General features: G+C 43.9%; 2 protein-coding genes and 2 pseudogenes across 3 annotated transcripts; 2 read left to right on the forward strand and 2 right to left on the reverse strand.

Annotated features, from left to right (window-relative positions):
* The first annotated feature begins 20,283 nt into the window (after nt 1-20,283).
* Irf5 (interferon regulatory factor 5) lies at nt 20,284-31,866 on the forward strand. Of its 2 annotated transcripts, XM_059257490.1 has the most exons (9): nt 20,284-21,942; nt 24,408-24,597; nt 24,982-25,040; nt 25,518-25,551; nt 25,730-25,987; nt 26,203-26,595; nt 26,677-26,795; nt 27,010-27,120; nt 31,693-31,866. In XM_059257490.1, exons 1-9 carry the CDS (start codon nt 21,685-21,687, stop codon nt 31,843-31,845), a joined length of 1,575 nt encoding a protein of 524 aa, XP_059113473.1. In that variant the 5' UTR covers nt 20,284-21,684; the 3' UTR covers nt 31,846-31,866. The 2 variants fall into 2 exon arrangements, with proteins under 2 accessions (XP_059113473.1, XP_059113472.1); XM_059257489.1 differs by lacking the exon at nt 31,693-31,866 and having other exon boundaries at nt 20,291-21,942; nt 27,010-27,786.
* Nucleotides 30,832-114,795, reverse strand: Tnpo3 (transportin 3). Its single transcript, XM_059257488.1, has 23 exons — nt 114,294-114,795; nt 83,993-84,193; nt 82,318-82,391; nt 80,370-80,526; nt 76,245-76,388; nt 72,414-72,589; nt 71,589-71,727; nt 68,457-68,603; nt 65,074-65,181; nt 62,658-62,749; nt 60,530-60,669; nt 57,685-57,876; nt 57,146-57,237; nt 54,715-54,791; nt 53,539-53,599; nt 52,278-52,418; nt 50,797-50,913; nt 49,263-49,357; nt 47,356-47,512; nt 47,014-47,181; nt 44,061-44,173; nt 33,378-33,475; nt 30,832-31,931 (listed from the first exon to the last, which is right to left on the reverse strand). Exons 1-22 carry the CDS (start codon nt 114,411-114,413, stop codon nt 33,415-33,417), a joined length of 2,772 nt encoding a protein of 923 aa, XP_059113471.1. The 5' UTR covers nt 114,414-114,795; the 3' UTR covers nt 30,832-31,931; nt 33,378-33,414.
* LOC131906750 (small ribosomal subunit protein uS5-like) lies at nt 66,637-67,519 on the forward strand (annotated as a pseudogene).
* LOC131905555 (obg-like ATPase 1) lies at nt 90,943-94,236 on the reverse strand (annotated as a pseudogene).
* Nucleotides 114,796-144,179: the final 29,384 nt, after the last annotated feature.

Here is a 144,179-nt window from a genome sequence, read left to right on the forward strand (position 1 = left end):
GGGGAAGAGAGGCAGTGACTCAACCTTGCCTCTGTGACCTGGAGCTAGGGTCACACAGCAGAGGAAAAGCCAGAGCCAGCGAAGCCAACAGAACCAGGAGTTAGGAGCTCTTGTCCAATCCCGAAAGTAATGAGAGAGAGAGAGAGAGAGAGAGAGAGAGAGAGAGAGAGAGAGAGAGAGAGAGAGAGAGAGAGAGAGGGAGAGAGGAGAGAGAGAGAGAGAGAGAGAGAGAGAGAAGACAGAGAAAGGAAAACCTTTGAGACAAATCTCCAGTCTAGACTGACCTAGAACTCCACATATAGCTAAGGGTGACTTTGAACTTCTGATTCTCCTGCCTCCGTTCTGGGTGCTGATATTACAGGGACCCACAACCAAGAAGATTACACTGAGTGTTGCAGATGGAGCCCAGGGCTTCATGCATGCAAAGAAGTACTTTCAACTAAGCCACATCTGCAGCGGGAAAATGGAGTGTTTCTATCTACTGGGTGCCTCTTGCAAAGCAGTGGGAGAGTCATGGGGCTAGGACCCCAGACCTGTAGGGAGCAGGGATGCCAGGCCATATACTGGGTCTGGTCTACTGCTCACTGCTGCATGACCTCAGACAAGATAGTCACTTTCCGTGACTGATTTCTGTCCCTTTTAAGATGTATTTATTAGTGTGTGTGTGTGTGTGTGTGTGTGTGTGTGTGTGTGTGTGACAGAGAGACCGAGAGACACAGAGAGACGTGTTTAGGCATGTCACGCCACACCGTCACGGCATGTGTGTGGACCTAAGAGAGCGATCCTCCACTGTGGACCCAATTTAAACCAACAGGCTGGTACTGTAAGCATTCTAACCTGCGGGGCTGTGTCACCAGCCCACAGAAGCCAATTGGTCTTATCTTTGGCCCAACTTCTAATCACTCTCCTCAGAAACTATTTGTGCAGATGAAAAATACTAATCCCAACCTGGCTGTGGTGGTGCATGTCTTTAATCCCAGCACTCAGGAGGCAGAGGCAGGCGGATCTCTGTGAGTTCAAGGCCAGCCAGGTCTACAGAGTGAGATCTAGGACAGACTACATAGAAAAACCCTGTCTCTAAAACAAAACAAAACAAAAAACACAAAACACACACACAAATTAATCCCTGGAACAAGTACCCATCTTTTTTTAATGATCTTTAATCTGTACATCTGTACTCCAACAATTCAGGGGGAGTGCCTCTTCCCATTTATCTGAGAGATCTGGAGGAAGCTGTTCAAGGTCCTGTTGAGCACAAGTCACAGGGTAGTCCCGCCCTTACCTTCTGAGTGATCTTGGTAGATGCTGAAACTTCTCTGGAATGTCAGTGTGACATTTAGATAATGCTTAGACAAAAAAAACAAACAGTTTTAAATCAGTTGAGTTTTGTTATGACTCAGTTTCCCCAAAGTTATCTCTATTAGTTATATATTATTTGTTCTTTTAAGCCAGATTTTATAAATGTTAACTTGAGTTGATTTAGGTGTTTTTATAACCTTAAATTATAAAAATAGCCGGGTGGTAGTGGCACATGCCTTTAATCCCAGCACTCGGGAGGCAGAGGCAGGCGGATCTTTGTGAGTTCGAGGCCAGCCTGGTCTACAGAGCGAGATCCAGGAAAGGCACAAAGCTACACAGAGAAACCCTGTCTTGAAAACACACACACACACACACACACACACACACACACATATACATATATATATATATATATATATATATATATATAAAAATCTTTTGTCCCATTTCCCACAGACCTTGTATAACTTAATCTTTCTGTATCTTGGCTTTAGGGATTTTGGTTTTCTTTTTATCTTTTCTTTTCCATTTTGAAAAACTTCCATCATTTTATCTTTTACCAAACTCTTTTCTACTCTAAACTCTTCTCTTTTCTTTTTTCCTCCTTTTATAAAAAGTATAGCTTCATATTATCTCCCTTTCAACTTCTCACTCTCTCTCTCTCTCTCTCTCTCCACACACACACACACACACACATGCATGCACACACACACACACACACACACACACACACACACACACACCTGTGCACTGTTTCTTAGTTAACATTAATTTTGAGATTTATTTATTTTTAGTTGGTGTGTGTGGGTATTTAACTGCATGCTGGGTCTGTTGTCTGTATACCGTGTGTGTGCCCAGTTCTCTCGAAGGCCAGAAGAGGGCACTGGATCCCTTGGAAGTGGAGTTGCAGGTGATTCTGAGCCGCCTTGTGGGTGCTGGGAATCAAAGAGCAGTCAGTTCTAACGGATGAGCCGTCTCTCTCCAGCCTCCACTGTTTCTTTCTTATTTCATTTTTCAAAACAAGAGTCGAATCCAAGTTGGCACAAATGGCACAATGTGGCATATTAAGATCACCTGCCCATAGACATTGTTAAGCTACCAAGCTTTTTTCTTTTCCTGATTTTTACAGCGTTCCCCTTTTCTTGTCTCCCCACTGTGGTCTCACAGCATCTAATATACACAGGAAGTTTTACATCCTAGCAAGAGTCTGTGACGATATCAGTGACCCTGATCAATGAACAGTCTTTGTAAACAAGAAAAAGCAGAAAAGAAAGTGCACAGAGATCCCCAAACCTCTACATACCAACTCAGTAGCTGCAGAATTGCAGACGCACACTGATCCCCTTGTTATCCCAGCTGCTGACGTGTAGGAGGCTGGGGGTCACGGGTATCATTTCTCCCTTCACCAGCAGCCTTACCATCATCCCATAAGCCATCTTTCTTTTTTTTCTTTTTTTTTTTTTTTTTTTTTTTTTTGGTTTTTCGAGACAGGGTTTCTCTGTGTAGCTTTGCGCCTTTCCTGGAACTCACTTGGTAGTCCAGGCTGGCCTCGAACTCACAGAGATCCGCCTGCCTCTGCCTCCCGAGTGCTGGGATTAAAGGCGTGCACCACCACCGCCCTTTCTTTTTTTTTAAGAGTCACTCCTTCAAAACAGAAATGGCATCTCGTAGAGCCTACTTATGCCCATTATATGCTGTGCAGTTCAAAAAGTGTTCTAGAACAGCCATCTTTTCATTCTGAATGAGCGAATCTATTAAGTACATAGATAGATAGACCAATCGATAGATAGGAAGACATCCAGTGGATAACAGGTGGGGAAGTCCTGTTAAGGCAGTCAGCTGGAGTTCACGATAGAAAGGGCCTTGGGCAGAGCTGGGTGTCCCCTCAGGAGCAGAGTGTCCCTTTGGGCCAGGCTTCCAAGTAAAATAACAAATGACAGCAGAGAGGGAACACCATCGACTCAGACACACCCAGCAGAAACCGCTGGAGAATTTGAGCAGTCAACTGGAGCTCACCTTGAACTTTCTCTTACGGATGAGCTTCCCATGGCTGAATTACCTGCTTCCCTTTCCCGGTGCAGACTTCAGGTCCACCGTCTTGGACTCCAGGAATACTGCCAAGCTTCAGGATGTCCGCTGACGTACGAAAATCAGTCCGTGCCCCCGCCAGCCACTGTTCATGGGACAACACAGTTACGACTGTCCTTCTTTGTCACCTAGAACCTGTTGGGATTTTAGGAGTGTGGTTGAGCTTTTTGCTTTGTTTTGCTTTCATGAGAGAACAATGTAGTTATGCTGAAATTCACATTATGGCTAACCCTGATGGGTGGGCACATTGTAGAGCTGGCAGTGACCTCCAAGCCCTGGGTTCTAAAGCCAGAGGCAAGCTTCACCAGCCCAGGAGGTCAGTCAGCTGCATGCCTCTTCCCACCCAGGGCTGCTGTCTGTCTGTCTGTCTATTTCTGTCTCTGTGTGTCTCTGTCTCTCTTTTTCTCTCTATCTGTATCTCTGTCTCTCTCTCTCCTCTTTTTAAATAGTTATTCATTTGTTGGTGGGGACAGGTGTGTACCACAGCATGCACATAGGGGTCAGAGAACAACTTTCGGAAATCAGTTCCCTCCTTCCATCACGTGGGTCTTGCGGATTAAACTCAGGTTGTCAGGCTTGGTGGCTGGTGTTGGTCTCACTCTCTTCCCAGTCCCTTCTGACTTTCTTTTCCCAGGGACTGGGCACTGGTGATCCGTTGGAGTTTAGATCCGTTAATGGCTAAGACATGGCTCTCTACACAGTTCCTTTTCCTTCCCTCCACTTCCTTCTCATCCCTCAGGCCCTGCTCTCAGCCTTCTGCAATGCCTCCTGGGGGCCCAGGAGGACTTTCGGTGCTGGTAGATATGTTCTGGATCTGGACTATGCAATAGTGTGGCCGTGTGATGCTATGGAGTGCCCATAATAGGCTACTGCGTCTAGATTCTGTATTTTACACTATAATTAAGTTATGGCAAGATAAATAGCCATATTCATATTTTAACCATAAGGCAACTTGTGTGCGTTCATAAAATTCTCAGGATAGTTTACATCAATGGCTTTGTCTCTGTGATTATCCCCAGCTCTCCAACACCACGTATCCCTCTATTGGGGATCCTGGCTGACCCTCTGGCAGTGGGCTGGGTGAACTCCCTAAAGGTCTTTGCCATCTGCCCCTCCCTGGATGGGGCCTTTCCTCTCATTGCCCCTAAGCCCGAGGATGAAGTGGGGATCCCGAAACTCAGTGGTTCTTCTGATCCCTAACCCAGGATGCCTGGTTGGAGTCTCAGAAGTCAGACCTGAAGAGAGACATACTCAATGGGGGTTTAACAAACACCTCCAAAAAAGTGTAAGTAGTTAGTTGTCTTAGCATTGGCCATACATGTTATTAACTGACTCTCAAGTTACATCTCAAAAGGTTGCTAAGCCGTTTCCCCTTCTTTCTCATTTGATGAGGCGGCTCTGGAGCCACCTTGATGGAATTATGACCCGATGAGGGAAAGCCAGAAGGCACACGAGTTGTTTAAGGGATTTTGGATACATCTTTCCTTGTAAGTGGGATTTTTGGTGAGGTTCCTAGAAAACTGTAGGCTCATGGCTGGGAAGGGAGACAGCCTCACGTAGTTGCTAATTGTGTTAGAATTTTTCCCTGCTGCTGGCAGAGGCTTCAGCTGGGTTGCAGGTTGGGGATCTTCTTGCCCCTTCTCGTTTCCCCAAGATTTTCCCGGCCTTTCTATCCTGTCTTATAAGCAGTTAGCAGTTCCAGTTTTTTAATGTCTCATATTTTAGACAGAGACAATTTCATCATCCGCAGGCGAGGACATTGTTATCTTTTCCTTCCTAGTTTGTGTGTGTTTTATGCCCTTTCCTCATCTTGCCACATTAACTAAGACTTCTAGGACAGCACTGACAGGAAGTGGAGCGAGCCGACTTCCTGTCACTTCCTCATCTTAGTGAGATCTTTTAACTTTCATGATGAGCTCACTATGGAGACCAGGCTAGACCCTAACTAGCCTTGAGCCTCCAGCATGCCTCTACCCCTGAGTGCCAGGTGTATAGGCATGCTGGTGAGTGGAAGGCGCTCTGGTCCAGATAGGCATACCCTTAAATGAGCCTCGCCCTTCAAGTTTCCAGCACGTCCCCACACCATTACCCAGAGACCAAAGCCTTAAGCATATGTGCTTTGGGGGCACATTTAAGATCCAAGTATATCAGTTATTTTCTCAGTGACTTCCTTTGCGTTTACCCATGGACAGTGTACTATACTCCATTCCTGTCCCATCTAGGCAAGCTGTCCTTGGGTCAAAGGTTCCCAGGAAGTAGGACTGAGACACTGAGATGCCCACTGAGATGCTGGAGTTAGGGATGCAGGAGCTGTAGCTTTGGTGAGATTTCACAGAGCTCTACAACTCAAGGAATCGCCCCAGATCGTATGAGTAAGGACAGTGTCGATGTCCTTAGAAACACATGTGTTGACAGCAGCAATGCCTGGTTCCCCTGGTGATCACTCTACTGCCTGCTATCCTGCGCCCGACCGTGTACCAGAATGGACCCCTGCGCTGTCCAGCAAGGGCCTTAGCACCAACAAGGTTATCTAAGCTGGGTGCCTCCTTTCCTGAGCATTGTAAAACACGGGGCCTGAGCTGGGACATGCTGGAGGGCAGGTAGGGGAATGAAGGGCTCACCATGGGGTCTGAATGTAAGGAGCATTGGAATTAAGGGGCTGTTGAGGGTCCCTGACTTCTTTATTCTTCAGGGTTCTGTCCTCTAGCCCTCAGCCAGGCCCCTACCCCTCATTTCAGTGATGCTCGGCTTCCTGCATGTGAAATCCAGTAACAAGAGTTGCTACCTGCCGAGGTCTGGTTCAAGGTAGAGGAAGAGGCACACAGTCTGAGGACCCAGGGGAGAGACCCCTAAGGAGGAGACCAGACTTGGGCCTTCGACTTCCCATTCTGTTCCTCGCCCTCCCTCCCGGTCATAGGACTGTCCTTTATACCTCAAAGCTTTGGCGACTCCTGTAGTAAGTCTGGAGCTGTGACTCACAAGCCGAGCAGGACTTGTGGCGATGTGGTAGACAGAATACACCTGCACACCTCTGCAGTTGTCAATCACTATGCCAGGACCATCTCTGTCCTGCCGGGGGGCGGGAGGCAAGTCTGTCCCACCAGCTGCCACCAGCCCTGTCTCCGTGGCAGTCTGAAAATACCTGTGGTCATTCTCCGCTCCTCCCACCAGGAGGCGCGCATGGGCGAATTCGGCAGCTGCCTTGCAGATGTCCACACTGTACTAACCACAGTTCTGCACACAGCTGTCCCTCCCATCTCCCGAGGAACTCACACCCAGCTGACTCCCAGAAACCCAGCCTGTACCCCTGAGCAGCCCAGATGGAGGAGGTAGTTCTTAGGGACCCATCCGTTGAGGGGGTGTCCGGGAAGGGCTTACAGGTTCCCCGGTGCCTGGCAGGGGTACCGTGATGGCCCATCTTCATTGTTAACTTGACTGGGTTTAGAATCACCAGGAATCATACCTCTGGGTGTAATTATGGGGGTGTTTGCAGAAAGGCTTAACCGGAGAGGGAAGGTCTGTCCCCAATATGGGTGGCATCATCCCATGTGCCGGGATCATTTTGACACTACCCCCTCCCTGCTTGTGGATGCCGTGAGGACTCAGCCACTTTGCCCTCTTGCCGCTACGCCTTCCCCATCATGGTGGACTGAACCCTCGAACCAACGCGTATTCAGTCATAGCAGCAAAAAAGTCACTAGTGCAGGTGCCCTGGTCTCCATTCCACCCTGACCCCTTCTCATGTCCACAGTTTATGTAAGGCCCAGAGTGAGGTCTCAGAAAATCGTCCTTAGTGACCTGGGGAACGACTCACCTGGTTCTTAGAGCCTGTGAGAATCAGACCCTCCTCGTCCATGTGTCATATTTCCATTCACAAATTTGTCATTTGTTCAGGAGCTCCCAGCCTGAACAAAGCTGGCATATTTGGCTGTTCCTGGGGTGAAGCTTGGGGTAACAGTGGGTCCGAAAGGTCTCTCCCCATGTGGCTTCAGCTTCTTTCCATCTACCATCCCTCCCTGTGCCACCCTCTGTCTTTTCCTGCCTCACTCCTACCCAGAGTGGGTAGTTACGTGGCCTACATGCCAGATGCCCTGTGGGTTCTGGGTCTGGCTCATGAGAGACATTTGCTGTAGTCAGGAATGCAAGAGAGTAGCCTAAGTAGAATTTCTTTTCCCTGACGCCATCTGGTTGGACCCCAGCTTCTGAGGGCAGCCTTTCTGGGGGAGGCCTGGCTCTCCACTCATAGGACTTCCAACATGCTTTTTGTTTCCCTGGTCATGCCTTCGTGGATGCTCCCTTCACAAAACTCAACTCCGTTTAATATCACCATGTCCTTCTGAGACCTCAATTCATGTGCCTGTCAGCTAAAGCTGCCACCTGAGGGCAGGCCTGGGTCTCTGGAACATTCAAGAGTCCTGGAAATCCTTGGGGAGGAAGTCATAGGGAAGCAAGTTGAAGCATAACCCAGAGAAACCAGGTAGAATTATTTTAATTTTTTAATTTTTAACTTTTTTCCTCTTCTTTATTCTCCTCCTCCTTTTCCTTCTTTTCTTTTTGAGACAAGGCCTCATGTAGCCAGAGCTGGCCTTGAACTACCAATCATTTTGTCTTTATCTCACAATTGCTGGGATTACAAGGGTGTGCCATATTGCTTGACAAATTTCTTCACTTTTTTTTTAGGGTTGGGGTTTGCCCATCACACATGAAGACCTGAGTTTGATCCCCAGAACCAGGTATGGTGGCACATATCTGTAATCCCAGCACTCAGAAGGCAGATATGTTTGAGACCAGTCTGGTATACATGAAACCCTGTCTCAATAAATTATTTTTACTTTATTTATAGTCAAATTCACCCTTTGTCGACTATAGTTCTGAGGGTTTTGTTGTTGTCGCTTTTTTGAAACAGGGTTTCTTTGTGTAGCCCTGACTGTCCTGGAACTCTCTCTGTAGCCCAGGCTGGCCTCGAACTCACAGAGATCCACCTGTCTCTGCCCCCAAGTACTGGGATTAAAGGTGTGTGCCACCACCTGAGTTTTTGCAAAGGCACAGCTATGTTAAGACATGGGAACCATGCTGGTCACTTGGGACTATCCCCTTGAGATCAGCCAATCCCATATTCCCTGGGTCTCTTATTGTTTCTCTGGTTTCTCAAGGGTCTCTTTCTAGCAAAGGCAGCGCACTCTTACTTGACACAGCATTTCAAGGACACAAAGCCACCTCTGATGCACAGACAATATTGGGTCCCAAATGTGGGGAAGGAAGCTGCCAGCAGCTGGGTCTCTCTGTCCTCCCTTTGGCTCAAGGGAAGGAAAGGAGAGCAAAAGTTGGGGGCATGTCTCAGGGGCAGCCTGTCATGGGGTCAGGAAGCTCTAGGCTCTCAGAGTGTGGGAATCTGCAAGCCCCCTTTGGTTCCACCTCCTCTGGATATACAACTAGTGTGGTGGTTTGAATGAAAATGGCCTCATCCACAAAGATGACTCCATTGTAGACTACTGGCAATGGTCAAGAGAGTGCCTGAGCTGACCTACTCTGGTGATCGGATGGCCGAACACCCTAACTGTCATCATAGAACCCTCTTCCAGTGACTGATGGAAGCCGATGCAGAGATCCATGGCCAGGCCCCAGGTGGAGCTCCTGGAGTCCAATCGAAGAGAGAGAGGAGGGATTCTATGAGCAAGAGATATCGAGACCATGACTGGAAAAAACACAGGGACAAATAGCCAAACTAGTGGAAACACATGAACTGTGAACCAATAGCTGAGGAGCCCCCAAGGAACTGGACCAGGCCCTCTGGATAAGTGAGATAGTTGATGAGTTTGAACTGTTTAGGAGGTCCCCAGGCAGTGGGACCAGGACCTGTCCTTGGTGCATGAGCTGTTTCAAAAAAGCGACATTGATATACGAATTCGGGGAAAGAGGGCGCGCCTCGACCTATGAGAATATTTCACACATCGGCTGCCATTAAACCTGAGGCCATATTTCATTCTCATGCACAGGGCAGGGTCTGCTTGCTCTTCACCTGAAGACACCGAGACTCAGCAAGACGAAGTGGTTTGGAACCTGGGGCCTATGCTGAAACGCTTTGCTCAGCCTTGGTGCAGGGAGGAGGGGATTAGACCTGCCTCAACTGAATCTACCAGGCTGGGCTGACTCCCCAGGGGAGATCTTGCCTTGGAGGAGGTGGGAATTGGGGGTGAATTGTGGGGGAAGCCTGGGGGTTTGGAGGAGGGAGGACAGGGGAATCTGTGGCTGATATGTAACACGACTAGAAAAATCTCTTATATAAAATAAAAAAAAGAAAAAGAAAAAAGAAAGAAAATGGCCCCATAGTCCCATAGGGAGTGACACTATTAGGAGGTGTGGCCTCGTTGGAGGAAGTGTGTCACTGGGAGCGGGCTTTGAGGTTTCAAAAGCTCAAGCCAGGCTCAATGTTGCTCTCTCTTCCTGCTGCCTGAGGATCAGATGTAGAACTCTCAGCTCCTTCTCCAGCACCATGTCTGCCTGTCCTGATGATAATGGACTAAACCTCTGACCTGTAAGCCAGCCCCAATTAATATTTTCCTTTATGAGTTGCCATGGTCATGGTGTCTCTTCACAGCAATAAAACCCTAACTAAGACAGCCAGGATGGGCGGTCACTAAAGCAGCTGAGAAGCAACAGAATGTAGGACTTGCCCTATGGAACAACTGCTGATGTGCTTATTCTTGTCACCTGCACTGTGTGCAAGGCACTGGACCTGCCTCATCTTCATCCCGAGCAGTGCACTTTGTTGCTGACAGTGTATCGAGTCCACTTTACAGATGAGAACACTGAGATGCGGGGAGACTGCAAGGGAAGCTAAGGCCAAGCGCTGGCATCACTCATGGTGCAGTAGGCATCGGGTCCCAGTGTCTCGTTGCCCTGTTGCCATGTGCCTTCTGGTTAACCACTTCGTCTTGCTGAGTCTCGGTGTCTTCAGGTGAAGAGCAAGCAGACCCTGCCCTGTGCATGAGAATGAAACACGGCCTCAGGTTTAATGGCAGCCGATGTGTGAAATATTCTCATAGGTCGAGGCGCGCCCTCTTTCCCCGAATTCGTATATCAAAGTTCTACCCTCTAATGCCTCAGAACGTGACTGTCTTTGGGAATAGGGTCACTGCACATGTAAGTAATTAAGTTGAAGTCATCAGAGGGGCCGTACTCCACTACAACTGGTGTCTTTATAAAAGGGGCATTTTGGAGGCTGAGGGTGTAGCTCAGTGGTACCGTGCTAGCTTATCACGCACAAGGCCCTGGGTTTGGTCCCAAGTGCTGCAAAAGGTGGACATGTGGATGCAGAGGCATGTCCACAGAGAGGACGCCTCGACTTTGAGGATGAAGGCAAAGGTCTGGTGACATTTCTGCCAGCAGAGGGTCTTTAAAGACAGTAATGAGAATGCACAGGATGAGGTGGACGACTTAGCTCAGTGGTGTACAGCAAGGTCCTGGGGTTTTGTCCTCAACATCATTTTTAAAAAAGGATCGGGAGCAATATTAGTGGGTAAAAATACTTGCTGCACAAGTGTGAGGACCTGAGGTAGAAATCCCAGCACACACACTTGTGGGGCAAGCCTGAAGACCTGAGTATGATGCCTGGAATCCATGCTGGAAGGAGAGAACAAGATCCTGAAAGATGTCCTCTGACTACAAGATCACAGCATCATGCACTTCCCTGTGTACATATCACACACACACACACACACACACTCACTCACACACACACACACACACGTTCACACACACACACACACACACACACACACACACACGTTCACACACACACTCAACACACATAGCAATAATAGTAAATAAACTTTTAAAATTATTTTAGCTGGGCAGACGCCTTTAATCCCAGCACTTGGGAGGCAGAGGCAGGTCAATCTATGAGTTTAATGCCAGCCTGGTCTACAGAGCGAGATCCAGGACAGCCAAAGATAAACAGAGAAACCCTGTCTCAAAAAAAAAAAAACCCATAAATTAATAAACAGTTTTTTGTTTTTGTTTTTTTTTCCACAGAGTTGCGGGGGCTGGTGTAGAGGCCTCTGAAGGGGGGCTCTTCTTCCCTCCCTCCCTGCATCTCCATCTTCCAGAAATGGCTCCTGGTCAAGCCATCCAGGCCTGGCAGCACCTCTGTGACTTTGGAAGTGCTGTTGAGGAAATGGAGGCTGGGAAACAGGAAAGGCCTTGTTGGAAGGACCCACCCCCATGGGCAAAGGGTCTCCCTATTCTCTAGGCCCTTCAGCTCCTTCATGGTCCAGTGTGCCTAACACCACCACAGTTTGGTTGGGCATCAGGATCTTAGCTTAGAAAACTGCAAAAAACACCGAGGATGCAGGACACTGGCCTTCAAAGAGCTCAACTCTAGGTCCACTCTAGTGAGGCCTGGCACCCTCCCCTTCCTGTAAAGCACCAAAGAAAGGAGAGGGCCCTGGCTGCAAGCCTCCCCGGGGCCTTTAGCTCCCAGGTTCTCTGCTTTCTTCACTCTGAGGAGCTCCTCGGCTGGTTCCTGTGGGGCCCACCCATGACCACTGCAGGGGTCCCAGAAGTCCCAGAAGGCTGAGGTTTTCATCCGGACTTCCTCCTCCCCCGTTTCCTCCTTGCCGGGTACCTGCTGCATGAATCACAGCCTGCCCTCTAGACTGGTGGCAACAGGGAGGCCCTGTCCCTTTGATGACAGAGTCCAGCGATGGGGAGGGAAGTGTGTGGGGCAATGCTTATGCTGAGTTTAGCAGATTCTAAGACCAATTTCAGGGAGTGTAGGAAGGGTGGCCATCTAACCCGCCAGAGTCTGGGTGCCTTTCTAAGCAGGCCAAAGGTGGGGAGGGTGCTAACGCTAAGTGACCCAAGGAAGGGCAACAGGAGAGGAATCCCAGGGGAAAGTGAGCCATCTCCGCCACGGCCATTAAAGGGAATAATGAAAAACCCCTGGATGTGGGAGTTTAAATTGGGAGCTCCAAGAGGTCAGGAATACTGGAGGTGGTGGTGGGGTGGTGGGGGAGTGCGTTCCTGAAGGCTTAGGGCCAACTTGAGCTGGCAAGTCCCAGGCCCAGGCGAAGGGGTAAAGTCAAAATGGAGTCCGCTCAGGACATGAGGGAGAGGAGAAGCAACCAGCCAGGGAAAGAAAGGGAAGTAGCATTTCTTTTTTTAGTAAGACAGAGAGCCAGCCCCGGGATGAAGTGGTGTCTGCACGACTTCCTAGGCCCCAGGTTGTGGAAGAGAGACTGAGTGTGGGTTGGCAAAGGTGAGGACCTAAGGTCTGGAGGGGCCCATGTGACAGCTCTGACTGAGTGGGGACTTCCGAGTCATACCTCAGAAGGCTCAGAGGAGGCAGCAGTTAGTAAAAACAGACAGGAAGCTCTGACAGCAGCGTCCACAGCACAGGTCATAAAACCACTGGAAAGTTCCAGGCCAGAGCAGCTGGGTTACATCTGTCTCAGCTCTGAGTTCTTGGCTGACCCTGAGCAAGGCCGCCCCTGCGGTGGCCCCCAACACTTGTCCCAGCTGTGCTACCCGACAGGGGTTGAGTCTAATTGTCTCAGCCCGTAGACTGGAAGCTCCGGGAGAGTGGGTTTGGGACAGAATAGATTTGTTTACCACTCTGTCCTGGCAGGTGCAAGGTGCTTGATTTAGCAAGCAACCTGACATTCTCCATCTGTGACAGGGATAGGACCATCTCACTTCACAAATGGAGAGGGGCCTCCAGCAGAGGAGGTGTGTCTTCTCACTTCATGGAGAGGGGCCTCCAGCAGAGGAGGTGTGTCTTCTCACTTATGGAGAGGGGCCTCCAGCAGAGGAGGTGTGTCTTCTCACTTTATGGAGAGGGGCCTCCAACAGAGGAGGTGTGTCTTCTCACTTATGGAGAGGGGAGTCCAGCAGAGGAGGTGTGTCTTCTCACTTATGGAGAGGGGAGTCCAGCAGAGGAGGTGTGTCTTCTCACTTTATGGAGAGGGGAGTCCAGCAGAGGAGGTGTGTCTTCTCACTTATGGAGAGGGGAGTCCAGCAGAGGAGGTATGTCATGTCTCACACTTCCTGGAGGGTAGATCTGGGATTCGATCCCCAATTAGACTCAGTCTGGTGTCCAGCTCATGAGTTCTCAGAAATGTGGTATGTCTGACAAACAGGCCAGCCTGGAGACCCTGCAAAGCCTGGGCCAGAGAAAATGGGGTTCCTGTAGGGAGGTGCTGGGCAGCAAAGGCAGCCGGCATCTCCCAGGCCCTACCTGCAGTGGGCCGGTGTGGGAGTCAGTTTGGCTTCTCCTTGTGCTTCTGCTCTCCTTCTGTCGTCGTTCACCCTGGGTTTCTTTCGGTTCCCTCTGGTGGCATGGCTTCCTCTAACCCACTTTGTGCCTCTACTCATACCATGGCTTTGCCCGAAGCAGACAAACGTACCTCTTATCACATGCTCAGAGGAAGTGAGTGAGAGGGTCATGTCACTGGTGGGGAGTCACCAGGGCTCTTCATGAGCTCCTGGGACTGTGGAGGCCAAGTCTCTCTGTACCCTCCCCGGCCCCTGACTGAGCAACGGGAACTGAGATTGGTCTCGAGCAGCAGAGCAGGGCTTCACTTCCCCTTCGATTGTGATGCTGCAAGAAGTCTAGGGGAGAAGTCCAGCCTTCGTTCTTGGAAGAGCTGGAGTTCTGCTTGCTGAACGAGCACTACTACCCTTCCTTCCTCCCAACACGCAAGGTCTGTCCAAGGATGTGTATTATGAATGGCGCCTCTGCTGCAGAATCCCTGCTGGTTCTGGGTGATGTTCCAAGGCTCTACGTGTGGAGCCTCAACTGAGAAAAATAGAGAGTGGATGGGGACGGGGTACAGAACGCCTGGAAGCTCATGGTCCCCAGGGCTGTTTGTGTGTTGGGAACATTTGACAGTAAAAAGGCTTTTCTTGGCCATTACCCCAGATACATTTCTAAACCAACAGAATGTTTTTCTCTTAAACGTAAGAGAAAAAAGAGAGAGCTGGGATACACACAGCCCCATGGTAGAGCATTTGCCTAGCATGCACAAAGTTCAATCCCTACCACAGCAAAATGTAACTGACCTCCAATGAAAGCGACTCTTATTTTGTGGAGGACAGCATTCAATTCTGTAGCAGTTTTTCTGTCCTCGGACTCTCAGCCATCCTCTCTTCAGCTCTCCAAGTATTGGGGTGTCAAGGAAATGCCCCCACAGGAAGCCAGCAGTTTGTCGTGAGCCGGGCTCTCGTGTAGCTTAAGCTGGCCACCAGCTCACTACATAGTCAGGGATGATGGCAGAACTCCTGACACCCTGTTGCATGTTGGGATTGCTCATGTCTGCCTAAGATGTTCTCTGTTTTAGTGAAAAAGTCTGATGTGGTGTCAGCTGTAGTGCTAGCATTCTGGAGGCTGAGAGAGGAGGATTGCAAGTTCCACATCAGCTTGGGCTACATAGTAACTCTCTCTTATTAAGATGAAAGGGGACGAGAAGGAATCGGAGGAGGAGGGAAGAGGTGGTATGGTGGTTGGAGAGATGATGCAGCAGGTAAGGGTACTGGCCACCAAACCTGACAGATTGCTTTTAATCTCCAGGACCCTCATGGTGGAAGGAGAGGACCAACTCCTGAAAGTTGTCCTCTACCTCCACACTTACGCTGCGGCATGCATGCTTGTGTGCATACACACATACATACAGGAACATGCACACATAAATAAATGCAATAAAAAGAAATTTGAAAGAATGAATGGAATTTTAAAAAAAAGAAAGAAAACCGACCCATTCACCCCTTTCACTACTTACTTTTTGAGAAAAGGTCTCTCTCTGCAGTCCAAGGTTGGCTTAGGTCTTGGCTGCCCAGTGCTAGGGGAGTGCCACACAACTGGATCCACACATTTTCAAATTTAAAAATATGAAACAGAAGGTGGTGTGGCTCAGTGGTAGAGTGCCTAGCATACCTGAGATAACGCTATACTCGGCAGATACAAATAATACATATTTCCACTTTATATTCGGGCTACAGTGAGGGGAGGGGAGACATACAGGGAGAAGGAAACGCAAAATAAACCCACAGGGTTCTTTCCACTCATTGAAGCCCAATCCAGACATTCCTGGAAAGCCAGCAGAGGTGGACGAAGAAGCCAAAATTCTAATTCAGCTAAACAATGCCACTGTGTCTGTTAGCAACTCAAGGCTCTGAAATGTAAAGGGTAAACAGCATATCTAGAACGTATATATTTTATTTGCTATCTGAACGTGAACCACGAGGGTGGGACATGTTAGCAAGATGGCTCAGCAGGCAAAAGGGACTGCTGCCAAGCTTGACAACCTTAGTTTAATCCCTAGGCCCCACATGGTGAAGGAGGGTGCTGAATAACTCCACAAGTTGTTCTCTGACTTATGCATGCTCATGTGCACCCACAGATAAACATACACAAAAAGCACTTGTTGCTCTTGCAGAGGACCTGGGTTCAGTTCCCAGAACCCACCTGTTGGCTCACACCTGTCTGTAACTCCAGTTCCAGAGGTCTAACTCCCCTTTCTGGTCTCTGCAGGCACTGCATACTCATGATGTGCATAATGCTGACAAAAATACTCATACACATAAAATAGAAATAAATAAATCATTAAAAAGGATTAAGATGATAAAATATATATACAATTATATATATATATATATATATATATATATCTTCAGTTAAGCTTCTTGTGATGCTACACCTGAAATCTCAGCTACTCAAGGAATCTGAGCAGGAAAATTGCTTGATTCCAGGAGTTGGAGACGAGCATAGGCAACGTATCTTCTTCCTAAAAAAAGAAAAAAAGAAAAGAAAAAGTCTGCCAGGCGGTGGTGGCACACGCCTTTAATCCCAGCACTCTGGAGGCAGAGACAGGTGGACCTCTGTGAGTTCGAGACCAGCCTGGTCTACAGAGTGAGTTTCAGGACAAGCTCTAAAGCTACAGAGAAACACTGTCTTGAAAAAACAAACAAACAAAAAATCCAACAAACAAACACAATTAACCTTTTAAAATGATGATGGGCAGAGCAGGCAGATATGTGCCTGCATGTGAAGGTCCATCATCAGTAACAAATAAACGTAAAAATAAAAATTACTATAGATCATGAATGATGCAAGACAGGACTGGTCCCCCATTAAGCTGAATTTCAGTGGAAATCAGACATTAAAATCACAAACTGGGACCTGTGAAATGGATCGTTGATTAGATAAAGGCACTTGCCACAAAGCAAGACAACCTGAGTTCAATCCCCAGGACTCTGAGAAGTTGCCCCTTGATTTACACCCCCACCCCCAAACAAACCAACAAATAACACCAAACACAACACAACCAGAAGCTGACTCAAAGCGTAGAACCTTCCAGAAAAGCCACCTAGCCTCCCAGATAATGTGGTGCTGACCCAAAAGTTGAAGAGTGGGAGTCAGCGAGTGAAGAACGTTCTTACATGAACAGGATGTGTGGAGGTTGAGGCCGGCATCAGCAGCGAGGCGGGTTTATGGAACCGAAAAAAAAAAAAGTTCAAATGCAAACCCATGGTGAAGGTCGGGGCCAAAGAAGAGGCGGGACTGCAGCAGCCACATACTGAGTCGGAGCCGGCTGGTAGGCTGAAGAGAGACAGTGACCCAGGGTATGCTGAAAGGGGGCTCCGGGTACCGCAGCCTGCGGCTTGGTCGCGGTGGGAAACAGGGAGCGGAGGGCCGGGGGGCTTTCAGTCGCCTCGAAACGCCCTGGAGTGTGGCTCCATTGACGCCTGTGCTCAGCGGATCTCCAGCTCCAGGCGGGCACCGACTGGGTGGGGACGGGCTACCGGGGGTCTGGGGACCGGGCGATGGGTGACTTTGTCTCCGGATTCCCGTAGGAGCCCCGTCCGGGCCGCCGAGCTGTCTACGAGGTCGGCGAGGCCCTGGGCCTGGCTAGCGCTCCTCGCGGTGGGCGGTGGCCGGGTCGGTGCAGGGGACCCGGGGTGGTTTGCGTGGGGCGGGGCGGGGCTCTGCCCGAGGCGGGGGCGGCACGATGCGGAAGTGCGGGGCGGGCTCGGCGACCCGCGGGAGACGCAGCTCGGCGAGGGCTCAGACCGGCCGCCGCGCCCGGCCGGGGCTCCTGGCTCCCCGCGGGCGCACCGCAGACAGGTAGGTCCGGGAGCTGTGGGCTGTGCTGGGTCCCGCGCCCCGAGAGCGGTGGGAACCGTCCCGAGCTAGCTACTGCCAAGGCACTGCTCCCCCTCCCCCGAGGCGGCCTGCGCCCCCCGGGGACGCTGCCAGGAGGGCCGGCGGGGTCGCGATCCCGCTTCTCCGCGGTGGACGCTCATCGCAGGCAGCGCCCACCGACGCCAACGTCTCCAAGGCGCCCCACGCCTTGGCCAGCCCGTAGTGCAGGGCTCCGGCCGCCACCGTCCCACCGGCGCGGGGAAAGCCCGGAGAGGCGAGGGACGAGTGCGCATCACCGCTGCGCCTGGCCAGGGTCAAGGATGCGAAGCGCCCTGGCGCAGGGCCGCAGTCTGGCACCGAGGAGCGAGGCTCCGGCCCTGATCTTTTCAGCGCACAGCCCGGCACCTCAAGCAGTCACCCCTCCCAAGGATCTTAAATGCCAGGACAGGAATTTGTGGAAATAGGGATTGGGGGGAAATGGTGTCAAATAGTGGCGCCACCCCTTGACTCGTGGCTCCAAAAGGACGCCAATTTTCTTAGCAATCAAGAAGATTGCTTGGTCTGGTTTCTTGACGGCCTGCCCCTAAACTTAAGAAGGAAACAACTAAGAATCTGAAAGTGGAGAAGTGTTAGCAGTGTGGCCGCAACGCAGGCGGGGAGATGGCCTGGGTTGGCATCCAACCGCAGCGCGGGTGTCTCCCAGACCCCAGGTGTGCCTCAAACCCCTAGAGGGCCCAGAGCGGGTACCTAGGAGCAGGGGTGGAAGTTGGGGCTTTCCTAGCCTCCTCTTGGCATAGCAGAATGGGACATCCCCAACCAGAGGAACGGTCCAGGAACGGATACTAAGCCAGAACCCTGAGGTGACTTCAGGGGCTGACTCAGAGAGCCCCCACGTTCTGTCCCGGGTGGAGCCTGCAGGGATGATCACGAGGGACCTGCCTGGCCTGGACTCCAGTGTGGGGATAAGTGAATAGGACCAGAAAGGACGTGGGCTGCTGGGCTGACGGAGGAGGCTGGAGAAGCTGGGGGCCTTCAGGTGAGGACCTTGTATCCGTCCCTACTCCTTACGCTCCTGGTTTAGGACTAGGAAAGAGGTAGGAAACCACCCCTTATAACTAAAAGTGCTGCTTCGGGGCTTTCCCTTGCACTCTGGCCTTCCCCCAACCTGCCCCTGAGAGGAAGCTGAGAGAGGGTTCTTCCTGCCGCACCTGCTGCCCCAGAATCTCAAGCCTGTCTGCACTCCGTAGGGGCAGGGCCCGGGTGTGTCACTCACCTGGAGAGGGCGGGACTTAGGCTGATACAGGTAACCCCTTGCAGGTTCCTTGAACTGGATGTGGGGTTTAGAACCAGACAACCCGAGAGACAGGAGGGGTTTGAAGTTCTGCCTCTGTTACTCCCGTTATGGCAGCATCTCCCCACCAGCCCTCGGGAGCTCTCAGTGATCTGACTGCCCAGGTGGCCTCTCCTGGGACTTCAGGACCCTGGGGTGAGCTGGGGGGACTCCCCATCCTAGCTGGAATTCAAGGACTGCTTCTCAGGATGCGTCCTGCCTAGTTATATGTGGGATGCTTCCTCGGGTTTTCAGTAGGCTGTACCCATTTGACACTTCCGTGGAAGATGGTGGGGCTCTGTCGGTTTCTCCTTTACGGGTTGATAGTCACACATCTCAGACTGGGTGTTGCGTCCATCTTCCTCCAAACCCAGAAGAAGGCAGCCATGTTTAGACACTGGAATTGAGAACAGGCAGACCTAGGATCCGTCCATCTTCCTCCAAACCCAGAAGAAGGCAGCCATGTTTAGACACTGGAATTGAGAACAGGCAGACCTAGGATCAGGCTCAGATCTAAGCCTTCTCTTGGGGAGAAGGGATCTTTTGGGGGGATGGATGCTGAAGTTGGTCCTGCTCAGGGGAAGGATCCGGTGGACCTAGCTGCAGGTGGAACCTTCTGTGGCTAAGTGAATACACCCTCTCATGGCCCTGGTGGCCTGGCTTGCTGGGGGGTCTTTTCTCTGTGTCCCTACTCCATCTGTCCCTTCCTAGCACTGAGGCCAGAGTAACAATTTCAAAACCTTTCTCTGAATTAAACATCAGGCTGGGGCAGAAAGCCGAAGTGGTCCCTGGTTCCTTGATCCCTGAGGCATGGAGCAGGGGAGTGAGTCCCTCTGGTCTCCCTATTCATACCACCCTTGGCCAGCTACAGGCTGGACTGTGAGTGTGTGTGTGTGTGTGTGTGTGTGTGTGTGTGATCTTCAGGGTAACTTGCCTATCCTGGTGTCCACTTTCCTGTGGTCATAACTGCCAGCTGCTCCCTCCATTCTAGGATCAGAGCTTCTTGAGAGCTATAACTAGAGACACAGGTGAAGGTAGGCTTAGAGCCAGGGAATGATCCAGAGGTGGGCCTGCAGAGACTCTCACGAATATTCTCTATGTCCCCTCCCTCTGTCAGCCCACAAGTCAGCCCAGTGAGTCAGATTTCTGAGTTGTCCCATTAGGCCACTTTCATTTCCCTTAGGTCAGGGTGGAGGCTGGTGTAGAAAGAGGAACTAAGCCACTGTCTTCTTAAGCTTGGGGGCAGGGCTGGGAGCCTTTCCACCTTCGCTGTCCAAAGCTGGCATTACTGTTCACGGGTCACTGACAGTTGAGCTATGCACTGCTCTCAAGTCTGTAGAGCGACACTCTGCTGGCCTGGCAGGTAGCAGCCACAACCCAAAAGATACTGGGTCGGGGACTGCAGGGGAAACTGAGGCTCCATACTGCAAAACCCAGGCAAGCCTGCTCAGTTTTATTCCTTAACTTGTGGAACAGTGACGCCTTTCTAAGGAGCGGGTGCCACAGTGGCCTCCCTCTTTTCTGCCTCTGACTCTGGGTTCAAGAGTTCAAGACCAAAGGCCTGGACAAGGGAAGGTGAGACCTTCCCAGGAGTGAGGATGGGTAAGAGGGAGCGCTAGACTGTTGTAAGTCTCAGGTTCTGTCTAGAAGAGAGTGAGCAGGTGAAGGGGAGGGCACCAGGGTGCGTGTGTCCTGGGGACCTAACTCTAGGGAGGCAGAGACTGTGGCCTGCGCAGGGGCTTGCCTCCAGTGGGGAGCTGGTAGGCCTTGGGCTGCACTTCCTGCCGCCATGTGTGTGACCCAGGTCTGTAAACATTAGAGCAGTATTTCTCAACCTGTGGGCTGTGACCCCTTTGGGGATCAAATGACCCTTTCACAGGGGTCACATGTCAGATATCCTGCATAGCAGAGATTTACATTACAGTTCATAACAGTAGCAAAATTACAGTTCTGAAGTAGCAAGGAAACTCATTCTATGGGGGGAGGGGTCAGCACAACGTGAGGAACTGTATTATAGGGTCACAGCACTAGGAAAGGTGAGAACCTCTGCTCTAGAGGCTTCCTGAGCACCGAAGGATGTGAGAAAAGCAGCAGGAACCCAAGCTAGGACATGGATGGCTTCAGGGTGGTGCCCTCTAAGCTGGGTGCCCAGTGCCATTTGAGTGGATTAGTGGGGTTTCTATAAAGAGGTCAAGGGGAAGAAAGCGTCATCCCTGAGAGACACTGAGGAGGAATACCAGTGCGACACGTGGTCTTAGCCAAAAGGCCAAAAAGTGATGGAAGAGCTCTGTGAGCTGGGTATGAACTCCCCACCCCCAACCCCATCCACACGGTCTGCTTCTGTCTGAAGCTGGCCTCTGTCAGAAGCCTGAGGTAGGACTCTAGTTTAGAGGATTTGTTGGGGATGGGGAAGGGCAGTTCGGGGGAAGGAGTCTGAGTAAGCTGCAGAGGGAAAGGCTGAGCAGTGACAGGAGGGATAGGGCATGGCGGAAGAGCCAACCCCAGTGCCGGTCACCCCATTAGGCCACCGCCATACAAGGGAGCCAGCTTTGACTGTGTGTGACTCCAGAGTGATGGGTGGCCTCACCGGGGACAACTGGGGCGATTCTCCAGTAAAGCAGCCGCTGGTACTGATCGTACCTGGAAAACGGATGGTCCATTGAAGGAAGGGCCCACAGTACCCACTAGCACAGAAATCTCCTTCTCCCCTAACAGAAATCATCAGTTGAGTGAGCCTTGTTGAGAAAGCTGAGGGTTGGAAAGCGGGCTTGACCTCAGATACCCAAACGGACTGGAGAGACATCCCCATGACTCCTCCACCCAGGGCATGGAGCATCTTGCTGTGAATCTGCTGAACTCCACTTTGCTTTCGCCTGCAGAGCCCTTTGCCATGAACCAGCCAGCCCCGGGGGTTGCCCCACCACCACGCCGCGTGAGGCTGAAGCCCTGGTTGGTGGCCCAGGTGAACAGCTGCCAGTACCCAGGGCTTCAGTGGGTCAATGGGGAAAGGAAACTCTTCTATATCCCCTGGCGCCATGCCACAAGGCATGGTCCCAGCCAGGATGGAGACAACACCATCTTCAAGGTAAGCCTTGCGTGAGCTGCTGTCTAGACCTCTGGGGCAGCCCCTCCCCAGCAAAGAGATTCACAATCATCTCCTGGAGGTTGTCCATTCTGCCCGCCACAGTGCTCAGGGGATCCAACACCTAGGCACAAGGTCACCTCTTCTAACCTGTAACCGAGAGCAGGGTGGACATGGAAGGTCTCTGTAACTCCTTGTAATGCTCCTTGCTCTTGACTCACTGTTCCGCACTGTTAGTACACACGTGAGTGAAGCCACCAACTCAGCTTTTAAACACCAAATCTTTCCGTTTGAGTCTCACTGTATAATGCCCAGCTGGCCAGACTCTCTGTTGTAGTCAAGGCTGGCCTTGAACTTGTCATCCTCCTGCCTCAGCCTCGAAAGGGCTGAGATTAAAAGCATGTACCACCATGTCCAACAATCTCTAATCCTAATGCTGGACAGGCCCTACTACAATAGTTTTATGATAGAATATATAATTGTAATGTCTTAAGGTTTCTGTATGAGTATATGAGAGGCAAAATTGGAATCTAGTCATATTTTGAGAATGTTTAATGTGTTTTATTTTGAGATAGAGTCTCCCTGTGTAGTCTTGGTTGGCCTGGAACTCACTGTGTAGATTAGGCTGGCCTTAGACTTGTGGCAATCCTCCTGCCTCTGTCTCCAGAATGTTGGGATCACAAGTATGTACCACCACGCCTAGCTGACTTTTCAAAGAAATCTTTTGTTTGTTTGTTTGGTTTGGTTTTGGTATTTGGTTTTTTTTCCAAGACAGGATTCCTTTGTGTAGCTTTGCACCTTTCCTGGAACTCACTTGGTAGCCCAGGCTGGCCTTGAACTCACAGAGATCCACCTGGTTCTGCCTCCCGAGTGCTGGGATTAAAGGCGTGCACCACCACCGCCCGGCTCAAAGAAATCTTTGCTCAAAGAAAACCTTGCTCATGCTATGTACACTTTCTGCCACTAGGGACAGCCCCACCCCATGTTTTATTTATTTACTATTTTATATTTCTTGAAATACTCTTACATAGCCAGGCTGGCCTCAAACTCAATGTATAGCTGATTTTGGCCTTAGACTTCTGATCCTCCTGTCCTCACCTCTGAAGTGCTTGGATGACAGATGTGCGCCAAGACATTCAACCCACACATATGCTTTAATTTTTTTCTTATTTATTTACTTATTTGTGAGGAGTACGCAAGTACCACAGCATGTGTGTGGAGGTCAGAGGACCACCTGCAAGAGTTGGTTCTCTCCTTCCACAGTGTGAATTCCAGGGATCAGACTCAGCTCGTCAGGCCTTACAAACACTGTGGCAAATGCTTTCTTTCATGTGTAGGCCATTTTGCTGGTCTACATGTATTGATTGATAACCTGCGTCTTTTCACCCAGCATCAGGATTAGCTTTCCTTCCCAACATACGTCTGCATCACTTTGCGTGACCACTGAGTAGCCACCAGAAGGATTCGGTATAACTCACCTAGTCTCAGTTTTTGGACACTTCAGACTGTTTGTGCTTCTCTGTTAGGAGAAAAAAAAAACATAATTCCTCCTAAATCCTACCCTTTGTTTTAATGGTGGGTTTAGGTCTGGAGTCCGGAGTGGAAATTGTTAGACCAAAGAGGTTCTGATTCTAAAAAACTTTGAAATCATATTTTTTAGCTTTTATACTTGATTCTTACCACAATTTGTGTGGATATTTCTATATTCTATATAATTCTATCAGAATTAAGTTGCTAGTTTAAAGAGAAGAAACACTTATAATCCTGACGTCACAAGATTGCCATGCAAAATAATAAGATCAGTTGGAGGTCGAGGGTCAGTGGTAAAGAGAATGTGCTTAGCAAGTGTGAGGCTCTGTGTTCTATCCTCAACACAGCGATGACGATGATGCTGCAGGCCTATAATACCGGCATTTGGGAGATGGAGACAGGTGGATCAAGAGTTCAAGGTCATCCTCAGCTATTTAGCAAGTTTACGACTAGCCCGGGCTACATGGGGCTCTGTCTCAAAAGAACAAAACCAACAAGAATAATAACACCAGTCGTTGAAGCATACCCACATGTAGGCACAGTTTAGAGTACTTTAAAGGCTTTGACTCCCTGAGTCTTTCCAGGTACTGTCAAGGAGGGTCCAAAACAGAGGCAGCTTGATTTGGCCTGCCTGGCTCCAAACCCAGCCTGGCTCCAAGTCACGAGCTCGTCTCTGCCATGTTTTCTTGTGCTCCTTTGAGACTGTACCTATGGCCTCCTAGCAGCGGCGAGTAGCACATAGAATTCATTGAGCCTGTTTGAACTCTTGAGGGCTGGACAAGGCTTGGTCAAATCCAGCTAACACAGACGAAGCCTTAGCAAGGCTTAGCCTAGTGGCCCAAATTCTCAGCAGTGACTCCTGTAGGAAAAGAGACTTGCTGGGGCCTCCGTGACAGGTACAGTTCCCTGTACTCTGCAGTCCTCCTTCCCTTCCGTAGGCCTGGGCTCAAGAGACAGGGAAGTACACCGAGGGGGTGGACGAGGCTGACCCAGCCAAGTGGAAGGCCAACCTGCGCTGTGCGCTTAACAAAAGCCGTGACTTCCGTCTGTTCTATGACGGCCCTCGAGACATGCCACCTCAGCCCTACAAGATCTACGAGGTCTGCTCCAATGGCCCTGCTCTCACAGGTATGATGCTTGGCCCTGTGCAACCACCTGGGAAACTGTGACCTATGGGTGCAAGAAAGTCCAAGGACCTTCCAGCCAAGTGCTCCAGGGAGTGCTGTGCTAGGTCACAATCCCAGGGCTCCTAACGAGGATCTGGGAGTGGGGCAAGGGCTCGGGCTGCTGCTCCTTACCACTGCCCTTGTTCTGGGCTCCTGGCTTCGGGGGAGGTCTCTCTCCTGCTTCTTGACGCTCGGTCCTTTGACTCAACCGTACTTGGGCAGCTTTGTGCATCATGGAACCCCAGGGATTGGGGCCATTTCTCTGGCTGTTCAGATGGAGCCACAGCCTGGCCCGGCCCCCATTTTGCCACTGACCCCCTCTCTTGCTGTCTCCCTCAACGTGCAGAGTCCCAGCCCACTGATGATTACATTCCTGGAGAAGAGGAGGAGGAGGAAGAGGAAGAGGTGTGTGGGGCTGAGTGGTGGGAAGAGGCGCTGTGTTTACCAAGCTCCTGTACTAAGCTGGTGGGGCTGGCTGGCCCTGGTGGGGTCTTTGCTGCCCTGACCCACTTTAGGATTGAGAAGTCCCTTCCTCTGGAGCTCTTCTGCAGCTCTTCTTCGGGTTGTCCTTTGATGATTCTGAAGAAGGTAGAGTGCCCATCTTGTCCCTCCTAGGGTTTTGTTGTTACACAGTGTGTCAGGTTTACCAGATCTCCACAACAGTTAGGCTTGGTGGGTACTGCTCCCTGCAGAAGGCACATTTGGAAATGGGGACCCTGACGGCTCTCATGACCTGCTGAAGATGGCAGATCTGGGACCAGCAGTGGGGGCTGGCCCCCACAGGACGGAAGCTGTGTCTGTTGAGCATTGTGTTCTCGGCATCGTGCCAGTTTACTAACCTGACCTGCCTTCCCTCATCCACTGCCTGTGTTTTCCCTTCAGCTCCAGAGAATGTTGCCAAGCCTGACCATCACAGGTGGGGCTGGGAGGTGGTGTGGTTGGGGGTCGGGTAGGGGGGTCTAGTGCAAGAAGTGACAGGTATCCTAAGTACTTGGGAGGGTGTTGAGGGAGGATGGGGGGGCAAGTCTGGGGGTCAGGCCTGGAAGAGTTCTTCAAGGTGGCATTGACAGCTGTGTTCACCACATCCTCTGCAGATCCTGTGCTACCTGGGCCTCCCATAGCACCCTACTCCTTACCCAAAGAAGGCGTCAAGTGGCCACCTGCTCTCCAGCCATCTGTAGGGCTGGCTCCCCCTGCCCCAGATCCAAATCTCCTGGCCCCTCCCTCTGGAACCCCTGCTGGCTTCAGGCAGCTTCTCCCTGAGGACCTGGAGCCTGGACCACTGGCTTCCAGCCAGCCCCCTTCAGAACAACTCTTGCCTGACCTGCTCATCAGCCCCCACATGCTGCCTTGTAAGAACTCTGGTGGGCTGGGCAGGTTGGCAGGGCAGAGTGGTAGTTGGGATGGGGCAGGGTTGATACGGAAGGATGACAAAGAAAATAAGCTTTTAGGCCAGTCTTCCTGGGCCAGGGATAAACTGGGAAGGCTGGGGAGGTTGGGCCTGCACCTGACTGCTCAAAGAGCCATGGGGCTCACAGCCTGGGCAACCCGATGCTCTGCTCCACAGTGACTGACCTGGAGATCAAGTTCCAGTACCGTGGTCGTCCACCTCGTGCCCTCACCATTAGCAACCCACAAGGCTGTAGGCTCTTCTATAGCCAGCTAGAGGCTACCCAGGAACAAGTGGAACTCTTTGGCCCCGTGAGCCTGGAGCAAGTGCGCTTCCCTAGCCCAGAGGAGATCCCCAGTGACAAGCAGCGTTTCTATACAAACCAGCTGTTAGACGTCCTGGACCGTGGGCTCATCCTCCAGCTGCAGGGCCAGGACCTGTATGCCATCCGTCTGTGCCAGTGTAAGGTGTTCTGGAGTGGGCCCTGCGCCTTAGCCCATGGCTCACGCCCCAACCCCATCCAGCGAGAAGTCAAGACAAAGCTCTTTAGCCTAGAGCAGTTTCTCAATGGTGAGGTCCATTCCATGCTCCTCCTGGCTGTCCTTCACTCAGGGTTCTAACCTCTAACTAGAGGCCTTAATCTTGATGCAGAACTCATCCTGTTCCAGAAGGGTCAGACCAACACTCCACCACCTTTTGAGATCTTCTTCTGCTTTGGAGAAGAATGGCCTGACCTCAAGCCCCGAGAGAAGAAGCTCATTACTGTACAGGTGTGCCCCTAGCCAACTCTGCTGTAGCTTCAATATTAGGAGACATGGGGCTGGACCTTTGGCCCAGGGTAGAGGTGGGGCCCTCGGGGCCACGAGGACTTGGTTGCTAGGGCTGGAGGAGACAGTCCGCCATCTGCCTCTGGATGTCTTCATGCCCAGCTTGATTGAACAGCCCTGCAACAATTCTCCATGCCCTCTTCCCTTTGCTCCCCAGGTGGTACCTGTTGCAGCCCGGTTGCTGCTGGAGATGTTCTCAGGGGAGCTTTCCTGGTCAGCAGACAGCATCCGGCTGCAGATCTCAAACCCAGATCTCAAAGACCACATGGTGGAGCAGTTCAAAGAGCTCCATCACATCTGGCAGTCCCAGCAGCGGTTGCAGGCCATGGTCCAGGCCCCTCCTGTGGCAGGCCTTGGTGCTGGCCAAGGGCCCTGGCCCATGCACCCAGATGGCATGCAGTAACAAGGCTGCAGATGGTGGCTGTCCTGGGCTTCCTGGAGCAACTGTGGAGATTGGCATGGCAATGGAGTGGCCCCAGCAGGCCTGGCTGGCTGCAGGGTTCTACCTCTGAGTCTCTTGAAAGGAGAGTAGGGCCAAAAAGGACATACACGAGGCCTCAGGCCACATTCTCCCTAAAATTCGATCTGAGCGCTGTCTTCCAGTGATTTCTCTAATCTGTTTGGCTCTGAAGAAATGTGGCCAGCAGCCCCAGTGGGAGGGAGGGAACATCACTAGCCCGGAGCTTAGATACACAGGTCCAGTTACCCCAGGGCAGTCAACTCTAATGGTTTCTCTAGCAAAAAGGGCCAAGGCGTGTTGGTGGGGCTTCTGCAGAGAATGGGCCTGATTTGGGGGTTCCCTAGTTTGGGCCTTTCTCGTCTTCCTCTGACAAGGACATCACTGGACACTTGTGCTGACAGCTGCCCTCCTTCAGAGTCTAAGAAGCTGGGGTAGGAAGTAGATTTTAATATATTTTTGGATTAATAAATGTTAAAAGCAGATTTGCCCGTTTCGTGACTGTTTCCAGGGCCAAGAACTCCTCTGTTCTACCGGACTGCTCAGTTGTTGACCGGCCTTGCCTCAGCACCTGCTCTCCAGCGAGGTGCCTGACACAAGGGTTGGGGAGACCCTGCCTTTCTGTCAGGCAGTCAGCTGGGCCTTCACAGACACTTACCTGGCTGCCTCTGCTTCAATTAAGCAGACTGAGGCAGATGTGGACTTTTGAATGTGTGTTGTCCCAAAACTGCCCAAACCTTCCCAGAAGGGAGTCAAAAAAGGAATTTGGATTCTAGCCACACTTCAGACCATCAAAATCTGGGATCCTTTTTTCTTTTTGAGACCAGGCTGGCCTTAAACTTGTGGTATTAACCAAAGCTGTCTTTGAAGCCCGGATCCTCTGTCCTTGCCTCTGTCTCCTAAGTGCTGGGGTAATCTATGAGCCTAATGGCTGGGGATGTAGCTCAGTGGCAGAGTGCTTGCACAAGGCCATGTTTGATTCCCTGTAGCACACATTCAAAATGAAGAAGGTTTAGCTGGGTCTGGTGTTCCTGCCTGTAACCCCAGCACCAAGGAGGCTAAGTCAGGAAACTCAGGAGTTCAAAGCCAGTCTGGGACAGCCTGCCTAAGAGTGCAACATGTTTAAAAAATAAGTCTTGTCTTCATGCATGTGCTAGCATTAGGATATTACATGAAAATTGGTGGTTCATCACTGGAATCTGGCTCATAAGAATAACTTTCTAGTCCAAACAATGTTTTTTTTTCATTGCTACTCCAATCCAGGCTCTCTACTGTTATTTTGAAGTAAATACTAGAAACAACATTTCATGTATAAATATCCAGCACGTATTCTCCTAAAATATTTTTTGGTGGGGGCACTAAGGATGTGATCTAGCACTGAGCTGAATCCCCAGCTATAAAGAAAAAATTTTTTCTTTTTAAAATCAAATACCCAGTTTATGGGGCTAGAGAGATGGCTGTCAGCAGAGTGCTTAGAGGATACAACTCTGGATCCCCAACAACGTTACCAAAAAACGAAACAAAAGTCAGGCACTAATGTATATGTTGTCATCGGGAGGCAGAACAAGGGAATCTCCAGGGCCAGCCAGTCTAGCCAATCAGTGGGGTGCAGGTTCTATAATACCCTGTCTCAGGGAATGAGAGCGACTATGTCCACCACTGGCCTCCACCTGTACCCACCCAGTCACATGAACACATGCAGTAGCCACACACAATCTAATGTTCATTAATGTAAGGCAGTCAGAGAAATTTTAATTTCCAGTAATGACCAAACAGCCTTGTTCCTGATTGTGCCTGTTGGGTGATATACTTGGCATGCTGCTGGAGCTGGATTCTGGAGTCCAAAGGCTTGACTGGATTCAGGTTTGGATTCTGACTACTGATTCATGAGCATTCGAGTTTCCAAAACTGGTTATTAAAACAAGACAGTGAGGGCCAGAGAAATGGTTCAGCTAGGAAATGTACTTGCCATCCAGCCCAAGGAGCTGAGCTCAATCCCAGGAGCCCACATGGTAAAAGGGGAAAGACAAGGTGTCCTCATCTCCGCATGTGCACCTTGGTGCACACTCCCATCTCCCATCACAATAGATACACATAATAAAATAACGCTCAAGAAGCTAGGTTTGCACATGCTTGTCTCCACGTTTGCTAGGCACTGGCAAAAACGCCACGAGTGTTTAGGAAGGTCTCACCAACAAGTATACTCCCGAATGTGATTTCTGTTAACGTGGCAGGTGAAAACTTGTATCTTATTTCCATTCCTTATTATGAGCAAGTATGAGGAGCTTTTCACATGGTTACATGGGTTATACAGAATTTTAAAACCTAAATGGAACCAGTGAACTCAGTAAAGGCACAGTGTTCGAGCCTGACCCGAGTGTGGTGTCTAGAAAGCACATATAGGTGGAGGGAGAGAACAGACTCTGATCTCCACATGCACACAGTGACACGTATGCACCCACATCATACATACACAATAAAGTTTAAAAAACAAAATACATGCCTGGAGATGTAAGCTCAGCTGTAGGATGGGTGCTTTCCAGGGGAGGTCTTGCGTGCTGTCTCCAGCACTACCAACAGTTAAGTAAGGAAACAACCAGGTTTGGAACACACATATTCCCAGAACTCTGGGACAAGGCAAGACAAGGTCAGAGCCATTCTGAGGCCAGTGAGACCCTGTCTCAAGATAGAAACCTTCATCCTCCACTTCCTACTAACACTTTAGTTAACTCTTTCCTACCCTTTTGGTCTTAGGACTCTACCCAAGATATTGTATTTGGTTGTTAAATTTTTACTTCTTAGGTCTGTGAGGTTTTTTGTCATTGTTTTAAGACAGGGTTTCACTGTGTAACCCTGGCTGTCCTGGAGCTCACTGTGTAGACCAGGCTGGTCAGATCTGCCTGCCTTTGCCTCCCAAGTTCTGGCATTAAAGGCGTATGCCACTACTGCCCAGCCTATGAGGTTTTGATATTGGTGGTTTTAAGTAGAGGGCCACAGAAATGTCCCTCCTCTGGACTCCGTGTGTGTGTGTGTGTGTGTGTGTGTGTGTGTGTGTGCGCGTGCCGCTCCCATGCACATATATGCATATATCACACACACTAATATGTCCACTATCTTTTTAGCTATGGCAATGATTTCACGGGTGTATCATGTCAAAGGTGATTGAACTAAGCTTATGTGCATATCTGTATGTGAGCAGAGTTCACTCCCACTTTATGTGCACACGTCTACAGGATGTGAGCAGTTCACTCCCAGTTTATGTGCACACGTCTATAGGACGTGAGCAGTTCACTCCCACTGAGGCTGCATGGAAGGTGAGATGCAGCAGGAAGAGCTTCGAACAGGAAGACTCAGCAGTTCTTGAAAGGCCTGACTCTAGGGCGGGACCTGCCTTTTCCACTCTGCTCGGATGCCTATTAGGCTCAACGAAGGCTGATGAACGTAGGTGGACTAGCCAGAGTCATTTTGAAGCAATGAGGTAGTGAATGGAAGTGAATGGAAACAGAAAGAAGCAAAGACTGGTAAAATTTTAAAAATGGTTTTTATTTTTTTGTCTTTTTTTTTTCCTTTTTTTTTTCTTTTTGGTGCTGTTGATTTATTCTTGAGATGGCTACACCACAGGACAGAACTGTGCCCTTGTAATCTAATGGTAATGCAAGACCACACTCCCTCACTGAGATCTGTTCTGAGTTTCCCACTTCAGCCCCAGGTCCCAAGAAGTCAATTAATTTTCACACTTTTTATTCAACACAGGTAGTCCTGTAAATACATTTCCTCCATCCCCTCTTTTTTTGTCTCCTTTCCCCTATGTCTGTGGGTGAATAATTCATGAAGAAAAAGAAAGATTTAATACACATTTGTACCCTCTCCACCCGGCCCAGTTTGGTTTTTCTCCCCCAGGCTGATGACGAGTGTGAACTGGAGTGCACTCAACACGGTCAGGGTTGGGTTGGGCGCTCCGTGAACAGCAACTGTGGCCCTGGCTAGTTCTGACTATCATCCTGACCATGATGTAAGCAGAACAGGCGCCTTGTCTGGACACCTCTAAAGGTGGAACAGCTGGGGTGTGCCTGTGTTCCTTCTAGTCACCTGTGTTTTAGGGAAGGAGAACAGAGGAGAGATGGCCGACACTTTAATTCCAACTGTAGCTACGTTACTCATTTGAATCCCACATTTCCCTTAGGTAACATGCCTGTCTCACAGGAAGCCCTCACTCTTGTTCTGGGTGTGCGCTCATGCTGGTGTGTGTCTATCATGTGTGTGGGTCATCTGCTACCAGGTGAATGTTACAGTTCTGCTTTCGTCTCAGCTTTCCCGTGTTGGTTTGTTTTTTTTCCTTTTTTTTTTCTTTTTAAAATTTCCTTAAATTATTTTTCCTTTTAGAAAGAAGTTCACCAGGAAACTAGTTCCCCTCCCACCACGCCGGACAGGCTGCAGCCATCTTTAAAAACCGTGCTGTTTCTCCCTCACACCCCAAACAGGGACTCCTCAGGATGCCTCAGGAGGTTGAAGTTTCTCCCTGTCTGGCGGCAGTGAAGGCCCCTCTGCCACACCGGAGGTTTCTGATTGTGGGACACAGTCTGGGTTGTTTTCTTCCTGTCTTCTAATAAAAAAAGACATTCCTGACAAAAGAGAAGAGACAGTTGATAGCTGGGCTCCAGAAGACAGTGAGCAGGGTGAAACCCAGCCTTGAGGCAGTGGCGATGCTCTTGCTCAGGCACTCACTGTGGACTCTGCTACAGAACTCTGGTTAACAAGCAAGCAAAACCAAAGCTTGGCCTTCCTCAACTTGCAATTACTTTCAAGGCAACATTAACTTCCCTAAACTCCCGTGCTGAGCTGCAGACACTAAGGATGATGTAAAGGCTGGGAGGAGACCAACAGAATTGATCCTTCCATGCTAAACCACCAGAAAAGCTCTACTTTAGTCTGTTAAATGTCGGGTTTTCATGTAAGATTTAGTTTTGAAAGAGAGCTTTGTTTACTAACAATGATTTAAACTCTATAGAAAGAGTGCTGAAGAGATGTATCATCTATTACAATGGCTAAAAAAAAAAGTGAGGAATCCGGTACCAGAATCCTACCCCCGAATTCCTCCTCTCCTAGCTTCTAAAAATCCTTTAACAGATTGTTAACCACCTTTGACTTTCAATTTTCTTCTTTGTAAAATGAGCACAGAAGCAGAACCCTGTAGGAAGACTCTTTTTTGGTCAATGCATTCAACACACAGGAATGGTACCTGACACTCAGGGCTTGATGAACATGAACACTACATGAGCATCTAAGCTGCCTACAAGCAACCTTTTAGGTGTATCAGCGCTAGCTCGCAGACACATGCAAACCCGACCACCTCAGATGACGTCATTACTCACTTAACAACTGACCTTTAGGTAATTTTGGTATGGGTAGACACTACTGAACATCACCTTGACCTACTAATGCATTCATTACAGAAACAACCAGTAGTGCCACAGATTCAGAATATTGTCTATTGGGTGGGTCAGTAAATGCTCCTTACAGTGTCAAAGGGCGAGCTTAGAGAGTTGCCTTCTTTATCTAGGCAATAAACTGGTAAGCCAATTTTACCACCTAGTCATTCCTTTCCTTAGCTGAGCTTGCTTAGCTTCAGAATCAGAAGGGATTCAGAATCACACATACAGAAAGCTGACCATCAGGTGGCATCTAGAGGGACTGCTGCTTTCCTGCACCTCCCTGGCATTTCAATCATAGAGACAGTAAGAACAAGCTGCTCACACATTAATTCTGGCAAGTCTGCCTTAGAAGATTGGTGCCAGGAATTATGGTCACCATTGTTCTCAGCAAAGTAGCAGAGGTTCAAAAGTAATGTCTTGATTGTTATACACACTTATCAGGCTATGGAGTGGAAAATGGTATCTAGACACATGGATGATCTGCCTGCCCTGGCCCAAGACAGTCAAGGTCCTGGACACCCCAGCTGCTGAGATAGTTGAACACTAAGTTCTTGATTTGAGCTATGAGCCTTAAACATAGCCCCACCCTCAAGCCTCCCCACCAGCCCAGAAAGAACTAGAAGCATATCAACTCACCTGGACGACAGGCACAGTGCAGGAGTGTGAGCGTGAGCTATCGAAACAAACGGGTAAAGTCTCGCAAGGCCCAGCAAACTTGCTTACATTCCTCGGCACTAGAAGAGAGAAGGTGGGTGGGGTGGTGTTTGACTGAAGACCAAAGAGCTAACACACTGAGGAGTAAGTATAATGCTGAGGCACAATGAAGAGGGTGGGTGCCAACTCTGCCAGAACTGACTTCTCAGGCCTGACATCTTCCCAGAACTCGGGGTAAAAATGAACTTCCATAAATGAAAATAACTATAAGCTTGATGGCTCTCAAGGAATGGACTTTGGAGACAAACTGTTTAGGGCTCATTCCTAGCTTGGGCAAGACACCAATCTTTGCCTTAGTCTCCTCATCTTTTAGCTACCTCCTGTTACTCAAGAGGATCAAATCCATTCACATAAATAAAACATTTCTGACAAATGGGAGTTTCTATGACAATACTTGAAGCTCCCGACACAAGTACAAGGAACCCAGGAGCCCTCAAAGGAAGATGGCCAGCAGGTTCCCACAAGGCTGGGGGCATTTGACCTCTATGAGGCGTGCTCACCTAGGGCCCCCCTTCCTTGTTCTCCTTCAAAGACAGATTCCTTTGACAAGGCCTTGTCTGGTAACTAGGACTAGCAGCCACTGACTGTCTAGTGAACAGGGTGCGCAGGATATCTCCTCTTGGAAGGAGGAGGAGAAAGGAAAGGGTTAACACGTGCGTGCGGAAAAGGAGAAGGATGAACAGGACTTGGTTCTCGGAAAACTGAGATGCCCCAGTGTGATGGAAGCCCAATGCTCATCTGACTCTTCCCTGAGGCAAATTTCCTTCTTCTGTATCCTCCCAACAGCTTTTCTAACTGAGCCTGGGGCTGAGCTAAAGCAAGAGAAAGGAAGTATTTCTTAACACATTCTCCTGATGCCCTCTCCTGACCAAGAAACTCAGGCACGGGAACAGAGCACAACTCAGGGGACTTGCCATCCTGTGCTGGTTAACTAGCAGACGGGTAACTGTTTAGAGCTAGCAATCGAAAAGGTATCAAATACCTATCTACAGACTCCCCCACCAAGTATAAAGGTCTAAAATAATGATGAAAACCTAGATTCAGACTCCAGGAGTTGACAACAGAGTATCTCAGAAATTTTCTTCTAGTTTTTCTCCACCATAAACATGTAATGGATCAATAACACCATCTGGCATAGTGGGTATTGAACCCAGGGTCTTGTGCATGCTGTGCAAGCATTCGACCACTGAGCTATATTCCTAGCGCCTCTGCCGACTGAACAAGCTTTGCTAACAACATTACAGTCTATTTGAAAATAAACAACACATGCTAAGGAAGCAGTCAAGTCCAGGCAAGTCATGTCACTCATGTTCTCGACGGCAGGAGGGAGGGTGAGTAGCTTACCAGAGGCTGCCGTGGGGTGTGTTATTACAAACGACTAAGAGAGGGTACACAAGCACCCCAAAATGCTGGAAACTCAAGATTCTTTTATTATTCCAGTATCCTATATGTTTGAAAATTTACCCATTTTCAAATGAGATCTTTCAATTTAACCTAGTTGGAGGAATACCTCTATCTCTAGCCTCTTTTTTGAGAGTGAGAAAAAGAGCATTAAAATTAAAGTGCTGAGCATGATGGTACATGCCTTTAGTCCAGCACTTGTGAGGCAAAGACAGGAGGATCTCTCTGAGTTCCAGGCTAGCCTGGTCTACATAGTAAGTTCTAGGCCAGTCATGGCAACATAGGGAGATCCTGTCTCAAAAAACCAAACCAACCAACCAACCAAACCCCAAATAAACAAACAAATAAATAAGGTTCAAACACAAGAGAACTCTGGTGAATGGCGAAGGGAGTGTGATGGTTTGAGTAAGACGGCCCCCAGAGGCTCATATATTTCAATGCTTAGTTCCCAGTGAGTAGAACTGTTTGAAAGGATTAGAAGGATTAGGAGGCACGGCCTTGTTGGAGGAAGTGTGTCACCGAGGCTTCAAAAGCCTATGGCAGGCCCAAGCTCTCTCTCCCTACTGCCTGTGGATGAGGGTGTAAAGGCCTAGGGCCATGCCTGCCTGTGTACTGCCATGCTCCCAGTGATGGTTTGAATAAGAATACTCCCCATAGGCTCATATATTTGAATGCTTAGACACCAGGGAGTGTGGCACCATTTAAAAGGATGAGGATGATAAAGAGGTGGGGGCTTGTGGAGGAAGGGTGTCACTGGGGGTGGGCACTGAGGTTTCAAAAGCCCATGCCAATCCCAGAGTCTGTCTGTCTGTCTGTCTGTCTGTCTCTCTCTGCTTAAGAACAAGGATGCAGAACTCTCAGCTACTTCTCCAGCACCATGTCTGCCTACATGCCACCGTGTTCCCCACCAAGATAATCATGGACTAAGCTCTGAAACTGTGAGCAAGTCCACAATTAAATGCTTTATTTTACAAGAATTGTCTTGATCATGGTGTCTCTTCACAGTAAGAACAGTGACTAAGATAAAAGTTGGTACCAGGGATTAGGGTATTGCTGCATTAGGCCTGACCATGCTGTTTGTTGGAGGAATATGGAAGACTTTGGAACTTGGAACAAGAAAACTGGTTGGACAATTTAAGCAGGGCTTAATGGGTCATCGTGGTAGGAACATGGAAGACAGTGGAGCTGAGAGCAATGTAGACTATGACCTCTCAGCTCAAAGTTTCAGTGGAGAAGAATATTAGTAAGTGGCCTACGCACCATTCTTGTGATTTTTTTTTCCTTTTTTGTTTTTTTTTGAGACAGGATCTGTATAGCCCTGGTTGTCCTGGAACTCACTGGCTGGCTTTGAACTCACAGAGATCTGCCCGCTTCTGCCTCCCAAGTGCTAGGATCAAAGGCATGTGCCATCACTGTCTGGCTATTCTTGTGATATTTTGGAGAAGACTATGTCTGTTTTCTGTCCTTGTCCAAAAGTCTGTCTAAGGCTAAATTGAAGAATTTTTACATTATTAGCATTGTCAGAATAGATTTCAAGACTAGTATTGACTCTGTCCTGTGGTTATTTGTGGTCACTCTTATGCAGACCTATAATGAAAAGGATCAAGCTGAGCAAGGAAAAATACAAAATGTACAGTTTGAGGAGAAAAGGAGCACCAGGAAGTGTAATGGAGCTAAGTCCAGTGTTCAAGGAGATAAAAAGTTTAAAGAAAAGCCTGATGCTAAATGAATAAAAGGAACGGTAACCTCAGGGCAAGGCCTTACTCAGATAAGCTTCCAACTTGGGAAAAGGAATTAAAAGCTTAAGCAGTGAAGGGAACCATCAACAGAAAGCTGACACAAATGTATTTGAATGAGGAGGCCAAGTTCCAGCTCCAGCAAGCAGCAGCACTTGGCAGCTTTGGCCCCATGGTTCTGGCTTTAAAGTTAAGGATACAAGAAAAGGGTTGTGGAATCTTCCCTCTAGGAAAGACAATGAGGCCAAGTGTGTGTCAGGGGTGTCCCTGCATGGAGGTCCAAAGAGACCACTGCAAGAAGCTGTAAAGGTGAAGCCTGGATTGTGTTGGAGACCCTAAGATATTGGAGATGCCAGAGTAGTGTGATGCCCATTGAAGAAAGACACCAACAGGGTGAGGAACCAGCCCGAGAGAGGGAAGTGTGTTGCAGTCAACAAAGCTGAAAAGAGTTGGAGATCTGAAAAGTGCTTTGCTATGAGACATGGAGATAAAGAATTTGGAGTTTGCCCTGCTGTTTTTGGTCCAGTATCTCCTCACTACGCTCCCCTTTCTCCTTTTTGGAACAGTAATGTATATTCTGTGCCACTGTATGTTGGAAGCATGTGATCTGCTTTTTCATTTTGATTCTACAGAGGGTTACAGTTAAGAGACTGCCATGAGTCTCAGAAGAAACACTGGACTTTTAAGCAGTCTTGAGAGTATGAAAGACTATGGGGACTTTTGAAATTGGACTGAATGCATTTTTGCATTATGACATGCCTACAGGCCCATGGGGACCCAAAATGATAATGGACCAACCTCTGAAACTGTAGCAAGCCCACAATTAAATGCTTTTCTTTATATGAGTTACCTTGGTCATGGTGTCTCTTCACAGCAATAGAACAGTGACTAAGATAGTAAGCATGGCATAGGTCTCCAATCAGCTGCATTTCTGTCCCCAATTCTATCAGTGACTGACCTGGGTGGCAAGAGCTCCAACTAATTCTGAACTGAAATGGCCTTGGTGGGTAAGCCCACAAGAAATGATTAAAAAGCTCAATGAAGAGATAAAACAAAAATACTCCTCCCCCAAAAAAATCAAAACAAAAATTTAAAAAGCTCCTTAAATGTTAACACTACTTTCTTACCTTGGTTCTTATGGCATTGACTAGTTTCTGCTCTCTGATTTCATTTTCCAACTCCTATTACTTTTCTGAGTTCCATTTTCTATATTCTAGTCCCATAATTCCAAGTCTTCTCTCAAATATGTTTGTGGCCACTATTTCTCAAGCCTCATAACCCTAGTCATGTGCTGAGAAATTCTATCTGGTGCCTTGGTAGGTAATGACAACCTGACCAGTGAGACACCCCATCTGGTGTCTAATTCCAATGCCAACACTTCCATGTTCAGCATGTTTTAGCTTTAAGAGTGTCATGCATGGTAAGATGCCATGTTAGGCAGTTATACTAAGATGGAGAAATGGGAAATAATGGCAGGATTTCTTTTAGTCTTCATCAATTTGAGCTAGTGATAGCTTATCACGTGTTTTTTAGAACAAAATTGTATTCTAGGTTGATAAAGCTCAGCTTTCTTTAACTTGACCATCTAAGAAAACTGGAGAAGTAATTACCATTTGAAAAGCAGGCTGGGACTTGTTACAGTGAAGCTGAACCAGTTCACCCTCCCTGCTAGGACGGCAAACAAAACAGCATGTTGAGGCAAGAGTTAGAGGACCTTAAAACCAAAAGGGAGACTGAGTCATGCACGGGTTCAAGGGTAACACACACAAGAGAATTACTAAGAGAAGGTAAGCAATCTCAAACCCCTTTTTAGCTCAACATTACACCTACACACACCTACATACACCTACACCTACACACACACACACACACACACACACACACACACACACACACACACACACACTCCAATCTGCCACAGCCTGCTCTGGGAGCTGCAGAACTTGTTCGGCCATGAAGGTCAAGGCTTGGTTCAGTTGCCTTCTCACTGAGCAAGGATCAAGGGCACAGTTATTCATGATATTGCTTTACTTGGAGCCTTTTCCCCTGGCCCCTCTCTTGAATCAGAATGATGTCTGTGACCTTGATTTCAGACTTACTCATTATTCTAGCCGTCATATATTAGCCCCATCAAGAGCATATGGGCCTGTGGAGACATATTCCAGAATGTGTGGGTGGCTGTTGTAAAGTTGGCAAGAGACATGCCCCAGCTAGTTTTGCAAATAGGCAATGACATTCTGGCAGTTTCTTTTCCAAACAAAACGGAGTTAAACTTCACGGATCATCTATAATGTATGGGAGCTTTGGGATTCCATTTGGCATCTCTCAATAACCTTATAGAGTAGAACTAACCTTATTTAAAGAGGAATTAACTGAAATTGAAATAACAACATAATGACAAGATTCAGACCAACAGTCTCTGGAGGATTTCCCTAGGCTCCCATCTGCTTCAAGGAAATTAGAGCCAACAGATCATGGTTTCTATTGACCAGCAAGATGGAGCAGAGAAACAGAAGCAGTGAGAAGCAGCTTCTCCTGAGACCGCATGCACATGAAATCCCACCCATACTATAAAGCACAATGAAAGGAAATCAAATCATTCTGTAAGGTCACCCCAGTCTATATATGCTTACCTGGTACAGGGGATTCCCCACTTTGGAGAAATGTATCACAAAAGCCAGTTATTGTGCTAATTTTCAGCCATGCATATCAGTTGATACAAAATTAAAATACCAGTTAGTTCTAGGGCATGACCTTTAGTCACTTAATAAGCTACAAAATAACAGCTCTCTCTTTCTCTCTCCAACTTTTAGCTAAGACAAAATCTCACATTATAGTACAGGGTGACCTGAAACTATATAGCCCAGGTAGGCCTTGAACTCAGAGTGATCCTTCTGCTCCAGCGCCCCCCATCCCCTTTTGAGACAGTCTCGTGTAGTTCAGGTTGGCCCTGAACTCCTTATGTGGCTGAGGACATCTGTCACCTTTGTACTTCACCTTCCCAGTGCTAGGATTACAGACATAAGCCACCACACCCAGCTCAGAGACTTAATACTGATATCACATCACATCACATCAGTAACACCCAAGGAAGTCTACTGAGTAAGTAAGTAACCATCAAAACTGCAACATTAATACAGAAACAAAGATTCCTACAATTCACATGGAATCTCAAGCACTCCAAAAGCCCAAAACAGTCTTGAAAAGGGACAACAAAATTGGAGGTCTCATAATTTCTGGTTTCAAAAATTTATGATATTGTCACAGTAATCAAAATAACATGATACTGGCATAAAGTCAGACATACGGATCAATGAAATAGAGAGCCTAGAAGCAAATCCTCATGTATATGGTCAAATATTTCTTGACAAAGGTGCTAAGACCATTAAAAGAGAAAGACTAGTCATTTGAATAAATGTTGTAAAGAAAACCAAATAGTTACTTGCAAAAGAAAGATATCCCCTAACATTATATAAAATAGGCTAAATGAAGGGAGGAGAGAGGGAGAGGTGGAAGGGAGGGAAGGAAGATAGATATAATTCTTCATGGAAAACCTAAGGGAATTTTTATTACGCTGGATCTGGCAACTCTTGGCTAGGATAAGAACACAAGAAACAAAAATGCAAGGCACATGTAATACCCTTGCTTCTCTGCTTAGCACTGTAAAAATGAAAAACAGAACAAGCATGTCTTAACTGAACAGCAAAGGACACAACCAACAGAGTTAAAAGAGGTCACCAAGGGCAGTAAACTCCAGCCAGCCAATACTATGGAGGTCACCAAGGGCAGTAAACTCCAGCCAGTCAATACTATGGAGGTCACCAAGGGCAGTAAACTCCAGCCAGTCAATACTATGCAGTAGGACCTTGTCTCAAAAAAGCCAAACAAACACAGCCTCAAAAAGGGTCATGGAACTTAGAGATTTTTTTTTTTTTTTAAAGATACAGATATCCAATAAGCAAATGAAATGCTATCTCATACTAGGCTTAAATTGCTAAAGCAGCTGCTATTAAGAGCTGGGAGACCACAGAGAAAGAGAAACTGTCTTCAAAAACCAAAAACAAACAAACAAACAAACAAACAAAAAATAAAGAGCCCACAATAAAGCATTTTGCCAGGTGGTGGTGGTGCATGTCTTTAATCCCAGCATTCCAGAGGCAGAGACAGGTGGGTTTCTTGAGTTCCAGATCAGCCTAGGCTACAGAGTGAGTTCCAGGATAGCCAGGGATACAAAGAGAAATCCTGTCTCAAAAAACAAAACCCAAAATCCCCAAACCAAACAAACAAAACAGCTTGGAGTAGAGGACTAGAGGGAGGGGAAACTATAGTTAGGATATTATTATGTGAGGGGAGAGAAAATCTATTTTCAATAAAAGGGGGAAAAAAAAAGAAACGGGGGTAGGGGAACCACTTTGCTATTCAGCAGTCTATTAAAAAAAAAAAAATCTTGAAGTCCACTAGCATCCCCCTTACCAAATAGGTTGACAAGGATGTGGAGAAATTGAAACGCTGTACAAATCCAGAGGAAATATAAATGATGAAGCTACTCTGGAAAACAATGTAGTGGCTGTTCAAAAAAATTTTTTTCCTTTCTTACTTTTTTAAACAATTACAACAGAGTTTCTGTAGTCTAGCAAATTCACTGCTGGGTGTAAACCCAAAAGGAATAAAAGCAGGGTCTCAAAGAGTATTTGCCTATCCATGTTTTTAATTTTATGTTTTAAAACGATTTATTTTTCCAGTTGGGCATGATGTCTCATGCCTTTAATAGCACAGGCAGAGGCAGATAGATTTCTTGAGTTCCAGGGCATCCAAGAGCTACACAGAGAAATCCTGCTCGAAAAACAAAACTAGATCTATTTTTAGTGTGTGTGTGTGTGTGTGTGTGTGTGTGTGTGTGTGTGTGTGTGTACACCCAGAGGCCAGAAGAGGGTGCTGGTTCCCCTGGGGCTAGAGTTATAGGCGGTTTTAAGCTGCACAACACAGGTGTTGGAAACTGAACCTGGGTCCTCTACAAGAGTAGCAAGTACTCTTAACTGCTGAGCCATCTCTCTAGCCCCTAAATTTATCTTTAAATTATTTACTTAGTTGTAGGTATGTGTGGTTAGAGGACAATTTGCCTAGAGTTGGTTCTCTCTTTCTACCATGTAGGTCCCTGGGGCTGAAGTTAGGTTACTAGGCCTGGAAGCAAGTCAATTTTGTTGTTTTTTGAGTGAGGGCTCACTATGTAGTCCTGGCTGGCCTGGAACTTGCTATGTAGGTCAGGCTGGCCTCAAACTCACAGAGATCCTCCTGTTTCTGACTTGTGAATGCTGGGATTAAAGGTTTGTGTCACCACACTGGGCTCACACATCCACGTTTTAGGAACTATGTGTAACAATAACATCCATGTTTATAGCAATGTTATTTATAATTCACAGTAGACAAGAAGAGAAGCAACCTTAAATGTGCACTAACAGAAAAATAAATAAAATGAGGCATATGCATTCCTAATGGCTAATGCTGACTGTTAACTGACAAGTTCTAGAATCACCTGAGACAAACAAATCTCTGGGCATGTGTGTGAAGGAGTTTCTAAACTGACCTAGCCTAGGTTAAGCTCCTATACCATAACTTCCGTGCCAGGTCCTCCAGAGCTCTAATTACAGGGGGGTTGTAAGCTGCCTATGATGGAGCTAGGATCTGCACTTGCTCTAGAAGAGCAGCCATCTCCCCAGCCTTTGAAGTACACAGGTGCTCTTATCCTGATACCCTCCTGTCTATCTCTGCTTCCCAGCCACCATAAGATGAGCAACTTTGATCTTCAATGTCCTTCCAACATGACGTTCCTTTCTCATCACATCAAAAGTAAAATGAAGGCGTGTGTCACCATGCCTGGCTTGTACAATTTTCTTATCTATTACATGTACTTCTTTTTCAGTGACTATTCACTAATGCAGACATACGATGAATTGTTTAACCATTCTCTATTGATGGATAATTATTATTTTCAGGTTGTTTTTTTTCTTCTGGTATCACCAACCTTGCTACAACACTCATTCTTTGGCTTACACATTATCACACAAATATATGAATAAAAGCCTGTTAACATTTAGCCAAATTCTAAAGGCTCTACCTATCAGTTACAAAATTCAAACGGAGTTACTGCCATGAATACTATGTAGAGACCACAATGTCTCACAAAGACTTTGATTCAGGGTTACATTTAGAAAACAACACTGTATTTTTTTTCCCTTGAGATTTTAATACTGAAAAACTGAAAACCACCCATTTCCTAGTAGGAGCAATAAAAGGTATGAGTACACTTTAATGTCTAGAAGACAGTAACTAGAAAGAGTATATGTGACTACATCAAAGATGTTTGTATGTTCACATTTGATAAAGATCCACATTACATTTAAATTAGTATATAATGCACATTGTAAATGGCTCATGAGCCTAATGCATCTCAGAAACGTTTTGCTTCATTTGCACAGTATTAAAACTTTAAAATTTCAAAAGAATTTGAGTGTTTTTAGGTTTGGGCACTGTGGTAATTCGAAAGTAATTGGCCCCCATAAGCTCATAGGGAGTGGCACAATTAGGAGGTGTGGCTTTGTTGGAGTAGGTATGGCCTTGTTAGAGGAAGTATGTCACTGTGGGGGTGAGCTTTGAGGTCCCAAGCCATGCCTAGTGTCTCAGTTCACTTTCTGTTGCCTTTAGATTAAGATGTAGAATTTTCCAGCATTATGTCTGCCTGCACAAAGTCACACTTTCAGCTGCCATGCTCCCTGTCATAGTGGACAAAACCTCTGAACTGTAAGCCACCCCAATTAAATGTTTTTCTTTATAAGAGTTGCCATTGGGGTGGAGAGATGGATCAGAGGTTAAGAGCACTGGCTGTTCTTCCAGAGGTCCTGAGTTCAATTTCCAGCACCCACATGGTGGCTCATAACCATCTATAATGAGACCTGGCTCCCTCTTCTGGCCTGCAGGGATACATGCAAAAGAACACTGTATACACAATCAATCAATCAATCAATCAATCAATCAATCAATCAATCAATCTTTGGGGGGAAAAAAAAGTTAAAAAAAAAAAAAAAAAGAAAAGAAAAGAAAAAAGTTGCCATGGTCATGGTGTCTCTTCACAGCAATAGAAACCCTAACTAAGACAGGCACAACAGGTGATTAACTGAATTCTACATCACTCTTAATGTTTTATAGACAAAAATGCTTCCTTGTTCATGCATGGATCTGTGTTCTTCACCACTAAATATCAAATATTATGAGAACTAAGGATTTGAACAGCAAAGATAGATCTCCTCAAGGTTAGCTAGTTATATGTGTAAGTGACAAACATACAGCACAATGATATTGCCACCCAATGACTTTCTATGCCAACTGGTGGAATGGAAATCTAAGCAGTTGTTTTTTCTACATAACGCTGGCAGCCACTGCCTCCCTTTCATAAAGCCCCAGCGTCTCTCACCTCGTGACTTGCTTGTGGAAATCTGTAAGTTGTTTATGTGTCACTGTGACAGCTCCCACAGTTGTCTCCTTTGGCAAACCTTTCAAGGAATTCTCTAGCCACCGACAGAAAGTCTGTATAGAGAAATTGGATACGAATTTTAAAAGGAGGTAAAATTACTTACTAGGTACCCTACAGATACTAACCGACCCCAGAGGAATTCTCTTGAGTCAGGCCAAACAAGATTAGCAAAATATTATCTTAGGCCTTCAGACACTCTGGGTTGATGAACTCTGCAAAAGCACGCCTAGCTTCTCCTCAGAGGAGCAGAGGTCAACCATACCTTGCAAGTGAAGTCTCTTCTGGATCAGACTCTTGGTCTGTTCCTACCATTAACATATTTATTTAAAAAAAAATTACTGGGTACCAGAAAACTCTTGAAAGACCAAAAGCAATTCAAAGTAAACATCAGAAAGTCCAAGGAGAATATCCAGTGAGAAAAGGTGCTGCTAGCATGTTCCTGTAGTCTAACTTTGAGAAGACAGGAAGAAGCTTAGAAAAGAGCAAATCAAATGATGAAGAAATGAAGAACACTTATGGATGTTATAGATAAGCAAGGTATAATTAGAATATTGATGATGACTGTTCCACAACAGCTTAAAATTTTTTTTTATTTTACTGTATGTGTATGTATGGGTGAGTATATTGCCTGCATACGTGTCTGTGTACCACAGAGTGCAGTGCCTGTGGAAGCCAGAAGAGGGTGTAAGACCTCCTGGAACTGGAATTGCAGATGGTTGTGAGCCACCATGTGGGTGATGGGAATCAACAACTAGTGCTCTTAACTGCTGAGCCGTATCTCCAGCCCACACTATGAGGCCAGGTGTAGAGACACATGCCTTTAATGCAGAAGGACTTAGAATTTCTGGCCAGCCTGTGTTACATAGGGAATTCCAGACTAGCTTAGGCTATATAGTCAGCTCCTGTCTTAAGAAAAATAAAAAATTAGTTAAACATCAACAAGACACACAGACACACATACATATACCCTCTTTGCACATGCACTCACACTGTCTCTTTTTTCTTTGTTTCTGTAACATGGACTAAACGAATCCTTGGCTGATCTGAAATTCACTATGTAACTAGGCTTGCCTTAAACCTGTGGTGATCCTGTCTCTAGCTCCCAAATGCTGAGATTAGCTGGGATTATAGTATGTGCCATTATGTACCTGTATTTTTATTTATTTATTTTTTCCTTTTTTTTTTTTTTTTTTGGAGCTGAGGACTGAACCCAGGGCCTTGTGCTTGCTAGGCAAGCTCTCTACCACTGAGCTAAATCCCCAACCCCGTACCTGTATTTTTAAAGCAATGGAACAGATAGAAAAATAAGGAATTTAGAATTCTGCAAATGAGTTTTCCTTTACAAGTTTTCATAATGGTACCCATGGTCTAAATGGACCTCCTACTCTAGGTATCTATATACATATTTTTTTTGTTAATAGTATGAAATGTGATACTTAATTAAGAACATGCTAAAACTATATAATTAACTAAATCTAAGTTGCTTAAACCATGTGCTTTAAAAGTTCCTTTAAACATTATTACACTGGTAGTGATAAAACAAAAACACTTCATTAACTCTCTCTCTCTCTCTCTCTCTCTCTCACACACACACACACACACACACACACACACACACACACACACACACAGGCATGCATGCCCCTATTTCTTGGGAAAAGAGTCATGGATGTTTGATTTCTGGGTCAGGTGATACAGAAACCATGTCAGAAAGCATATATATAATACATATAATATGAATCAAGAATCAAGATTTTAAATTCACCCTTCCCAGAAATTAAATTCATTCAGTTTCCTTGTAATATCTACTTCTGAACATACATGCACTAAACAAATAACAATGGAAACTATAGTACCATCATGTATTTTTATTATTTATTTATTTACTGGTTCTGGAAGACAGTTCATTTTAAGTCCTACTATGTATTTTCCTCTATTAATATTAAAAACTAGAAATCATATTTTTCAAACTAATTTACAGGCTATTACTCTCAAAGTTCTGACATGGTAGCTAGAAAGAGGACTCTGGTTAAGAGACTATGGTTTGGTTCTCAGTAACTCACAACTGTCTGTTAGTGTAGTTCCAAGGGAATCAATGCCCTCTTCTGGCCCCTACAGGTACCAGGTACATGTGTTGTAAACATACGTACATACAGGCATTCACACACACATAAAATAAAAATAAACCAAAACTTTTTTATATAGTAGGTATAGCATCATTAATGACTGTATGGCTGGTACTGAAATTACTTGAAGGAAGCGAGGGTCATATGACTACAGCATCTGTCACCTCCCTGAGCATGAGGGTTGACATATCCAAGGCCAGGGGTATAGACAAGTAGTATACTACATCCTTAGCATGTGTGAGCAGCCCCTCCACTATTTTCTTTTTAATAATCAAGTGGAAAAAGGACCTGGTCAAATAGATCCAAAGGGGGAAATCAATCCAGGTGTAGACAATGTGGTTTACTTCTAATACTTGTATCCTTACAAATACTCTGGTTAATTTATCACAAGAACCAACATAGTCCAGTATAGAGTCCAGAGTGATTGTACACTTCTTAAATAATCTTCAACTGTATATAGCTAATATGTAAGTATCTCTCACAAATGAATAGGTTTTTCATGGACTTGACACAAGTCAACCAATCCAAAGCTTAGGACCCACTTCTGGTGATGCACATTATAAACCTCATGGAAGTGACACAAACATACTTTCAGTAAGGAATGACTCCAGTAAGGAATGACTGGCTTTCTATGGCCCCTTTACTTTCAAATTAAGTTTAGCAATGTACCTAAATTTGGTTCCAAGGACATATACAATACAGCAGCTGGTTCAGAGCTTATTAGGTTTAGGGACTATGAGAATGGGCACCTTCCGAAAGAAACTTACCGGTCTGTCAACCTGCATGATCTCCCAGAGTACTTCAGCGACGTCTGGTAAGGTATACGGGGGGAGACAGAAGCAGCATGTGTGGAGCAACTGGCTTACAAGCTGCTGTCCGAGTTGGTTCATCACCTGTCCAATCAGTTCCTTCCGCAATTCAAAATCTTCTTCATGCTGTAAGAAAACAGGAACACAGACTAGAACAAGGATCATTTTAGACTATTTTGTACAGCATACAGCACTTAACACAGATATCTGAGATCTAGAAGTTAGTAACTTGGTCAGTGAGTACACAAACAAGATAGATAGAAAAAAGTCATGAAGCAGAAAATGTATGTTTATACTCACATCATTTGCTACTCCTGTGTGGATGAGGTCTCGTAGGAACCTCATGACACTACAATTGGCATCTCGATGGTCCAAGGTGGTAGACGCAATGGCCCACTGTAAGATCGGGATGACTACTTGGCTCCTCAGTAAGGTGACAGGGCTACGTTGAATGAATCTGGTATGTGAGGAGAAGTTAGGTATTAACAAGATAAAGGATAAAAAGCATGGAAACAGTAAAGGCCACCGGCTACTAGGACCTATAGGGAAGGAGGGTTAAAAGAGAGCACAGAAGACATTCAGCAGTTGTCCAGTGGTAACTAGTCATTGGACCCTTCTTAAAACCCAGAATGTACAACATCAGAAGTGAATCCTAATGTCCACTCTCAACTTCGTGTTTCAATAATATATAAATGTAGGAGAATGGATTTGAATAAACGACTACTCTGGAGGAGAATGCTGATAAAAGGGAAGGTGTGTGCACATGCATGTGGGGGCCACAAAAGGAATAGGGAAACCATGCTTTTCACTACATTTTGCTAGGAACCTGAAGTTATTCCTTAAAAACTCTTATTTATTAAAAAATAAATAAATACGGCGGGGGGCAGCATACTAGTGAAATGGCTAATCTCAATTTCAACTCACTGAGATGTGGACTCCCTGGGAGACAGGATTCTGGGCATCTGTGGGGGATTATCTTGGGTAGGCTAACTGGGGTGGCACCATTCTCTGGGTTGGGTCTTAGGGTGCAGAGAGGAGAAAGGCAGCTGAGCACAAGATTCACTGCTCTCTGCTCTCTCATGTGGAGGCAGTGGGAACAGCTGCTTCCAGCTCTAACTCCCCACTGTGACAGACTAAAACAGCAAACTGTGAGCAAAATAAACCCTTTCTTCCTTAAGCTGCCTGTCGGGGTATTTCATCACAGAAGAGGAAAAGCAATTAACAGTCAGAGGAAGCTGGGCATGGTGGTGTGCATCTTTAATTCTAGCAGGCAGATATCAGCCAGGGTGGTCTACATAGCTTTCAGACCAGTCAGGGACACACAGGGAGAACATGCCTTTAAAACAAACAAACAACAACAAAAACTAGGAATTAGTTCTAAGACAAGATTATATCTGAAGGATGTTCAGTTTCTTCAAGTAGAGTGAAGCATGAAATAATGAGAGCATCATGGAACAGTAACACTACTGGGGGATTATCTGTGTGTGCTGGCTAGTTTTATGTCAACTTGACACAAGCTAGAGTCATCAGAGGAAGGAGTCTCAAATGAGAAAATGCCTCCGTAAGATCAGGCTGTAGGCAAGCCTGTAAAGCATTTTCTTAATTAGTGATTGATGTGGGAGGGCCCAGCCTATTGTGGGTGAGGCCAACTCTTGCCTAATAGTCCTGGGTTCCATAAGGAAGCAGGCTGAGCAAGCCATGGGGAGCAAGCTAGTAAGCATTTCTCCATGGCCTCTACATCAGCTCCTGCCTCCAGGTTCCTACCCTGCTTGAGTTCCTGCCTGCACTGCTTTTGATGATGAACTGTTATATGAAACTGTGAGTGAAATAAACCCTGTCCTCCCCAAGTTGCTTTTGGTCATAGCGTTTCATCACAGTAATAGTAACCCACTAAGACACTGGGTTAGCACCTTTTTTTTTTTTTCTCCATTTGATAGTGGGCATTGAGCTCAGTCTCTACTTAGACACATTCCTAGCCCACCTAAGTACATTTCTATCTTGTGCATATTCCTTTTCTGTTCCCACCCAATACTTCCTCACCTCTGGAGATAGGCCAGCTCACAAAAAGGTTATGAATCAGTAAGCTACTTTTCCCAATGACCTCATTTTATAGAGAAGGAAATAATAAAATGTCAGGTGCCAAAATTAAGCAGTGACAAGAGATGAGCAATTAACATTAAAAAGTCTTGTTCTTCAGAAGGACTTACCGGGTAGCTAACCTGAACAGGTCATCTACAGTGTCGGGGTGATTTTGGAGGCCATTCTGCTGTTCTAGGAGCTGAAAGGTGGGAATGCATAGGGCCTAGAACAGAACAGTAATTTTAAAACAAATGCTTATACATAAATATCAAAATATTCAGACTTGCCAAACATCACAGCACATATAAAGAGTATTAGACACACATAGGAAAGTCAAGATTATAATGAGAAGAAGAGAAAAAGAGAACTCTTGCCCAATTCAAAGAATAAGCTTATACGTTAAAAAAAAAAAAAGAAAGAAAGAAAAGAAAAAAGGAGTGGGGAAGAGCACTCGCTACGCAAGTTTGAGGAACTGATTCTGGATCTCCAGTGCCTGCATAAGAAGTCAGGTGTGCCTGGACACACCTATAACCTCGACTTTGCGGGCTTAGACAGACAGATCCTAAGACTTACTAGCCAGCCGGCCTTGTAGAAGTCCGCTTCTGCTTCAGTGAGAGACCCTGTCTCAAGGTAATAGGCAGAAGGCAGGAGAAAGACATCTGATGCTCTACTCTGGTCTCCAAATGCGTAATACACACACACCTGCACATTGATGTGTATACCACACATACAACACACATCACACACACAGAAGACACTTCAGAAAGGGATGAAAGTACAGATTTCAGTTGATGATAGTGAACAGACTGACTTGCTCACTGACCAATTGACTGTGTCCCATTCCCCACTTAAAAATCTATTTATTTTAGAAGATGGTGTCAGAGCTCCTGAAACTAGAGTCACAGTATACCCAGGTTGGTCTCAAACTCACAGTAATCCTCATACTTGGCACAGAATTAGAAATTTAAAAAAAACAAAAAAAAAAGATTTTTTTTAAAGGATTGTTTTATGCGTATGAGTGTTTTGCCTGCATATTATATATGTACACCATCTACATTCCGGGTGTCTTTGGAGGTCAGAAGGTAGCATCAGATTCCCTGAAACTGGAGTTATGGATGGCTGAAAGCCACCATGTGGGTGCTGGGAATTGAATTCAGGTCCTCTGCAAGAACAGCAAGTGCCCTTACTTGCTGAGCCATCTTGCCAGTCCCAGCATTAGTGAAGACACTTTATATATGTACTAGATGCTGTCTAGTCATCAAAGCCGATATCTGAGTTTGATCTTCTGGACCCACACAACGGAAGGAAGAATCAACTCCCACAAGCTGTCCTCTGACTTCCACACTCTGTGGTGATATGTGTACCCCACACCCCAACAAACACAGTAAGGAATTAAAAAGCAAGGCAAAGCAGTGTAAGCTTATAATCTCAGTACTTGGAGGGTAGAGGCAGGCAGATCTCTGTGAATTTGAGACTAGCCTGGGCCATATTTAGACCTTGTCTAAAATAAATAAATAGAAAAAGGAAAAACAATCACCAAGTGTCTATCTCCCCGACACTAGAAAATCGACATACTGTGGTTGTGATAAGAATAAAAAAGACCCAGCAAAGGTTTTCAGTCCACAAGGAAGGCCTGGCATATTCTCTACAAGAAAAATATACCTGGAGCATGTCTAATAATCCTTGCCGACAGCCTTCTTCCATGCCGTACTCATCCACAAGGATACTGCCAAGGTACAGGAAACAGGAATGCTGATGTACACGATACACATTCACCATCTGCAAGAAGAAATTATCTAGTCAACTCATCTCTCACCCTTCAGAAAGTATCTCAAGTATCAATAATCTATCTCCAGGAAGAAAATCAGATGGGGCTTTTCTCTCTTTTTTTTAAAAAAGATTTATTTATTTATTATGTATACAGTGTTCTGCCTGCATGTATGCCTGCATGCCATAAGAGGGCACCAGATCTTATTACAGATGTCTGTAAAACACCATGTAGGTTGCTGGTAGATTGAACTTAGGACCTCTGGAAGAGCAGCCAGTGCTCTTAACCTCGGAGCCATCTCTCCAGGTTTTTGTCTTAAAGGCAAAGCATTACAGTTTGTTGGCAACACATTCTGAAACACAAGGCTCAACTTCTTAATTTTCAGGTTTTCTTTTTAAAGAGTTCCTTCATACCTTTGACTGGTTTCCTTCCAAAGACAATGTTAAAAGAACTGTCAAATACTTCAACTACAAGCAATTTAGTTCTCAGGGTAGTATTTCCAAAATATGGTCTCATGTCTAGGATTAAAGGTCTGTACTACTATGCCCAGCCCTCTTTTTTTTTTTTTAAAGCACTAAAATACCCACCCCACCCCCACAAAGCTTAAATGTGCTGTCCTGACACTGGGAGGTTAATATCAATACAAATTATTTAATGGTCTAAGGATAAGTGTTTCATATAGGTCTAAATGTTACTACTTCAAATCACACCAGCACAATTACTTGCCAATCTTAATGATTAAAAGAATCAGACTGGGACTGGGAAGACGACTCATGGATAAAAGCACAAGCTTTAGGACCAGAGTTCGGATCCCCAGAACCCATGTAAAAGTTGGGCAGGTGTGGCGGCCACTTGTAATCCCAACACTTGGGAGGCAGGCAGGGCACCCCTGGAGCAAGCTGGCTACCTCCCTAGAATAGCCAGGATCTCCAGGTTCAGGGAGAGACTCTACCTCAACAAGAAAAGTAAAGCTTGATTGAGGAAGACACTCTTTAACTCTGGACAGCACTCTCCCTACACACATGCATGTATACTACCACTTGGGCAAAAAAGAAGTGAATCAAATTTATTTTTGACAAATAAAAGAGAACTGGGTGAACAGCAGAGTTTGACTTGTTTCACTTTCCCCAAAGATATTAATTAAAAATAAGATGTTTGCCACTGACACATAAAGGCTGGGCATGAGTCATTCTCTTCACACAATTTTAGCCAGTCTCTTCAGACTCCCACTCTACGGGCTGCTTCTCTAGACAGCATACCGACTTCGTGCACGTATTTATGAAAATACATTTTCCTTTCTAAATCAATCAATCAACAGTTTTTGCCCTGAAGGTACAGTTCTGTACACCTCGTGTCCCTCTCACAGAAAGCTTACCTGTGTGACTAGTGGCTGGAGCAGGGCTGCAGACCCTTTGCCTACACAACGAACAGCGAAGCGCAGGCATCGGCAACAACGCTCTACAATCCGATTGTCAGCACGGTGCTTATTTAGAGTCTCAGACAAAACTGGCCAAATCTGAGTCAAAAGTAAAGTAAGAGAAAGAATGCATATTGACGAATAGCTGAGAAAATAATCCTAAATAGGTAATACCTGATTTTGTTTAAGTTAAGTAAATATTATTATTATTAGTCTTACACCATAGCCCAGACTGGCCTTCAGCTCACTAGGTGGCCCAGGCTGGCTTCACCTCACAATCTTCCTGCATCAGCCTCCTGAGTTACTGGGATTACAGCATACATTATTACACCTGTCTGATTTGGATAAGATTTTCTTTATAGTAGTAACATGGCCTGATTTGGCCAGTATGTGTATAGATATGCACAAGTTCATATATTACACAACACTAAAACCCAACTGCTTCTTGAGAGAAACACAGTGACTCTTTAGAACAAGACCACCAACTCCAACCTTATAAAAATCAGATACACATTTTCCTTAATTTCAGACTTCCTTAGTGAGGATAAAAAAGCATACAGAGGAAAAAAATATTTAAAGAAAGCTCCAGGAAAGCAGAAAACAAACAAAAGGACTGGGGTTATGAATAGTTATCTGCTACACTGAAAGCTTAATTTAAGGATATCTAGTATCTATGTAACCTCTAAAGTTTGCAATGCACTTCTAGAAATCATGGCTCTGGCTGTAGAGATCGTTCAGCAGTAAAGGCATTTGCCACCAAAACTTATGCCCTGAATTAAATCCCTAAGCAACACACAGTGCAAGGAGAGAACTAACTCTTGCAGGTTGTCCTCTGATCTCTGTGCCATGGCGAGTGCATATGCATATAAACACACAATTTATAAAACAATATGCAAGCAAACTAACAAACAACCCCATGCCTCTTGATCCTCATATTATCCTGAGTGAACAAAGCACAAGGGAGGATTATACAAAGGGAAAGCTAATGCCACTGACTTTGTCAAAAATATTAGGCTACGACTCATTAAGCCTCCTAGCAATTAGTTAATCTTAGAACTTCTTCTACCTCTCTGGTTTTCAGTGAATTTCCCAATCATTTTATTATCATCAAGACATGCCAACAAAATAAATCTCCCTATGAACATGAAAGACAGCGTCTCCTCAACCCAGTTCTTCAAAGCCTTAAAGGGAAAAGAAAAAAGTATCCATTAGTACTTACTTCCTGTATGACTTTTTGGCATGGATGAGTCTGTCCATTTTCTACAATAGGATTGGTGTGTCTGGGAAAAGACAATAGCCCCAAACAGTGAAAGGAAATTTATCTGAGAACCCAGCCCTCACTCTCTGCTCATAAAATCAGGTGGTGGAGTCATTTACTCACATCAGCAGTTTTCTTCTAGCCCCATTTCAAGCAAAAACAAGCATACTTACAGCCAACCCCCGATACACAAACATCAAACTGTCACTAAGTCACTTCTACCAGAAAAAGCAAATTCCATGCAACTCTGGTTACATAGGCTGCAGGGCAGGCTCTACTACTTTTTCTGTTATTCCTCTTTATAAACCTAAATGTGTTTGTTTCCAAATTAATAAAAATACATTAAACCTACCCTGAGCATTAAAACACAGAAAGTTCTGCTAGGTGTGGTAATGCACACATTTGATCCCAGCACTTGGGAGGCAAACACAGGCAGATCTTTATGAATTTGAGGTCAGCTTGGTCTACACACCAAGTTCCAGGCCAGCTAAGGTTACATCATAAGATCCTGTCTCAAAACAACAAAAGCCCAGGCGGTCGTGGTGCACACCTTTAATCCCAGCACGCGAGAGGCAGAGGCAGGCGGATCTCTTTTGAATTTGAGGCCAGCCTGGTCTACAGAGTGAGTTCCAGGACAACCAGGGCTGTTACACAGAGAAACCCTGTCCTGAAAAACAAACAAAGTGAAAAGGCTCTAAGAACTATAGTATAACAAGTAGCCATTGTTCTAGTCTGAACCTATGATACATGTTATGGATCCACAAACAAAATGTCAAATTCAACTCCTCTGTCTTGTTCTACAGCCCACTAATTTGAAGAAGAGTCAGAGGGAAGCTTGAGAATCACTGACCAAATTGAGAATCAATGACCAAAGAGACAGTGATGATGGTGATGACAGTGTGTGTGTGTGTGTGTGTGTGTGTGTGTGTGTGTAGCAGGGCAGGATCAGAGACAGGATCTTCCTATGTAGTCTAGACTGGCCTCAGCTTGCTATGTAGTAAGCATGACCTTCAACTTCTCATCTTCCAGCCTCCATCTCCCAAGAACTGGGATTATAGGCTTGTACCTTCACTATGGCTTGCTTATTTTGGTGTTCCATTTGTGCTTTTATTTTAACTCTAGACCTTCCCTTCTTACCTAAATATTACTGCCAGGCGATCTAAGAACACAGTGGGATCTGAAGATATGCCATTGCTGGGCTCCTGAGACAACAGCTGAAGAGACAAAGACGTTAACACACACAGACCTTTAGTGAATACTGCAGTAGACATTCTTATATATGAACCCTCAACTTCTGCCTGAAAAATTACTCAAATGGTACAACTTTCTTATTTGCAAATTACTTTCCTCTGTCTTGTGCCCTGGATTAGACAGCATATTAGCAGTCTATTTACTATCTGATCACTTGGGAGGGCAAAACAGCATTTTATTTTTCTCCATTTACCTATGATTAAGATAATGTCCATATCTTACTAAACTGTACACTGTTACTGTATACTTAATATATGTAACATTTATATTTATCTAAAAAATATTTAAGGTTGTGAGTGTTTGTTTATGAATGTATACTCATGTATATATACTGTGTGTGAGGCAGCCTGGTGCCTAAGAAAGCCAGAAGAGGGTGCTAAGAACTGAACCCAGGTCTTCTACAAGAACAGCAAGTGCTCTTAACTTCTGAGCTATATCTTTCCAGTCCTTATATGCAGCTTTTAAAAAAACCTTCATTTAGTTGGGTGTGGGGAGAGACATGTAAGTTCCATGGAATGCATGTGGAGGTCCAAGAAAATTTGTTGGAATCAGTTCCCTCCTACCATGTGGGTCCTAGGGATCAAATTTAGGTCCTCAAGCTTAGTGGCAAGCACCTTGACCCACTGAGCCATCTTCCTATCTCAGTTTGTTTTAAGTTTCAGACAAGTCTTCCTATGTAGCCCAGGCTAGCTTTTGCCTCAGTACTTAACTACTGGGATGATAGGCGGCTGTCACCATACCCAACTTATATTTTAGTTTTATTTAATATAAAGTGTTAAGATGATTACTTTTTTAAGCAAACTGTCTCTCATTCTCTTTCCTAAAATTCCTTAAATACAAGCCGGGCGGTGGTGGCGCACGCCTTTAATCCCAGCACTCGGGAGGCAGAGCCAGGCGGATCTCTGTGAGTTCCAGGCCAGCCTGGGCTACCAAGTGAGTTCCAGGAAAGGAGCAAAGCTACACAGAGAAACTTTGTCTCGAAAAACAAAAAAAACCAAAACAAAACAAAACAAAAACACCCCAAAATTCCTTAAATACTGCTAGCAGTGCAGATCATTACAGATGAACTTCAGGACCATATGGCAAGTTCTAAAACGTCCATTAGTATGTCTATTGTTATTGCTCTAGAAATGCAGTTAGGGAACAGCCGACAGCTTTAAAGTGTTCTTCAACAAAATATGGTAGACTACAGGTTTTCTTTCCTTGAGACAGTCTCACTATGTAGCTGAGGCTGGCCTGAACTCACGATCCTCTTACCTCATCTTCCCTACTGAGTTGGGATTACAGATGTGTGCCAACACTCCTGGTTTCTAGGATATGGTTTTACTTCCTGGACCTGGTTTTCACACTAGACCCTCTAATGGTTGTTACTGATACTGAGAAACTGAGAGTCTACTGTCTCCACACAACCCCACAATTCCCCTCAACCCCTCAGACAGGGTTTCTCATGAAGCCCTGGCTGTCCTGAAATTTGCTCAGTAAACGAGGTTGGCCTCGAACTCAAAGAACGACCTGTCTACCTCCCCAGTGCTGGGATTAAAGGTGTGAGCCACCACCATCCTGAGAAGCTACTGATATTTAAATAGTCATGTGACACATAAACAATGCTTTGGTCAATGAGCGACTACATGTATAAAAGTCCTTTTATAAGATTATAAAGGATCTGAAAAACTTTTAACACAAAGACTTCATAGCTACTCAAACATTAGTGTGTAATGTTTACTCCTATATTTGAAATGCTTCTAATATGACTGTTACTGATGTGTTGTTTACTATATTATCATTACTGTTACTTTGGCTTTGTTGGTTTTAAGAGTATGTCACCATTTTGTCCAGGCTGCCTAGCATTCACTATGTAGCCCCACTAGTCTCAAACTCCTGATCTTACTGAATCAGCCCCTCAAGTGCAGGGGACACCATGTCTGGCCTTACCGTTATTTTAAGGTGTGCGCATACTCAGGAAAAAGAAATTTCTATGGTAGCAGCAGCCCTCATATACCCAATGTTTGCCATGTCTCTTGATTTGCATCAAGAAGTCATGTCAAATGACTGACCTATGGCTTCTGGGTTTGTATTACAGTCCAATGTTTGAATACCTACAAAAATGCCTAACAATGCTTCCTCAGACTATTTCCTTGATGCAAACAAATGTTCAACTGTATATTTTCTAGTATGCAGATACAATTCCTAATTTTAGTAAATTTCAGTTAATGATCTTGGCTTTTAAACATATGATAACTAACTTGTAAATAAGAATTGTACTTTTTCTTTTGGAACATGTAAGTATGTATTTGTTTCGTTCCTTATATGGGCTCACCTTTTTCAATGCCATAACCTGAACAGAACATAGCTCGCTAAGACATTCAGTAATCTTATCCAAAGGTAGTCTTGCTAGGACAAGAGCTGTTCCTGAAAAACAAAAATGACTCCAATGAAAAGCATAAAGGCTGAATTAAGGTAATTAAATTAGTTGATCTAAATTACACAGATAAACAGAATTCTTTTTAAAAGATCAGCACTGTTTTTAAAATTACAGTATCTTAAGTGTGTGTTTAGAAGAATCCAGGCTGATGTTCACATTGACATAACTCAATGTTCATTTCTTCTTAGCAGCAAACATGAATGTGTTTAATATGTATGTGTTGTCTCTAACCCAAATCTATACACATACTGCAAGCAGTATGAATTCATTTGATAGGCTTAAGTTCTGCTAAGAAAAGAATGTATGAACACATACTAAACACTCCCCCTGAATGGAAAAGCCACCTTCACCATCCCTAAGTACATTATAACTAAAAGTTTCGATAAGACTTTAAGGTAAGCCCAACTAGTGGTCTAGAGGAGACTGTTACTAACCTTTTAGCAAACCCACAGCAGCTTCGGGAGACAACATAAAAGAATCAAGGGAGTGGGCAATTTCTAGGAGTCCATTAAAGTGCTGAGCCATATGATCCCGACAAACTGAACAAATGTTATGAATGGCTTTGGCTGCCGCAGAAGCCAGAGGCTTTTCACACAGGCCTTTCATCAAATAGCCCAATACAGGGTCTAAGAAATAAAAGTCAAATACAGATTATATATCCGAAACTCAAGGAAAGTATATACTTTCTTGCAACAAAGGCTGATATATTTTTCAAAAGTAACTCATAAAATGAAATATATAAATCACTCTTAGTATAAAAAAACAAAACAAAACAAAATTCACCAGGTGTGGTGACACATGCCTTTAATCCTAGCACTTGAGAGGCAGAGGCAGGCTGATCTCTGTGAGTGTGAAACCAGCCTGGTCTACATGAATTCCAGACAAGCTAGGGATACACAGTGAGACCTTGTCTCAAAAGAATCAACAAGGGCCTGGAGAGATGCCTGAGTGCTTAAGAGCATTGGCTACTCTTTCAGAGGACCCAGGTTCAACTCCCAGCACCCACATGGCAGCTCACAACTGTCTGTAGCTCCAGTTCCAGGGAATCTGGCACCCTCACATAGACACACATGGAAGCAAAACAACAATGCACATAAAATAAAATTTTTTTAAAAAGAACCAACAAAACAAAAACAACTCACAAATTTGAAGCTGCTCTCTCTGATGCAGCGTCCGAAGGCCCTGAGCTCCATTCATTTCATCTTTCAATTCTTTCTTCATTGTAGTTAACTGTTCCTTCTAACCCCAGTTTCAGGCAGCAGCTTGAAAACCACTGACTGTGAGCCCAAGGGACGGCTTGGCCATTAATAGCATGCACTATTCTTCCCAAGACCTGAGTTCAGTTTCAAGCACCCACAGAGTGGCTTACAACTGCCTGTAACTCTAGCTCCAGAGGGATCTGATGCCTCTGGCCTCCGCAGGCACCTGCACTCCTATGTACATATCCACACTGTTACACATACTTAAAAACAACTGTGTGTGTGTGCATATGTATATGAATGTTTACATGTGTGCATATGTACATGTAGCCCCACGGTTGATGTTAGGTGTTCCTCTATCACTCTCCACTTTATTTACTGAGGCAGGTGCTCTTAACTGAACACAGAGCTTGCTGATCATTCTACTAGCCAGCCTGCCCTGGAGATATCATCTCTGTCTCCCTAACACTGGGATTTCTGTTGCCCACCTCACCTGTCCAGCTTCTAGGTGGGTTATAGGTACCCAGACTCCAGTCCCCAAGCTTGCAAGGCAAGTGCTTTATCCACTAACCACTTCCCAAACCCCACCGCTATCACTTCTGAATGAAAAGAACTTACTATTATGCCTTTATTTTATCAAATGCAACTGTTCCAACAATGTTGACTACAAAGGTTTACTTCCAGAGTTAATCCTACTCTTCTTTTTACCTCTCTTTATAAAATCTGATTTTTTTTTGAAGAAAGGAAATATTAAACATGCTATAGGATCATAAGATCATTTTCATGAAGGACTCAAAAGGGTACTGTGTCAAAACCCAGTTAAAACAGTTATCTTGAACCGAGAATGTAGCTCAGTGGTAGAATGCTTAGCTAGCATACACGTGGCCCTAGACTGATCCTCAGTACTATAAAATTAATTTGTAACACAGCCTACCATAGTCTATCCTCTTCCCCCAAAGCCCCAAGACTATTTAGTTAAGATACTCAGAAGATGGAGAATCAGAATTGATAGCCCAAACAACTCCAATATTGTAGGCTTTGGGTCTCAAATGACACAGCAGTTTTGACTATTCTGGAGTAAATATTAACACAGAAATGTGTTTATTGCTGATGTACAAATCTGAATCAGATACTGCAAGTAGGTATTGAACTCTGCTGATGATTGGACATGACAAACAAACAATGACTCCACTTCTGCTTCCTGGTAGAAGGGCACACACACACACTCATGCACGCACGCTCAGGAATTTTGAAAATATTATGGAATGGCATGCTCTACTTGCGAAGTGGTTCGGTAATAACTGAGCACACCTATCATAGGTTCCATGTATAAAAGTGAGAAAAAGAAACTTGTGTACCTTTTTTGGTGTGTGTGTGTGTGTGTGTGTGTGTGTGTGTGTGTGTGTGTGTGTAACAGTCTTGGCTGCCCTGGATCTCGCTCTGTAGACCAGGCTGGCCTTGAACTCACAGCCCTGCCTGCCTCTGCCTCCCAAGTGCTGGGATTAAAGGCATTTGCCACTATGCCCAGCTACTTGTTTACTTTTTGTGGCAAGTATTAACCATTAAAACCAGATTATTTGCAAACATTCACATACTTGGGAACACATAAAATTCTCTGAATGAATCTCTTTTAAATATCAGGAGTTTGATTACATATTTCTCTGGACAGATTTTTTTCCTTTGGATCTCAGAGTCTTTATCCGCAAAATGGGATAAATGATTCCAACTCTCAAGATTCATTTTACTTTACATTTATTTTGAATAATTATTAGCTTTTACATAAAATATCTCCTTCACAGAGAAAACTCATTCCTTTCCTTTAGTCAATTAGCTGTTAGGAGGACAGTCTGATCAGCTCATACATGTACCAAAGACTAGCAGAGACAGAAATGTTTGTGCTTTATTTTAAAAAGGCACTAAATACTCCAGCCCTCTCCCTATCTGGAGGTCTAACAAATGCTCCAACCAAGTAACTCACACTGCGCCTATTCTATGAGAAGAAAGTGGGAAAACAGACGCAAAAGAAAGGAGCCGTCAGACCAGCTCAAAGGACGGCAGCAGAGGCCGAGTTCACACTCACCCAGGAACTGAGGGTTCCGGTCAACCACTTCACTCATTTCCCCAACCAGCTCAATGCTGGTGTACCGCACAGCCATATGTACAGTCTCTGGGAGACGGACAACTCCCTCCAGTACCTCCACAAGGGTGGGATTGTTCTCCCTGAGGACAAAAAAACAAGGACTTACAGTTACTGTCTATAGGGGTAATATTCCGGCCAAGCAATAGGCAGCAGTGAGACTTCACAGTGCCTAAAGGGCTTCTAAGTAAATAATAACTATTCAAATAAAAGTGCCGAATATTTTCAAACAAGGAGTTTGGTTTCTTGTTTTCTTGAGGTGCTAAGAATGTGCTCTACCACTGAGACACATTCCCCAGCCCTGAACATTTTCCAAACCTTCAAAAAGGGACAAAAGATAGAAATTTAAAAAAAAAAATCAATATTCCAGAGTTACACTGCTCCTTCTTCTGAATGACATGAAAGTATCTAGATATATACTATCAAAGAGAGGCATTTGCAACTGGAAAGGCAGACATTAGCTGATGGTGAATGCCATCTTTTAAAGAACCTATTTCATTTTGTCCCCTATCTGCAGCACCTAGAACAGTGCCTGGCACATAGTGGGCACTCCAGAAATACTACTGAATGCTTAAATGAATGATGAAAACTCTCACAGACCACTTCTGTCAGCTGCTATCCTCCAGAAGGTTTCTTATGGCTGGACACTGGGAACTTTGAAAGGAAAGTGCAGGCGGACTGGTTCACTAAGTGACAGACCCCAAGAAAACAGGCTGCAGGGCCATCAGGATGCCCTGATTTGGAACATAAGGGGAAATCTAAAAAACCAAACACTTTCCACAGTTCTGTGAATTTATCACTCTCATCCGCCTACTAAACTGGGTTCAAAACACAGCATGGAAGATGTTCCCAGTTAGAATTTAATTCAGAAATGAAGATGTTTAAAATGAAGATATCCAGGATTATAGCATGAGTATTATCTGCCAATTACTAGGCTTATTACATCCTTTAAATGGACTAAAAAACCAAACCAAACCAAAAAACTGTAATCACATGTTGGTTTGAAGAGAGGATAAACAAGTAATTATTCTCTCATTGATGCCTTAAACTGGATACTCAGCCAGTTACAGGAGACTATCTACCTATCCTTTTTCCAATCAACACCTACTGAGCACAATAATAATGATTTTGGTAACCCTCAGACCATCAGGTTCCAAAAGACCCCCAAATGGTTTAAGAGCAAGTGCTATAGTAAGTAATTAAGAAGCAGAACTTCTATTAGGAAAAAAAAAAAAAAAAAAAAAAAAAAAGAAGGCCTAATCATCTCCTAAAGTACTCTTGGGTTGGAAACACACCTACGAGTTCACAAACTAGGCCCCGAAAGCCCGCTAAGAAGGAAGCACTGTGCCTCTAACAGGTGCCCATCTGCCTTAGCCAGCTTTCCAATCAAGGTCCTAAGTAGAGCTAGAGTGTAAGCACCTGATCAAAATCCAACGTAACTGGACAAAGTTATTACATCAGTGTGTAAACTCAGGACACAAGCAAACTCTGCTTAAGAACCCTGTCTTTAATTTCCATGCTAAGCAATTACAACTCAAATTCAAATAATTTAAACTTTTCAATGGCAATAACAAAATTAACAACTGTCCTTTAGATTGTCTATTCTTTTATGTGAAATGGTACCAATGCTCTGCCTCTGAAGCCCATAGATTCCCTAAGACAGAAAGAGAACAATGTAATTAAACATCTAAGGGTAACTTACCTAAGGTCACAAAAGCAGGAGATCCAAATTAATGACTATCCCATTGTTTTTAAGCAAATACCAAACAATTTACCACTCTAACAAATTCCTTGATCAAACCCACTGACACAAGGAGCCACTGAAGGGGAAAAAAAAATATCAGCATTCTATTCCTAGCATCAAGAGTAAAGTGAGTTTAACTCTAGGAAATATATTAAAATACGGCATCAGCAATGTAGGCCATCCTGCACTAGACTAAAATGGGAAAGCTTGACAGCAGCATAGAAGTTATCAGATTTTCCAGTAATATACCAATACAGAAACATGGTGTAAATCTCCTTTCTCTTGATAGTTAAAGAGTTCCCAGCAAAAGACTTATTAGACACTCACGGATCAACACTCTTTGCTATAGCAGCCATGATAAAGAGAACCGCTTCTGTCACCTCCCAGGGTGGGTTGCCTTCTTTCAGAGTAGAATACAACTAGAGAAGAAGAGGTGGATTATGGAGCCATTAAAAGAAAAATAGAATTCCAAACACAAACAAAACAAAAAATGTTAGTTCAAAGAAATCCGGCTCGTTGTTTCTAAACCCAATTATCTCTCAGAACCGACTACAAACAGTACTTTCATGTTTCGTATCCTCACTATCTAGAAGTAACTATGATTTTTAGAACCCCGAGAGTTTATCAAGATTATCATGTATCCCCAGAAAAATGAGTATTATGGGGAAAATGTTAAACATTAATGAGTGTCTTGTGGTCTTGGTAGGAGATCAATAGATAAACATCCCCCCCTTTTTTTTAAATTTATTTCTTTGTGTGTATGTGTGTGTGCATTGGTATTTTGCCTGCACTGATGTCTGAGTGAGGGTGTCAGATCCCCTGGAACTGGAGTGACAGTTGTGAGCTGCTATGTGGGTGCTGGGAATTGAACCCAGGACCTCTGCAAGAGTAGTCAGTGCTTTTAACCTCTGAGCCATTTCTCCAGCCCCCAGACAAACATCCTTAAAGCACAAATTCTGCCTGTGCATCTGCTTAATACTTTACTTTCATTACTGGCTGCATCCACAGTAGTGCACGTTAAAGTGCCGAAAAGACAGTGCTCAGGAGGCTCTGTACAGCAGCATGTCCAAGTACAACCTTTTTTTTTTTTGGTTTTTCAAGACAGGATTTCATTGTGGCAGTTCTGGTACTATCTCTGTAGACCAGGCTGGCCTTGAACTCACAGAGATCCACCTGCCTCTGCCTCTCAAGTGCTAGGATTAAAGGTGTGCATCGCCACCACCCTGCCAAGTATACATCTTAAAAAAAAAAAAAAAAAGGCAGACCTAGCAGAATACTGAGTGATGTTCTGGTCCTCAATTTCCCAGATTATATCTACGTGTGGAACATGACTAGCTATTAGGCCAAGTAAAATGTTTACAGGTAAAAATAAATAACTGAGGGTTGGGGATTTAGCTCAGTGGTAGAGCACTTGCAAGGCCCTGGGTTTGGTCCTCAGCTCCGACAAAAAAAAAAAAAAGAAAGAAAAAAGAAAAAGAAAAACACAAAAGTCAAAAGAGACACTACAAAACCAGGCAGTGGTGGAGCTCGCCTTTAATCCCAGCACTTGGAAGGCAGCGGCAGGTGATCTCTGTGAGTTCAAGGCCAGCCTGGTCTACAAAGTAAATTCCAGGACAGCCAGAGCTGTTACACAGAGAAAAACCTGTCTCAGAAAAAAAGAGACATTACAAAGGAAAGAAAGAATAAAAAAAACCCTCTCTTGTATGACATCACAAAACTTTTAATGTAATGTGTAGATATTTGTATCATTTCCTAATTTCAATTAAAGATTTAGCTAGCTTTCTTTCTTTTTTTGCCAAAGAACATTTTCTGGACCTGGTGCTCCATAGAACACATTTTGGCAACATTGACAGTTCATATAATTTGTAAACTTAAGTCAAAGATGAGAGCCAGTGAGAAAAGAGTAGAAATCTGAGTGTAGGTCACCTGCCCACTGAATCTGCCTCCTGAGAATCTCCCAATCTGCAGAGCTGATTCAAAGAACATGCTTTGTATGAAAAGTTGTAACTTACTGAACATTTCCTGGGTCAGATCATATACAAGTTTTACATACAGAACGGGTGTCAACCCTCCTCTCCTCATCTTCTTTTTGTTAGTTTGGTATTGCTACAACACAGCATCCAAACTGTCACATCAGAGTTCATTAAAGTACAATCCAGCAATAGGAAAAACACCTGAAATTATTCTAACATTAAAGTGATGTGGGATGATGATAATGATTGCAACCTTACAAGGTAAAATGTCACTTAGTGATCATCAGGAAACCACAGGACTAGGACTCTTCCACTCTAGTATAGCCACCTCTGGGATGAAGCTGCACAAGAATCTAACCCTAACTGTGGACCAAGAAATACTATATAACTAATGAGTTGTCAGGACTAAACCTGGAAAACCCGCCCATTTTTCCCAGTGGGGTCCAAACCCCTTTAAGTCTCCTGGAGACTTCCAGATTTGTCAGCTGCACACATGGAACAGCCCTCATTATGAAGAGTAATAGAGTAAACCATAACTGAATTTATTTGTCCACTACAACTGGTTTATCAGACTCTAAATGAACACTGCTACTATATGCCAGGCAATGTGCTAGGCACCTACATGTCTATTATCTCATTTGGCCACCAAGCTTGGGAAAGAAAGAAAGAAAGAAAAAAAAAAGATGGACCATTTACAGAAGATATAGAAGCAAGATAAACACAATCAATGTGATCAGTAAAACCAGCTCCAGAATCTCAAATGGACTTACCTGGGCAAAACACTCCATAGAGCCAATCAAGAAAATCAGGTCCTTCACCAGGTCTGACACTCTCATTCGGAACTCCCCAAAGTCATCAGTCTCTTCAGGAACACCCTCCTGAAATTCAAAACCATGTACCATCTGTTTAAAACCCACCAGAGCTGTCAATGCCCTGAGCAAAACCCACAGAGAAGAAAAAGCTATTCAGTAGTCCAGTGCCAATGAACCAATGTGCAAAATCACAAGGCTGTGTTACCAAAAGAGAAGATCTCCTCAAGTGTCGGGTGTGTTGAGTCAACACATTCTCTACCCTCCACTTTCCTATGAGAAATTCTTCCGTTTATCTATGTGACTATGCATGCCTATTTTGTATTTTCAATTACACATATTGTTTGTTTTCAAGAAAACCATGGTATGAAAAGTGATTGGAAAGAAGCTTTAAAGGTTGCCTATCTAGAAAAGGTCAGCTCTTTAATAGTGAACAAATCTGAGGCTTTCTTTTTCAAAATCTTAAACAAAACAACAAAACCCAACCATTATCACAATAACTTCACAAGAAAAATTTTAGACTTTAAATCTTTCCTATCCCAATGCACTTCTCCAAATAAAAGAGTTACCAATTAATTTTATTTTATTTATTTATTTATTTTTTTAAAGATTTATTTATTTAGTATGTATACGGGTTCTGCATGCATGCGTATCTGCACGCCAGAAGAGGGCACCAGATCTCATTACAGATGGCTATGAGCCACCATGTGGTTGCTGGGAATTGAACTCAGGACCTCTGGAAGAGCAGTCAGTGCTCTTAACCTCTGAGCTGTCTCTCCAGCCCCACCAATTAATTTTAAGAGGTTAAAAGCACCTATGAATATCTTGGGCTATGAACATCTAGAAACACTCCTTAGTACCACTGAGAACTGCTTATATAGTTCAGCCTCTTTGTTTTAGGGTGAAGAAACTAAAATGGAGATAATAATGAGGAAATGATGACTTTCCAGATGAAATAATGCATACAATTCTAAAGCACTATGAACTTCAAAGTGTAAAAGTATTTGCAAGGGAAATGGTGCCACAGACCTGGCACAGAGCAGAGAACCCCTGAACCAGAGCAGCTCATGTGGGACTGTCCAAGCAAAATGTGCTTACAACTAGGGATCCTCAGTTCAGAGAAATTCAGTCGAGTGTGCCACATTTCATCACAAGCAATTAAATTTACTCCAGGGACTAGACTAAAGCCACCCCACAAGCACCCAGAAAGGTAAAGTAACTGAGGCAGGATGTACAAAGCCGTTAAGAAGAGAAGGCAGTGGAAGAGCTTTCCAACGAACTATTTCATGTGTCTAGTATATTTTCTTCTAAGTAAATGTCTATATTTTCTTCTAAATTATCAAATGATTATAAGTAATATAAAGAGAACGTATACATATGTGGAGGGAAATCAAAATTCTCAATATCCTTACACAATTTTTTCACTTTTTTATATCAGTTTTTACCTAACCATATGTCCTACACTATTAAAAACAATATAAACCAAATGTGGCTTCTGCTTCTTCTTCTTCGGGAAAACACCAAATGGCAGACAACGCCGGTGCAGCAGGAGAGCCTGGAGGACCCGGGGGGCCCAGGATTAGGAGGCCGTGGAGGCTTCCACGGAGGATTTGGCAGTGGCCTTAGGGGCCGCGGTCGTGGTCGAGGCCATGGCCATGGTCAAGGCCGCGGGGCTAGTGGAGGTAAAGCTGAAGACAAGGAGTGGATCCCCATCACCAAGCTGGGCCACCTGGTTAAGGACATGAAGATCAAGTCCCTGGAGGAGATCTACCTGTTCTCCCTTCCCATTAAGGAATCCAAGATCATTGACTTTTTCCTGGGCACATCCCTAAAGGATGAGGTTCTAAAGATCATGCCAGCGCAGAAGCAGACTCGAGCTGGCCAGCGGACCAGGTTCAAGGCTTTTGTCGCTATTGGGGACTACAATGGTCATGTTGGTCTTGGTGTTAAGTGCTCCAAGGAAGTAGCCACTGCCATCCGAGGAGCCATCATCTTGGCTAAGTTGTCCATTGTCCCTGTGCGGAGAGGCTACTGGGGGAACAAGACTGGCAAGCCCTACACTGTGCCGTTAAAAGTGACAGGCCACTGTGGCTCTGTGTTGGTGCGTCTCATCCCTGCCCCCAGGGGCATTGGCATTGTCTCTGCTCCTGTGCCCAAGAAGCTACCGATGATGGCCGGTATTGATGACTGCTACACATCAGCCAGGGGCTGCACGGCCACCCTGGGCAACTTTGCCAAGGCCACCGTTGATGCCATCTCCAAGACCTACAGCTACCTGACCCCCGACCTCTGGAAAGAGACTGTGTTCACCAAATCTCCTTATCAGGAATTCACTGAGCATCTTATGAAAACTCACACCAGAGTGTCTGTTCAGAGGACCCAGGCTCCAGCTGTGGCCACCACATAAGGGTTTTTATACAAGAAAAATAAAGTGAATTAAATCTGTTAAAAAAAAAATGTGGTGGTATATACCTATAATCCTAGCAATCAGGAGATGAAGAAGAATTGAGAATTCAAAACTGGTCCCAACTATGTATCAAAGCATTGTCTCAAAAACACCAATGATAAGGCCAGGTGTGGTGGCACACACCTTTAATCCCAGTGCTTGGAAGGCAGAGACAGGTGGATCTTGAATTGGGGGCCAGTCTGGTCTAAATAGAAAGTTCTAGACCAGCCAGCACCATACAGTGAACCCTATCTCAAAGCAAAACAAAACAAAAAACTAAACAAATCACCTAGGACACAGAATGTAGCTCACCATGAGAACTTGCTTAAAATGATCAAGGCCCTAGGTTTGGTCCCTGGCACTACAAGAAAACAAAAAGGCCCAAACAAATTCAACATTTTGATTTTTATCACTTATCATACTAATTACTACTGCAGAAGTTATCACTTTTAATTGCTGCATAGAGGTTCATCAAGTTGCTGGACATAATTAATTATTTTACACACACACACACACATACACACACACACACGATACTTTGTATAAAAAATTATCTTTCTTCTTTTATATCATCATTTAAAGCAAATTCCTACATAAACAATTACTGGTTCAGCAGGAAAAAAATTGCCTATACAGGTCTAATTTTTATTATACTAGTAGTGACTTCTTCACTGTAAGCTAAGTGAAAAAAACTTGAAGACTATTAGATCTATTACCTTTTCTTTTTTTTTCTTTTCATTTTTCGAAACAGGGTTTCTCTGGCTGTCCTGGAACTCACTCTGTAGCCCAGGCTGGCCTCTAACTCACAAAGACCCGCCTGCCTCTGCCTCCTGAGCTTTTTAGTTTTTCAAGTTGGAATCAAAAGGTGGAGAAGATTTAAAGTAAGAAGGGTACTTACATGGTCAGGTTCCAGCTGGCAGTGTCGAGCCAAAGCATGAAGCAGCCTCTGAATGTACGCTTTGAAGATGCTATGGATAACCTCATCATTGGTTTTGTACAAATGTTCTCCTAGTCGGTACCAAAAGTTAAAGGAAATTTCTACTACCTGTTAGGTAAAAAAGTTGATGGTTTATTTTTGCAGGAAAAGAACAGGAAAAAAAGTTTCATGACTACTTACCATAAAGCAAAGCAGCTACAATATTCCATAATGCACATGCAGTGAGGAAGCCACCTTTTCTGTGGTAGAGGTTTGTTATGTTACCTCCTAAATATCTTCCCAAATTACACCTCAAGATTCACTTAGATGACTACCTTTATATTCTCTATTATTGAGAACACTTTTCCCAAAGCACATTAGATTGTATAGAAAATAAAGACACACAAGTCTTGTAAGGCATAGTTTTCCTAAATTTCTGGAACAATTAATTATGCTGACATCAGAAGATTTCTTCCCAGGAGAGCTAACTGTAACTCCCTTGTCAGAGAAGATTTTTAAACTCATGCTTCTCCCGTTTTGAGGCAAGGGGCTTGATTGACATAGTCAAGGCTAGCTTCAAACTCACAAAGTAGCTAAGGAGGATGACTTTGGATTTCCTATTCTCTTGCCTCCACCTCCCTAGTGCTGGGATAATAGGGACACACTACCATGTCCAGCCCTCATTTGGCTGTTTTCATGAACACGAAAGATAACAGGAATAGACGGGAACTTCAGTCACAGCTACCCCTCCATACAATGCTCTTTCTGAATGACAATTACTCCTGCAAAGGGTTATACTGCTCTGGATTTTACCCAATCTAGAAATCCTCAGGAGAGCTGCAGACAAATAAACAGCACCTGTTTGTGATAAAAGGCAAGAGGCTGAGGACACAGGAATAAGAGCAAGCACAGAAAAGGGGCCTGCTGTTGTTCCTTTCCACGAAGGATCTAAAGGAAAGCTGTTCAAAACAATGCCCAACCCATGAGCACTTCCTTAATTCTTTTTCTTTTCAAGTTAACAGGATTTAAAGATTTATTTTTATTATGCACATGAGTGCAGGTGCCCAAGGATGTCAGAGGCATCAGATTCTACTGGAGCTGGAGTTACAGATGGTTGTAAACCATCACATGTGGGTGCTACAAACTGAACTCAGGTCTCTGGAAGAGCAGTATGTGCTCTTAACCACTGAGACATCTCTCCAGCCTCCTTTACTATTTTTTAAGTGATAAATAAGAGGCATAATTTCTCAAATAGACGAAGAACTTCTAAAAATCTAGGAAAAAATTTAAATTTCTTACTTATCTTTATGTGTATAGTTGTTTTCCTACATGTGTGTCTGTGCACCATGTAAATGCAGTACCCATAGGAGCCAGAAAAGGATGTTGGATCCTTTGGCACTGGGGCTATAGTTTAGTAACTTGGGTCCCCGGGAACAGCAGCCAATTCTCTTAACCACTGAGCCATCTTTCCAGCCCCTAAAATCTAGTAAATTTATAAGTGGGTATAGTAGCACATGTCTATTATCTAAACATCTGGGAGATGAAGACAGGATGCTTATCAGGCCAGTCTGCCAGCCAGGGGTGCACACCCTGTCTAAAAACAAAGAACAAAGACAAAGCAGAGGGCTGGCTGGGGATGCTGACGGGCGGCACCAACTTGCCTAACACATGCAAGGCCCTGAGACTGATCATCAGTACCACAAAGGGAGCAGGGTGGAGAGTGTAAACTGTCTTAAAGAATATTATTATTTTTATAAATATAGCATCCATGTAGCCTAGGCTAGCCTAGTGCTCACAATGTAGCCCCATGTTAGCCTCAAACTCATGATCCTTTGTCTCAGCCTCCAAGTGCTGGGATTACAGGCATGTCCCATCACATCCAGCTTTACCAGCTGGCCTCAAATTCATGGAGATCCTCCTGCGTTTGCTTCCTGAGTGCTGGGATTAAAGGCACGGGCCATCATGCTTGGTTAAGAAGGAAATTCTTCACACCTTTAATCCAAGCACTCGGGAGGCAGAGCCAGGTGGATCTCTATGAGTTCGAGGCCAGCCTGGTCTACAGAGCGAGATCCAGGACAGGCACCAAAACTACACAGAGAAACCCTGTCTCGAAAAACCCACCAAAAAAAAAAAAAAAAAAAAAAAAAAAAAAGAAAAAAGAAAGAGAGAGAGAGAGAGAGAGAGAGAGAGAGAGAGAGAGAGAGAGAGATTCTTAAGTCTCATTCATATCTTTTAAAGAAAAACTGAAGAAATGAAGCCTTCTGGGGTTATCAGGAACTGGTATATCCTAGAGTTTAGATGAGAATGCCCAATGGCTCATACGCGTGGGAGGCTGTGGTGCTACTAGGGGGTAGTGGACCACTTATGAGGCTGGGCTTGGAAGGAAGTGGGTTCAGTGGGAAACTTCTCAGAGGGAGTTTGGGACCTAGACTCTCACTGTTGCTGCTTGCATATGCAGCCAGCTTGAGGTAAGCAGGCTGCCTCGGCCCTCCAGTCTTCAAGGCCTGGGTCCAATGGACAGAGACAAAAACATCTAAAACTGTGTGTGAGCTTGGAAAAGACAAACAAAACACACCACTTTTTCTCTCTGTAAGTTGGTTATCTCTGGCACTCAGGGGCTGAATGATATGATGTGGATTTTCATTGTTTTTAGCTGTAAAGCTCTAAAAAAATAAGTGGAACTAGAAAGGATGCACAGTGGCAAAGTAATGGGTTTTCCTTCTGATAGATTCTGAGATGCCGACAACAGTCAACCTTGACAACCAGTTAGGAAAATAGAAAAGAATGCAAAATGGAAACCCAAACCCAATTCTTAAATATCCCAAGTATGGGCCATTGATGGCTCACTGGGTAGATACTTGCTGAGTAAGGACTTTCAATCCTGGAACCTACATAAAAGGAAGGAGAGAACTGACTGTACAACACTGCCTTGTTTACATTCACACCGGAATGTGAACACTACATTCACACGCGGACAGCACCCCCACCTCATATGCAAATAATGAAATGGAAAAAAAATTCCAGTCAGACGCAACTCCCAGATCACATTAATTAAAAACAAGACTGTAATTTCTCAACCAGAGAATAACAGCCTCAACACGGAAAAGATACTACCTCATACTGAGGGTGGCCTGCACAAATAAGAAGCAGTTCCAAAGTTCGAAGGTCTCCCAGACCCTGGCCTGGAGTACAAACAATTTTTTCCAGGAAAGTTTCACATAGCTCAGTGAAGACACGGCAGTAATTCAGAACTCTGTAGAAGTGGAACGAGAATACCAAGTCAAGGATCTGGACTTCACATATGCACAGATACGAGTCAAATGCACAAAAGTCTCTTTGCCTGAATACTCACTACGGGCATCATAATCTCTGTGGCAAATGCTCACATCTATACAGATAAGCATGTGATGGTAAGTCAATTCATATTCTCTATTACAAATTTTTTAATAAAAATTCCAAATTAGGGTGCTGTAGTGATGGCTCAGTTGTTAAGAGCACTTGCTTGCTAGGGGACTTGAGTTCCATTAAACTGTGCATCTCTGTGTGGGTGTATGCATGTTTGAATGCCAGTTTCTGTGGAATACAGAAGAGGGCTCTGGATTCCCTGGAGATGGAGATACAGGCAGTAGCCAGGTCCTCTGCAGGAGCAGAACCCATTTGTAACTGTTGAGCCATTTCTACAGCCCCTAAACTAGATACTTCAAAGTTTATCCCTGTTTCTTACAGTCTCTCACTGTAAGTGTAAGAAACTAGTACAATCAAGAACTGGTGGTAACCCTCTCTCCTAGATCCAAGTTGCTACTCTAGATGCAGGTACATACATAGTATGCATTTACAAGTCACATAGAATCAAAAAACGATGGATAAATTATAAACAAGATTTGAGAAAAACACCAGACTGTAGGTCACCCAGGGCTCCAGACCTCAATAATGACTCACTTGTCTAAATCTTCACGTGCCACAGCCATATGATAGGCAGCCTCCAATGTCAAGACCCCCTGAAAAAGTTGCATGGCCAATGGCAAGTTAGTCTCCACATTTTCAATAGCATATAGAGCTGAGCACACACAGTCTGAAGCAGCTTCATGTAGGTTAGATGAGGTCTTGTCCTGTTGCTGAAAGACAGAAGGAATATAGAAGCAGAAATCAGAATCATTGTAGCCCAAGGAAAACAATTACAATTATGAGGCCGGGTGGTGGTGGCGCATGCCTTTAATCCCAGCACTCAGGAGGCAGAGCCAGGTGGATCTCTGTGAGTTCGAGGCCAGCCTGGTCTCCAAAGCGAGTTCCAGGAAAGGCACAAAGCTACACAGAGAAACCCTGTCTCGAAAAACCAAAAAAAAAAAACAAAAAACAAACAAACAAACAAACAAACAAAAAAACACCAATTACAATTATGAGACAGGGTCATGCAGTCTACACTGGTCTTAAAGTCACTATGTAGCAGAAGCCAGCTCCCTGTTCTTCCTGCCTCTGCCTCCCATGTTCTGGGATTACAGAAATGCACACAATGCGCTCCCATATCTGCCTGGCTGAGAGTACACTATGAACAGCCAGCCCCTTAGTTGCAGACCTCACCAAGACACCATCTTCCTCACCCTACCTCTACTTCCAGGCATGCCAAAAAAAAAAAAATGAGCTTCTTTATCTGTCAATCAGGCTTACATGAACTTTTTTTGTTTTATTTTCTTTTGTTTTTGTTTTTGTGAGACAGGGTCTCACTGTGCAGCCTTGTCTGGCCTGGAACTCTCTATATAGACCAACCTGGCCTCAAACTCACAGAGATCCAAAGTACTGGGATAAAGGTGTTGTACTACCACACTAGGTTTCTTCTCTTTTTCAAAAACTGACAGTAGCCGGGCAGTGGTGGCGTATGCCTTTAATCCCAGTACTCAGGAAGCAGAGCCAGATGGATCTCAAGACCAGCCTGGTCTACAGATCCAGGACAGGCACCAAAACTACACAGAGAAACCCTGTCTCAGAAAAAAACAACAACAAAAACCAAATTGACAGTAATTTTATTTTGTAGCCTAAGTTTTCTTGGAAACACAGCATTCTGTCTGTCTCAGCCTCCAGAATACTGGGATCACAGTTGTGAGCCATCATCCCTAGCAGAATTACAAGATTTTCCCCAAGTTTCTGTTTATACTATTTCTTCCATAGGGAATGCCATGTTTCTGCATGGTGTTGAACGGATATTGAACTCCATTCTCTTTTTAAGTACCACTTAAAATGAAAGGGCTCAGCAACGCCAAAAGGCCCATTACATACCAAAATGAGATCTCAGAATACCAAAGTTAAGCAGGGGTTATTAAAACTTCTGGGATGGAGAATCGAGATAACACAGAAATGGCAAATTTTCCCAATTTTCCATTCACAATAATGCATGCTAGTATGCTGTGGGATGGTCTTACTGTAAGCTGTGAATATATGTTGCTACCATTGGTTAATAAGGAAGCTGCTTTGACCTATGGCAAGATAGGAGACAGCCAGGCAGGAAATCCAAGAGAGATATAGAAAGAAGAAGGGTGGGGTCAGGGGGAGACACTGGGAGACACCTCCAGAGAAGCAAGATGTAATGGAACTCACGTAAAGCCACGATACACATGGCGATACATAGATTAACAGAAATGGGTTAAGTTAAGATGAGTGAGCTAGTTAGTAATAAGCCTAGGCCATAGACCAAACAGCTTGTAACTAATATAAGCCTCAGTGTGTTTATTTGGGACCGAATGGCTGTGGGACACAGGAAAACTTTCGTCTACACTAGTATATGAGGACCTAGCCTAAAACTACACCTACCCAATGTATCAATCAAGAATAAAAACAATATTATTTCTTGCTAGGTATCAGAGCACAGTTATAATCCGAGCACTTTGGGAGGATAAGGCAAGAGGATTACTACAAATTCAAGATCAATATGGAATAGAGTGAGTTCCCAGTTAGCTTTGACTATAGAATAAGAACTTGGCTTTAAAAAAAAAAAATGTCTTGGAGCTGGTAAAATGGCTCTGTAGGTAAAGGTGCTTGCCAAGCCTAGCAACCTGAGTTTGATCCCTGAGACTCAAATAATGGAGAGACCAACTCCTCCATAAGTTGTCCTCTGACATTCACACACATATAATAATAAGTAAGTATTTTAAATGTAATTTTAAAAGTTGTGGTGCTTTTAATCCTAGTACTTGGGAGGCAAAAGATCAGGAGTACAAGTTCATCCTTGACTACACAGTGAGTTCAAAGACAGACCGTCTTGAAACAATAACAACAATAAAATATTTCTTAGACAGTCAAAACCTGTTTATTCTCTTTGTACATTTTCTTCGGAAATTACTTGAGGAAGTTCAAAAAACAAGTAATCAACCCAAAAAGCATAGTAAAGGGGAATCTAGGCATCATAACTGAGGACAAATTTAAGAAACAACTGACAAGAATAAAAACTTACCAGAGGGCTCAAGATGGAGCCAACACGGCACACAGTGTCAGCCCCCGTGGTGAGAGCAAAGGATCCTGAATGTGGGATAACCTGGGCCCCAGGACAGCTAGCTACAAGCCAGCCAGTTCCTTAGTTGAGACTGTCTCAGAACAGTAACACAAGTCCACAGAGGGAAGCTGGAGGGCTCTTATTCACCAGTATAGTTAGTGTCTCTAAATTTAGTGAAGTCGTCACTGTAAAGTCCTTCTCTAATAACAACAATAATGACACCAGATACTTAGAGTCTCTCTAAGGGTAAGAGCTACTTAAGTTAGGAGAGCTAACAGATGCAAATCATCCCATCAGGTTCTTACCTCTTTTTTTTTTTTTTTTTTTTTTTTTTTTTTTTTTTTAATATTTTACTTATTTATTTTGGTTTTTTGAGACAGGGTTTCTCTGCAACAACTCTGGCTGTCCTGAAACTTACTTTGTAGCCCAGGCTGGCCTCAAACTCACAGAGATTCAACTGCCTCCGCCTCCCAAGTTCTGGGATTAAAGACATGAGCCGTTGCCACCACCCACCTTTTTTTCCTATTTACTCTTTGAAGTTGCAATATTAGAGACATTTTATTAGGAAAAGGGGGTGGGGTGGGTAGATGGCCTGCCACACAAGACTGAGAGCCTGAGTTCAGATCCCCTGGAACTGTGTAAGAGCACTCCTATGGCAGGATGGGAATCAAACACAGGAGAACGGCCAAGAACCTTTCAGGTCAGCTATCCTGGAGAAAGCAATACAGCAGTAAACAATGGGAGAGATGGTACCTCAAAGACCAGATGGAAGGTAAAGACTATACGGAGGGCTCCACCATCCACATGGGTGCTGTGTGTGGCATGTGCATGCCTTCATACAGAAAGCACACATAAACACAAAATAAATAGATAAAAAATTTTTAATGCTTTCAAAAAGTAGTATACAGGTCTGGGATAAATGTTAGAAGCCCAATGGTGCCCATGACCAGCAGATTGAAACTCTTCCTTTATGGGTCATTTGAATAGCAGCACATGCTTTCTTTTGCACATGCTCCATTACATGTCAGCCTCATGGGCTTTTCTCCTTCCCTAAGACAGGGTGTTATTTAGCTCAGATTTGCTTCAAATATGTTATTCAGCTAAGGGTGACCTTGAACTTCTAATCCTCTTGCTTTTACTGTCATGTACTGAGATTATAGGCATGTGCCATCAAGCTCACCTTACGTTACTCTTAAGACTCAGATAAAATTTTCTTCTCCAAACAAACACTGAGATGTCCCAGAAGGTTGGTTATTAGACATGAAAATGACAGTTATAGCCTTACTTACCAAAACCTCAAAAAGGAGCGCTAATAACTTATTATTAGCCATGAAGTTACTGTCCAAAACTCCCAAGTTAAACCAGCTTCCCAAACAGCGGAAGACCTTCATAAGCATCTTCTCATCAGTTCCTGCTTTTTCTACACATGTCATCTAAATAGAAAATATAGTTTAAGAAAAAAATCAATTTTTATACTTCATTCCCAGAGAACAATATTGAGAGATTAAGATTTTTTTGAGACAATATCTTGCTATTTGGCCCAGGCTGGACTCAAACTCATTCTCTCCTTTAGCCTCCTAAGTGTTAGGATTACAGGTGTGTCCTGCCACACTTGGCAAAAACATTCATTTTAAAATCAATCTTTCCCTCTGAGACGGCAAACGGGAGACAGAAAGGCTAATGCAAGTATATAAACAGCTTGCTTATATTTTTCTATTTCTTCATGGGCATTGCATTACAGCCAAAGGAGCATATATCAAACAAATAAGTGGCCAGCCGTAACATTTACTGAAACCTATTATGTGCTAAACATGATTTTAATAGCTTTAATTGCATTAACACAGTTATGCAGTTAAAATGAAACAGATCCTATTACTCTCCACATACAGATGGTGAAACTGAGGCAGAAGAGTTAACCATCCTCTTAACAGGGCACAGCAAGCACTCAAACGTCACAAGTCTCCAGGACCTATGATCCACGCTTGAGGGATGGCTAGTGACTGAGCACTGGCTGTTCTTCCAGAGGATCCTGGTTCAATTCCCAGCACCCACACAGCAGCTCACAACTGTCTATAACTCCAGTTCCAGGGAATCTGAAGCCAGCCAGAGATACACAGTGAGATCCTGTTTCAAAAATAAATAAATTTTTTAAAATTAGATTTTCATAAAATAAGCTACCTTCACACAAATTACACTGCAAAAAAGCACACTAGACATAGAAGAACCAGACTGTCATCACCCTAATCCAGTGCGTAATCCTAACATTACTAATGAAGTATCAATCAGACATCATAATATGGGTAAGATGCAGCATGAAAGAACTGGAGAGGCCTATGATGGAAAACTCAGAAAAAAATTTCTTAACTCCATCAAGCCTCGTAGTTTCTATCAGCATGCTAAAGGAAAACAAATTAAACCCTGGAGAAAAGGATCCAAGTGACTATTTCCTCAATTATCCTAAGGATAGAATATAAGTAGTTGCAGTATTAATACAGTAGAAAATTCATTATATGCAATGATGCCCTACGGCATTAGACTTAATTTCTTTAGAGGAATCCTTACTCAGTAGGGCTGCTTCAAACAGACCTCCCAATTAATTACAAGAAATAAGAAGACTACAAAAACAATCAGAAAAAACAAAGAAAGCAATCATAAATGTCATAAAACAAATCATGTATGGAGAAACCAAGAGGAAGGAGAACTGTGACTACTAGCCTAAAACCAGCCTACATGGATACTGTTTGTGAGCTCTGTTTTAAAATATTTAGAACCAACTGGGAGAATGTGAATATGGTCTAAAAAATGATATTACATAGGAAATTTTCTAAAATGAAAAAAATAAAGCTAGATGACTGAAACAGAAAACTATAATCACATAGAGATACACATTGTTCACAGGACATATGTTAAAGGGTCAACAGTAGTCAGTGCACTGGTATACCCGCAGTCTCAACTACTCAGGAAGCTAAAGCAGGAAACTTGAGTCCACAGCTCTATAAAACCACATCTCACAAACAACCCAAAAGGCTGGGGGCTGAAGAAAAATGCTCAAGACTGAGGTTAAGAGCCGTTGCTGCTCTTCCAAAGAACCAGAGTACAGATACCAGAGCCCACATTGAGTGGCCCATGAACTCTAGCTCCAAGGGAACTGATGCCATTTTCCGACTTCCATTGGCACCTGCACACACATGGCAGACACTGACATAGAAACATAAAGAAAAATAAAAGCCGCTGGGAGGTGGTGGCACACGCCTTTAATCCCAGCACTCGGGAGGCAGAGGCAGGCAGATCTCTGTGAGTTCGAGGCCAGCCTGGTCTACAAAGTGAGTTCTAGGAAAGGCGCAAAGCTACACAGAGAAACCCTGTCTTGAAAAACAAAAACAAAAAATTGGGGGTTGGGGATTTACCTCAGTGGTAGAGCGCTTGCCTAGCAAGCGCAAGGCCCTGGGTTCGGTCCTCAGCTCCGGGGGGGAAAAAAAATAAAAAAATAAAAAAAAAACCTTTAAGAAAAACTGAGGGACAAATGTGGTGGCACACACCTATAATACTGCATTTAGGAGATAGAGTCAGGTAGAAGAGAGCGCAGAACCAGGGAGGTAGAAGTTCAAGTCATCCTCAGCTATGAAGCTATGAAACTTGATATGAAGCAAGTTTGAGGCCAACTTAGGATGCATGAGACCCTTTAAAAACATGGCTTGCTCAGTATCGTTTTTTTTTTTTTTTTTTTTTTTTGGTTTTTCGAGACAGGGTTTCTCTGTGTAGCTTTGTGCCTCTCCTGGAACTCACTTGGTAGCGCAGGCTGGCCTCGAACTCACAGAGATCCTCCTGGCTCTGCCTCCCGAGTGCTGGGATTAAAGGCGTGCGCCACCACCGCCCGGCATTGCTCAGTATCTTAAAGATGCATGCTATAAGCCAGGTGGTGTGGCGTACTCCTTTAATCTCAGAGGCAGAGGCAGGAGGATTTCTGTAAGTTTGAGGCCAGCTTGGTCTGCAGAGAAACTTCCAGGACAGCCAGAGCTGTTACACAGAGAAATCCTATCTTGAAAAACAAAAAAAAAGATGCATGCTCTAAGACTAATGGCCTGATCCCCGGGACCCACATGGTAGGAGAAAACCAACTTGGGCAAACTGTCCTCTGACCTCTACACACATCCTAGGGTACACAGCGATGTGTGTTCCCCTCCCCACAATAAATACATGTGATTTTAAGAAATTAAAAATAAAACATACAAAAGAGAATTGTGGTTGCAATTCAGTGGTAGAGCACTTCTAGTAAGCATGAGGCCCTGAATTCAATACCAAACACCACAAATTAAAACAATCAGACACAGGATATGATTTCCAAATAATAATTGCTTTATTTTTTTCTAATGTTCTACAATATTATTTTCTTTAAAAATAAATGGCCAATTTAAAAAAAATTAAAGATATTTATGTTCCAAATAGGTTTTAACACCAAATTGAATATAACTAAAAACAAAGTTTTATTTTTTTCAAACATAACTTTGTTTTGTTTGATGTATGATATTGTAGAAGTACTAAAACAAATCCTTGAAAAATAGCCACATTGTTGAGAAAATAAAGCTAGACAGTAGAAATCTAAAAATGAGCTAAGTTGGGGCTATAGTTCTATGACAGATTGTTGTCTACCAAGTAGCAGGCCTTGGGTTCAATCTCCAGCACTGAGAGAGGAAAAAAAAAAAAGACCTAAAAATAAGATAGGTTAGGTAATTAATTTAATACAATCTAGTTCAGGAACTAGTAGACATTTTAAGGTAAGGACCAGACAATAAATATTTCAGGCTTTGCAGGCCACATGGTCTCTGAAAACTACTCAGTTCTACTAAGATAGTCTAAAGTAATATACATAGACAACATGAACCTAAAGAGTCCAGCTGTGTTCAATAAAACGCATATGTATGCTACCAGCTCATAAACAACAAATTTACCCACTCCTGGTCTAACCTAATAAAAATTCTAACTCTGGCATTAGCTAATGTTTAATTATAATATTGACCACTGGCCAAGTAAAGTCTCCTAGTTTTCTTTACCAAAAAGTTAATTTGTCTTTATCTTAAGTTTTTATGCACTTCCTTTAGTGTGGTCCTTTATCAAGATGCAATGGCTTTTATGTATCATAAGAATTGAGTTCAAGTTCTAAGTTAACAGTTAAATAACACCAAGCCCATTGGCATTCACATGCAGAGATATCACCCTCACACACATTACAAAGAAGCTCAAGAAGTACAGATGTCAAAAGTATTTTGTATTATTATAAAAGTTTTATATAAATGCCAAAGCAGTATCACTGCCACATTTATGAAGAAAGCTGCTTCATACCATTGCGACCAGGTCACAATATAACTACACCATGGTTTCTGCTCTTCCTCAACAAATGAGTATTTCAAACTTACCAATAAAGATACCACTGTACTAGAATAGAAGGCCAAGTCTTCTATAATTTCTGTGCGCCTGTTGGCTCCAATTCGCAAGGAACGACTATGTACTTCTTCAGGTAACACTGTAAGGATCTCCAGCAAAAAAGGCAAAGAAGTTACATCATTGCTATATCTGGAAAAGAAGAGGAAGGATATATAATGAGTCACTGATAGCCAGCAAATACACAATCACAACACCATTCATCAGAATAGCCCACAACAACAAAAGAGCAGCATTCCCTATATTAAAAGGGAAAGAGCCCAGTGGTGGTGGTGCATGCCTTTAATCCCAGCACTCAGGAGGAAGAGACAGGTGGATCTTTGTGAGTTCGAGGCCAGCCTGATCTACAAGTCAAGATCCAGGACACCCAGGGCTATTACACAAAGAAACTCTGTCTCAAAAAACAAACAAAAAAGATTTATTTTTATTATGTGTATAGGGAAGGGGTATTTGCACATAAATGCAAGTGCCCACAGAGGTCGGAGTGTCAGATTCCCCTGGAGCTGGAGTTACAAGCAGTTGTAAGTTGCCTGATCCTGTGCTGAGAATTAAACTCAGGTTAGTATGTGCTCTTAACCATCAAGCCACCCCTCCAGCCCCCAGTTTTAGTTCATTTTAAAACATTACACGCATGAATGCACACACAAACATACAAATATGATCAAATATTTTGCTAACTTGGCTAAATTCTGTATTATCATTAGCCTCCAGTTTTCAACACCAGTATCTTCCTGACTTTGCAGGTCTGGCCAAGCAATCATAATGACTCAATTTAGAAGATAACCAACAATTCCATGAGTCCTTTGTCATATGTGATTTGTGAATGAACACTATAAAGAATAAGATCATTGTACATATTCATTTATTTAGAGATAATATAGCCTTGACAGGACTGGAACTCAATATGCAGACCAGGCTAACCTTGAACTCATAGAGATTTGCCTGCCTCTGTCTCCTGATTGCTGGGATTAAAGGCGTGCCTCAACCATGCCCAGCCCCGAAATTTACTTTAATGAGAACATTAATAATGCATAATTCAGGGGCTGGCAATATTGCAGTATGTAAAGGTGCTTGTCACCAAGCCTGATAACCTGAGTTCAATATACAGAACCCATGTGGTGGGGGGAACCAACTCCTTCAAGTTGTCCTCTGAACTTGACATGAGTGATGTGGTATAGCATGCACACCCACAATACACAAACAAACAAACAATTTTGGAAGAGAAATAAAAATTATGTCATTTGGGAATGGAGAAATAGATGTTTTAGTGGGTAGGAGCACTTGTTGCACTACCAGAGGACTGAAATTCAGTTCCCAGCATCCATACAGGTAGCTCACAACCATCTGTAACTCCAGCTCCAGAGGATAGGATTCATCTGGGCTCTGTGGGCATTTGCACTCATGTACACATACCCACAAGCAGATACACATACCTATACATAATTTTTTTTTTTTTTTTTTTTTTTTTTGGTTTTTCGAGACAGGGTTTCTCTGTGTAGCTTTGCGCCTTTCCTGGAACTCACTTTGGAGACCAGGCTGGCCTTGAACTCACAGAGATCCGCCTGGCTCTGCCTCCTGAGTGCTGGGATTAAAGGCGTGCGCCACCACCGCCCGGCCTATAATTAAATTTTTAAAAATATTTTTTAAACCTGGTAGTGGTGCATGTCTTTAATTCCAGTTTTTAGGAAGCAGAGGCAGGCAGGTCTCTGAAGTCAAGGCCAGCTTGGTCTACACTGAGAGTTCCAGGATAGCCAGAACTGTTACACAGAACTGTCTCAAAAAAGCAAAACAGAAAAAACATTAACTTTATGTCCATAATTCAGGAAATAATCAAGTGTCTAGTTACTAGAACAGATTTTTCTGTGTTTATTAATGGTAATCCCAATGCTAATATACTACTGATACAAATTACAAATTACTTACTTTTCTACCAATGTTTGTACACATCCTTTCCAAGAAGGCATCTGTAGGGCAAGGTCTGCTATTGCTAAAGCCAGCTGAATGGGAAGAGAGATTAAATAAATAAATAGACCAGATAAACAGAAACCATCGATGCTAAGAGAAAGTAGAGACCATATTTCTTTTAAACAATATAGAGAAGACTAGCATCCCTTCCATTCCTTCCCCATGAATGTCTACCTATCCATTCATCTAGTTAGCCACAAATTGCTTGGATTTAAAAATCAACCTTAGAAATTAAAGATAAAACCAAAAGAATCAACAAAATACACTTGATAGATAGAAAATATATTTTTCATTGTTGTTTCTGAGACAGTAATTCATCTAGTTCAGACCACCCCCAAACCCACTGTGTAGCAGAGGTTGTCCTCGAACCCCTGATTCTCCTTTCTCCACCTCCCAAGAGCTGCTATTACAGGTTTAAACCACTATGCTCATGTTAAAAAATATCAAAAATAAAACATTAAAAATAAATTAAATGCCAGGCGGTAGTGGCACATGCCTTTGATCCCAGCACTCAGGAGGCAGAGGCAGGTAGATCTCTGTGAGTTCAAGGCCAGCCTGGTCTACAGAGCAAGTTTCAGGATAGCCAATGCTACACAAAAAAACCCTGTCTCGAAAACAAAAACAAAAACAAAAAAGGTCACATTAAAATATATTTAAAAATAGAGATACAGATTTCCTTAGACTATTTTAATACTTTTTTTTTTTTTTTTTGGTTTTTCGAGACAGGGTTTCTCTGTGTAGCTTTGCGCCTTTCCTGGAACTCACTTGGTAGCCCAGGCTGGCCTCGAACTCACAGGGATCCACCTGGCTCTGCCTCCCGAGTGCTGGGATTAAAGGCGTGCGCCACCACAACCCAAGACAAGGTTTCTCTGTGTAATAAATAGCCTTGGCTGTCCTGGAACTATCTTTGTAGATCAGGCTAGCCTCAAACTCAGAGGTTCGCCTGCCTCTGCCTCCCAAGCGCTGGAATTATAGGTATGTACCACCACTGCATAGCCAAATCTTACTTTTATTTGGCAATACCACAGAACTTCATGGACAGCTAAATTATAGTTTTCCAAAAGACCAAAGCTACTGACAAAATTAGACCTGTGGCTATGTCCCTAAGTAATGGATTGCCATTTCCCTTCTCTTTCCTGAGGCCTCATCCAAAAGCCCCCTCTTCAGGAACACTTCTATGTCAGGCAAAGAACACATGTATGTACTTTATTTTCTAATATATTTCCCTGGCTAAAGGGGAAAGCCAAAATGTCCATTGTTTTATTTGTAAGACTTATAGCCAATCCTTCCTAAAATGATTTTTTAAAATAATTAATAAAAAATAAAAGTTAACTACATAGACTTCTAACCCAAAACAGTACAGATTTTTTTTTAATCATCTGACATTTTTACAGTAGGAAAAACATGCTAGAAAAAAGACACTCACCTCCCCACTCCCAATATTTAATGTTTGAGCCTAATGAACTCAAAGATTAATACAAAAGATTAAAATTTTTATTCTGCTACAGTTGTATACAGTATATAGCAATAAAGTTAACAAATATTACCTTACACGGCCTATCAATGATAAGCAAACTGAATTATGACGCATCCAAATGTCCCTACAAATTTCCTTAGTAAGTAAAGGATTTACCTGTGTCACAATGACAGGTGACAAGTCTTTCAAGTTCTGAATATGAGTTAGCAATGAGTCCCTTAAAGAAGCATGAGAGTCTGTGGGGAGCTCATAAAATGAGGTCTGAATCTTCATTTTCATAGTCTGGGCAGCAAAATAGCATGATTCCACATCCTGTCGGATCTGTAACAATTGATCAGAAATCTCCCAGGCATGAACCTGAAAGTAAATCAAAGATATCTTAAAGTATATTATTTTTATAAATAATTTTAAAGTCATATAATTTCAACATATATAGTTAGACTAAATATAATGGAAAAAAGATTTGACAAATTAACTTCAGTTTGTAGGGCCTTTTCTACAAAAGTATTTCCTAAGACTTTGTGATTTATTATAGTAAGGCCTAATGGCCTAATCAACTGAATCAAAAGACAGAATCTGGAAGATTAGAATAATCAATTCTATACAGCAGTTATAAAGGAAAATGTACCAGAAATTTCTACTAAAACTAAAACATCACTCTAAAGCTTCTAACCCTATTTTTAAGTTGAATGTTTCTTCTCTTATTCAAATGTTTTGTTCACTCTGAGACCTGAGTGTGGAAAATTTTTAATATATCTATAAATAGAAAAATATATTCCATATTGGTCTCATTGGACATACTTTTTAAACTTTAGTACCTCATAAAACAACAGGAAACATACCTTGGTTCAAGTGAAATTTTCTGATATGCTTATAAAAAGACAGTTTGACAATGATACTAAATAATTTTCAAAAAAATAAACTTGTCTATAGAAATAATAAAAAAGAACAAAACAACAAATCTGGTCACTAATAGCTAGTCATAATAAGGAGTCCTATTTTAAGGAGAGCTCTGGGAGAAAAAGCATGCAGTACACAGTAGACAGTTGACTAATGATTGACAAATTCTGATCCAATTATGCAAACTGCCTCTTCGTAACAGACTGGCAATAATACAATGAAAAAAAGGGATCAGTCTCAATTGTGAAACAGTGCCGACTTCGAAGATTTTGTTTGTTTGTTTGTTTGTTTGTTTGAGACAAAGTTATGTAGTGGAGTATAACCTGATCAGCCTGTCCCTAGCTCCTGGGAATTGGAATTACAGGTATGCAACACCATGCCCAGTTTAAGTAGTGCTGGAGATTGAACCAAGGCCTTGTGTGTGCTAGGCAAGCACTCTACCAAATAACATCTCCAGTACCATATAAATTTTTCTAATCAATTCCTTCTTTTTTTTTCTTCTTCAAATTTTCCCTTCAATTTCTTCTCTTTTTCTCTCTTCCTTCTTTTTTCTCTCCCTTCTCTTCTCCTCTTCTCTCTTCTAGCCTGGAACTCCTTATCTATCTCCTTCAGTGCTGGGATCACAGGCATGTGCCACAGTCCCAAGTCCATGGCTTTTTAAACTGTGCATCACGTAAGTGAACATGATGGTCCCAAGAAAAAGTAATTGGCAACAGTAAAAGGTTTCTGAACACACAGTGACCAAAAATTAATTCAAAACTACACAACTGGTGAGCCCAAGGTGTTTGGGGGAGTATTCGGGTGTGTTGGAGAAGACAGCCTCACTACATGCAGCCTTTGTTCTGAGCACAGTGTGCACACAGCACTAAGCACACCTTCCTGCCGCCCGGTGCCAATGAGTGCTGCCCAAAACACCTCAGCAAGACTTCAGATTATTCTGACATGGATTGTGTTTTTTACTATACATACAAAGTTTTCTGCTCTTATAGAAACATTTGAGTTTAATTAAAGAAATCAAAGACAATTATTTTCAAAGTATCTTCTCATCATGTATTCTAAGAATTATCAGTGTAACTTTGGACAGTACTGTGTCACAATGCTTAATTTTTAAAAACTTCTGTTTGAAGCCAGGCAGTGGTGGTGCATATCTTTAATCCCAGCACTCGGGAGGTAGAGTCAGGCGGATCTCTGTGAGTTCGAGGCTAGCCTGGTCTACAGAGTGAGATCCAGGACGGGCACCAGAGAAACCCTATCTCGAAAAACCAAAAAAAAAAAAAAACCAAAAAAAAAAAAAAACCAAAAAACTACTGTTTTGAGTTGCTGAGGAGTTTCATTTTAAAAGGCATTAAACATTAAATTAATTTTAGCTTGCGATTAGGACAGAATATCCTAAACATCTGCCATTTTATATTATATGCTTAACTGAAGAAAGGTCTCAGCATTAGGAATCGAAAACAAAATACTGATCAGTTCTGAAAACCACTGAAGGTGCTCTATGTCTTGCAATATCAAATGTGCAGCTAAGATTTTTTTTAAACATTTACTTGTATGTGTGTGTATGTGTAGGCATGTATACACATACGCCTTCCTTCTATATGAAATAGCTGGACAGAAAATCACTGCCTATGATATTTGACACTATGTTATATGTAGTCAGACTCAAATGATTGAGTAATGGATTTGTAAGGATTTTTCTTTCCCATACTTTAAATAGAAGCAATACACTGTATCAGTGAAAACTTAATAACACAGAAGAACTTTGGAGATAGCCTGCTAAGACATCCATGTCTTCCATTAGTGGATTAAGTGGTGGGTTTCTTCTCTAATACAGTGGTAAACTCTGTCTTTGCTATTCAATACAAGTTTAAAAAATGAAAAAATTTCTCCTTTTTAGCAATTGAGGTTTTTGTTTTTCTTTTTTATTGAAACACCAGAAGAAAATGGATTATGATATGGTGAAAATATTAATAAAGAAAATGTTATAAATATTTTATATCTGGTCAAACTAAATCCCACTATAAAAGCCACAGACTGTTCCATGCAAGAATTCACAGATAGTCCCCTGGGCCCTTCCTAAACAGTACTTTAAGAAACAAAATAGAAAGAAATTTCAGATCAGAGAGAAGGCCAAATGGGTAGAAGCACTTACACCACAAATCTGATTGATGGCCTGAGTTTGGATCCCCAGAACCACATAAACTCCAGAGCGCCATGCATGTGTCTATAACCTTGTACTCCTGCTGCAAGATGGGGAGATGGAACCAGGAGGATCCCCTGGAAGCTCCAAGGCCAGATAGCCTATAGTACACAGCATAGTGGCAAATAGTTAGAGAGGCCCTGCTTCAAACAAGTTAAAAGGTGAGGACCCACAGCAGAGCCTGTCCTCTTGCCTCCACCTGAGTGCCGTGGGAGGCACAATTAAGCCCTCACACACAGACACACACACACACACATATATACACAAAAATATTTTCTTTTAAAATGACCTGAGCAGGCAAGATGGTTTACTGTTTGAAGGTGCCTGCTGTCAAGCTTGACAGAGTTCAATGTCCAGGATCCACGACGACAGACAGCTCTCCTGACCTCCAAATGGTGGTGCGACCCACACTCACACCCATGTACATACATGCAAACTAATTACCCAACTTTCAAAAGCCAAGCTTCAGGTAACCAGATAATTAAAGTGGGGCTTCAACACTGGTGGGTGGTCAAAAGAGCAAATGAAGATTCAAAGGAAGATAAGTGGTTATGTAATATTCACATTGTCTGACAGCCTACAGTCTAGCCATCCAAGAACGAGGAAGAAAGTCAAGTGCATACAAAAATAAACTTAACTGGGAGTGCGGGGTTCAGGGTGTACATCAGAGATAGCACCCTTATATTTCCTGTGCAAGGGCCTGGGTTTGTTCCTCTATCCTGTAAATAAGTTAATAAGCTTAACTGTCTTCATATGTGCACTGGTACTATTAGTCTAAGGCTATTAAAAGTTAACATGAGTCAGGCGGTGGTGGCACACACCTTTAATCCTAGCACTCAGGAGGCAGAGCCAGGCGGATCTCTGTGAGTTCGAGGCCAGCCTGGTCTACAGAGTGAGTTCCAGGACAGGCACAAAGCTACACAGAGAAACCGCCTCAAAAAACCAAAATAAATAAATTAATAAATAAATAAAAATTTTAAAAAAAAGTTAACATGAAATAAAGTAACTGAAAGTGGACTATTTTAATTCTACTACCCTCTATGGCTTGTCAATCCAAAATTTAGAACAGAAGAAAATACAGATGTAATACAGAAGAACTTCAGGCAAAAACCAGGAGTGTAGCTCAGTGATGAGTGTTCAACCCCCAGTGCCCTCCTGCCACCAAACAAAAAAGAAGGAAAAAAGAAAGAGAGGGGCTAGGGAGAGGGCACTGTCAGTAAAGTGCAAGCAAGAGGACCTGAGTTCTATCCCCAGCATCAATTCAAAGCTGGTGTGGTGGTTACATAGGGAAGCAGAGAAGGAAAGGATCCCTTCATACAAATACTCTAGCAACTAGAATTTTTAATTTTTAAATGCACAATCATTGTAGACCATCATACCAAAAACAACAGATTTAGCACTGACTGGCAATAGAGTACATTACCAAAAATGAATGGGGAATGCCAGGTGGTAGTTGTGTACACCTTTAATCCAAGCGCTTGGGAGACAGAGGCAGGTGGATCTGTGTGAGTTCAAGACCAGCCTGGTCTGCAGAGTGAGTTCCAGGACAGCCAGGACTGTTACACAGAGAAACCCTGTGTTGAAAAAACACAAACAAACAAACAAATGAATGGGGAAAAGAGAACTGTAATTCAATGCTTTAAATGGTTAAAGATCAAATCTATTTCCCCTCCCTTTTAATAAGGTCTGGCCTTAAGTAGTTTGTGTAACTGACAGAACACAGTAGAACTGAGGTGGGACTTCAAAAGTTAGGTCAGAATTTCTGCCAAATTTCTCAGCATTACTCTGAGAATCAACTGCCACATGGGAATTCTCGACTACTCTCCTGGTGGGGAAACTTGGAAAGGCCCTGAGACTACATGGAGAACAAGAGGGTCTGGCTAAGTCTAACTTTCTAGGTCTTTCTAGTAGTGTCTTAGCATGTGTCTGAAAACTTCCAAACTAGTCCAATCACTAAATGGGTACCTCAGTGAGCATGAGCATAAGCCAAGGATCCCTGTAAGAATTCCCAACCTACAAAGTATAAGATACAATCAACTAGCTTTCATTTTAGGATAATGTGTTTCACAGTGGTAGGTAACCAAACATTATGTGCCTCCAGATGAACAACAAAATGACAAAGAGATCAAATTTGTATCTCATCAGGCCTTGGCTTCCAGCTGCCAATCTGCAAGTTGTCCCTCTGTATCCTTGAATTGGTTCAAGGCCAAGATCTCTAGATGCCTATGTCTTTCATAAAATGGCACGGTATTTGCATATAACTACACACATCTTCCAATATGGTATTCTTTTTTTTTTTTTTAAGATTTATTTTATTTATTATATAAAGTGTTCTTTCTGCAAGTTTGCCTGTACGCCAGAAGAGGGCACCAGATCTCATTATAGATGGTTGTGAGCCACCATATGGTTGCTGGGAATTGAACTCATGAACTCTGGAAGAGCAGTCAGTGCTCTTAACCTCTGAGCCATCTCTCCAGCCCCCGGTATTTTCTTTTTAATCTTAATTTTCTGTTTGTTTTTAGAATGAGTTTTGCTACGCTGCCCAGGCTGGCCTGGATTTCCTAACACTGCTGCTAGCTTAGCCTCTTGAGTGCTTCCCATATACTTTAAATTGTGGCTAAATTTAAAGAAGAAAGTTCTGTACAGGGTAGCTGGAAGTATAGTCTAGTGGTACTTGCCTAGCATGCACTAGGCTTCAAGTTTGGTCCCCAGTACCCTAAACAAACAACAACAAAAAGCAAAAAACTAAAGGCAGGTGGATCTCTGAGTTCAAGGCCTACATACAGAGTGAGTATCAGGACAGCCAGGGCAACACAGAGAAACCCTGTCTCACCCTGCCCCCCCCCCCAAAAAAAAAACCAATAACAACTGTGCAATGTCTTGTGATAGTTAATCTGATGTCAGAAAACTCAACTGTACCATTCTTATAGACTTTTTTTTTTTTATTATTATTATGTTTGGGTTTTTTGCCCCACCCCCACCCCAGCTTTGTCAAACCTTTGAGTACAGCCATTTGGAGACTGTAAAACATGCATTATCTGTAGACTCAACAAGGAACAAGCCACACAGTGGCTTAGTGGCAGACATGATGGAGATTAATAAAGTGTCACGGGAGTGACGTGGTTCTTGAAAAGCTTGTAAACCTTGGAGTAGGATCTTAATCATGTGAAAAACAAAGCTGTTCATGTATACTAAATCAATTTCACTGAAGGAACAAAGTACTTTTTAATTTTAAAACAAATAAAAATCATTTGTTTGTAGAAGATTCTCATTTGCAACTTTGTCCGTTCCATTTTCACAAACCTTAATTTAAAAAAAATTAAAGCCGGGCGGTGGTGGCGCACGCCTTTAATCCCAGCACTCGGGAGGCAGAGGCAGGCGGATCTCTGTGAGTTCGAGGCCAGCCTGGGCTACCAAGTGAGTTCCAGGAAAGGCGCAAAGCTACACAGAGAAACCCTGTCTCGAAAAACCAAAAAAAAAAAAAAAAAAAAAAAAAAAAAAAAAAAAATTAAAAAACCAAAATATGCATTTTGGAAGTTGTATGTTTATCTGAGCAATAACTAAGATTTATTTCTTTTGTGGCTGCTGAGGTGTATTAACTTTGAAGAAGATAATGTCTCCAACAATATAATTTCTGCCTTGTCTGTATTTTCCAGCAGCCTTGACTACATTTTTAGAACCTTCCTCTTTTTTTTTTTTTTGGTAAAATAACATATGACAAATTTTATTTTGGCTCTTTTGGATCCTTACCCTTATGTTCAGATTATTGAGATTTTTTAATATGCAAAAAAAAATCAAACATCTCTCTAAATGAAACAGCTAAAAATTTGGCTCTTTACTGAACATGTGACATATTTGGCTTTAAAAACAAAACAAAACAAAAACAAGTAACTTCAATTAAGTTTAGTTATGCAAACTGTTTTTCTGCTAGTTGCCTAATGTTCATGGACAGTCTACTTCCATGGTATACAGTACACAACAGGATTGATCATTAGTCCCATAGAAATACTTAAGTAAAACAAGAAAGATATTTGGGGTTACATTAAAATCATCCACATTTAACTAAACAAGTCCTATTAAAAAAAATCATCTGTGTCAAAAGCACTATTCCATTAGTACCATGCTCATTCTGATCATATCCAAAAACTGGAGAAATAACTCAAAACTAGAATGTAGCCAGGTGCCCTGCCAGTCTGATGTGAATGTCTAAAAAAGTATGACAGAAAATAAAGAATTCTGTTTTTTAAACAAGGAACTTCTCAGGAGACTGGAGGGCGAGGGGTGGGGGGTTTGCAAGAAATCCATCAGCCTGGTTGGTGGCAGCCTGGTTGGTGGCAGTTCTGTCAAACTGACAGTACAGAGAATACCCAGAAGATGAAGGAGCAGCCTGTGGTGCTGTCTCCCTACAGGTTTCGAGGAGACAACCCTTGGATGTAACAAGTGGGGTGAAGGGGAACTTTGCTATCACTCCACCATCAAATATGGAATTCAACATTCCCATTAAGGCAGCAAAACAAAAGCCAGTCGCAAACATGGCCTTCATCCCCACAACTGACAGATCTCGTCTGCTCTTTAGTTCCTCTTCTTATCTTTCTTTTTCTGTGATTGACCAGCTAATTCTGTTATAGGTTCCTTCTTTGCTAATTTTTGTTTTTCCACTTCTACCTTCAATCGCTTGTCTATGACTACCCTGTAAACCAGGACGCCCTGGATGAGCACGCAGAGCTAGAAATGGTGAGCAGCCTGTCTGCAAACGTGGTACTCATTCCTGTCCATCCTGTACTCACACCCATCACGAGGGGAGCACTCAAGAGCCAGAGAAAGATCTGGAAGAGGCTTTGCAGGACTGACCCCAGGGACCACTCATAAACTGCCTTTTTAAAGTCTTTGTATGTCATTGTTTCAGCCATAATGAATCCCTTTCCAAACTCTGTGTGAATCTTTCCTGCAGCCTGAGGAGCCTTCGTGGCTTTCCTGATGGTCCATGCATGAACGTCATCTGGGCCTGCAGTGAGAAAGTATTCCAGTTGACGTGCTGCAAACCCAGCCTTAATGACCTTTGCCAAAGCACTGTGTATCCTGGTTTACTTTTCCACTTCCAGCCACTTGTGTCTCTCCTCAGCACTCAATTTTTGCAACTTGAGTTCCAAGGTCCCACTAAAAGGAATGACCATGGCAACTGGGTCATGATTGTCTTTAACTCTTTATCCTTTATCAATCTTTTTTTTTTCTTTTCAATATAGTCTTTTTCAGAAAAATTAACCAAGTAGACCATTGGTTTTGAAGTAAGAAATAAGTGTTTTTATTCAATACTTCAACCTCTCAGTCATTCCAAACATAATAGAAGTGAACATGTTTCTTTTGATCTATAAACCCAGAATCTGACTTTGCATATTATATCATATTCAGGCTTCAGTTTTTTGGGTCCCCGCCCCCCTTAAGACAGCATTTCTCTGTGTAGCTCTGGCTGTCCTGGAACTTGCTCTGCAGCCCAGGCTGGCCTCGAACTCAAGAGATCCTCTGCCATTGCCTCTGAGTGCTGGGATTAAAGGCGCGCGCCACCACCGCCCAGCTTGAGCTTCCATTTCTTATCTCCTCTCACAGCCATCTATAATGGGCCCAATCATTTATCCATCTTTCAGCAGAAGCTCTTCATGTATTATTTCTACATCTCAAGTGGGATCTATGATTCATGATCTCATCATCTTCAAAAGCATATTAGATTAAACCCCATCACAGGTACTAATATGAGATAAAAAGGCGTTCACCAAGCTCTTCCCATTGTGAGCTCCTTTCATAGGCCAGTAATATCCACCACATTTAGAAAAGCAGGAATCTTCACTGGTTTGTGATACTGCAACCTTTCATCTGGCACAGGAATGCTACTCTCATTGTGGTAGATGGTATAGAGCGGCAAGTTTTCTGCTGAAGCTGACTACTGGTTAACACATTGAAAAAGGTAGACTTCCCAACATTGGAATGCTGGGAATCATGTTGAGTGCGCACGATTGCATGGGGTCCCGGGCTACAAAGACTGATGTCACTGGCAGCTGGAGGTAAGGAGGAAAGTGGGCTGTTTTTTGCTTTTTTTTTTTTTTGAGCCCAAGACTCACTCTAGCCCAAGCTGGCCTTGAACTCATGGAAATCCATCTGCCTTAGTCTCTCAAATATTGGGGTTAGGTGCATGAGCCACTGCATCCAGCTTATCTGTATTTCTGATTTAAAACCACTGCCTCTTTAAAAGCAGAAATTTAAAAAATAAGGAGAAAAGGGGCAGGAGAGATGGCTCAGTAGTTAAAAGCACTGACTGCTCTTCCAGAGGACCTGGGACTGATTCCTAGCACCCACAAGGCAGCTCACAGCTGTCTGATGCCTTCAAGCCTCTGCAGGCACCAGGCACACATGTCACGCAGACACGCATGCAAGCAAAATACCCATACACATATAAACATAAATAAAAATGAATGGGCCGGGCGGTGGTGGCGCACGCCTTTAATCCCAGCACTCGGGAGGCAGAGCCAGGTGGATCTCTGTGAGTTCGAGGCCAGCCTGGGCTACCAAGTCAGTCCCAGGAAAGGCGCAAAGCTACACAAAGAAACCCTGTCTCGAAAAACCAAAAAAAAAAAAAAGAATGGAACCAAAACAAAACAAAAATTAAGGTGCCTTGGGAAAAGTTAAACATTGTTTAACTTGTGAATAGGAATGCAAATTGGCAAACATAAAAGGCAAAGAGATTTATTTTTCTAGAGCTTTTAATAATACTGGAATTTGTTTTGTTGTTTGTTTTTAATATCATTTGGACACCAGGCATGGTGGGGCATGCCTATAATACGAGTGCCTGAGAGACCGAGGCAAGAGAATGCAACATTCATGATGGCCTGCCAACTTAGTAAGACTTTGTATCAAAATGTACTTTAAAAAAGAGGAAGAGCAGATGACCTGAGATCACTCTCCAGAATCCATATTCAAACAAAAAGAACTGGAGGAAAAAAAAAAAAAGACAGAACTGACCTTACTGACCTTACAAAATTGTTATCTGGCTTCCATACATGCATTGTGACACACACCTGCATTCACATTACACACACACACACACACACACACACACACACACACACACACACACACACACACAGAGTAATAAGGGCTGGACAGATGGCCCAGCAGTAAAGAGCACTGGCTGCTCTTCCAAAGAATCTGGATTCAGTACCTAGCACCTACATGACAACTCTCAACCATCTGTGACTCCAGTTCCAGGAGATCTAATACCTTTTTCTGGCCTCTGAGTATCAGGCACAGACATGGTATACATATACACATTCGAGAGAAACAAACATCTAAAATAAAAACAAATGCAATCTCTTTTTTTTTTTTTTTTTTTTTCTCGGTTTTTCGAGACAGGGTTTCTCTGTGTAGCTTTGCGCCTTTTCCTGGAACTCACTTGGTAGCCCAGGCTGGCCTCAAACTCACAGAGATCCACCTGGCTCTGCCTCCCGAGTGCTGGGATTAAAGGCGTGCACCACCACCGCCCAGCGCAATCTTTTTTTTTTTTTAATTTTAATTTTATTTATATTTAATGTGCATTGGTGTTTTTTGCCATGGGTGTCAGATCCCCTGAAACGAGTTACAGACAGTTGTGAGCTGCCATGTGGGTGCTGGGAATTGAACCCGGGTCCCCTGGAAGAGCAGTCAGTGCTCCCAGCTGCTAAGCCATCTCTCCAGCCCGCAATCTCTTTTTTTAAAAGGTAATTTTTAAAAAAAGTCTTGGTGAGATGGACAGTGGTGGTGCACGTCTTTAATCCCAGCACTCCAAAGGCAGAGGCAGGCAGATCTCTGTGAGTTCAAGGCCAGTCTGGTCTACAAAGTAGATGCCAGGACAGCTAGGGATACACAGAGAAACCCTATCTCAAACACACACACACACACACACACACACACACACACACACACACACACACACACAAAGAAAAAGAAAAAGAAAAAAAGAAAGAAAAGGAAAGAAAAAGTAAAAAGAAAAAAGTCTTGGCAAATTTAAAAAGACTAAAATCACAGAGAGGTTGGTGGCTCATACCTGTAATCCCAGCAATGGAGAGGCTGAGACAAAGGACTACTGCAAGTTCAAGCCCAGACAATGCTAGCTAGCAAAGCCTTGATTTGTTGGTTTAAAAAAAAACCTTAAGATCAAGAGCAAACTCTATTCAGTATGGTACTATAAATTCTAATCAGCACAATTAAGCAAGAAAAAGAATAAAAGTCATCGAAATTGGAAGAAAGATTAAAGTGACCTTTGCTCAAGGATGGCATGACCTAATGTCAGAAAACTCCCGAAGTCCTTCATGTGCAGAACAAAGAGTAGACCCAGCTAGGGCTTAGCTTAGTTGGTAGAATGCTTGTCTAGCATGTACGAAAACCTGAATGTGGTCCTCAATACTAGATAAACCATGTATGGTAGCACATGTCTAGAATCTCAGGAGCTCAAGGCCAGCCTGAACTACACAAGAATCAGCCTCAAAAGTCACCACCACCAAAGAGAGATGTGGAATAAACAGAAGAAAATCATCTTGGAGGCAAGCATGGCAGTATTTCCAGTTATCAGGAAGGCTAGAGTAGAAGGTCTGTTTAAGTCCAGGGGTTGGAGGTCAGCTACAATAAATTTAAAAACAAAAATAAAAAAATAAAGCTAAAAATCTATGACTGACCAAATTGGGGAAGTCTCTCTATGTTAGAATCTACCATTATATTAATATTCAATGTCTTGAGAATGAGGATGGTTTCAAAGAATGTGCTTGTTCTTACAAGACATAAGCACAATATTTAAGGGGTGTAACAATAAGGTCTGGAGTTTTTCTCCCCAAGGGCAGAGTGGAGAAAACAAACCAAAGGTTGTAGGTTTCTTTTAGGGAAATAAAAGTGTTCCAAAAATCAATAGTGGTGATACAGGCACAACACTATAAATACACTAAGACTGTGCACTTTATGTAGATTAGCTATGTGTGAATTTTACCAAACCTACTTTAAAAAAAAGGTAAAAGTAATTATGATACGTCTGAATATGTTAAGAGTAATAGAATGTCCAATGCCTTATGTTATCACTGATTACTTAAAAGATATACAAAGTGAAAAACAAAAACATTGTATTATACATTCAAGACCGCACAGTATATAAAAGTAAATTATCTTTTCTTAATTAAAAAAATTTAGGCCGGGCGGTGGTGGCGCACGCCTTTAATCCCAGCACTCGGGAGGCAGAGCCAGGCGGATCTCTGTGAGTTCGAGGCCAGCCTGGGCTACCAAGTGAGTTCCAGGAAAGGCGCAAAGCTACACAGAGAAACCCTGTCTCGAAAAACCAAAAAAAAAAAAAATTTAAACTTTCTCTATATGCAGAAAATGGATGAGACTCCAGGTCACAACTTCTACACAACTTAACTATGTTGATACACACACTATAAAAGCTTCAAAAATTTTCCAGATAGTCTATTTAAAAATGTTACTATGAGAGATGTGGATCCACCTCAGGGGTAGCGTGCTTGTAAACCCAAAGCCCTGAGTTCAGTCCTCACCTTACCCCATCCCCAAAACTCTAACATAGGGCAATCAACTAAGCACAGACAAAGAGGGAAGTTAGGAAGGCCTGGGAATGCAATACAAAACCCTAGGCTTGATCTCAGCACCACATAAAGGAGGCGTGGTTCACACCTGCAATCCCAGATAGAGGCAGGAAGATTAGGAGTTCAAGGTCATCCTTAGTGCTACAGAGAATTTGAGACCACCCTGGACTACAAAAGACCCTGTCCCCAAAAAAAAGAATGGAAGAAGAAAAAAAAAAGAAAGAAAATGAGGTTAGCAAACAATCATAATTACTGATGTTTTTCTTTTCTTTTCAAGAGCCTCTCATTTGCTGTGTGGCCAAGCATGACTCCACCTCCTGAACGTGAACGTAATACACCAACACACCTGGTTTTTGAGGTCCTGGGGATGTATCCAAAGGCTCATGCACACAAGAAAAACACCCACTGAGCTATATCCCAGCACCATAATTACTGATTTTACAATTAAAAATACAATTTTAAGCCGGGGAGTGGCGGAGCACGCCTTTAATCCCAGCACTCAGATGGCAGCAGCAGCAGCAGGGCAGCCAAGGCTACACACAGAAACCTGTCTCAAAAAACCAGTAATAATAATAATATACACAATTTGAGTTTGACTCATTTTGTTACAAACTAACAGAAAAGCTATCGCTAACACAGTAAGTTCTTTTACTTGTACCCTTGACTCTCACAGCTCAACTGTAACACTCTGTACTGGATTATTTTCTAAGAGGCCATGGCTGTCTTCAAAAACACAAACAACCTTAATTATCTCTGCATCTCCCCAAAGCATAGAGAAATCCTTAGGTCACAACAAGCTTTATATAAAGTACATTACATTGTGAAGTACGACAAAAAAGGATATCATCTCTTTTACTTCTATACCTTTTTGGTTTTCGGGGCAGGGCTTCGCTGGAGCTTGCTCTGTAGACCAGGCTGGTCTCTGAACTCATAGATCCGCCTGCCTCTGCCTCCCAAGTGCTGGGATTAAAGGTGTGCACAACTACACGTGGCTTCTATGATACTTCCTAGTTTTCCCAAACACGCAACACATGCTTTCCTAGGTATGTAAGATACTTAACTCCATTAAGAATAACTATCAAAACAGAATTTAAAACGTGTAAAGAGAGAAGGGGCAGCAGAGCAAGCAAATCAGTTCTTTACCGATACAGAAAAGCCGGGAGATGAGAAACTCTTTGCAATCTGAGGTGTGCATGTGTGCTCCTGACTACAAGTGCAGCAGCGTTATGGTGTCCTTGTGGAAGTCAAAGGACGTCAGGTGCGTCTGCACCTTCCATGTTGACACAGGGTTTCCTGTTCACCACTGTGTAGCCAGGCTAGCTGGCCCACAAGCTTTGTGAATTCTTGTCCTCACTTCCCATGATGTCACAGGCGTTCAGTGATTACACAGCACTCTACTGTTTCCAGATGTATATGGGTTCTGGGGAATCCAGACTCGGGTCCTCACTGGTGCACAGCAAGCACTGTATCCACAGAGCTTTCTCCCCAGCCTCAGAAATACCTCTGCTCTCAACTGTAGAACTGCACGGGCTTTGCCAGAATGGAACCTGAATTCTGTTTGATTTTTAGTGATGAGAAGCATGATGTTTTCTCTAGCTAAAATCTGAAAATTTAAATGTTTTGTTCCATGTACTGAGATGCACACCTGTAATTTCAACACCTGGGAGATACAGGCAGGAGGATCACCATCTCCAAAAAATAAACTGTTTCAAAATGTTTTCAGAGACAAACTTGAAAGAGGAAAAAGAGCGTCTTCCAAACGGAGCTTACTTCAAAACATTTTCGGTATTTCTGAAATTTACTAAAAGCAGCAGTGTATTCCGATCCAGGTAACTAAAGCAAAGAGAAGAGCTGTGTCTCTCGGCACTCCGATGATGCAGCTCCGGTGGGAGAATGCTCACCAAGCATGGCTGCGACCCTGGGTTCCTACAGTGTTACTGCAAACACTAACCAGGGGTGGTGGTGCACACCTACCCTAGGACGGTCTTAGCACTTAGGATAGACACAGAAGGAACACAAGTTCAAGGACATTCTTGGCTACAGAGTGAGTTTAAGGCCAGCCTGGGCTACATGAGACCCTCTGAGATGGTTATGCATTGTCAACTTGATGAGATTTAGAATCACTGGAAACAAATCTCTGGGCATGCCTATAAGGAACTATCTAGAATAAGTCAAATGAAGTGGGAAGAAAAACCTAAATGTGGATGGTATCTACCATTCCACGGGCTGCAATCCTGGACCGAATTAAAAGAAAGCAAGTTAAACAGAAGTATTCATAGCTCTCTGCTTCCTGACTGTGGACACATCAGCTGCCTCCTGCTTCTGCTAGCCTACTGTTTGCCATGATAGCCTATGCTCCCTGGAACTATAGCCAAAACAAACCTTTCCTTCCTTAATTGCTCTGTCAGGTCTTTTGTTATAGCAACAAGATAAATAACTAAAATATCTTGTTTTAAAAAGGAAAAACGGGGAAATCTTCATCTAATGTTCGTGTGATCTAGACGGAGGTTATAGCTTAGCACTGAAATGTCCCCAAGCTCACTTGTTGAAGTCACAATCCATCAATGTTTAGAGGTGGCATCATTGGTAGGTTCTTCATTAGACCATGAAAGCTCTAAATTTCATCAATGGGTTTAATCCACAAATGAATTCAAAACTTAATGTTGCCGGGCGGTGGTGGCGCACGCCTTTAGTCCCAGCACTTGGGAGGCAGAGGCAGGCGGATCTCAGTGAGTTCGAGGCCAGCCTGGTCTCTAAAGCGAGTTCCAGGAAAGGCGCAAAACTACACAGAGAAACCCTGTCTCGAAAAACCAAAAAAAAAAAAAAAAAAAAAAACAAGACAAAAAAAAAACTTAATGTTGGGGCCACCGAGATGACTCAGTATGTAAAGGTGCTTACCCCCAAGCCTGATGACCTGAGTTTGATCCCCAAGACCAACATGGTGGAAACAGAAGTGACTCCTTTGACCTCTACACATATGGCAAACACTTGCCCTCACCTCACACAAAATAAAAAAAACCGTAATTTAAAACACATAACGGACTATTGGGAAATGACAAAGTTTTAGGAGGTGGTGCCTAGTTGAAGGAAGCAGGAGGACAAAGCGTGTAGACTTGAAGGTCTACGGAGTCCTAAGGTCCTGTCTTTGCTTCTTCCTGTTTCCCAGTGACTGACATGAGCAGCTTTGTTCCACAACTACTCCCTAGCATGACATTCTGCCGCATCAATCTGAGGACCACAGAGCTCTATGATCATGCACTGAGAACTCTGAAATCATGAACCCAAATAAATCTGGACTCTTGGTCTATCTCAAGTATTTGTCACAGTGATGGTATAAAACTGACTTAGGAAAAAGGGATTTGCTTTTTAATTAAACTATAGAGAGCAGCTACATACATTTCCCAGGACAATTCTATAGGTAAATGACCCTGTCTCAAAAAAATTAAAAAACTACTAAGTAAATCGATAGTTTAAAAAATAAGCCTCCCTGGGCTATACAGAGGTTTTAAATCTAGCCTAGACAACTTTGAAAGTCTGTCTCAAACTACAAAGAAAATATCTGGGGCCGGGCAGTGGTGGTGCATGCCTTTAATCCCAGAACTCATGAGGCAGAGGCAGGTAGATCTCTGTGAGTTCGAGGCCAGCCTGGTCTACAGAGCTGAACTGGACAGCCAGGGCTACACAGAGAAACCCTGTCTCGAAAAACTAGAGAAAGAATATATATATATTTGAGGTCGATGTTGGGGGATATAGCTCAGTTGTAGAGCATTTGCCTAGCATGTGTAAGGTCCTGAGTTCAAACCCAGCATCTGGGGCTGGAAAGGTGGCTCAGAGGTTAAGAGAATTGGTTGTTTTTCTAGAGGTCCTGAGTTCAATTCCCAGCAACCACATGGTGGCTCAAACCCAGCATCTAACCCTTCTCCCCCTAAAAAAATCTTCTATTCATAATAATCCTGGCAATACTAAATGTTAAGAGGCAATAATTTATCATTTCATTTTTTGTTCTGCATTCTAGGAGCTGGGAAGGGTTAGGACCTGTTGCTTTAAAACAGTAACAAGTTATCTTGTTTTGATCGCTAAGACAACCGAATTCTGACCCCATGGATGCTAGAGTACATTGCTCACCATTCTTCCTGCTAACTGCAGAAAGAAAGAGTAAGGGAGGATAAGGAGGACTCTTTACAAGGAGAGAATAAAGCACTTACACTTCAAGGACTTTCTAGGCACAGATGCCAGGTGCTACCCACTGAAATCCAGGCTTGGACTAAGCTCCACATTCTCAAAGGGCCATCTCATCCGAAGCCTGGGGCTCAGAGTCAGCAGGAGGAAGCTGCAGCTCCCACTAGCAGCACATTTCAAAGAGACTGCAACAAGAGAACATGTTCCATTTAAGGTCTAATTCAATCTCCCTCTTCACAAAGCAGCAACAGCAAGCAGCACAGACCTTCCCCTCAGTCTTTTCTTTCCAAGGATATTTCCATGTCTCTGTGATGAATATGGGGGCAGGCTACAGCCCAGCAATCCTTTCACTAGCATGCCCCAAGTCCTTCACTATACTGCAGCACAACAGATCTGCAGAGTACTTGCCTCTTTTCTTCTTTAACGATGCACTGTTATTGCAGGACTCACTGGTATACCAACAGCTCTAAAACTGCCAAGTCAACCAAAATCACTCAGCAGGCCTCAACAATGCAAGCACACACCCAAACAGAAGCCAAAGGAGTCATTAGCTGCCAAGATTTAGACTCAAATCAGGGCTGCTAATTAATCCTGCACAAAAACAACTTAAACAGAATTACTTGAAATCCTTCAGAGAATCCAAGAGCTTTGATGAACAGAAAATGAGTTTCTGGAAATAAGATATTCAATGAGACATGAAAAGTAACATAAAAGTGTCTGGTTGCTGCATTTTAAAGGAAAACCAATCAATGGATGATAGATTTATTAAATGAGAGTTGCTAGGGAATATAGGGCAGAGAGTCTAATCTCAACTTCCTATAGTTATTAAGTTCAACAGAGCTGGGGCTAGAGAGAAGGCTCAACAGTTAAGAACTTGCTGCTCTTCAGAGAATGTCATGGTAGAAGAAACCATTTATTTAAAGCATAGTCCAGGTAAGAGGGCTTCCTCAAAGCCAAAATAAAGAAAACCTATTTACTTTCATTCCTGCCAACCTAAGTAAATTTATAACAACTCAATAGATGAAATTTTAAATTTTTATCACATTTTTATTTATTGTATTTGTGTGTGTTTACACGCCCGTGTGCAATGACACATGAGTAGAGAGCAGAGGTCAACTTGTGGGAATCAGTTTCTCCTTCCTTTAGGTTAGGTTTCAGGGACTGAACTCAGGTCATCAGCCTTGACAGCAGGCACATCTCATTATTAGCAGGAAGGGTTTTTTGGTTTGTTTTTGAGACAGAATTCCATTGTAGCCCCCAGTATCTAGAACTCACAACAAAGCCAAGGATGACTTTGAACTCCTTCCAAAACTTCTTGCCTCCATCTACCCAGTGCTGTTACTACAGACATGCACCACTAAACCTGGTTTTATGCATTGCTGGGATCTGAACCCAGGGCTTCTTTGTGCATGCTAGGCAAGCACTCCACAACTGAGATACACCTTCTGCTCAACTGATAAAAGTTTATTATGTGTATTAACCATAATAACAAAATTGAGAGTCAAATATTTTAAACTCATAAAAAATAATGTGAGGCCAGGCAATGATGGCACACCTTTAATCCCAGCACTCGTTAGGCATAGACAGGTAGATTTCTATTTTCGAGGCCATCCTGGTCTACAGAGTGAGTTCCAGGACAGCCAGAACTACATGGAGAAATTCAGTCTTGAAAAACCAAAAATAAATAGATAAAAATGTCCTAAAAATGTGAGATTCGATATTAGAGTACTATTTATGAAATCAGTGTTTAAAAAGATCTGGGCCCTGGGCGGTGGTGGTGCATGCCTTTAATCCCAGCACTCGGGAGGCAGAGGCAGACGAATCTCTGTGAGTTCAAGGCCAGCCTGGTCTACAGAGTGAGTTCCAGGACAGGCTCCAAAAGCTACAGAGAAATCCTGTCTCAAAAAAACAAACAAACAAACAAACAAACAAAAAAAAAAGATCTAGGTCCTGACTGGTAGGGCCTTTACTTCTATCACTCAGGAGGCAGAGGCAGGCAGATCTCTATGAGTTCAAGGCCAGCCTTGTCTAACATAGCCAGGTCCAGGCCAGAAGAAGTTACATAGTGAGATTTTTGTCTCAAAATAAATACATAAATAAGGCTCTGAATTTTCAAAAACTGTGTGTTTTCAAGTTCACTCACATATTCTCTTGTTTGGGGATGACTGTTAAACGTCGTTACACTATTGGTGAGACAGAAAAGTACAGGGAAGAATGCACACACTGAGAACAAAGAACCGTGCTATACGATCAGGGAAGAAAAAGAAGTAAAAACAAACAGAATATAAATTCTGCTACCAGAAAATCTCACCAAAAGAAAAAGAAAGAAAAATTAGTATTTTCGAAAAGTACTGCCACTACAAAACTGCCCCTTTTAACAGAAATGTGAATTTCTCATAAAGAGAAAGGAAGTTGTTCTCTCTGTGGTTTCATCTGCACAACCATTAAGCACTGGTGACTGTCCAGCATTGTGGTGCAAGCTGTGGGATAAGAGAGTCTGAGTAATGATGCACCGAAACTTCCTATACCTTCTTATTAAGCACAATAGAACCTAAAATTCTAAAAATCTAAGAGTTGTCTGAAGCATTGGGCAGGGTGTTGTTTTTGTCTTTCCAAAAGAGTGAAGGCATCCAACTAAGGAATCTGAAGATTACTGGACAAATGAGACATCTCAAGAAAAAGACGAATCATCCAGAAAAAATGACCCAAGAAAAAGAGTAAGTTGGCCTATTGGTACATCACCCATGTGACTTAGCAACTCTACTTCTGAACATATTTCCCAAAAGAAATGCAAGCAGGGTGTCATGTTTAAGCTCTGAGAACACTATGCTAGGTGAGAAAAGTCAGCAACACCACAGAATTGTTGGTTCCAGAGAGCAATTGGTTTCAAAGACAACAGAATGCTGTGGGGAAAGGGGAACAAGGGCTGGTTGTGTTTTAATGAGTACATCTTAGTTTTTATAGGAAAAATTCTAGAGATTTATGGTAGTAACAGTTACACAATGTCAGTGTACTTAAAAATGGCTAAAAGATGGGCTGCAGAGATAGCTCAGCAGTTAGGAGTGCTCGCTGCTCTTCAAAGGACCCAAGTTGGATTCCTAGCACCACACTGGGCAGCAGCTTACAACTGCATATAATTCCAGCTCCAGGGAGCCAATGCCCTCTCTGGCCTTTGCAGGTGCCCACATACAAACATATAATTTTTTTTTTCAAGCTAGCCAAAAGCTTGTAATCTAGCAAAGGTGGGATTGAGGAAGAGCATGAACTCAAAGGCAGTCTTTGCTTCACAGTAGGATTTTTGTCTCAAAGCAGAACAACAAAAATGACTAAAATGGTAAATTTTGTTTCGAATTTTTTCTCACAATAAAAAATATCCACAATAGCTAGGCACAGTGGCACATGCCTTTCATCTCAGCACTTGGTAGGCAAAGACAGAAGGATCTCTGTAAATTTGGGTCAACCTGGTCTACATAGCAACTTCCAGATCAACCAGATCTACATAGTGAGAGATTCTGTCTCCAAAGAAAGGAACTGGAGCCAGGGATGGCTCAGTGGTTAAGATCGAATCCTCCTGCTCTTATGGAAGACCACATTCAGTTCCTAGCAACCATATCTGGTGCTCACAATCAGCTGTCATTCAGCCTCAGGGAATCGAACTCCATCTTCCAGCATCTGTAGGCACCTGCACTCACATGCACAACTCATATACAGAAACACACACAAATAATAAAAATAAAATATATATTTTTTGAGTCAAGGTCTCTCTATGTAGCCTTTGCTGTCCTGGAATGTGTAGATCAGGCTAATCTCACATTCATAGAGCTCTGCCTGCCTCTGCCTTCTGAGTGCTAGGATTAAAGGCATTCACTACCTTTATTTGGCATAAATAAGTATTTAAAAATCCACAAAAGCTGGCCAGCAAGACGGTTCATTGGTAAAAGCACTTGCCTGACCAGCTGAGTTCTACCTCTCAATCTCATTGAAGGCAAAAGCAGACTCCCAGATGTGTGCAAACCTATTTTTTGAGTACCCATACACGGTAATATTTTTTTTAAAAGATTTATTTATTTATTATGTATACAGTGTTATGTCTGCAGGCCAGAAGAGGGCACCCGATCTCATTACAGATGGTTCTGAGCCACCATGTGGTTGCTAGGAATTGAACTCAGGACCTCTGGAAGAGCAGTCAGTGCTCTTAACCTCTGAGCCATCTCTCCAGCCCCCACGGTAATATTTTTAAACCCATAAAATATACTTTTCATTTTCCCCATAAACACTAATACAATAAAAGCTGAATAAATACTTGGAAAAGTCTTGAAAAATCTATATTGTAATTAGAAAATGTAGCAGTGCCCTGATGATTTTATGTATCAAACTATCAACTGGTCCAAGACCAGGTGGGCCAGAAATAAATAAATCCAAGTAAGAATGAATAGCACCAGTAAATAGACAACCATGCCCACAAAAACACCATCACAAATTCACAGTCTACCCTGTCCAATTAATGGAATGGATTCATTTAAACTTTCATTTCACTTTAATTAAATAGCCATGCCTGGCTAATGGCTTCCTTATGGAATGATGCAAGCACATTAATGAAATCTTAGCCTTTCCTCTTTGTTTACTTACATACTCAGTTTCCACCAATGAGAAGCATATAATATTCATTCCTATATTCATTAAGCTAACTGACCCTCAGAAATTATATAGAAACATTCTTTATTTTCTAAAAAGTCTTCCTTTCAAAATCAAGTTATGTTTTAAAGGCCACTTAACTAGAAGATATAAACATAAGCACAAAAATAAATAAGTAAAAGAGAAACTAAATTAGTAACTACAACTGCTAGAACAAACCAAAAGTCTAGGTATTAGAACTAAGCGGAAGAATCAAGGAATTCCAGGTGGCTCCCTTTGTGTGGCTGTGAAGAAGCCATCATCCATGCTGGGTGAAGACTTTCAGGGACAGCTGCTTTGAGGTCAGCCATAGCTCTACAAAGAAATCAAGGCAGAGGAGGCCTAAGTACTCAGTCACATATTTACTAAGTGGTGACACTGGGCCAAGAATTTAGATCACCTGTCTCTGATCTGGTACCTGCTCAGTATGATGAGAAGAATCTTGGAGGAAACACGGTGGGCTAGCAAAGGAAATGAACCATCCAGTGATGTGGTGATGTATTTGTAATCTAAGAAATAAAGCTTGCCTGAGGATCAGAGGACACAGCCAGTCACTAGATTAAACATAGAGGTCAGGCAATGGTGGCACACACCTTTAACCCTAGCACTCAGGAGGCAGAGATCCATCTGTATCTCTGTGAGTTCAAGGCCACACTGGAATACATGAGATTGATTCAGTCTAGGAAAGAAACAGAACCAGGCAGTGGAGGCACACACCTTTAATCCCAGTGTTTGGGAAGCACACATGCCTAATCCTAGCAGTAGGAATGTTGAGATAGGAAGTGAAATGGCTGGGCCGAGAAAGGCATATAAATCGTGAGGAGACAGGAACTAGAGAGTCTTTGAGCTGAGGACTCAGAGGCATTCAGTCTGAGGATTTGTGGAGGCAGGATAGGCTGAGGAGTTAGTGAGGTGAGAAGTGGCTGTGGCTTGTTTCCTCTGATTTTTCAGCATTTACCTCAATATCTGACTCTGGGTTTTATTACAAGACCATTTAGGATTGGTGCAACACAGTGACCTAAAGTAAGAGATCCTGAAAAAGACTGTGTGTGACTGTGCAGGTGACAAGCACAGGTGCTGCACCATGTGAGCAGAAAGACCGTGTGTGACTGTGCAGGTGACAAGCACAGGTACTGCACCATGTGAGAGAAAGACTGTGTGTGACTGTGCACAAGCACAGATGCTGCACCATGTGAGCACAAAGACTGTGTGTGACTGTGCAGGTGACAAGCACAGGTGCTGCACCATGTGAGCACAAAGACTGTGTGTGACTGTGCAGGTGACAAGCACAGGTGCTGCACCATGTGAGCACAAAGACTGTGTGTGACTGTGCAGGTGACAAGCACAGGTGCTGCACCATGTGAGCAGAAAGACTGTGTGTGACTGTGCAGGTGACAAGCACAGGTGCTGCACCATGTGAGAGAAAGACTGTGTGTGACTGTGCAGGTGACAAGCACAGGTGCTGCACCATGTGAGCACAAAGACTGTGTGTGACTGTGCACAAGCACAGGTGCTGCACCATGTGAGCAGAAAGACTTGCTTCTTACTATTTTGCCTCCTAAATAAAGTTCCAGAAGGGAAAAGCACTAGGAAAGCAAGCAGAAGCTGACAGCCATGGTCCATAGCCTTTCTGACATGCTATATAAGGAAATATTCATTGACATGTGACAAATCACATACAAAAATACCAGCTAAGTTCATTAAAGCATGACTTTATCTCATCTTATTTGTTTTTTTTTTAAATGTTTTTCACCATGTCTTTTCAGTTTCCAGATAAACTACAGTACCTACCTACTTTTCTCTGGGTTTTGTTTTGTTTTGTTTGTTTGTTTGTTTTGGTTTTGGTTTTTTTGAGACAGAACTTCTCTGTGTAGCCCTGGCTGTCAGAACTCTCCTGAACTCAGAGATCTGCCTGCCTCCACCTCCCAAGTGATTAAAAGGTGTGAGCTGCCACCATGGCCCTGTTGTCTCTGGCATTTTTAAGATAGGGTCTCTTGCCTAGGCCGGCCTCAAACTCAGTCTGAGCTGTCTTCTTGTCCCCCACCCCCAAGTAGTTAGCAGGATAGGCATGGCCCACCACTCGTAGTTTATGCAGAGCTGTGGGTCACATCCATGGCTTCGTGCATGCTAGACAAGCACTACTAACTGGGCCGTACCCCGAGCCCTGAACTATAACTTCCAAACTAACTTCGAGCCCAGAGTATCTCTGTAAAAGAACCAACTTAAAACAACTAAGCGGCCTAACTACTAGCCCTAGAAGACAGTCTTTGTTCCTCAGAGCTTTCTAAGGTGTCTACTAATTTTGTATACACACTGGAGGTGGCCAAAGGAAACTACTAAGTACTCAGAACATACATGCTGCTATCACATAAGGATTCCTTAAGATCTGATTCAAAATCACTTAGTTTCTTTTAAAACACTTCAGAGTTGTCAGTGATATCTGCTTACCAGAGTATGTAACTATGGCTGAAGCCTTCCAAGAACTTTGGTGAAAATGGTCTACAGAGTAATGAATAAAAGTTCTTCAGAAGCCCGGGGGCGGTGGCGCACGCCTTTAATCCCAGCACTTGGGAGGCAGAGCCAGGCGGATCTCTGAGTTCGAGGCCAGCCTGATCTATAGAGCGAGATCCGGGACAGGCACCAAAACTACACGGAGAAACCCTGTTCTGAAAAAAACAAAAAAAGAAAAGAAAAGTTCTCCAGAAACACCTGTTTTAGCTGGACTTGCTATAACAACCTGTAATCCCAGCACTTGTCCAACAGAGGCAGGGGTTGAAGAGGTTTCAAAGCCATCCTGGGCTACCAAGAGACACCCTCTAAAAAAGAAGGCAAAACTCCACACAGACAAGGAAATCGGAAACAGATAACACCAAAACTGTGGAAACTCTTTTTGTTGGAGGAGGGGTTTTTTCAAGACAGGGTTTCTCTGTGTAGTCCTAGCTGTCCTGAACTCACTCTGTAGATCAGGCTGGCCTCGGACTCATAGAAACAGAAATCAGCCTGCCTCTGCCAGGATTAACTATGGTGTCCAACATATAAACTATCTTAATGAACAGACCTGAAAAAGCTGGACTCTGCCTGGGGACAGGATGAGCTCAGATGGGGAGTGTCAAAAACAAATCCTAAGGCTCAGAATTATAAATACCAGGTACAACTAAAGGTAGATACCCAGCTCTGTATAAGCAGCAGGCAGACCCCTAGATTTTCTCCTTGACTCTGAGCAACTGGACTATTATCCTCCCATCCTAAAAGAGGTTTACTCTGTGATTTAACTCTGGCAAGACTCATAAGGACAGGACTCTCATCTGAAAATACAGTATGAAATGAAAACCCCGAGTTCCACCACCTGCTCTCATTCCCCCACCGAGCAGTTGGGGCACTGGTAGCCTAGCTTATATCCCCAGGCAGAAAACTAGAGGACTCTGCTCAAAGTATAAGTGGCCCAAGAAAAAAATGAGCAACATGAAGACAGCAAGCGATGTCACGGGCAGCAGTCCATCCTGAAGCTGAGACACAAGGAACTCAAGTTCAAGACTAGCCTAGGTCACATAGTAGTAAGACCTAGGCCAATCTGGACTATGTAGCAAGATCCTGTCCCAACTACCATCTCCCCACTTCCCTGTTTTCCCTACAAGCAGGTAGGGAAAAATTAAGACAAAAGTACAGTAGTACATTATAATTCTAATAGGAGACAGAGACAGGAGGATCAAGAATTCAAAGACAGCCTGGGCTACAGAGTGAAACTCTCCCCATCCCCTTTAAAAAAGGAAGAAAAAAAAAAAAAAGCTAAGAAACAATTCCTCAGTCAAGGAAGTACTTATCTTTAAAAAAATAAGGCTCTGAGTTTGAACCCTAGAACCCACAATAAAAATAAATAAAAATAGGGGCTGGAGAGATGGCTCAGAGGTTAAGAGCACTGACTGCTCTTCCAGAGGTCCTGAGTTCAATTCCCAGCAACCACATGGTGGCTCACAACCATCCGTAATGAGATCTGGTGCCCTCTTCTGGCCTGCAGTCATATATGCTGTATATGTAATAAATAAATCTTTTAAATAAATAAATCTTTTAAATAAATAAATCTTTTAAATTAATTAATTAATTAATTAATTTAAAAAAAAAAGCCAGGCACCAGTTTGTAATTCCAGCACAGGGAGGTAGGTAGCGGTCAGCTAGCCAATCAGTCTAGCTCCAGTTGGTGAGTTTGATGCCAATGAGACTTTCAAAGGAGATGGACATTGGTTCCTGAAATGACACCCAAGGTTGTCCTCTGGCCTCCATTTGCATGCACTCACATGCACACATAAATATGCACACAAAAGAGAAATGGAAGGATAATAAAAGAGGATTAAAGGTACTCCTCTCAATTATCCATCAATTGAAGGACTAATCCAAGAAAATGTTAGGAAATCTAGGAATCAGTAAACTGAACACACACCCACACACAAAAAAAAAGGTGTAGGAAATTCCCTAGGACAGTGTTAAAGAGGAATCCCAAGACAGTAATGAGGCAACAGAACCAAGAGAGGTTCGGTAAACGAAAGTCCTCAGAAAGAAAAGAAACAAAAGCCCCTTATCTGTGTTAAAGATTCTATAAGCTTGAATGGTTGATTAGAACGCCCCATCATAGAAAGTTACAATGTTGCAGATACAGAACCAAATTATCTTGGGCTATTTTTAGCCCCCTCACTAGCATTCATTGCCCTCAGACCTTTATGGTGTATTCTTAGCAGACCGCTAACTTCTACCAATCCAAAGGCTAAAAATGTCATCAAATAGTACCTAAAACCTATTTTAGAGGCAATTGTGGTGGCACATGCCTTTAATTCCATCATTAGGAAGGCAAAGGCACGCAGATCTCCATGAGTTCAGGGCCAGCTGATGTACCTAGCAAGTTCCCAGCCAGCCAAAGCTACACAGCAAGACTTTGTCTCAAAACAAAACTACAAAAACCCCTACAAAAAAAAAAAAAACAAAAAACAAAACTACAGCAGTTTCCCTGTTTCTTTCCTATGATCTGTTCATCCAATGCTCCACCAATGTATTCTAATGTATTCTGTAAATTCTTTGATTTGATTTTCCTTGTGCTTTTTATCTCTCTCTCTCTCTCTCTCTCTCTCTCTCTCTCTCTCTCTCTCTTTCTCTCTCTCTCTCTCTCTGTGTGTGTGTGTGTGTGTGTGTGTTTTAAGTATGCACACAGAAGGGAGCATCAGATCCCTTGGAGCTTGAGTACAGCCATTTGTGAGTTGCTGGGAGGTGAACACTGATCCCTAGAACAGTAAGCACTCTTAACCATTATCTGAGCCATTATCTGCAGCCCCACTTCCCTGTTCTAGTTAATGCAATCTCATGTAACCACTTCCATAGTAGAACACATTTCAGGACACCCTGAATTCATGTTTGTGGACCACGATCGTTCATATTTGACTCAAGAATAAACTCACTATTGAGGTGAGGACTATTTGGGGTTGACAGGTCTTAGGGCTACAAGCTTTCTTCAGCCAACAAGGAAAACAGATCAATATGAACATATAAGGTGGACAGTTTATACTATGGACATTTGGGAACACATGACTTAGATATCTAGAAAACAAAACAAATGTTTAAAAAAAAAGATATTGTTCACCAAGCACAAAAAAATTTTTTTTTTTTTTTTTTTTTTTTTTTTTTTTTTTTTTTTAAAGATTTATTTATTTATTATGTATACAGCATGTGCCCTCTTCTGGCCTGCAGATCTCATTACAGATGGTTGTGAGCCACCATGTGGTTGCTGGGAATTGAACTCAGGACCTCTGGAAGAGCAGTCAGTGCTCTTAACCTCTGAGCCATCCCTCCAGCCCACAAAAAAATTTTTAAAGTAAAACTTTTAAGTTTTGATAAAAGTTGAAATTACTTAAGATTTCAAAATAATAAAAACATGGGGTTCCTTGAAATTCTTGATCCAGGAAACAGTAAATAATGGACTGTGCTCAGAGAAGACTGTCTGAGTAAGTGATTTGGGGTTGGGGCTTTTTGGTGATGACAAGATCCAGGGTACAGCTATGTGAGCTGAAGAACAGAAAGGCATCAAGAGGCTCAAGTGTCAGGTGAACTGTCCGTTTAAACGCTCAGGTTGGGCAACTGAGATGCTTAAGCTGTGAGGACACGTGCTGCCAAGCCTGACAACCCGAGGTAGATCTCTAGAACCCACAAGTCAGAAGGAGTAAACTGACTTCCACAAGTGTATCCACACACACACAATTCTCACGCTTTGTCTACTATCATATCTGCTCCAGTCGGCTGTCTTTTTTTCACCCCCCTTGAGACAGGGGGTCTCTCTACACAGCCCTGGCTGTCCTGGAACTCACTATGTAAACCGGGAGGACCTCAAACTCAAGAGAGCCACCTGCCTCTGCCTCCCGAGTGCTGGATTAAAGGCGTGCATCACTATGCCTGGCTATCAGTAGGCTATCTTGTATAGACATTTTCAATGTTCCCTGGCTTCTGGTTGGCTTGATCAAGAGGGAATCGCAGAAGAACAGAGTTAGAAAATTCATTCTTCCAGCACCCTCACTGCAAGGGACCTCAAGTTCTGTCACCAGAAACTCATCGTCCTCCTCAAAGAAACCAAGTAACTACTCATCTCTCTTATCCCTTCCAGCCTAAAAACAAGTTTCTTACAGTGTATATGTAATACTATTTCTTCTGGTACCATTAGACCTGCAACTTTATAAACAGTACTTAATAAACAGTACTTTATAAACAAACTCTGCTAGGGCATGGTAAAGGAAAGCAAGGCCTGTAATCCCAGCTACTTAAGAGGCTGAAGCAGGCAGATCCAAAGTTCAAGGCCAACTGGGCTACAGACAGTTCAAGGACAGCCCAGGGAACTTAACAAGTCTTTATATCAAAATAAAAAGTAAAAAGGCCAAGGATATAACTCAGAGATGAATAACATGCCTAATGTGTAAGGCCCTCGGTTCAATCACCAGTACCTCTAATTTAAAGAAAAAGATTTAAAAAAAAAAAAAAAGAAAGAAAGAAAGAAAACACCACACAGGAAAAGAAAACTCTGGTAATTATTTTGTCAAATGTGCCCTGTCTTCCTGTTGAGAATCCTTGATGACAATGCAAAGATGCAACAGAGAATAAAGGGGAGAGACAGGTGACCAGCTTAAGTGAACGCTAGCACAAGCTCTATGGTAAAGTTCTCATAGCTCTTGTAAGATATTACATTTAATCGTCACAGATTTGTTTGTTTTGTTTCCAATTACCAACATCCAGAAGTAGTTTGTCCATGGTAAGCACTCCAGTATTGATTTAAAACACAATTAGTAGGTTTATCGGGGGAAAGCTGACTAGTTTGGGTAGGTTATTTATACTTTAGAAAACTGTATGACAGCAGAACTAAAAACCAGATGAGCCCTGCCTGTACAGGGAGCCTCAATTTCATCTCTTTCCTTTTTTGGTTATAGGGTTTCTCTGTGTAATCCTGGCTGTCCTGGAACTCTCTATAGACCAGGCTGACCTTGAACTCAAGAGACCCTCCGGAGTACTGGGATTAAAAGCGTGTGCCACCACCTCTGGCAAAATCTCATTCTTTGTCTTTTCACTATGTAAACAAGGGCTTGGGTCTCACATTTACATGCAATGACCAAAAGTTAAAGAGGCAAACGTTTTAAAAATTATGTACTTGCATCCTAGGGGCTTATTTAACAGGAAAGAGCACTGTTAAATACCAGTTACAAGTTAGAGAAGGCAGAGCATACAAAAATATGCTTATGAGTATGAAATGCAAAAATAACGGGAGGGGAGAGCTAGGGATGTAGGTTCAAATAGACTCCCAGCACCACACACAAAAAATAATAAAGGCTAGTGTTTAGTCAGTCAGTCTGTACGAGACTCCTCAGTTTCAAAGAATTTCACAGCTCATAGACTAAAACCTACACACAACAAAATCAGCAGCTATTACAAACTCATAAAAATAAAACCTAGCAAAGCTGGACAGTGGTGGCCCATGCCTTTAATCCCAGCACTTGGGAGGCACAAGTAGGCAGATCTCCAAGATCGAGGTCAGCGTGGTCTACAAAGTGAGTTTCCAGACAGCTAGGGCTACTCAGAGAAAAACCAAAATAAATACATAAAACAGCAAAATCAGGGGAGGGTGAAAATCAAGGGAGAAAATACAAAACATGAGTCAAAAAAATTAAATACATGATCTAAAAAAATGTAAATATGAGGAAATATAATAGATATAACACAAACACTCCACCACCCATTCACATAATTATATGGGCTAATTTAACCAGTTATGATACCCATCTCACAAACAGAAACCTACAGGTGGAGGAAATAGGTAAGAATTCAATATAAAACAAAAGAACTCCAAAGATTTCCTGAAACCATAATTAATTTTTCTTTATATTATTTTTGCACTCCAAAGTTAAGGGGGAATTCTTACGAATATGAATCTAGACACCTGAGGAATTTCGAGAATAACATGAGTGAAAATTGGCAAGGAACACTGAGGTGTAAGGCTGCCACTGGGAAGGGATTGCCAGATGCAACCCTTGGACATGGAAGGTGAATCAAAAGCATCCTTACGTGGAAGGTGGGGAAGCATTTGGGTCTGACTTTGGTTGAAGGAAGATAAAACAGAGAAGCACGGCCTAAAAAAGCAAAAGCGATGGTGGAACGTAAAGAGGGGCTAGAACCATGCCACCAGCGAGAGGTGCAGAATTACAAATCTGATTCTACGGGATAGCGTAAGGGCCAATTCGTGCTCATCAGTTGCCACTAGTTTCTGAAAGGCGGCACAGATGTGGCTGCTCAGCCCCACCCCAAAGCAGCAGCTCCTTCGGAAAGGGGCTCTCCCAAGGCCCACCGCCCCGCGGCGCAGAACCGGCCCCTTCCCGCCCCTCACCGAACGTTGCAGCTCCCCAAGCCAAAACGAGGCGCGCTCCTTTCCGCTGGGATCTGGGTCGTGGTAAAGCGCCTGCACTGCCTGGTACACGAGCTGCAATGTTGGCTTGGCTCCTTCCATGGTGGCGGCGGCGGCGGTGACAGCAACGACTCCGATACTTCCCCCGAGGCTGCCCTCTTACTCCCTCCTCTCACGCTTCCTCACTGTCTCGGCCACAGCCGCTCCCAGACTGGCGCCATCTCCTCCTTTCTGGCCGTTACCAGGGAAAGGGGAGTTCCTCGTGGAAGTTGCCCCCGCGGAAACAGCGGAAAGGTCGTTTCAGGTTCCTGGCTGCTTTTTGTCCTCGTTCTGCTAGAATCCTGACTCTGGAGTCCGGACGCGGGTTCCTGGTTCCTCACCTCCCGCCTTGCTTTCAGAGGCCTATCTCCGCATGACACAAACCACGCAGCGAACCTGAGCAGAGCTTACCAGACCGGAAGCAGCCGCCCGTATACTTGAGCACACTTCCGTCTTGTGCACTACAAACTGCCTCCTTCCCGGCACGCCTCCTCTTGTTTCCCGCCTCCTCCCGGAAGTGACCCTGCCGGACCAGGAGAACTGAAGGAATGGGCTACGAGGTACTTACCTAGGGCCTTAACGTCTTATCTTGAGCTTTCAGAACGGTTTGCGTCACGTCCCTGACCAAATCTTATCTCCTCGGCACTGAATCTAAAGTCCTCCCGTCTCCTACTTCTGCACCCCAATCCAGTGAGTCCTTTCTGTCTCCTGTGGGCATTTAAGGAACATCACTTCAACTGTCTCTAAGGTCCAACCATCTGTAGTGTATTACAGAACCAAAGGTCACTTAAGGTATGGTTCCTACTCTGATTTCCATTAGAATCACACTAGGTACACTTAACCAAATTACCATTTTCACACCTGAAGCATGTGCCACACTGAATAAATCCAGAATAAGCCTCTCTTTTTCTTCTGCTAAGATCTTAACATTCAAAAGGAACCTCTTGTTCTGTTTCAGGTTCTTATCCATGTATCTCTAGGGCCATTCGCACACTGGATGTTGCTTTTGTAATATACCTTACTTCTCATATCAAAAGTCAATACTCAGTCGGATTGTGTGGAGGGGACCTGTAATCTCAGCTCTTGGAAGATAGAACCATCAAGAAGAGTTTAAGACCAGCCTCCACTACATGAAACTCTGCCTTTAAACAAACAGCGGAATGGTGGTAGTGCACACCTTTGATCGCAGCACTCAGGAGGCAAACACAGACAGGCAAATGTGAATCTCCTGAGTTCGAGGCCAGCCTGGTCTACAGACCAAATTCCAAGACAGCCAGGGCTAGGCAGAAAAACCCTGACTCAGGAAATAAATTTAATTTAAAAAAAATAAAAAAAAACAGACAAACAAAAGCAAATCAATAGTTTAGCAAGTCTCAATTCACACGTTTCCCAACATTGCTGCTGCACAAAAAATAACTATCTGACAGTGTGTAAAGCATTCTCTCTCTCTCTCTCTCTCTCTCTCTCTCTCTCTCTCTCTCTCTCTCTCTCTCTCCCCGCCCTCCCCCCCACAGGTTTTCTCTGTGTAGCTTTGGAGCCTGTCCTGGAACTGCCCCGGTAAATCCTTCTTTTTTATGAGACTCTTTCAAAGATTGATCTTTATGTCTATGAGGGTTGTGCCTCCATTTGTGTGTATGTGCACCATGGTGCTTGCCTGGTACTGGGGGAGTTACAGACAGTCATGAGCTACCATATAGGTGCAGGGAACTAAATCTGGGTCCTCTACGAGAGCAGCAAGTGTCAACTCTCCAGCCCTAAAACTTTGTTTGTTTGTTGTTTTTCAAGACAGGGTTTCTCTCTGTAGTCCTGGCTGTCCTGGAACTAGCTCTGTAGATCAGGTTAGCCTTGAACTCTGAGATCTACCTGCCTCTACTCCGGATTGCTAGGATAATAGGTGTGCACCACTACTGCCCTGCTAAGACCTCATTTTAAAAGACTAGAATTTTCTGGGAGGTGGTGGCACACGCCTTTGATCCCAGCACTGGGGGGGGGGGGCAGAAGCAGGTGGATCTCTATGAGTTTGAGGCCAGCCTGGTGTATAGAGCAAGTTCCAGGACAGCCAGGGCTACACAGAGAAACCCTGTCTTGAAAAGGAAGGAAATAAAGAAAGGAAGGAAGGAAGGAAGAAAGGAGAAAGAAATTTTAATTGTCATGTGAAAAAAATTACCAGCTTTGATATCAGTAATTGAAACATGAGCTAGAGATGTAGCTCAATTGGTAGAGAACTCTCTAACATGAGCAAAGCTCTGGGTTTGATCCCCCACACCACATAAAACAAAGTGTGGTGGCACACACCTGTAATCCCAGAGAGTTAGGAGACAAGAAGATCAGAAGTTCAAGATCATTCTTGGATACTTAGTAAGTTTGAGGCGAATCTGGAATCTGTGAGACCCTATCTTAACCTTTAATCCCAGCACTCAGGAGGCAGAGGCAGGCGGATCTTTGTGAGTTCAAGGCCAGCCTTGTCTACAGAGCGAGATCCAGGAAAGGCACAAAGCTACACAGAGAAACCCTGTCTTGAAAAACAAAAACAAAAACAAAAACAAAAAAAAAAAAAGAAAGAAAAGAAAGAAAGAAATGAAACGCTCTATGTTGAAGGGGCTGGGATAATCACCTAAAAATATTTTAACCTGCCGGGCGGCAGTAGCACACACCTTTAATCCCAGCACTCAGGAGGCAGAGCCAGGCGCTCTGTGAGTTCGAGGCCAGCCTGGTCTACAGTGTGAGATCCAGGACAGGTACCAAAACAACACAGAGAAACCCTGCCTCAAAAAACCAAAAAAGAAAAAAAAATTTAACCTAAGATCAGACTGATAGACATAGGGAACTAAGGTAAAAAGTATTATACCAGGCAAAGGCAAAAAATGTTAAAATCTGTAAGAAAAAGAGAAAAGTGTGTTCTGTAGGGTCTATAGACTGAGAGGAGTCCACACCAGCTGGAAGAAAGACTTGGTGTTTAGCAAAAACAACACCCCACACGTCTTTGTGTCCTCAAGAGATTGCCTAACATATGGTAAGTGTGCAGAAAGAAACTGTTTTTAAGTGGCTGTCTTTTAGCTCCTTAGAGACTTCTCTTAAATCATTCTGGCTTGCAACACTGAATGTCTTGGGCAAGGACAAAAATAATAAGCTGTTGCAGTAATCCTGGTGAGGAGCAATGGTGGCCTAATGTGGACATTAGAGATGGAGGTGGAAATGTGGAATACATATAGGAAAATGGATTTGGATGTGGTGGTAGCTGTGGTTACAGGATGCAGAAAGAAGAAAGAGAACTCGGTTTCCTGAAACATAGACCACAGAAACAGTTACTTTTACGGACAAGGAGAATGTCAGATATGGACTCCAGTTCCCTGTCATAGGGATTGTCATGAGACTTGGGTCTGTCCCAAGATGACACACATGACTTTCAATGAACCTCAAGTTAAATAGCAAGCTAAGCTGTGGCTCCACAGAGTCCTCCTGTCATGAGTGACTTATGCCACTAACATTGGCTGACACACTTGTGTTTTTATATAATCAGATGGTACTAAATGTCAATGGACTTTGAGAATCATCATTTTCATCACTGGCTATCCCTGATTTCACCCGGGGTTGTGGCGATGGCAATTACAATTTTTTTTTAATTTTAGTCCAATCTTAATTACTAATATAAACTTCAAATCATACATCATGCTTCATACATGTATAAGTAGGTTCTAGAGAGCTGAGAGGGGCAAAGGGATTATAGACGTTAAAGAGCCAATGCGAAGAGTCAATACGAATGCAAGGAGCCCCTGCAGGTCATCGAGTATTTTGCTAACTAACCAATTCTGGAGCTGGCAAGACAAAGGGACCACAGTGTTGAAGTGGCCAAGTATCAGAAGTAGGGAGAAATATGCTGAGGGAGACAATGAGAAGTTTCTTGGTGATGTCCAGAGACCGTAAGCAGTACGCTACAGTGGTCTGTGACAGTGACAAGTCAGCGGACCTTGCTATAGTCTGAGGTACCTGTGCTTTTATGTGTCTTCAATAAAGTGTTGCATCGTCTCCTCATTTGGTGTGTCTGAAGGGCTAATTACCTAAAATCCTCGGGTGAACTGGGAAGTCTGGATGGGAACACTGACATGATTGATAACACCTGGAAGCTTCTGAGTGGGCCCCCCGCACGTCAACCACTGGTGTCTCCTATGCCCAGGCTGCAGGGGGACTAACCTGCAGATGGAATTGTCCATCCTCTAAGTCCCCCCTTGTCCATCCTATAAAATCCCAAGCCCCACCCCCATGCCACATATGCACAGTCTTTTTTTTTTTAAAGATTTGTTTATTATGTATACAGTGTTCTGCCTGCATGTCAGAAGAGGGCACCAGGTCTCATTATAGATGGTTGTGAACCACCATGTGGTTGCTGGGACTTGAACTCAGAACCTCTGAAAGGGCAGCCAGTGCTCTTAAACTCTGAGCCACCTCTCTAGCTCCATATGCACAGTCTTATTTCCAGAGAGACTAGCTCTTTAGTTGTCCTGATTAAAGAACAGTTCTGCCTGTCTTCCCGTTATTTCCACGTCACCTCCATCAATCCTGATCTAACAGTGTCCCTTAAGCTTAGAAGTGGTAGATGCTTATAGCACCTGTAAGTCACTTAGCCATCTGTGCCATGTGACTGCTGTGGAGGAATAGCTCTGAGCACAGCATCAATTTACCATCTTTCCCCTTTTATTGAAAATAGTTGTGGGGGTTTTTTTTGGTCGTGTGTGTGTGTGTGTGTGTGTGTGTGTGTCTTACATAATATATTCTAATTACGGTTTCTCCTTCCTCTACTCCTCCCAGTCCCTCCTCCTCTCACCTCCCATCTGTACCCACTCCCTTTCTGTCTCTCATTAGAAAACAAATGGGCTTCTAAGGGACAATAATAAAATATGACATGATAAAATAAAATATAATAAGATAAAACAAAAACTAACACATTGGAGTTGGACAAGATAAACCAACAGATGGAAAGGAGCCCAAGAGAAGGCTTGAGAATCAGAGACCCACTCTTTCACACACTCAGAAATCCCATGAAACCACGGAACTGGAAGCCATAATATGTGCTCAGAGCACCTGGTGCAGGCCCGTGCAGGCCCTGTGCATGTCAGTCTCTGTGAGTTTGTGTGAGCTTTGGTCTGTTGGTTTAGACGGCCTTGTTTTCTGTGTCCCTGGTCTCCTCTGGGTCCTCATTTTGCCTCCTCATAGTGGCCCAGATTTCCTGGATGTTTGGTGCCAGAAGTTTTTTAGGTTTAGTATTTTCTTTGACCCAAGTATCTATGTCTTCTATAGTGTCTTCAATGCCTGAGATTCTCTCTTCCATTTCTTATACTCTGTTGGTGGACCTTACCTGTGAGGTTCTAAATTTTTCATTTCCACATTTCCCTCAGATGTCCCCACCTTGTTAATTTCTACCTAATTCTGAAAGACTATCTCCAGATAGTCACATTAGAAATTAGGGTATCGCCGGGCGGTGGTGGCGCACGCCTTTAATCCCAGCACTCGGGAGGCAGAGCCAGGTGGATCTCTATGAGTTCGAGGCCAGCCTGGTCTACAAAGTGAGTTCCAGGAAAGGCGCAAAGCTACACAGAGAAACCCTGTCTCGAAAAACCAAAAAAAAAAAAAAAAAAGAAAAAAAAAAAAAGAAATTAGGGTATCAAACAGATACCTGCAGAGTGGGGTATGCACAAAATTCAGTCCATAGCATCTGCCGTTACCAACACTGGCTTTAGAAAATTAGTTGAAGGCCCTTGTTCTTGCCCTAAAGAATCAGATAACATCAGAATGTAGGCACACATCGTAGGAAAAGGTTAGGTAAAGCCAGGCTGACTGGGGCCTGGAGAGATGGCTCAGAAGTTAAGGGCACTAGCTACTCGTCTAGAAGACCCAGGTTCAATTCCCAGTACCCACACAGCACTCCCAGCCATCCACAACTTCAGTCCCAGTAGGTCTACCACCTTCTGGCTTCCACAGGTATTGCATGCAGGCGGTGTAGATATACATGCTGCAAACACTTGTACAAATATAATAAAGTTTCTTTTTAAAAAATCATATTTAAAAAGCTAGCCTTGCTGGTGTGGTGGCATACCCTTTAATTTCAGCACTCTTCAGGCAGAGGCAGGAGGCTCTCTGAGTTTGAGGTCAACCTGGTCTATATATCGAATTCCAGGATAGTCAGGGCTACATAGAGAAATCCTGTCTCAAAAAACAAAACAACAACAACAACAAAACAAAAAACAACAATAATAAAGTAAGCTGATTCCAAAAATAGAAATAAAACTGGAAGACAAGGGCCAGGGATCTAGCTCAGTGGTAGAGTGCCTGCCTAACATGCATGAAGACCTGGGTTCAATCCCCAGAACTACATGATCCAAGCCTGGTAGTGCATGCTGTAATCCTACCACTTGAGAGGTGGAGGCAGGAGGATCAGAAGTTCAAGATTATCTATAGCTAGGTAGCATGTGTTCAAAGTTAGCCTGGGCTATGTGAAACCCTCTCTCAAAAAATATTGAATAACAGTAAATTCACAGCTATGTCAGTTTCGTTGGTAGCAATTTGACAAGTAGTCCAATGTCCCTTGATAGCTGAAATTTTGCAAACTTTTGCTGAATTTTCATTCCAGTCTTAATCACTAATGTTAACTGTGGTGATAGTTTGTTTGTGCTCTAACAAATAAAGCTTTCCTGGAGATCAGAGTGAGGAGCTAGCCACTAGTTAACCATAAGGCCAGGCAGTGGTGCCACACACCTTTGACCCCAGCATTTGGGATCTCATGCTTTTGATCCCAGTACTTCGGAAGCACACGCCTTTAATCCCAGCACTAGGGAGGTGGAGAAAGGAATATAAGGCAGCTGGAGACAAGTTCTGGCCCCATTTTTGGTCTAAGGAGTAGGAAAGGTAAGAGGTGACTTTGACTGCTTCTTTACTTCGCTGATCTTTCAGCATTTACCCCAATATCTGACTCCAGGTTTTAATTATTAAGGCCAATTAGAATTCGTGCTACAGTTAACTCTCAGGTTACTCATTACATATCACACTATAATTACACACATACACTCCATACAAGTTACAGAATGGCTACAGAAATATTAAAAAGGCCTCAGCAGAGTTTAAACAGTCTAAGGATTCCTTCCTATAGTCAGAGACAGACTGCTGATACAGATGCAAGTAATATGGGACAGGAGGGTCAGATAGGGGCACATTTGTATTCTTTATGTTCTATATTTAAAAGAGTTTATTTTATAAGTATTTCATACTTTTAAAAAGGGAGTCAGCACGTACAATTATAAATTTCTCACTAGTTACACACTGTTAATGGTTTGCTTATTCCGATTAACCTTTAGTCTAGATCTAACCCAGATGGCACCTGGTTGGGCTGGGAAGCAGGGTTTGCAAGACTCAGCAGCCTTGAGAGCATTTGACAGCTCCCCTATGACAATGAGAGGAAAGTGTGGGGATGAGTGAAGCTCTCACACTGTGAAGCTCAGACTCAAGGCTGACCACCTAGCCACAGGGACAAGACTAAACTTTGGAATGGTTAGCTGTTTGTTCAGATTCCCTATAAGGTATGCTAGCTAGAAATGAAAAGGGGAAAGTGGATATTTGGGGATTTTGAACCCCTGTTTTCCCAAGCTCCAATCTGCTTAGAACATGTGGTAATCTGAAAGAAAACGGGCCCTAAAGAGAGTGGCACTATTAGGAAGTGTGGCCTTGTTGGAGGAAGTGTGTCACTGGGGGTGGGCCTTGAGGATTCAGAAGCCCAAACCAAGCCCAGTGGCTCTCCCTATGGATCCAGATGTAGAACTCCCAGCTACTTCTCCAGCACCATGTGTGCCTGCATGCTACTATGCTTCCCAACCATGATCATAATGAGCTAAACCTCTAAAACTGTAAACAAGCCCCAAATGCTTTCTTTTATAAAAGTTGCATTGACACGATGTCTCTCCACGGCAATACAACACTGACTAGGAAACATGGCAAGCGCTGAACTGTGAACTTAAAAATGGTTACAACTGCAAATATTAGGTTCATTTAAAAAAATAAGGCAGCTTAGACCACTAGGCTATACTGACATTGCATGAGTTGGCTGTTTGAAACCTGGGGCCTATGCAGGGTCTCTTGGCTCGGCCTAGGAGGAGGGGACTGGACCTGCCTGGACTGAGTCTACCAGGTTGATCTCAGTCTGCGGGGAGGGCTTTGCCCTGGGGGAGATGGTAATGGGGGGCAGGCTGGGGGGAAGGTGAGGGGGCCAGAAGCGGGGAGAACAAGGGAATCCTTGGCTGATATGTAGAACTGAATTGTATTGCAAAATAAAAATTAAAAAAAAAAGTCTGAAACCACATGATGGGTTCAATTAAAAAAAATAAATAAATAAGGCGGAATGTAATCACCATACATTATGTGTATGAAATTGAAGACATCGATGTTCTAAAATAGAAAGTGGTAATGGTGTCATGGGCCTATGAGGATGCTAGACTAAAGTCCATCTAATTGTGCAAACAGGCAAATTGTATACTATGTGAATTATTTGTCAATAAAGATTTTATAAAACATAAAAAAATAAAAAATAATTACCATAGAGTGAAAAAAAAAAAAAGAAACATGGCAAGCACTTTAGCAAATGAGCTATTTCTCTAGTCCTGGTAAGATTTTAATAAGCTCATGTGTTCCTGTGTGTTCCAACAGGCTTTGGTACTAGGCAGGTGGTAGTTCCTATTTGTTCAGTGAGATGCAGGGTGATTCTTTCTGCTTCTGTATTTGTACTCAAAATGGAGCCGATGCTGCCTGTAGATTGGAGTCACTCAGGGCCCCCTCCCTAGCTCCCTCTCAAATCCATGGCCTCTTTTTCTTTATTTTACATATGTATGCATGTATATGTGTGGTTTACATGAATACATGAATAAATGTATGAACACAATTTGTTTATTCCATTTACTATTGTATGCATGTGATTTCAGGGCTGACAAGTTGGTATTGGATAGCCAATTAGAGGGCTCATCCTGAGGAAGACTGTTTTTCCTGCTCTCAGTGTGTCTTAGTTGCCTGTGGTTCTTTGTCCAGGGGTGGGGCCCTGTGAGAGTTCCCTCGTCTATTAGTGTCTTTGTTCAGCCTTATGTAGTATATTGTTGAGCTATCATGGACGCTGATATTTCCAGGAGACATGATCTCACAGCAGACTTCCTGATCCTTTGGCTCTTACAATCCTTCTGCATCCTCTTCTGTGATGTCCTCTGAGCCTAAGGTATAGGAGTTGTGTTGTAGATGTGTTTATCGGGGCTGAGAACCCATGATCAGTTTTCTCTGCATTTTGACCAATTGTGCTTTTCTGTAATGATCTCTGCCTGTTGCAATGAGAAGTTTCTTTGATGAGGGATGAGAGCTACACTTGTCTGTGGGTATAGGGATAAGTATTTAGAATATAGTTAGAGATTGTGCTCTTTAGTAAAGTAGCTGTGCTGGTTTGAATGAGAATGGCCCCCAGTTGGTGGAACTGTTGAGGAAGGATGAGAAGGTGTGGCCTTATTAGAGGAGGTGTGTCACTGGAGAAGGGCCTTGAGGTTTCAAAAGTCCATTCCATTCCCAGTTAGCTCTCTCTGCCTCCTGCTTTTGGATCAGGATATAAATACTGAAGTACTGCTCCAGCACCAGGGCTGCCTGTTGCCATGCTCCCCACCATGATGATCATGGACTCTAACCCTCTGGAACCATGAGTCCCAATAAACATTTTTTTATAAGCTGCCCTGTGTTGTTAACTTTTTTTATCATTTACAGTGGCTGCCCCTTAAGCAACCAGCTGTCCTAATCAGAGATTAGTTAAGCAACTCCATTGCCTACCAGCAAGGTAGCAAGGGCCACAGCCTGGGGGGATTCTGTTCCCTCAGGCACTGACTCTTTCAAAGCTATTAAGGGAAACTTTATCTAGATCTCTATCCCCCCAAAGAACTCACAATTCAAAGGCTGAGGTGGAATTCTGCTCACTCAGAGAGGCTGAATAGCAAATAGCTAACCTTCTCCCTTTGTTGGTATCTTCCAAAAATCCCAACTGTCCTTCTTATTCCCCACTTAAGAACCCTCGCTACACGTGGTCCTCCCTACCACTTCCTGTCAGCTACTTGCTGACTCAGCCTCCTGCTCACAGGTTAATTTAATTTAATAAAACAAACATAACATATATTTGCACTGTTAACAAAAGCAGTAGGAAAACATCCAACACACTTTAAAATAATATTCCACAACAACCTTGTCTTGGGTTCTTATGGCAATAGAAAAGTTACTAGGATGGTGGCAGTACCAGGTTCTCCTCTGAATCCATGACCCCACTATCCCTGGGTGATTGGCTAGGTTCCCAGTACCAGACATGATTTTCCTCCTGTTTAGCAGGCTTTAACTCCAATCAGACAGCTAGCTATTGGTTACCACCAAAATATGAATGCCACTATTGCACCTTTAGGGATATCGTGACTTGCTGGTCATGGTTGTGGATTATAGGCATCAAAGCTGTGTAGGACTATTGGTTGCTTCCCTCCTTTGGAAGCGTGCATTGCATTCCAGTACCATGAAAGTTAGTGGGGGGGGGGGACTTTCGGTTTTGAGTTTGTTTAAAAAAAAATAACAAAACATGTATTATAGTCGTCTTCAAATGACACTATAAACTTTAAGTTGTATCTGCCAAGAGCCAGCATTGACTGAATCTTGGTGGCTGTTGCCAAGAAAAGCCATATATTAGGACTGGAGAGATGGCTCAGCAGTTAAGGGCACTTGCTGCTCTTTCAGAGTAACTAGAACCCATATGCCAGCTTATGACTATGGGTAACTTCATTTCCAGGGGTTCTGAACACCTTTTCTGACTCCCCCACCTCCAGGGCACCATGCACACGTGTGGTGTGACAGGGCAAGACAATGCAGAGGTCCATCAATCTTGTATTCTTGCTGAGGCCATTTCAGATTTAACTAAAATTCGATCTCTCTGATGGAGAATCCCATGGAAAATTGCCCAATTCTATTCTAGGAACCCAAGTTCAAGATGTGCTAGATAATTTATCTTAGCTTTGTGTACAGAACCCCCTCCAGCTAACTGCTTATCTTAGCTTCTGTTAAACTTCCTGCTTGTGCAAACCTCTCCCTGTAGCAGAGAGAGATAACAGGATGGTGTTTTGCCTTTAAAGGCCCCTCTATCTGAATGCTCAGGGCTATACTTAGGACTCAAATTCCTGAGTGTAGTCCCTCCAGTTGGAATAAAGACTTTTTTGTTTTATTTTTGTACTTGTTTATTTGTTTATTTATAACAGGGTCTCACTATGTAGCTTTGGCTGCCTTGGAACTCGCTATGTAGACCAGGTTGGCCTTGAACTCACAGAGATTGTCTCTGCCTCCTGAATCCTGGGATTAAAGGTGTGTACCACCATACCTAGTGGAATAAAGACTTTCAATTGGCCATAAACTGTGTCTGAGTGGTCGTCTTTGGTGGGCTCCCCATAACAGTGGTACATGTACATATATGCAGGCAAAACATTCACACATATAAAATAAAAATAAGTCCTTTTTTATTTCCCTAAGACCAAGCTTCTCTTTGTAGCCCTGGCTGGCACTCTGTAGACCAGACTGGCCTCGAACTCAGAGATCTGCTTGCCTCTGCCTCCCCAATGCTGGGATTAAAGATGTGTGCTGCCAACACTCGGTTTAAATACATCCTTTTTTGAAAGAAGAAGAAAAGCCATATAGCCTCATCTTCTGGCCTAACATCTCCTAGCTAATCAGCCCTCCAGGCATGGCACCTGTTTTAGACTGAGTTCCTCCAGCTCACACAGCCTGAGACACCCTAAACCCAGCATTTTCTCCCTTCAGTTGAACCCTTGGTGGAGGCTCATGGATTGAGGACAACATCTGCCTTTGACTTTCCAGCTCAGAGGTACCCTGAGCCACAGCCAGCACCAACCCTCACACTACTTTCTTCTAACCATGTGGGTCTAGTCCAGTAGCTGGATTCTCCAGTGTTTTGTTTTGTCTTTCTTTTGAGACAGAATCTTGCACTTGAAATCCTTCTGCCTCAGCCTCTCAAGTAACTGAGATTACAGTGTATTTAGTGAGAAAAGGAAGCAGGAAACCAACCATCAGTTTGACGACCCAAGTTCAGCCAATCACCTTCAGACAGTCATGTGGCTTTGCACACTGTGGCATCTCCCTGTTTCCCAGCCTGTTCTTGCTTCCTGAGAGATGGATACTTAGATCCAGTTTGCCTGGAACTTTCCTAGGATGACACTGGAGGTCCTAGATCAGGAAAACTCATTAACCCTGAGCAAAGGACAATTGATCACCTAAGAAATGTGGTGAGATGGTTGTCCTCCGGGCAAACGGCCAGTGCTCTTAACCACTGAGCCATCTCTTAAGCCCCACATCTGACTGTTCTTATGATGATTATAATTAGCTCTCACTCCTAACTGTAGATACAGCCCCAAATTCTCATTCAGGCAGTAACTCAACACAAGTCAGCACCTTTCCCAAGAGGCCAAAAGTCACTGCCTTCACCCAGGAATGCCACAGCTAAGAAAAGGACATCAGTTATGGAGGGACTCAGACCTAAGAGTAGAGAGACAAGAGGGGTATTGTGTGATGTCCGTCTAGGCTGAGACTGAAGACACTCTATAGCCTAAGGAAGGGTTCCACAGTGGTTGTGTTGGTGGAAATATTAGACATGCGGGTGACAGCCAACAGGGGTTCTCTCCTATGGGCCTCAGATGCTGTCGGCTGACATTCGTGGTTTCGGGTTTGATGACCCATCAAAGGAATGGTGGCATGGGATTCCCCTGAAAATCATGTGGACCTCTCAGGAGTGGATCATTCACAATCTCCAGGTCAGGATGGACTTCCGTTCTTTTGGGGCTTCCCTGGTTCCTGGTCAGCATTTAGGCATCTGTACTGGCCTGCCCTTAGGGTCCTGACAGGACATACCTCAGCTGCAGCCACTAAGAGTACATCCTGTTCACGTTTGCTGCATTTCCTTATAAAAGGCAAACCTGGCCAGTCGGTGGTGGCGCACGCCTTTAATCCCAGCACTCGGGAGGCAGAGCCAGGCGGATCTCTGTGAGTTCGAGGCCAGCCTGGGCTACCAAGTGAGTTCCAGGAAAAGGCGCAAAGCTACACAGAGAAACCTTGTCTCGAAGAAAAAAAAAAAAAAAAAAAAGGCAAACCTGTACACCTCCCCTCTCTTTCTCTTCCTCTTCTTTCACTCTCGTCCCCAGGGACCCCTTCTCTGCCCCTTCTCTCCCCTCCCCTCAATAAACCTCCCACGTGTGTCCTGTTGCATGGTGTGACTCCTTCCCGCCATTTTTAAAATACAGCACTTGGTAGATGGAGGTGTCTTAGTAGAAGGCCATGAACACCTGCACATATGTGATCTCAGACCATTTATTTGTCTTTTACAGAAATAGTCTAATTAATATTAGATGACAATATAGTCAAGGCTGCCATTTTGATACCAGCTCTGTCTGTCCCCCAGGTTGTATTAGAGTTAGAAAGTGTCACAGTAAAATAGGGTACTGTGAATATTCTGACCGCCCCTTGAAATTGCACCCCTTGGCACCACCCTGAGTCCTGACATAAAAGTGTCTGTCTGTCTGTCTCTCTCTCTCTCTCTCTCTCTCTCTCTCTCTCTCTCTCTCTCTCTCTTTTGGTTTTTTGAGACAGGGTTTCTCTGTGTAGCTTTGTGCCTTTCCTGAAATTCACTTTGTAGACCAGGCTGGCCTCGAACTCACAAAGATCCGCCTGCCTCTGCCTCCCAAGTGCTGGGATTAAAGGCGAGCGCCACCACCGCCCAGCTGTAAAAGCCTCTTTTTAAGGAAAAACTCTGCCTCTCCCTCTCCCCCTCTTCTGCTTTTCCTCCCACTAGGTACACACCCTTGACCTCTCTCTCTCTTCTCCTTCTTCTTGTCTCTCTCTCTCTTTCCTATCTTTCTCTTCATCTCTCTATTATAATAAACTCTCCACGTAGGTGCAACGTCTGGGTTGTGAATTACTGGCTGCCTCCACCTCCACCATGCCTGCATGGTGTGCATCTGCCCAGCCCGCCACTGCATTTGCCCAGTATATTTCGCCGCACATACATGAGGGATAACCTCAGGGGTCCCCCCTCCCCCACACAATAATTCATAACAGGTACCCCTTTTGTTTGGGTTAAGCTTTTGCCAGTTTCTTCCCTGATCTCCCCTGCCCCCAGGGGGTGGTGGTATCTGGCAGAACTGAATGGAAATTTCCCATGATAACCTGCAAAGGAATGGAGGAAGCTGAAGATTCCTGTGCTGATTTCCTCAAAGGGCTTCCTCTGGAGAGGGAAGAACTGGTCCGGTGTGGATTCCTGGGGCAGCTTCCTGTGGAATCCTTCCTTAGCATACAGAACATCTCCAGTTTCAGCCTTGATGGACATCACACAATGCCGCTCTTGTCTCTTTACTCTTAGGTCTGAGTCCCTCCACAGCATGTCCTCTTTCTAGCTGTGCACTCCTGGGCGAAGGCAGTGACTGTTGGCCACCTCTGGCTGTCAGGTGATCTTTCCTCAGTCAGCCTTTGGGAAAGGTGCTGACTCGTGTTGACTTGCTGCCTGAATGAGAACTTGGGACTGTATCTAAAATTAGGAATGACAGCTTAATACAATCATTATAAGAATATTGGGGTCCTGGCAGAGCATTTCCCCAATCAGGGCAAATGATGGAGGTGCTGTGATATAAGAGTACCTGTTTCCTTAGAGTTTGAGTAGGAAAAGGGAGAGGGAAAATCCATAAGATGTTTCATAAGGAACCAAGCTAAGAGGAGATTCTTACCAAATTAGACAGGGTGGGTTATGTCAGTTTATGTTATAGAGAAGAAAGGGCCAGGCGGTGGTGACGCATGCCTTTAATCCCAGCACTGGGAGGCAGAGCCAGGCGGATCTCTGTGAGTTCAAGCCCAGCCTGGTCTACAGAGTGAGATCAGGACAGGCACAAAAGCTACACAGAGAAACCCTGTCTCAAAAAACCAAGGGTTGGGGGGGGGGAGAGAGAGAGAGAGAGAGAGAGAGAGAGAGAGAGAGAGAGAGAGAAAAGAAAGGGTCCTTGGACCCTTAAATTTAGAGATTATGTTAGTCTGGGAATTTTGAGATCTCAAAAATTTAGTAATAGATTTTTTTTTTTAAAGATTTCTTTATTTATTATATCTACAGAAGAGGGGACCAGATCTCATTACAGATGGTTGTGAGCCACCATGTGGTTGCTGGGAATTGAACTCAGGACCTCTGGAAGAGCAGTCAGCGCTCTTAACCTCTGAGCCACCTCTCCAGCCCTAGTAATAGATTTTTAAAAGCTACAGGAAGGAAGATAAAAATCGTTCATATTATCCCTGTATCTTCATTACTATTTGTTAAGATTGATAAGCAGTGCTGGTTACCATACAGAAAGGTCACGAGCCATGACAAAACCCAGTATCACAGCTTTATTGGGGGAGGGGGACAAAAGAACCAGGCCTGGGGAGACGCATGTGCAGAGAGAGAGAGACAGACAGACAGACAGACAGACAGACAGAAAAGAGATAGTGGGGGAAAAGAGAACAGAGAAGGGAGGGGGGGTCTGTGTCTGGTTTTTAAGGAGCAGGCAGGTTTACAGAGCTACATGCTGATTGCATGACCACACTGCATGCACGTGTCACCAATATACACTGATGACATAAGATGCAAGACCCTGTGCTTAGCTCCTGAAATGCGCATGGGCCATCATGCAGCTGGAGTGAGGGCAGAATTCTAACACTATTCTTTTGCTGTGAAGAGATACCATGACCAAGGAAACTCATAAAAGAAAGCATTTAACTGGAGGCTTACTTACACTGTCAGAGGGTGAGTCCATTATCATCATGGTGGGAAGCAGATGGGCCTGGCGCTGGAGCAGTAGCTGAGAGCTTTACATCCTGATCCACAGGCATCAGGCAGGGAGAGGAGAGGAAGGGAGGGGAAGGGAGGGGAGGGGAGAGGAGGGGAGGGGAGGGGAGGAGAGGGGAAAGGGAGGAAGAGGAAGGGAGGGGAAAGGGAGGGAGGGGAGGGGAGGGAAAAGGGAGGGAGGGGAGGGGAGAAGAAGAGAGACTGGGCCTAGTATGGGCTTTTGACACTTCAAAGCCCACCCCTTATGACACTCCTACTCTAACAAGACCACACCTCCTAATAACTTCCCAAACAATTCATCAACTGGGAACTAACCATGCAGATATATGAGCCTCTGGGGGCCATTCTCATTCAAACCACCACACCATGCCAGCATGCACCTGACAGATGTGCAGATTTGTCTTGCTCTGGGAAGAGTCTAATTTGCTCAGTTCCACGGCCCAGTTATCCTGTCATGAGAGTCTTTTATCAGCAGACGCCCTAATGACTTTTAATTGTCTGACCTGTGCCTGCTGATTGGCAGACAACACAAGTTTTAAAGACAGGAGAAACAGTCAAGCAAGGGCAGGACAGAGAGAGGGCCCCATGTGGGGAGGCAATCTATTTCCTGACTGGACCAAAGTCTGGTATTTGCACCTTTAATTTGTGTTTCCTTCCCCTTTAATCATCTGCCTGACTCTGTAGGCAAGTTGTGAACTACTCAAGCAAAGCCACAGAACAAGCAATAAATTGTGTTCTTAATGTTTGAATGTCAGGGCTAGACATCTGTAACTTAGACATGTGAAATTAAAAGAAAACAAGAGCAAAAAGGAGGGGAGAGAAACATTTAAAATTCAGATAGCAGCAGAGTTCGGCTCTGCTTCAGAGAGCAGAAACAGTCCAAGGACAAGAGCTAGCAGGATTGCTTCAGATCCCCCTAAGACTAAACGGAAGAGGCAGGAGAGAGGGAAAGAGAGAGGAGAGAAGATTGTTTCTTCTCTTTTCTCCAGCAGCTGCAGGGGTTTGGCTGTCGACTACAGATTCGAAACAGCAGGAGGAGGAGGAGGAGGGAGGTTGCATGGGATTTTACCTCGTTCCTGGCTGGAGCGGGGCACCTGTTTCTCCTTTTGCCTCGTCGTCATTTTCGTCTTGGGTGAGGCAGCCGTCTGTAGTGACCACTTTCCCCAGGAACTGAGTCCTGGCATCCACGTGCCTCGCCTGTGTGACCTCTGCTGTCCATGGGCCAGGCAAAGGAGGTCCGGCGGTAGACTATCGGCTCTCCGACCACACTGACCAGTTCGGCTGGCCGTCAGCTACAGACATCAGAATGAAACGAGCAGGGAGCAGTGGAGGGAATGTTTAGCAGTTAAACAGAAAAGAAAGCATTTTCTCACCTCCTGGCTGACCCTGACATCAGTGGCCGATCAGGGCCAAGGTGGAAGGTTTCCAGGCTTTTGACCTCTTATCCAAAGAGTTGAAAACAAGGGCTCACACAGATCTGTAAAAGTAGCAAGATAACTTTATTTATAGCGAAGTGATAGTACAGATTGTAGAGGGAGGTGCTGTCAAGATTGACAGCAGGCTACACAAGGACCCAGCTATTGTTTAGGTCTCCCTTTCATGGGTCTCAAGAAAAGGATGAGTTTGGTTTCTAAGGTGCTACAAGCCGCAACAATATATGAAGTAGGATTTCAGCTGACTATGACAAGCTAATACCTGGAAGAATCCAGGGCCTTCCAGAGGTCAAGTTGAGGCTCAAGGAGTCTTGGTGATATTGGCTTTTGATTATTAGCCATTTCCTACTATGAATTTCTCATGTGCTATTGTAGCTTTTCCATCATTCTTTGGGCACAATTTCCCTTCTACTAATGGAATATTTAGATAACTTTCTGAGCAGTAACACAGCCAGGATCCCTAGCTTCAGGCCTTTCTGTCATTATTGTCATTAGCAGCATCTGGCCAGGAACATCCCCGGAGGAGTATACCTCTGTACTTTCTCAGAAAAGACTTAAGCATTCAGACTATCTGTTTGAGAAGGCCTGGCAGATGTGCTAAGTAAGCTTAACTTTCTCCTTTCCAAAGTCTTATCTCTAGTTTTAGATTCAACCTTAACAATTAACTCAGAACTAAAGGGTTCCAACGTACAGGTACATCTAACTGTCACAGAAGTTGCCTAGCAACTGAGCACACTTGCCAGAAACAGCTGGAGCAGAGATAGCTTGGAGAGATAAGGGTCAAAGGGATAAAAGGGCAGTTTTATTTTCAGAGAAGGACTAGACAGAGAAGAGAAAAGAGAATGGAGGAACTAGATGAGTAAGAACTAGAGAGGAACGAACTGAGATGGGGAATAACTAGATTGAAGGGCTAGAAGAGAGTACTAGAGGAACGAGATGGAAGATGAGGAAGAGCCAGATGGGGAAGAACAAGATGAGGAAGAACAAGATGAGAGAGAAGGAGACGGGAGAGGAGCTGAGATGGGAAAGAACTAAATGGATGAGAACCTAGATGGGGTGGAGCTAAGATGAGAGAATTAAGTTAGAATTTAGAGGACAGCAGATAAATGTAGAGAGAAGTCAGGCAAGAAAGAAGCTAGGCATGAGAGCAGAACAGAAGCTGTGTAGAGAAAGAAACTGACTCAGAAGAATAAAGTGTATGGACTGATGAGTTTCGTGTATATAGATTCATTTCTTATCATCAAAGATTAAATTATCAGCTGGTTGTAGATTCTTCTTGGACACTGGGAGAGGACTATTGAGGGGCTGGACCCTCATAGTCTCCATCACTAAGGGGCATAATGAAGGTAGCTCCTTGTTCTGACTGATAGAGTAGGACAGATAATAATGTTTCTACTATTTGTGTCCATTCCCTTAATACATCTGATTTTAGCATATGCTTTCCCAATATGCATATGCATGAGATGGGCAAATAGGGGATTCTCCCCAAAAGTTCACTTTGAAGACACAGCTTTGCCTTACTGAGCTTTCACCCCAAGTCAGTTCAGGCGAGAGCAGCCTTTCTGTTCTTCATACCTGAATGTATTGGGAATGTATGTGAGTAAAAACTGTCTAATGTTGATTGTTACTAGTTGCAGAAAAACCTACACTACTGTTCAGAGGGGGTATACCTGTGGTCCAGTGCAGGCTGGGGTCCAACACTACTGGGCACATTGACTGAGAGGGACATGCCTGCCCTGTACATGCAGCTAAAGGAGGGTTATTAGAAGGGGGAAGTGTGTATAACCCCAAACCAAGTAGGACTGCCAGCCACTGGCCCCCTGTACTTGCCTGAGATGAGGTGTTTTACACTGTGAATGAGGATGTTCTTACAGGAATCTGTATACATGTTAAAACTCTTAGGACTGAAAAATTTTAAAGGTGTCAACATTACTGTATATTCACATATAAAACAAGAATTGTAGGGCTGTTCTTCAAGAGGAATACAGAGAGAGCACCTAGGGAAAGACGTAGAGGACCCACAAACCTGTCGCTCAAATGTTAAATGGTCTTTTAATAAAAAAACCCATAGCTAGATATTGGGGTAAATGCTGAAAGATCAGAGAGACAAAGGAACAAGCCACAGATAACTCTTACCTCTAGGATTCCTCAGCCTGAAAAAGCCTCAGTCGATAGGCCTCTAGCTGAATGAGCTTCCTCAGTGGAAATGGCTCTAGTTCCTGTCTCCTCATGTCCTATATACTTTTCTCCGCCCAGTCATCACTTCCAGGGATTAAAGGCATTTGTGTGTGTGTGTGTGTGTGTGTGTGTGTGTGTGTGTGTGTGTGCGTGCGCGCGCTTCCCAAGCAAAGGCATGAGATCTCAGCGCTGGGATTAAAGGTGTGTGCCACCACTGCCTGCCTCTGTTTCCCTCCTAGACTGAGTCAATCTCATGTAATCCAGGGTGGTTTTGAACTCATAGAGATCCAGATGGATCTCTGCCTCCTGAGTGCTAGGATTAAAGGCATGTGCCACCACTACCTGGCCTCTATGTTTAATGTAGTGGCTTGTTCTGTTCTCTGATCTCCAGGCAAATTTTATTAGGGTACACAGTATATCATCACACAAACCCTGGTTTCCTTTAAGGAACCAGGGCTCTGGAATGAGAGAAAGACAACCTCTTTCAGGGTTAGACACATCACTGTTTAGATAGTTTAGCATATATGCATACACACACACACACACACACACACACACACACACACACACACGTTAACCCTTTTCCTGCAGAAAGAAATTATATTTAGGTACTACTACACACAGAGGGATGCTGGCCCAGTTGTGTTCTGATCATTCCTGTTCTGTCCCCTCATTACATTTGAACACATCTAAACAAATAGCACTAGCTAGACAGGGTGCTCCCACATTCACAGTGATTGCCTCCGAGTCGTGGATTTAGGGAGAGTCTGGGTTTTTTCTTCCTATGTTCCTGTGTGTGTATCTTTTTTTTTTTAATTATTTTATTTTCCGGAGCTGAGGACCAAACCCAGGGCCTTACGCTTGCTAGGCAAGTGCTCTACCACTGAGCTAAATCCCCAACCTGTGTGTGTGTATCTTAGTTCTACAAGTACAAATTTTGTTTATAATCTTTAAACAGTTATTTTCCTGATGGCAAGAAAGAGCACATTGCAGGGACTAGAAAGCTCACAGTGAGTGAAAATGTGCTTCAAATGCCCTCTGAATACTGTGAAGTCTTTATCTGCCATTGTTCCAGTGCAGGATGGTCTGCTAATGAAGCATTTTAGAGGCTTTCGGAGATGCCAAGTTGCCTGTCACACAACACAAGGACTTAAGTTCGGATTTGCAGCACCCACATAAAGTTGGGCATTGTGGTGCCCGTCTGTAACTCTGGTGGTGAAGAGACAATGGGGTTTCATGTGCAGATGCCTGGAGCACATGGCCAGCCAATCCAACACATCACTGAGCTCCGAGCTCAGAGAAAGACCCTATCTTGGAAAATAACGCGGAGAATGATTGAGGGACATGCCTTCACACATCCACGCAGACATGTGCAAACACATACATACCACACAGAGAGACACACAGCCATTTTGGACACATGAGAGGCTGAGGCAGGAGGATTGCTGTCAGCTTGAAGCCAATGTGGGCTACTAAATAAGTTCTAGCCCTGTCTGAATGACAGAGTAATATACTACTACTACACCTCAAAAAACAAACAAACCGCCAGACTAAACCAAACCAAACCGAACCCAAAGCTTTGGGTTGGAAGTTACAGGTGAACGATAGCTTTGATGGCCACCACTGCACTGCTTCACGTTCAGCTCTGCATGCCACGTGCTGCCACCAAATCATGACCAACCAGAGGAAGAGCATCTTTATTAGCACCAAACTACAAGGCAGGTGAGGGGCTCCCGCTACGTCCTCTCCTGTGTGGGCTTCAGAGGCTGGGGCTTGGGTTGATTGCAGAGTGCGTATCTGCCTAGCATGCATGAGCCACAGGGTTTGGGGGGTGGGAGAGTCAGAAAGGTCACCTGGCAGTAACAAAACTCACCTCCAGAACACTCTCCGTGTAGTTTTGGTGCCTGTCCTGAATCTCACTCTGTAGCCCAGGCTGGCCTCGAACTCACCTCACAGAGATCTGCCTGGCTCTGCCTCCGGAGTGCTGGGATTAAAGGTGAGCGCCACCACCGCCCGGCTTTCTGCAGGTTCTGGAAGAGTTACAGTACAATGAAATGTGGCTAACACTGCCATCATCCTCAGCTTACTCCCAACGGCAGCTGCCAACTAATGAGGACAGGAGACACTTCCTCGGAGCAGTCACCACTGTCCAGGACCAGGCCTTGTGCTCTGAAGGACAAAGGCCACATCCAGAGGGAGAACAGACTCACCAGAACAAGAGAGGAGCCTGAGAGCAGCTCCAGAATGAGGAGTCACTGATGGTGACAACTGGCCCGGCCCCAGGGAAGATCCATCTCCCTCAGCCACACTTTCTCTCTTGTTGGTCTGTAACCACAGACTGGAAAGGCTGGCTGACAAAAAGACATGGAAAGCAGCAGAGGAGGTCGACAAAGTCAATATTCAGTGTAAGAGTGCAGCTGCTAGGTGCGGCCAGCCGAGACAGTGAGAGGGATGTGGCAGCGGGCCCGGCTGCAAACCCACACCACCTTACATGACAAACAGCTTTGCCAGGACCGAGGATGGAGATGTCCTGCCTCTTGGAGAGCGGATGGATGGTCTTGCCCATGCCCGCTTCTTTCCTACAAGTGTCCTTTTCCACCGGTCCAGGCTAAATAATGCCCCTTCTTGCAAATAGATTTGTTTTTGTTCAGATCTTTTCATTATTAACACAATCTAAAAGTCAGTCTCTTTTCATTCTGTTCTAATTAATCAGTCTCGCTGTGTTAGTTTCCTGTGATCTTCTGGTTGAGATGACTAGTTATCTGTTGTAATGTCCTAATACAGCACATTAATAGACTTGTTAACATGTGGTTAAACATAAAAACTACATTTCCCAGCACCCTTTACAGCAGAGAGTAACAAGATAGTCTAAATTCTAACCACTAGGATGTTGGTGGAAGTGTCTACAAAAGTATTGAAACCTTTTCTATTCAATTCATTTTTTTTCACAGTCATTTTATCTTATGTGAAGAGGTGTTTTGCCTGCATGTATGTCTGTGTACCACATGTCTACAGTGCCAATGGATGCCAAAAGAGAGCACCAGATCCACTGGATCTGGATTTACAGATGGTTGTGAGTTACCACATGAGTGTTGGAAATTGAATCCAAGTCTTCTGGGGCTAGACAGTGATGAGTATTCTGTGTGTGGCCCTGCTAAGGAGCTTCTCTCTGCACCCTGGGTCCTCTGGAAAAGCAGCTGAGTCATCACTGCAGCCCCTCATTAGTTTAATTTTTTAAGGTTTATTTATTATGTATACAGTGTTCTTTTGCATGTATCCCTGCAGGCCAGAAGAGGGCGCCAGATCTCATTATAGAGGGTTGTGAGCCACCATGTGGTTGCTGGATGGCTACCGGGAATTGAACTCAGAACCTCTGGAAGAACAGCCAGTGCTCTTAACCCCTGAGCCATCTCTCCAGCCCTAGTTTAATCTTTGAAATAAGGAGTCTTATCCCGTAGCCTGGTCTGCCCAGGAATTCACAATGCCACCCAGAAGGACCTAGAACTTGGTGAGCTTTCTTCTCCCTCAACCTCCTGCATACTAGGATTACAGGTGTGAGCCACCACTCCGGCCAAGAAATCTTTAACAGACATCCAGCAGGGCTGAAGAGACCTGCAGCCGTTAAGAACACTTGCTGCTGTTGCAGAGGACCTAGCCTCAGTTCCCAGCACCCAGCGCCACGTGGCAGCTCACATGTGTCTGTAACTGCAATGCCAAGGGATCAATGCCCTTTTCTGAACTCTAAGGCACACATGTGGTACATCTGCATACACGCAGGCAACACATTCGCAGACATTAAAAAAATTAAAAAAAAAAAAAGGTATCTCGTATGCTTACTCCTATGCTCCTAGGAAGGAAGCAGGACAGCCACCCGTTAAGATCAAGAGTTGAAAGCCAGGCAGTGGTGGCGCACTTGGGAGGCAGAGGCAGGTGGATCTGTGAGTTCAAGGCCAGCCTGGTCTATAGAATGAGTTCCAGGGCAGCCAGTGCTACACAGAGAAACCCTGTCTCTCTCATCAACTCCCTCCAAAAAAAGATCATGAGTTGACCTTAGGAATGGAGGTTAACATAGCAGAATATGCATGGATAGAATGAAGAGATGTGTGAGCTTGTGTAGGATTAGTTCTGCTAACTTTTATCTGCTATTCTTATCTTTTCAGGTCTTAAATGCAGTAAAAACAAGGAGGGCCTGGAGAGATGGCTTGCTGGCTAAGAGCATAGGCTGTTAGCCACTTGTAACACTAGGCCAGGGTGTCCAGCGCCCTGTTCTGGCCTCCATAGGCACTGAATGCAAATGGTGCACACATGGCCAGACAAAACACCCATATACATAAAACACAGACAAAACACCCATGCACATAAAATACAGACAAAACACCCATACACATAAAATACAGACAAAACACCCATGCACATAAAATACAGACAAAACACCCATACACATAAAATACAGACAAAACACCCATGCACATAAAATACGGACAAAACACCCGTACACATAAAATACAGACAAAACACCCATGCACATAAAATATGGACAAAACACCCATACACATAAAATACATTTTTTAACTAAAAAAAATTGTTTGAGGATTCACACATGTATATAATGTGTATTGATCACATACATATATATAATGTGTATTGATCAACTCCACCCCCATTCCCACCCCCATTCCCATCCCTCCAACTCCTCCCCTAAACCCCTCACCATTTCCCCTCCCAAATTCATGTGCTCTTATTTATTTATTTATATTGGGGGCACTGTTGAGACAGGATTTTTTTGTGTAGCCCTGGCTGTCCTGGAACTGGCTCTGTAGACTAGGCTAGCCCCCAACTCAGAGGTCTGCCTGCCTCTGCCTCCCAAATTCTGAGATCAAAGATGTGCACCACTACACCCTGCTCGTGTGCTCTTTTTAAAAAATCCATTGAGCCTGGCAGTGGTGGCGCACGCCTTTAATCCCAGCACTGGGGTTGGGGGGGGGGCATCAGAGACAGGCGGATCTATGAGTTTGAGGCCAGCCTGGTCTACAGAGCTAGTTCCAAGACAGCCAGGGCTACACAAAGAAGCCCTGTCTTTGGCACACACGTGGGGGGCAGGGGTGGGGGTGGGGGTGTCCACTTAGTGCCGCCTGTGTGTGCATGGGTGTAGGATCACCAGCAGCATAGGCAGCCTTTTAGGGCTTCTGGGCTGGTCAGTTTGTTGTGTTTTGTCAACTTGACACAAACTGGAGTCATCTGGGAAAAGCAACCTAGTTGAGAAAACGCCTCCATCCGATTGGCCAATAGCTAAGTCTGTGGGAGCACTTTCTTAATCAATGGTTGATGTGGGCTCCTGCCTCCAAGTTCCTTCTCGAGTCCCTGCCTTGGCTTCCCTCTGTGTACTGTGATCCAGGATATGTAGGCTAAATTAACCCTTTCCTCCCCAAGCTGGTTTTGGTCACGGTGTTTAATCACAGGCAGAGAAAGCAAACTGAGACTGTTGCATGAATCCCAGCTGGTCTTAATAAAAACCCAGAGCCAGGTATCAGGGTGAAAGCTGAAAGATCAGAGAAGCAGAGCAAGCCACAGCCACCACCTCTTACCTCACCAACTCCTCAGCCCCAAAGAGCCAGAGTTCCTGTCTCCTCCCGCCTTATATTCCTTTCTCTGCCCAGTTATCTCCCTTCCTGTCTGAACCTTCCTAGTGCTGGGATTAAAGGTGTGTGCCACCACTGCCTGACTTCTATGGCTAACTCTGTGGCTGGCTCTGTCCTCTGATCTTCAGACAAGCTTTATTTCCTAGATTACAAACACTATATCACCACACGAGACAGGCTGAATCACTAAAGAAAAGTGACTCTCCCTCCCCCAGCAGCTATCATGGCCAGCAGCTCCTCTGCTAGCGTGTGCCCCTTCCCCACCCATGCTGGGGTTTTTGTCTGGCTTGAGCTGGTGCATGTAGTGACAGTCACTATGAGTTCCTATGTGCAACGGCCCTGTCATGTCCAACACATACTGCTCCCCTGCAGACACCCACGCCCCGTGACAGTTAGAAAGATTCCTTGCCTGAGAGACAGGCTGGCTTCCTGACACACTCAGGATCCACTTAATTCAAGACCACCTGCTTTGGGAATTTTACAAGAGAAAGCCGTACACTTTGGACTTTCTTGTTTTGTTTTTGTTTGGTTTTTCTTCATTTGTATTTTGAGACAGGGTTTCTCTATATAACAGCCTTAGCTGTCCTGGAACTCACTTTGTAGACCAGCCTGGCCTCGAACTCACAGAGATCCTCCTGCTTCTGCCTCCCAAGTGCTGGGATTAAAGGCGTGCACCACCACTGCACTGCTACTTCAGACTTTCTTAAGGCTTTTGTTTTTCTTTTCATGTCAAATTTAATCCAAACTGATACTGATACTTTTATTTCCATTTATTCTGAAATTCTTGCAGCCCCAAAGTCCAATAGTCTATTTGAGATTTGAAGCTTTGGACTCCATGTTTCAAGCTTCCTCACACACTGATGATCTGGGGAGAAGTGAGTTAATCAACTTCTGAGGGGACGTGGGAAGAGCAGCTCTTAGACACTGAGAATACATGGCCTTCCCTGGGCTCACTCAAATGTGCAAAGGCTCAGAGCACATTTCAGTTCTGTGTGGCTAATCTTGCCCTGCACAGCTTTTGAATCTCTCCTTACCAACAGCTGGTCAAGTCCTCGGTGTCCATGGGTGCCATGAAAAGAAATACACAGCAAAGGAAAAAGAAAACAAAAACAAAAGAACCATGGAGCAGTAGAAGGGTCAAAGGGCCAGCGGCAATAGGTTCTGTTACAAAGAGGAAACTTCTGGAGCTATTTCCTGCCCAGCCCAAAGCTTTCACACACACACACACACACACACACACACACACACACACACACACACACACGCCACTTGTCTGATTTTTTGCAAATCCTCATTCTCGCTCCAAAAATAAATAACAGCACATAACTGTGCTTACAAAAGGAGCTAATCCATTTGATCCTCCCCGCACCCTCTCTGGCGTATGTGTGTGTTGGTATTGTTAGTGACTGTCCTCCTGGCCCAGCAACCACCATCTTGAGGAGGTCATTTGTGCCCTCTTGCAAAAGGATTATGTCAGCTTCGCTTGTTGACTGTTTACATCCCCTGAGCCTCCAGCCACTCACTACCACGTGTATGAAACTCTGCCTTAATTGCACATGGCCTCTGGGAGTGGCTGCACTATATAGGCCAGGAAGACTCGGGGAGGGGCCTCAATCTATGTGGCTATAGGGAAGCCCTCGTCTCTGCTGCGTAAAGGCTTCCCGAGTATGGCATGTTGTGGGGGGAGGAAGCACCCACACCCCTGTAGGTAACAACTCACCTATGCTGTGTAAGGATTCCCAATAAACTCATTGATTCCCCAGAATGAATTTTGGTGGAATCATGCCTCAATTTGTCACTGGGACTTGAAGAGACAGGGTAGATGCTGCTTACATCCTCCTGGGAGGGAATTTTAACAACTGGCTGGACTCAGCATCTCACATATTCAGAGCTAGCACCATACCCCAGCTGTTTTTACCTCACCTAGTTACCACACCAACCCTAGGAGGTAAGCATTACTATAATGCCCATTTTATAGATTAGGAAATCAAGGCAAGACAAAGTTAATGAACAGCTGAAAACTTAGCACTGGGATCTGAGCAGTCTAGTTCAAGTTTGAAGGTGAAACTTAACCTCAAAGCCAGTCCATGTTAAAAACACACTTGCCAGTGGGTGGTGGTGGTGTACACCTTTAATCTCAGCATTCAGAGGCAAAGGCAGGAGAATCTCTGTGAGTTCTAGGCCAGCCTGGTCTACAGAACAAGTTCCAGGACAGCCAGGACTGTTACGCAGAGAAACCCTGTCTCAAAAACAAAAACAAAACAAAACAAAACAAAAAAAACAACATAAAGAAAAAAACCACTTCACACTTGCCACTGAACTACTGAACTATACTTCAGTGGGTAGAGACCCTTGCTATACTTGACAGGTCTGAATGTGATCCCCAGAAGCCACATGGTGAACACACACACACACACACACACACACACACACACACACACACACACCAGGCTTTTTTTCTTTTAGGACACCGACCAGCTCCCAAATCATGACACAGAGACATCTTACTAGTTTTGAATGCTCGGCCTTAGCTTAGCTCTTTTCCGGCTAGCTCTTTTAACTTAACCTGTTGCTCTTTATCTACCTTTTTGCCTTGGGGCTTATCACCTTTCTTACTTCTGTACATCTTACTCTCACTAATGCTTTATGTCTGGCTGGCTGGCGGAGGCTGCCTGACTTCTTGCCCCGGGACATGTACTTCATTCTTTCCTCCCCCTTCTCTTTCTTCCTTCTCAGTCCTCCTGAGCCTGGATTGCTCCTCCTATTTAGTCTCTGCCCACCAGCCTCACCTATCCTTATTCTGCCTGGCTGTTGGCCATTCAGCTCTTTATTAGACCAATCAGGTGCGTCAGGCAGGCCAGGTGAGACAAATGCAACACATCCGTACATAATTAAACAGATGCAGCATAAACAAAAGTAATATATCTTTGCCTAATTAAAATAATATTCTACAACATACACATTTGTTTAATTAAAAATAACTTTTAAAACCTGAATTAAGGGCAGTGGTGGTGCACACCTTTAATCCCAACACTCAAGAGGCAGAGGCAGTTGGATCTCTCTGAGTTTGAGGCCAGCCTGGTCTACAGATCGGGAGAAACCTTGTCTCAAAAAACAAAACAAAAAACCAAACCAACCAACCAAACAAACAAACAAACAAAACCCCTGAATTAAGACACTAAAGCCAGAAAGACAGCTCAGTGAATAAAGTGTGGCTTTGTGAATGTGAGGAGAGTTTGGGTTGATCCCCAGAACTCACATAAAAGCCTTCTGGGTGTAACTGCTGCCTCTAACCCCAGCGCTCCAGAGGCTGAGACAGCAGAGCCCCTGGGCTCTGACTAGCCATGCCAGCTGACTGTGTGAGCTCCCAGCTCATCAGGAGATGCTGCCTCAGGGCTGGAGAGATGGCTTGGTGATTAAGAACACTGATTGTTCTTCCACAGGATCTGGGTTCAACTTCCAGCATCCACATGACAGCTCACAACCAGCTGTAACTCGGATTTCTTCTGGCCTCCTTGGACACTGCATGTATATGTTGCACATATATACATTCAGTCAAACATCTAGATGCATAAAATAAAAATAAAATGTTTAAAAAGAGATCCTGCCTCAGTAAATAAAATGGAGAACAATAAAGAAACATTAACACTCACATAGACACACAGACACATAAATAAAAATCCAGCCACATGTTTGTCCTTAAGGTTGAATAATACTCCATTGTGCATGTGTACACCATGTTTTCTTTGTTCCTTCATCTGTTGACCAAGGTTTACAGCATATCCTGGCTATTGTGAATAGTGCCACAATTAGCATGGCTGTGTGGATATCTCTCATAGGCCAGCTTCATTTTCTTCACGTAAATGCCCCAAAAGTGGTGGCACTGGGTCATGGGGTAACTCTGCTATTAGTTTTTTAAACACCTCCATATTGTTTTCCTTAGCAGTTATACTAATATACATTTCCACTAACAGCGTATAAAGGGTTCCTCCTTCCCCATATCCTCGCTAATATTTGAAATTTGTTTGTCTTTCTTTTATGTGAGATATGTCTCTTGTAGCCCAAGCTGCTCTTGAACTCCTGATTCTCCTGCCTCTCCCTTCTGAGTCCTGGGGTTATAGATGTGTGTGACTGTTGTTGGTCATTTTCTTACTCTTTGTCTTTTCTGGGGGACCCACTACCCAGCTCCCAAATAAATCACACATGGAGCTTAGTCTTAATTATAAATGCTCAGCCGGGTGGTGGTGGTGGTGGCGGTGGCGGCGGCGGCGGCGGCGGTGCATGCCTTTAATCTCAGCACTCGGGAGGCAGAGGCAGGTGGATCTCTGTGAGTTCGAGGCCAGCCTGGTCTACAAAGTGAGTTCCAGGAAAGGCACAAAACTACACAGAGAAACCCTGTCTCGAAAAACCAAAATAAATAAATAAATAATAAATAAATAAATAAATAAATAAATAAATAAATAAATAAATGCTCAACCTTAGCTTGGCTTGTTTCTTGCCAGCTTTCCTTAACTTTAAATTAGCCCATCTATCTTTTGCCTCTGGGCTTTTCCAATTCTCTTACTTCTGTAAATCTTCCTCTTCCTCCGTTGCTTGCTGTGTAGCTGGATGACTGGCCCCTGAAGTCCTTCTCCTTCCTCTCTCATTCCTTGATCTTGTTTCCTCCCAGATTTCTCCT

This window comes from Peromyscus eremicus, chromosome 3, assembly GCF_949786415.1.
Source record: "Peromyscus eremicus chromosome 3, PerEre_H2_v1, whole genome shotgun sequence".
In the NCBI taxonomy this organism is placed as follows: Eukaryota; Metazoa; Chordata; class Mammalia; order Rodentia; family Cricetidae; genus Peromyscus; species Peromyscus eremicus.

What these genes read in the sequence shown, in the direction of transcription:
- Tnpo3 (XM_059257488.1), bottom strand. Translation starts at nt 114,413, where the DNA reads ATGGAAGGAGCCAAGCCAACATTGCAGCTCGTGTACCAGGCAGTGCAG. An exon ending in CACCTGTCATTGTGACACAG is followed by an intron (nt 82,392 to 83,992) that starts GTAAATCCTTTA and finishes CTTCCCATTCAG; the next exon opens with CTGGCTTTAGCAATAGCAGA. An exon ending in TGCTGTGGGTTTGCTAAAAG is followed by an intron (nt 57,238 to 57,684) that starts GTTAGTAACAGT and finishes TTTGTTTTTCAG; the next exon opens with GAACAGCTCTTGTCCTAGCA.
- Irf5 (XM_059257490.1), top strand. Translation starts at nt 21,685, where the DNA reads ATGGAGCATCTTGCTGTGAATCTGCTGAACTCCACTTTGCTTTCGCCT. An exon ending in GAGACAACACCATCTTCAAG is followed by an intron (nt 21,943 to 24,407) that starts GTAAGCCTTGCG and finishes TCCCTTCCGTAG; the next exon opens with GCCTGGGCTCAAGAGACAGG. An exon ending in CCTAGAGCAGTTTCTCAATG is followed by an intron (nt 26,596 to 26,676) that starts GTGAGGTCCATT and finishes ATCTTGATGCAG; the next exon opens with AACTCATCCTGTTCCAGAAG.